Here is a 144,179-nt window from a genome sequence, read left to right on the forward strand (position 1 = left end):
AGAACCCTCATTGAGTCGTTTACTCTGCATCACTTGCTGCTTTCTCAGCCACACAGTCTCCATTGAACGCTCATAGTTACGATCGCTGTTTAGTCACGGATCAGCAAAAAAAATAAAAAAAATTGCAAATGTAACTGTTATAAATGCCCCAATCACATTAGTTTTTTTTGCCACCGACTACCAACTGCTGATCCCGCCTGAACGCATCATACTGCCTGGTGAAATGTCCCCTCGAGGACAACTTTTAATTTTATGGCTGTAATTTGCAAATGAACTGGCATGTTGGGATGCAATGAATCCCAAAGAAAGAAAGATAGGAGGTAAAAAGCTGGATAGATATATATATATAAAAAAAACCAAAGTTAGGCTTCTTGACTCATTTAAGAAAGAGAGATCGCGGTAGAAGAGGCAGCGTGGTGGTGCTGTGAATGAGAGAGAAAAGTTATTTTCTCATAGTTTCACAGTGGTTACGTTCTAAAGCACAAATAAACAACCATCAAACACCAACAGCTGAGTCACAGCCTCGCATTGTTCTACACGGAGTCAACAGGAACAAGTGCATCATCAAAGTCCTCTAATTAGTATGAGTAATATAATCTGCTGCTATTGTGGTTGGCTGGATTAAAAAAAACATGCAGATGGTGGAGGATTTCTGAGTTTACAAAGTATCCTGTAAAGCACTGCTCACCATTTTTGGCTTGGGTGTAAATAGTCTCCCTCTCAACCATGCTGCTTTGTTATTGGGTATCAAAAGAGACACTCCCAGAACTCAAACAGAGGCTCGCTAGCGTTACAAGCAGAGCCAGGCCCTGCTGAACGACCAGAGGGGCAACAGGAGTGCAGGGCCTCTGTTAAATTCAACCACAATCCTCTCTTCTTGTTTTACTACAAAACACTTCATCAAGAACAAAAAAGATGGCGAGCGGGGTGGGGGGGGTCATGAGTCATGCTGCCGGGTTCACAGTCTGCCGCGTTAATAAAGCCTTTCACAGTCGGAGTGTTTGAAGTCTGGCAGGACCCGCCCGGGAACACACTGAGAAAAGTGAGGTTCGCGGCCAACAATGACCGCAACAAAGCGTTGTGCTCGAAACCGCCCAAAAGAAATGAGGAAACTTTGCTAATATGGATATTCATCTGCAGAGACGTATTGAATGAGCGTTGTTGCGTGTTGCAAGGCCAACAGGTCAGTGGAACAATACAGCTCTCATCTTCAGCATGACATTACTATCGCACAGCTTATATTAATAGCTTTGCTTATAAATTACTATCCGATGTCATAGCTTTTTAATGAGAACGCATAATGAGAATATAAATCACAATGTATTCCAGGGACTTCTTAAAAGTGAAAAGAGAAGACCCGGTCATTCAATTGTTTTGCGGTCACATCAATCCTCAAAGCAAAAACTGTAGCATGTTTTTTATTATTACAATAACTAGACCTTTTTCAAATACATCATATCAGATTTTACTTCTTCAAAGTAGATGTTCAGTAACTCCACCCAACTACCGACACTGGATTTTAGAACCATTAGGGAAAGTATCTCATCACCGTGAGGTTACAACACTGGTGATGAATGCCTCTTTCCATTCATAATGAGTCTGGTGACAACGGAGAAGAGGCCTACAAATCACAGCTGAGGAGCCAATCACTGCATGTAAACTCTGGGACGCAGAGAGCGACGACTTATGAGAAGACAAAATGAAATGGTGGCCGAACAACAACATAAACTAATATGCCATGCACCCAATGATTAGCTCAACTATTGGCAAGAAGAGTACCGTTAGGGCTGTTGGTCGTATAACATCTTATTGAAAGCATGAGGGCCTTCAGCAAACCATATATCAGCATGAAAAAAGGGCACATGGGGATTGAGAGTGACACCGAGTGTCTCATAGTCAGAGACAGCAGTCTGGCTGTGAACCCCGGACGATTGTGGCTTTCAAATCCTGGGCTTTTGGGCTGCATCTGGAGATATCTGGAGCTCTAAAAAATAAGATTTTACTGCCGCTGTCGAGAGCCAAGACATGATAAAAAAGTTGAACCGTAACTAAGGCTGTATGGTAAACAGTAAACAGATGACAGAGCTCTGACCTCAACGGGTTTGATTTGAGAGGGAACTTAATTTGCTGGGTGGCACGTAGATGATTTGTTTGTAGTACGAACAAACAACTGTGTGGGAGGGCTTTACATAACAATGTGAGTTTGGCTGTGCAAGTCTGTGGATGATAAATGCACATAAAAAGGTCAGGAAGTTATACCTAAAAGGATTTTTAAACGGCAAATAATCTTTGACTGTATTACAAACTGTACCAATTGGATAAGCGTCGAACTGACCAACCGAGTCAAAGTAATAGTACCGAAATAAATACATCTGGATCAGTGAACATGACACTCAAAATAATTAATAATTAAATGTGGAACACATCAAAAAAAGTTGAAAGAGAGAAAAGTTTTGAAAAGAGAGAAGTAAAGTCTGCGTTTACGACTTCTCTTGGCTACTTTTGCATGTACACTGTTTGTAATCAACCAGTTTGATATATCTGGGGTAGTCTCCATTGAAACACGTAATTTAAAGTCTGTCACGTATTTATGTTTTTATATTTATAGTTTGTAAAATGTGCTCTTCAAACATTACACAGAGGTGATAGATATATATATATATATATATATATATATATATATATATAACCAGGTGAGCTTCAGGCATACAGCATACAGCCAAGGAGAGTGATTAGGAGCTGCAGCAGGTCTATGGTCACTCCACCATTGACCCACACAGCTAGGGATGGGTATCGCTTGGGTTTTTTCCGATACCGGTGCTAAACCGATACTTTTAAAACGATACCGGTGCCTAAACGGTGCCTGAACCGATATTTTTTTTATTGCCAAGGCAATTTTTTTTTCCTTCAAATTGAACAATATATTAACTGTTTAAAGAAAACTAAAATATAAATAAATACATACAAAATATACTTGACTTCAAACTACAGCTTCAAACCTTTTAACTTCAAACTATAAACAATATATATTTAAAAAAAGAACAGACACAAGCATCAGGTGGCCTGATTTGGACTGGTGCAACAAAACTCAGACACTGTTGGATTCTACAAACTGCTGCTTTACTGGACTACACGTCACCATTAATATCAACATGAGAGATTTGTTCCAGCAAGCCGAGGATGGACGTTCAAAAGCTCGTGCTCGTGTCTCCAGCGATCTCTGTGTGCGCGCGCTGTGTGTGTGAGCGCTGGAAGCCCCGCCCCCTCGAGCCCCGCTCTGCATGCAGGCAGACAGAGCGCCGCAGCGAGTGTGCTCTGATCCGCGCTATTTTAATAATCGTTTTTAGCGTGCGGGCACCGCGCTACCTTTTTAGTATCTATATACCGTGCAACTTTACAGAGTAGTGTAAAAAAAAAGTATTTAAATCGGCTCAAGCACCGGAAGGAAGCACCGAAATCTGCGTTGCTTTTCGGTCCCAACCCTACACACAGCCCCCCCTGGTCTCAGAAGGGAGGATGAGCGCAACAGATGTCTGCTCTCCCTCACCACTAAATCATTAATTTCATAAACATGGACTTAATGAATTACACAGAAACACAGACTGAAATAACAACTGGCTCAGACAGCAAAGACACACCATGGATCAATCACAGTTTGTACAGCTGACCAAACTACCTCATTGTTTTTCTCAGGGTTGATAACAGTTCTCTGCATGTTCAGTTCCTCACAGAATATCTGAAAAAATAAAACAGTGAGGCGTGACGGTGCAATGAGTGCCTCCACGGAGTACAAATCCTGTTCTGCAAATGGGATATGGCTTGGGACGGAACAAAATATTTTAACTTGAGGATAAGAACAGTAGCAGAGCTCCACTGCTGCTCCCTGACACCCACTCAAACATACAGAGTCAACCAGAAGCTATAAAAGGACCCCTCCTCTCTCAGAGGAAAACAAGCAACCCCTCCCTGAACACAGCAGCCACTGTAGTTATAGCCTCCCTCTGTGTTTTACCCTCTCTCCCACTCAGTATCCATAACAATCCCATCACCCCACCACTCCGCTCGACCTCTCTTTCTGCTCTCCCCCCCCCCCTGTCTTCTTCTGCTCTCTCTCTCCCCCCTCCCCGTATGCCTGGCTGAACAGTGAGAAAGCCTGTCGTAAACGTTACGTCACTTACGTACTTAACATGAGCTAAACGTTTGTCCTCTCCAATGTTTTATTTAAGCATTAAAGATGTCGACATATAAAATATAATTAGAGTTTCCCAGTACAGGGCAGATAAAGGTCATCTTACAAATTGACAATGTTTTGCTCCAATCAGGACACAAAACTGAAAATGTTCTGTCGCCTTGGTGATTTTCTGTTTTTTTACAGCACCTGCTCATTAAAAACGTTAGCCTATCCTATCATCGACCCAGTGGTGACCTCACATAAAGTAAGTTACCTGTAATAACCATCTTGTCACGTCCACCCGGTCATACACATTGGGAAAAGTATCACCGTGAAAACACCTCACAAAGAGCGTGCATCACACTCTTCGCTCTAATGATTTTCTGTCTGCGGCTCCATCGAGCCACACCGTGCACAACCATCTTCCTAAGAAAACACAAACAACACTCTATGAACACACTTCAAAGTGCCAAAAGTAAATCTTCATGATGATTCATTACAGACGGATTTGAGGATTTTACTTTCTCCTCCCACCATGCAACAAGGAAGATAAACCTGTGTAATTACTTGTTAGCTCGCAGTTGATTCTAGGGCTGCAACAACAAATCGCTAAAAATCGATTATCAAAAGCGTTGCAACGAATTTCATTATCGATTCGTTGTGTCGCGCGATTATTACGCCGGGCGGAGAAGAAAAAAAAGAGCGGAGCAGAGCAACTGGCCGGCCAGCGTTTCTGAGATTGGAGTGAGACACGAGAAAAGCTGAGGTTGTGATGTTCTCAAAAATAGAAGATCTTTGACAAGTCGAGTCTTGGCCAATCAGCGTCTTCATGTACCTCAAACTTGTTTTTAATGGAAGCTAGTCAGCTTGCTATCACGTTAGCTAACGTGTTTGGGTTGTGTATTGTCGTTAAAGTTACGTTATGTTCCGTTACAGTTCAGTCTTGCTTGTAAAAAAAACGTATCGTGATGAAACATGCCGTCACCCCCCGGTCTGGTTCAGTTCACGCTGTCACTCGTTAACATTAAACCGGCAGATCTGGCTGCAGGTTTTTTTTTAGTTTTTTTTTACTCAAAGTAGAATGAAGCAAATCACGTAGTTGGGCTTAGCCAACAACGTGACGTCGTGGTCATAAGAGACCCAGAATGAAAGAGTTTAAGGAAGAGGACGCTCTATATGTAGCAGTACAGCTTCCCTCTGTCCCAGTATTTCATACATATTGATAAAGCAGGGTATGCTAAATGCAGCCTCTGGAGGGATCAATTACAGTAAAAAGGGCTCACATTTGGCAGATGTAAAGCATAGATGTGTATGTTTTTAGTGTTAGTCCATTTTGTTGTTTTAATTAACAGCTCAGGGATGTTCAAGGAGCAACCTGTTTGTGCACTTTCTGAAGATGTTTTGCACTGTCACTTCTGTTTTTGAATAAAGGGTTGGAAATGAACGTTTTTTTGATAAAAACATTTTTTTATCCGATTCATCGAAAAAATAATCAACCGATTATTAAAATAATCGTTAGTTGCAGCCCTAGTTGATTCATCAAGAAGACCACCAGTCCTGCTCTTGAAATCATTCTTCTTTATAAAACACACATTCACAAAATACCTAGCTCATAGACTTAATACTGATGCTTAACTTCACTATTCTGAGCACTTTTTCCAGTTACCACAAGTTGGAAAAAGTAATAAGTGTCCTTTGTCTAATGCAAAACTCTCATGTTTATGGAATAACTGGAATGCATAGAATCACTCTCGTTCACATACGGGCCACAATGAGTGATACATTCGCTGACCGCATTTCCAGAATCAAGACCGTATATAACCTCTCAATGACGGCTCGTAACCTGCCAACAACGCACAGACAAGATGTGTTCAGGTTACCGTCAGCCTGCTCACAACAGGGGAGGGTAGTACACACTGAAGTACAATTCAAGGTCCTTGTACTAGACGGATGCTAGATGACTTTAAGAATTGAGCTTTCTTACAGTGTTGTATTGGTAAGATCGGAATTCTTAACAAAACTGTGCATGTGTGACAGTCTCAGCCTTGATACAAGACAATGTGTGCAAACATTTGACTAATATTAGAGTAAATTAGGTAGCTACAACACAGAGCTGGTGGTTGCACTTATTCACGTTCACATTGCATGATATTAAGATTAGCAGGGTGGTGCAGTTTCATGAGATGTCAAATGGAACAACAGGTTAAAAACAGATTTCAGTCGTTTCATCAGTGCACATACATGCTGAATACGATCTGGTCAAAAGCACAATATCATACATTTATGGATTATACTCCATAAGTGTATGATAGGAGTCCTCACAGTTGGTGTACACAGGACAGGAGACATTTCACGTAAGGGTGGGACAATATATCAGGGGACTCTAAACTCATGGAGGATGAAGCAAAACCCCAAATATGTTGAACGTTTACAATTTGAAGGAGCCGCTATCATTTAATCTCTGCATATGTGAGCGTTTGGTATAATCTGTAAAGATGATACTCACTGAAGAGGAGCCTGGAATCACGGCACTGATGTTAAATGACGCAATTTAGAGGACTTTGGACTAGATCCTTTTCAGTGAAGCGGGTTCAACAATAAAAAATAGGTTACGTGAAGTTATTAAATGAGTAACATTAATTTAAACACAGAGATTAAAAAAAAACTCAAGCCAATTTAGATATTTACTTTGTAATAAAACACACACCATGGTGTTTTGCACATTACTAAAGTAAATGAGGAAGGATAAAAGAATGACTTGAATGAATCTGCAGCTTTTAAGAATCATACATATTAAATGTGCAACCCAAATTACATTCTTCCAACACTCAAAAAGCACCGAAATGACCAATTGCAGGCAACTCCATTCTTGATATGCATATCTCAGACCAAATAACCTATAAAGTACTTAGTCTGACACAAGGAACCTATAAATGATTAAATATGATTAAGGACACCAGTCTGCTTTATTAAATAACATAAAATGCACAAAACAAACTTCCTGCAGAAAAGAGCACAAATACACAACTTCCTACTGAGTTTGAACGCCACCTTCCCCGAGTGTCACCAACACTTGTGCAAAGAGAGACAGGCGCCCGGGAGTCCAGCAGCTGCCTGGACGCACAAACACGAGCAGTCAATAACAGAGTAACAGGTTTGAATGGTAAGAGCCAACAGCTACCAGCAGTCCGACGGGGCTGAAACACAGATAGTTCTTCGCTCCCCTCCCTTCACACACGGCAAACAATACAGTTATTATGCCTCTTCCCCCTGACTCAGTTAATCCACGCTGTGAGACTTTAAGCACAGAGTTGTGTTGCTGTGACCCAGATTACCTTTCGCTCGGTGCCAGTGCCCGCGACGTGAAGTTGTAACCTGCTTTTACGCACCGCCACAACTCGGCAATTCAAACGTATAGCGAAACTCACTTTTAGTCACAGGTCCGGTGACTTACTATCCACCTGATCTCATGTCGGAAACGCAGCTGAGGAACAACTCCGGGAAGAAGAAAAAGAAACAGACTCCCTGCAGCAACAAAGTTGTTTCCGTGAAGAACTCAAACTCCCTCGTCGTTACGTCTTCATAGAAGACAACGGACCCGGTGACTGATAACGACGTGTATATATATATATATATATATATATTTATATATAAAAAAAAAAGTATAAACGTGAGTATATTTTAAAAACAGAAAAGCGTCGCGGCTTGGGGCTGCAAATACAAAGTGTGTCGCATTCCTATGGTTTCAGCAAAACGCGGCACAGTATCATGACGTCAGTGGAGGGAGGGACCCATGAGAGCGGGTCTATTAGCCACTAAAGTCCTGTCAAATAGGCTCCAACAGACACGGGAACCCTTTTCTTCCTTCCTTCTGTCACACGGCTGCCGTTCACATGTGTATACTGTTACCTGCGCTGCAGCAGTGGAAGAAGTACTCAGAGACTGAACTGAAGTACCAGTACCAAGAGCACGATGTGAAAATACTCCACTACAAGTAAAAGTCCTGGATTTTTTATTTACGTGAAAGTGGCCTATGTGTAAGCAACATGTACTACAAGTAAAATAACTCATTCTGTGGTGAAATGTCAGTGTTTCACTGTAATATATTGTACTTTTTACTCTACTACATTTATCTAACATATGTAGTTACTTTACAGATTCAGATTAATAATACAAAAATAACAACAAACAAATGATGCAATATTATAGATGAATATTACACTTAATTGACTTGAAATTCACAAGCTACTTTTACCAGCTCCAACATTAAAGTGAGGTACACATTAATGCATCAATACATATAAACCAATTGCTACTTTGAGTTAAGTACATTGTCTATAAAAATAATACAAATTGATTGATTATGAACATCACATGAGAGAAATAAAAGGGGAGGAAGGTGAAATATTCTTCTTTTGTTGCATCATTAAGGTTAATGAGGACATGATCGTTTTGAAGAAAGCTTTTACAAGACACGACAATGAGTCACTTTGTGGCACAGCATGTTCTGACATTATGGCTCAAATTATTACTATTTATAGCACTATAAAAAGGCAGGTTGCTGTGAAATTCCATGTCTGCCTGCTAATATAAAAAGATCCATCACCAGCGACATTACAGAGGACACAGAGATAGTGAGCCATGGCTAAATGCCAAAACACATCTTAAACACAACAAACCTTCGGGCAACACTGGAACCGTGTCAAATATTGACTCTGTGTTGCCACTCTAAACAGCTCACACAGTGGCTTTAACACACATTCAATTCAAACAAAAGCCTATTCCAGAGGCATACTTCCAAGAGATGTACTCTCAAGATGTATGAAACTGAAAGAAAGACAACAGACCTATTCTTCTACATTTTATAATGCCAGTGCATATAAAATACAAAAGTTAGTATCACTGTTAGTAGACTGTTGGAAGGAGCCTGAGAACAAAACATGTCATTAATAACTACTACTTCGCTGTGATCGTTGTTCTGCATATGACAAGAAACTGGAAACTTTATGAATGTCTTGTAATATGTAACAAACACCACAGAAGATATATTTCAGCATAATGTAGGGGAATGACTAACTGAATGAATATGCAAGCTGCTTTAAAATGTAATCAGAACCCTCCATACTATTTCATCAGAAGGTAGCAATCTAACATAAAAAAGGTACATTAAAACAGTTCATAATAAAGAGTTCTTTATTAAATCCAGCCGTGAAACATGTCCATTTGTCTTATTATCCATCATCTACTATCTAACAAACTCCAAGGTGTCAGCCTTAATAAGGAAAAGGCCTGTTGACATTCCTTTGAGAGTAAAAATACAGCAGGAACAGGTCCACTCAACGTATCGAAGCCAGACAACACACAAAGCAGCCAATCCCGTGGTAGAGTTCAAACAAAGCAATGCAGTGTTGCAGCCAATGACGGCCGACTTCTAGGAGCAGGTTGTGGAATGTGGAAAGGTCAATGATAAAGAGAGCGCTACCTAGATCACACAAGCACACAAGCACACACACACACACACACACACACACACACACACACACACACACACACACACACACACAATGAACAAAACAATGCATATGCAAAGTTGTTGTGCTCAGAGTTTGCACAGCTGCGGGTGAAAGCTGAAAAGAAGTCTCAACACCACCAGTTTTTGTGTTTGTTTATCTCTAGCCAAGACAAGCATCCAAAAACAGTCTGAAAATATGATCCCTTTCAAAATTGGGCGATAGGTGGTTTTCACTGGAAAGGAAACAATAATAATAATAACAATAATAATAATAATAATAAGTAACTAATGCTGTCAGACAAATGTAAATACTCAGGTTAAGTTAAAGTACCTCAAATTTGTACTCAGGCACAGCCCTTGAGTATGTAAATGTACTTTCATTCCACCGGTACTCGACTACTCTGGCCATAAGACGCAATACTACTGCACAATGTCAGCGTGGTGTTAAACATCAAACTTACTGTAAAACACATGATTCAGTGGAGCGCCATCATTACACGATGATGGCACCCCGTCAAAAACCGGCAACAATGAGGTGATGTCGTTGTGAAGCGAGGTCAAACATCACACCGACCCCCCACCCCCGTCATTAGTAGGGATGGGTATCGTTTGGGTTTTTTCTGATACTGGTGCTAAACCGAAACTTTTAAAACGATACCGGTGCCTAAACGGTGCCTGAACCGATACTTTTTTGTTGCCAAGGCAATTTCTTTTCTTCAAATTGAACAATATTATTAACTGTTTAAAGTATACTATAGATATAAATAAATAAATACATACAAAACACGCTTCAAACCTTTTAACTTCAAACTATAAAAATATATATTTAAAAAAAGAACAGACACAAGCATCATGGCCTGATGGGACCGTGTGCAACAGAACTCAGACACTGTTGGATCCTAAAACTGCTGCTTTACTGGACTACACGTCATCATTAATATCAACTGGAGAGCTTTGATCCATCAAGCCGAGGACGGACGTTCAAAAGCTTGTGCTCGTGTCTCCAGCGATCTGTGTGCGCGCGCTGTGTGTGTGTGAGCGCTGCAAGCCCCGCCCCCTCGAGCCCCGCTCTGCATGCAGGCAGACAGAGAGCAGAGCAGCGAGTGCACTCTGATCCGCGCTATTTTAATAATCGTTTTTAACGTGTGGGCACCGCGCTACCTTTTTAGTATCTATATACCGTGCAACTTTACAGAGTAGTGTAAAAAAAAATGTATTTAAATCGGCTCAGGCACCGGAAGGAAGCACCGAAATCTGCGTTGCTTTTCGGTCCGGTAGGTACCGGACGTGTTGGAACCCAACCTTAGTCATTAGTGAGGCAATTCAACACTCTGTCAGCTGCGAGGAGATTTACTGTCTGCACGACGGCTCTGCCAAATACAGCATTAGACCGGTGAATGTTATTCAGGATTAGTTATTGTAATCAGATGCTGGTGAAATACACAAACTGTGAAAATATGTAGGAAGGGAAGTGATTTTGATTCTCCTTCTACCACTGTGGTGTGCATGAGCAAGTGCAAGCCACGGACAACAAGTATTCAACGTTTGGACATGTTTATACCAAAAAACATTCAAGCTGCATACAGTTGTTTCATCAGAAATTCTATCTTCGACTAAACGGTGGAAATCTACAACTTCCTAAAAAAGTTAATAAAAAAAAACACCAGTATGTCTTAATGTAGTTTGATTAATCTTCAAGATGGTGTAAGAGTACTTGAGTGGAGCCCGATTCGATAAAACATACACATTTACAGGCCGAGCGCTGCAACAAAAGTCTTGTCTCTGTCATACAGATTATTCCAGAGTTTAAAAAAAAACTGCTTCTGCTCCTCCCACCATAACATGCATGAGCATTGCAACACCACCAAAACAGCAGAGGTGAAACGGGGCCACCATCCAGAACTCTCTTTGTGTTGAGTTTGTGAAACTTCTGTATCATTGGGAACGTGCAGGCCCAAGCTTGATTTTTTCCGGGTGAGATTAAAACAACTGCACATGCAAACACAAGAACAAACTCCTCCCTATGTTGCTGTGTGCAAAGTTTAAAAAAAACATTACCATCTATGGAAGCAACGATATTCATTATCGATTAATCTGACGAGGCCTTGAAACTACAAGTAGATTAGTGAAGATTTCAAGTCACCTGCCATGGAATAGTCAACGACTAAGATTACATGACACATTCCATATTTCTATTGTCTGCTACCACTAGTTGTTAAAAACTATCAAGTGCTCGATAGATTTTAGAAGTGGCGTAAAATACAATTGTGTGTGTGGTTGTCAGTGACCTACCACAGGGACGGGTGAGGTAGAAAATGTATTTCAGACCCTGTATCTGACGATTATTTGCGCCACTCATCAATTAATATACAATATTATACATTTTCAGAAAATAGTGCCAATTATCATCACAACTCGGTAAAGCCCAAAGAGACGTCTTTAGAGTGCTTGCTTTGTCCAATACAACAGTCAAAAAACAAAAGATATATTTCAGTTTACAATAATGTAAATGAGAGAAAAGAGTCATCACAACAATTTTACGCCACAAATTAAAATCACCATTTTTTTCTGGTAATTGACTCAGTTAACCACGTAGTCTGTCAGAACAGAAGATGACAAATTAATCCTTTTAGTTTAACACATTCACATCGTGGCTCTAAAATGATTACAATAATCGTATCATTGACAGTTTGCTGTATATGGGAAAGTGGAATAGAATAGACTGTTTGACTATTATGGGATTATGTGCACTGGTTCAATGATTCTAAGGCAAGGGAGGAATTAATCTCTACAGAGCTGAATAGCAACAGAATCGGTGAGATTGTAGTCACAATCAAAAGTATGATGAGACAGAAACAAAAGAAAGGTTGAGCAAGAAGTTTCTTCTGAGTTTTCTTTTTCCCCAATACACATTCACTCCTTATATGCTGACACAACAGTGGCCAGAAACCCAGACTAAGTGGTTGAAACAGATTCTCAGAAGTGGGTTATTGTTATGAATAATTATTTTATTCATGCGTGTGCTTGCCTCTGTTACTGAGCACCTAGAGGGTTGTGTTGATGTTGGCTGCTGCAGTCATTCCTGAGAGGATTTTCTTTCCTCCAGGGCAATAAGCCTGCCTAGTCTCCCTGTTACAGGGGAGAAGCAAAATGCAGGGGTCTGATATGACCCACCTAGGGGTTTTAAATCCGTTATCAGTCAGCTTAGCTTCATCCTCGCTCACTGGACCCTTTTACGTGCCATTTTATAGTTTATTTTTTTATTTCTCTTGTTTCTGCAGGCCAAAAAATAATAATATGTATGGCTTGATTAGCTAATGGGTCAAAAAGATAGACATTGAGGAAAGAAATCAAGGAACTGACCCCGATAATAACCAAAAACAAAGTACAGAACAAAAAGAAAAAATAAGTTCAGCCACACTAAAAGTGTTTTCTCCCCTGATATGAGGCGGAGTCAATATTTGCTGTGTTTTCTCTGCAGACCTGGTTGTTGGCTGGCAGCCATTAGCTGAATCTGGCCCAGTGTTGGCTCTGCACTGTGCCTCCCCCCTTCACAACACTCAGACCTACCTGCACGTGGGATGGATGGAGAGATATCTCTCTCTCTCTCTCTCTCTCTCTCTCCCTCTCTCTCTCCCTCCCTCTCTCCCTCCCTCTCTCCCTCTCTCCCTCTCTCTCCCTCTCTCCCTCTCTCCCTCTCTCTCTCCCTCCCTCTCCCTCCCTCTCTCCCTCTCCCTCTCCCTCTCCCTCTCTCTCCCTCTCTCCCTCCTTTTTCTATCTAGCTATCTTTTTTTCTTCTGTGAAATCTGACACCAGGAGAAAGACAAGACTTTCCAATGCTTGCTCATCTGCCACAGCATGCGCTAAACCAGCAAGGAATGCACACAGAGAGAGTCAGTGACACTGGCATTTTGAATGCTTGATAATAAATTTGCCACATGGTTCCTCAAACGTGGAGGGTAATGTATCTGGCTCTCAGTGCCTCCTGCTAATAAGACCGACCACAGCCTTTAGCTGCCAACTCATATGTCGATACTATAGCCGTTTGGAGTTCATGGAAGAAACCTAAACAGCAGGGTGTGTGTGTGTGTGTGTGTGTGTGTGTGTGTGTGTGTGTGTGTGTGTGTGTGTGTGTGTGTGTGTGTGTGTGTGTGTGTGTGTGTGTGTCTCTCTCACTGAGGGACCCTCAGGTCGCCAAACGACAACATCCGACTTGTCTGTCAACGGTCATCAATCGACGAATAGGATTTTATGCCATAATTACATGGCGCCCGCAGAGAGATGATAGGAAATGAGTGATGATACAAAAGTCCCCATCTGGACTTAAACCAGAGACATATTTATAAATAGTCAAATCAGCTGTTGCTGTTCAGTGCTCTGAAAATCAAATGTTTCATCGCACATAAACGTTTGGGATGTGAATGATTTCATAAGTTATTTTTTGAGTACTAGCTGAAGTGTTATGAGAAGCAAGCCTTTTTCATTCAGGTCCATTCTGCAGTCTCCAGGGTACCACAGGTCCCTTCACTGTTACTAATAGGGATGGTCTTAACATATTTGACTTGCATTACAAACTTGTTACAAATAAAAAACTTTCTCATGTCATTATTAATCATGAAGTTCCACGGCATAAAAAAAAAAATATATATATATATTTTTTTTTAAACAGCAACATTGTCTGTTCTTTCTTACATGATAAGTCCCTCGAGTGAGGATATTCACTTATCCCAATAATGGAAATTCACCACAATAAACTTATTTAGAGCATGTTTTTTCACAAACGGCAACCAACTCTTCTTTGTCTCGTTCCTAAAAGGATCGTGAAAACACCAGCTTCCAATGAGCAATTATTTTCTCTCTCTTATCTTACAAATACTTAACTTTTTAAACTGTAACAGATAGTACGCTGATCTACTTTGCCATCTGACCTGTAGCTCCTGGGTGATTTTCTCAGCTGACAACCAGTTCCTTCCCTTCCTGACACAGTTATCCTTGCTGCATAACTCAGAGAGCATGACACGGAGATGGGGGATGATTTTGATAAGGGTGCTCACTGCTGAGGTATGGCTGTGAGTATGCAAGAGAGAAAAGTGACCCCTCCATACAGCTCTGGCATCCCAAGAATGTATGGTGTGCACCGTACTAATCGCACAACCTTGCTGACTAACTGCACGCATAATCTCTTTTCCACTCACTTATGCACACATGAATAACGCAGATACATGTATGCCAGCTAAGGAGAAAAGGAGGAGGGAGGGACCACATTAAAAGACCAAAGGAGAGAAGAAAGGACTTGTCCAATAAAAAAAGTGGGGTCATTGAGGGGAGAGAGCAACTTAATCAAATCTCAGACAGACAATATCCTCTTTCCTCCTTCAGTCTGGCCAGAAACACACACCTGCTTCAGCAGAGAAAAATAAAGTTGACCACATTTGTGACCAGTTAATAAAGTTACATGCACATTGTAATACCATTAATCAGTTGTAGAAGAAGATCCTTTACTTAGTAAATGTACTAATACCACACTTTGAATAGTCCATTATCAGTAAAAGTCCTACATTCAAAACAGTAACTATCAGCAAAGGGTACCAAAGGTACAAAAACAAAAACATAGAAATCATTGTACAATAAAATTGCCCCTTTCATATATAATGTTTTTTTTTATTAATATCACCGCTGCATCAATATGGACGTTGGATGTTTTAACTCCTTTATATCCTGATGGTTAGTTTAATCTACATCAACGCATCATCTCTGTAAGATCATCATGTTTGTAGCCTCACTGCCCCGCGAGAACCACGTATCTCAACAAACAAACACACTGTAAACTGTTCATGAGGTCACAAAAACAGCCCTTCTTCCAGCTTTGTGACGAGGCATTTTCCCCCCAGCTGATCCAAGAGGTTTTTAAAATAGTTTACGGTTTTCCACTTGACAGAATACTTGAAAACCGAAAAGTAACGTAAGCTTCGCGATAGCTGGCAGACGGATAGCTTTTCTTCTGGATTTGCCACTAAGCCGTCCATCGAGCTCAGCGAGTCTGAGCATAGACGCGCAGCCCTGCCGTACAATTAGCTTGGTTATGTGCCCACAGATGCGGCTTTTAATTGTTTAAACAACTTTCACAAGTGATTCATCGCCTTGTAACGCGGCTGTACCGTGAAAGCCACCAGCGTTACACCTCCCGCTCGCAGTGAGGTGTTCCTCAGACAACCGGAGGGACCAGACCGAAAGAGGAGTCCCTCCGGTCGCCTCAAACCCCAGACTTGAAAGCAGCTAGCGTTAGCCGCCGTTAGCTACTGGACGGGGAGCGGAGACGCGCCACAAGCTAGCGCGCAGCGAACTACAACTATTTAAAAACAAAATGTCTTCACTCACCCGAAAACTCGCAGGGGAACTTTTTTTTCTGCCGCCAACCCGGTGTGGAAATAAACGTACCTCTGTTTCAGAGAGCAGACGCGGGGCTAACTTTGGGTAAACTGAAGTATCACTTTCCCGACGCCATGTTTGGTTGAACAGAGAGGGGGGGGGGGGGTACTACATCCGGGAAATTGCGGCAAAGCACCATGGCAACCGAGACAGCGACAGGTCGCTAAGGAGACGTGTTCTAGTGGAGTGGGGATGAGGTTTTTTTCGGAGGATTTTGGGACAAACACGGACCATGTGAAAGAAGGGGGTCGTTACGTCACCCTGACGGCTTTTTAATCTGGGTTTGGCTAGCATGAAAACATATATATTATGATTTGTGTTTGCATTAAAATGTACACTTTAAAAAGTCATAAAATACTGTAAACCCACCAATGACCTACAATATTGAACATTTCAATTAAATACAAGTAAAAAAATGTAAACATGATAAAATTACACATTCATGTTGCAATTTAATATAAACTTTGCAGGACAGTGAAATAGTGGAGCTGAAGAAACATTTATTTTTGTCATTGTTCACAACTTTCCACCAAGTGGCCAAAAACATATTGCAGGTTTATTGCAGGTTCAGATCCAACAATGTGGAAGCATATTTTAGTATTGAATTAAATCCTATTCTACACAAACACGCTAAAGCACTCTGAGTAGTCGGAAGACTAGAAAAGCACTATACAATTACATTGTATAACATTTATAAACACAGGTATTTTTCTTAAAACTTTGTCCACACAAACAATTCTTTATCCAGATGAAACACAAATGAGGCGCCGTCAAGGCCGGTGGGTCTTGGATAATATAGCGGTGACCTCTGTAGCACATTCAGATGCATTCAGATTTTTTTTACCCACTAAAACTCCTTTTAGTGGGTCAGAACCAGCACTATTTTTGCCAGAGGGTGAGGTGGTTCCTCAACATCATATAATATATCAAAGTATATATTATAACAATTATATTATAAAATATGTATATGTAAATACAAAATATATATCCTACACAGACAAATTGATACGTTTTTACATGGAATACATAATATATTTAAACGGTCCTCTGTTGCCACCCTCGGGAATGTTACAGTAAAAGCAGGCAACCTGGTTCATGATTGAATTACTTCACATATTTGTACATACATACATCATACATATCATATTATATATATTTGGGGAATTTTTTGCAGAAACGCTTTGGATTCATATCAGAACCGTGTACTTTCTGTACTCTTGTTCATGAGACTACAGAACACACTTTTGTTCTTGTCCTCTCCCGCAACAGTTTGAGTGTACATGGATGCCTATTACAATACCTTTTATTCACAGATTAGGCTTCATAGATGTCTTATCTTGTATGAAAAATCATAACTCTCATATAGCGTCTGTAATTAATACAGCAAAAGTGTTTAATAATGAAATAAAACACTTAATATAATACTGAATTTTTTTTTTTTACAGGGCCTCCCAATTGACCAAGAGGCTAGATTTGTGAAGAACGTTGTGCTCTTGTCAACAATGTAATCATGGACACATTGGTTGTTTAGACATGAATGATGATGACAAGATGAAAAAGTCAAATCCACTAACCATCTTGTTCATTTTTAGAGCATTTGTTATATAAAATAAATGGTTTATATTTTGAACACCCTCACTTTATGCTCTTATCACAAATACAGCTCACCTATTGTGGAGAATTGGGACAAATCTGGTCCTACCATAAAAAAAACAAAAAAAAAACAACATACTATTAATACTAATCAACAAAATAATAAAAAAAAATTATGAATCTGTAAGTGGCATTACTCCTGTTATTGAAATTGCACTTAATTAAAAAAAATCTGAATTCACATCAAAAAGATTATTTGGCCAATCCTGTTTATAATGCCTTATATAAATGTGTATGTGTAAAATAATCAATGTAAAAACACAAAACCGGATGTGTCTGTAAATTAGTGATGTGTCCTTTCGTGTCGATGCTTCGATGCGCGTGTCGAGTAATCCAGGTAGATTTTGTTGAAGCGCGTACCGAGGCTTGTGTCAATGACGTATGTGGTGACGTTCGAAGCCTCGCGAGCCGGCCGTACCACGTGACTGATTCAGAATATATATATATATATATATATATAGTTGTTTTTTCTTGTAGCAAGTTGGCACTACAATCTAAATGTCGTTGTGCAACCCTGTCGTACAATGACAATCATAAGTCCTTTACATACATTGAGATTTATAATCGATTGTGGTTGCTATCAAAGTCTACAGCAAAGGTCCCGCCCTGGTGAGGTTGTACCTCTTCAGTTGCATCTAGTCTGTGCCTATCCATCCATAAAGACATTTTCATTTAGGAAGTCGTTGTTCCACAATTGTGCATTATGTGATTGTAAAATTATTTCATTGTTTCAGCCAGTTCAATTTTAAAGTTGCATTCGGCATTAAAAATAAGTCTGTCAGGGAAAGCTAATTTGATATTCGTGGTTCCTCCATGAAAAATGAAAGCATAGACTTAAATTGTGAACAAAGTTCTAGTGATGATACAGAGGGAACACCTCGGGAGACGCTTTCCATTTTAGTCTACAGTCGAACCCAAAACTGAGTCTCGAGTGTAAACGTTCTCCAGCTGACTCAGTCGGATCAAAAATATCACGGTTCTTCATGTCTTTGGTTACATAATTAGTAGGTAGATCATAAATGAGGGTTCATATTTTTCACACTTACTTGGTCTATAATTGTGACCGGCTCAGAAGATAATCTACTTGATGCTTCTTCTAAGTCTTCGTCTCCTTCATGCCCGTGTAGGAGACTAGTGTCCAGCCACAGCCCGCTTTTAGTACACCGTCGGAACCGACAGGAAACACTTTCAGGAGGAATAAACAAGATTAAGTTGTTTTTTATTTTTTATTTTCTTAGAACAAAACAATTCTCCCTCTGCATATCTGACACGGAAACGCAGAACTGAATGGGCATCAATTAAAACAACAAAGGAAAGAAAAAAGTGAGCTATAATAAAAGTTCCAAAAGACAAACTCTTTTACAAAAGGATGTTGTCCACTGCTGCCGAACCACCTGAGCATAAAACCAAACCATTCAGACACTGTAGAAGCATAATACAAAAAAGTAAAAAGGACAACTTAATATTGAAGACACACAGGTACTGATACTCTAGAAACACATCTGGGGCATAAATATTTAGACTTGTTTTATGCCTGTTGGCATTCGTTAGATCTGCTTAATAGACCAAATATGAGGCGCTTATACTTTATGGATCAATTGCATTGTGAAAACGTCTTAGGATTTTTTGAAGCGTTTTTTTAAAAATCTAATTCCTCCAGGCGCGTTACAAGCAGTCGTGTTCCAAGTACATGTGAACGTGGGAATGGTGGGCCAATCTTCGTCTTACTGGCTCCGAGGGTGCGCTCAGTTGGCGTGCTGAACGGTGGAGAAGCACAGCTTGAGGGTGTACGGGTAAGGACCGGCTGGAGGGGGAGAGAGAGAGACACACAGATGAGGCTTCAAGAAACATCACCCTGAGAGGAAATGCTCTTCCTTCCCATTTAACCGTGTTAACACATTATTTTTTGTTTTTGTTGTTGTAGGCTGCGGTACAGACAACTAAATACACAGAACCCGGATTCATTTGAATTAGACATCGGTGAAAAGTAATCTAGTACATTAACTCAAGTGCTGTACTTAAGTACAAGTTTGAGGTACTTGTACTTTACTCAAGTATTTCCATTTCTTGCTAAGATATACACTTCTTTTCAACTACAATTCAGAGGCACACAGTCATTTTTACTCCACTAGACATGTACAACACACAGCAGAATAAGCTTATGGTTACAAAATACAAATACTAGTACAGTACAAGTACCTAAAAAAAAAAAAAGGTACTCCAGTACAGTACTTGATGAGCCTACATTTACTTGGTTATATAACGTTCCAGAGTAGTAAAATCCCATCTTAAAGCATCTAAATTGTATAAACGCTGTACAGGTATAAGAGTCTGTACCTCAAACAACAAGTCTCCTTGGATTTCTTTCCAATTCACGTTTTCAGTCTGAATTTGTGCGAGGTTAGGGTTCATGGGAACAGTTTCGGTGTCTTACCCGTACCTGCATTTTTCATCTGGAAGTGGTTCATCAGGGCCAGGGCCTCCATGGCATCGTTGATCGACTCCCACTCCAGCAGACCGGAGGCACTGCGGTCGCTGGGGGCTGCGCCACCTGGTGGTTAGGAGTCAATTACACCACACGTTCCAGATACAAGCATTTTTCCATGTGCAGTGCATGTCATGTGATACAGCAATCGTTTTTCTTAACATGTTCAGAGTTTTAAACTTCACAAAAGCATATCCCCAATAAACAGAATCAAAGCAGCTTACTCTTTCCTGTGAACATTTTGACGTTGACGGGACTCTTGACACCGAGCTCATCACAAATCTGTAAAGAACACAACATGAACCATTAGGGACTGCGAGCACCACAGCTTTATTCTCACAGCTAAAGCTTTCTCTCAAGATACTTTCATGGCCGTAAACACATTCATAACCTACACTAACCAGTATTAACGCTTTCTACAGACCTGAGTAAAGATCTCTGGCGTGACGTCTGGCTGGGCGTTGAAGAAGTGCAACACGTTGCTCGGGTGCTGGATACGGTTTTTGGCCGCTTGCTCCGGCGAGGTGAACCGGTTGTTCCTGGAGCCGTGAAAGTCCTTGAAACTGCTCGAGCCGTCGTCTAGCTCGTAGCACTGACCAGGGACAATGGCTTGCTGCTTGGACACGCTGCAAGGAAGGAGGGTTATACGTTTTAAAAACTTGCATTTTTCATTTACAAATCAGGAGAAACAGCAGTAGAGGCTGGATTATGGCCACACCTCATGCCCTAACAAAAGGGGCTGTATATTATAAAAAGAGTTATTAGCGGTTGTTGTGCAGACTTGTACCCCCCCCCCCCCCCTCACTTCCCAAGGAGTTGCCAGTACACACATTATTTCTTCCTTTAGCAGTTTGTTTGACCTGACCCCTACATTTCTGGAATAAGACCAGTAGGTTTAATCTGCTCGAGGCATCGTACTTTATAGAATGGCTTACTCCCTCTGGACAACAGAGGTTTCTGGGCCTAGACGGATGAACTCACCACACATTCAGTCTCTGTCCGAAGAGAAAGTTGTTGTTGAGGTGAGTGATGGCGCGATCCACTGCATAGCAGTCTCCCATTTCCACCATGGCTGCCCCGGGCTTACTCTTCATGAACTTCACCTGTGGATGGGGACACAAGACAGGATTGACCGGTGCCCTTAAGAGACATTAAAGACTCATTTGGAGACAAATCTGTTGGGTTTGAGGTGATGGTTTAGGGCAGTGTTTTTCAACCTTTTTTGAGCCGCGGCACATTTTCTACAATAAAAAAAAGATAAATCCCGCGGCACACCAACAACCAAAAAAAAATGTCACATTGTAGCATATATGGTAGGTACTTATTGTGCTACCTACTGGCATGGAAGAGTATTTCATTACTAGGCCAGCCACTATATTGCAGGCTCAGACTCAACAATGGAAAATTATTTGCGGCAACTAAATAATATTTTTTGGGACCGATTAAATGAAATTGGACATTTTCCCATGGTACACCTGACGATCTCATGGCACACTGGTGTGCCACGGCATAGTGGTTGAAAATCACTGGCTTAGGGTAAGGGTGAGTGTGGTTATGGGAGGTACATTTTCCAGTTACGCAGCAAAGCCCATGTCACAACTATTCTACTTTCTTTTTTATTTACACAATCCTTGACCCATAATATGACTTAGGAAATGGGAGAGACAAATTGGTTTAATTCCAACTAAAAGCTCAAAGGGAATTACAAAGAGTTATTTCACGTCATGCGATTGTAGATCATTTTCTTGTATGTATTTCATGTTTGCCCTTCTGAAACATTGCGCTAATAACGTGGGAGCTTGTAAATCTTTGTCGGCAGCCTCTTTCCCCTTCACAGCACTAATAGACACATCGACTGTCAAGATACTGACCCTTTCCACGTTGCCGTAGAGGCAAAAGATATTGAAGACGCGGTCGGCGTTCATCTTGACGGGCTCCAAGCCGTACAACATGACAACTGGAGACTCGGCGTGGCCACCGTACTCGCCAGGAGGAGGGGGAGGAGGCCCGTAGTTCGGCCCGTAGCTTCTGCCTCCGCGCCCCCTCATTGGTGGACCCATGCGACGCCCCTCATAGGGCGGGGAACCGTAGCTCTCATCGTAGCCGTGGTAGCCACCACCTGAAGAATGAGGCAAATGAGGGAATGGAATAAATTGAGAAAAAAACAGAAGAGTCAACTCGAGAGAACCATTCTACGAGAAAAGTGTCACCAAGATTTGGTCCCAATATCTTAATGTCACAGCTAAAAATTGTGTGGAGGACCAGTTAATACAGCAACCATACTTCAAGTTTAATAATCCACAAACAAAAAAGTCCTGTAGTCCTTTTAAACTTCCAGAGTATGGAAGACAGAAGCAGTTTGCTCTCGTTCCTCTGAAGAGCCTTACCGTACTCTGGAGGGTGGTCTCCCAGCAGAGCAGGCTGCCTCTGGCGCTTGTTGGGGTTGGCATTGACATCCTCTGAGACCAGGAAGACAAAATAAGGGGTCAGGAAAAGAAGAGACGACAATGGGATGCCTGAGCATTCATAGTATGTCATCGAGAGACAGCATTTGATGTGGGACGTCACACCATAAAGTAAATCATTTGTCATGGGTAACTTTCTTTGAACATTAATATAGCAGATAACAACTATTGTCTCTGTAAAGATAGTGGAGTAATGTCTACCTCAGCAGTTACAGCTGAGCTTCTGCGCTTGGTTTATATAGCCGGGCCAGCTGTGCATGAGTGTCCCCATTGGCTAATGGTCGCCACTCTGCACGGCTCTCTTCATACAATATGATGCTGCAAAGTCAATCTTAGTGATTTACTTTGTCTCTATTCAAATTAGTTGATGGAATTGGGAAGAGAGGTGCCATCACAGACACAATAAATATATTTTATAAATTATATACAATACGACTGAACAGACAGGCATAAGCCTTTTCAGTATATATATGCCTATCCTAAATATCAAACAAGTCACTCTATTTAGCCATGAGTAAAAGTCTGTACACTCACACATACCTGGATTGCTCCCATTGCCATCTCCATCACCATCTGCACAGGTACACAAGTCATACACAATCAGAATCAAAGAAGTACTTCATTTTTTCCCCCTCCCTCGGGCAAATGTGAAATTACCCCTGTTAGAATGTCGGGAGTGTGCAGTAAAACCACTCATGACAAAACGATGTGTCCTCATTTGAGATGCATTTCAGGATTTATAAATAGATATAGAATTTTAATTAAACATGAGGATAGCTTGGTACCTCAGCGGGTAACCAACCGGGCTCTTACAGAATCTAAAAGTGATTTGGCAACAAACTTTTGTTGGAAGCGTTGGGACACCTGCGACCAGTGTGGCTGCTGGATGAAACGCTCTCCTCACTTTGTAATGAACAGGGTTGGTCATGGCCCAAGCACATCCGACATGAAATCATATCAAGTTCACACCCCGGATTAAAAGCATGATTTAATTCCCCAAAGAAAGCTGGGGAAACCATGTATAGATGAGATTCCTGGGACAAGACGTGACGTAGTGAACAGACATACAGCAGGTTTGAGTGACATTAGAAAACCGCCAGCTCCGACAGAACCCCAATCAACACCCTCTTCCAGAAAGAGAAAGATTAAGCCTGTATGAGGGGGAGGGGGAGAAATGGAGTCATGTCAGTCTTGTGTGGCGATGTTGGGTGCTGGGGCTTTGGGGTCATGTGGTGCTGTGCAGTTATGTTCCCCGGGGAGGGTCTCGATTTACTTACTGCATGCTTACAAACAGTGGGGAGGAAGATATTTGCTGTAGCAGTTCCACCACTCAATTCATTCCATCCATCCCACACTCTTATCCATTTCCTCTTTTGGGGAGAAACAACTCCACCGCAGGATCGATTCACTGGTTTTATCAAGCTGAAACGCCCATTGGTGGGTGGGTTGGTCGGCCGTTTCCGTCCTTTTTGTCCCTTTTTTTTGGAATAGTCCGCTTAGCGCCCACTGGGAGGCCTTGAGGCTGCCATAGAGCACAGTTCAGTTGGGAAGCTGGCTCCTCTTAGCCGCAAATTGCCAAACCTGCATCACATGGAAGGCGTTACACAGGTTCTAGACTTTAGAATAAATAAGAAAAAAACTGCACTAAAAAAAGAAAAAAAAAGGAATAGCTAAACAGGGATGCATGTAGGAAGAAAATCAGAGGGAGAAAAAGATGGAGAAAGAGCAAGAGAGAAAAGCTGAATTCCACATAAAACCCCAAAAAAAAAAAAGGCCCAGAGTGTGCTTGATGGTGTTGTCAGCAGTGTCTCGTCTTCATCAGTTGTCTTGTGTTGACTCCAATGTGGCTGGCTACAGCTTGATTCAAGGGTGCGAGTCGTCTATTGGATCAGTTGGTGGGGGCGCCAGCGAGTGTGTTGCTTGAATGGGTTTTTGTGGTCAACAACGCAGCCCAAATCAGTACAGGAAGGGCCGAGGCATTTTCAAATGACGACTGGTTAGTATCAGTATGCAGTCAGTCGTACTGAGATGTCAGTCTCTAGCTTCTGTTTGGGTGGATGCTGTGTCTTCTCTGGTATCAGTCTCCGTTTGGTGTAGACAGTGGGGGGGGGGTGTAGATGCAAGCTTTGGCCTGCTTTCAATGTGTCATTCGCTTGTGTCTCGAAATGGGTAAGAGGAAAAAAAAAAAACGAGGAAGGGCTTCAAGTGTAGCTTAGTACCCCACCACCCTCTAGAAGTGGCTCTTCTCTTGTGCTGGAATGCAGAGACGAGGAATGAGTGGTATATCAGTCCTACATCGGCATGTTGAATGGGTGGTGTCTTGTAGTTTGTCCCCTCGTGTCTCGGGGGACATTTGGCCCTCTGTATGATAGTGGCTGTGTCCTCGCTGAAGAAGTGGATACTTGAGATGGTGGTTAGAGTGGTGATGTTGTCAGCATGTATCAGCCTCGCTGTCCTGTGCATGTTTTTGTTGGACTTGCTGATATCACCGATTTATCAGGAGGTAAGAGTTACATGATGTTGCAGATGTTCTGTTTACCGACGCTGGTCCATGCCTCTGTCCTCACTTCTTAGACAAATCGCACTTCAAAATAAGGCTGCAAGTTTGAGTTTGGCTAACTGCTCTTTTGTCAGAGCCACTTTGTTTTATATCAAACTCATGTTTGAGCCGGTTCTCTGACCACACATGCTCGACTTTAGTATGTTGTTGGTAAAGTTTAAAAACACAACGAAAATGGGAGAATTTAAAAAAAAAAAAAAAAAAAGGTAGAAGTTAGACAGTGGAAAAGACCAGGATCTGTCTTATTGGCAAAGAAATGTGTCTCCAGTGACTGTCTTTCAAGTCAAAGTTGAAATACATGTTTCATTAACGCTTCAAAAAATAATGTTGCTAACATTTTGAACTTACGAACGCAACATTTAGCGGTGTGGTCAGGAGGGCAGGAACACCAAATGCTACTTAAAGAACACTTTGCATATTAATTTGTTTAGGTTATTAAAACAATCACTTGGCAAGGCCCATCAGACAACGACACTGTTTTCTGCCTCAGCTTGTAAACGGTAAGCAAAACTCTGATGCACTGGAGCCCCATGTCATCAAGTGTCACAAGGCCTCATTCTCTCGTTTGCAGAGAATTAATATTTGAAACTCCCAAAAAAAAGTCAAATAGAATATAAAGCTGAAACACTTAAAAAAAGCTTGAGAGTAATCTTTCTTTCTGCAAATGTGTTCCTGCCATTCTTGCCACACTGCAAAGCTCTTAAACACACAATTATGTAGCTGGAATTGTGGGTATTCATTTCACATCTCATGTGACCACTAATTTCTACAGCTGGATTGTTTTGAGTAATCCAACCTGAATATTATTCTCATCGCACCCCTGCTTTCCCCCAAACCGGCATACAAACTCTGACCGTAGTGGGTTATCGGAAAGTACGAACCACGACAAAAAGTAAGCCCAAGAGCAACACTTCAGTCATAATGCCACACAAGTTCTTCCCAAAAAGAAAAACACTACATATCAGCATTGGACACAATTTAAATCCATTTAGTGGCATCATCAATGAAGAGTGTTGCTGAAACTTCCCACAGTAGCAGCAAGGATGCTTAACATCAGGCTTTTCAGCTACAAAGCAGGTGGAGTGTGTCAGATGTTTTACCTGGGCCTCCGAGGTTGGGGTTTGTGTAGTCCCAGGTGTCTTGGTCATTCTTGAACACATTCAGACGAGTGGGCTGAGGAGACATAACTTATATGAATGCATGAAGATACAAACAAGTGGCTATTTATACACATTTAGACAGTAATAGAACATTTTAGATCCAAATTGTGAGGCAATACGTCAACCCAGAAAGGTAACATTCCAAGCGAAGCTATGGTGTTTGTTTGCATTATATTGTGCAGGTGTTTGTTGTTCCGTGTTCAGCGCGCCCATGTCACCAAGGAACACTGGCTGTGCATTGCAGCGTTACCTTGGCATACTCGATCTTCAGCGTGCAGCAGCCGGAGTAGATGTCTGCTCCGTTGAGGGACGCCTTGGCCCGCTGGGCACTTTGCACGGAGTCGAACGTAATGACAGGAGTTAAGGACAAGACGGGGAAGTACCAGGTTTTTTCTTTATGACAGGAGTGAAGATTTAGACCAGATTTACCAAAAGCCACAACAACAAAACCTGCACACAGGATTGTTGTCAAGTCTACAGAGATACAAGTGTCCACCACAGATAGTCAGGTACTTTTTCAAATGATCTCCACCTCGATAAAATACAAGTTTGCCTATGCATAAGCCTCCTGATGATCGACAGACATCGCCAGCCAATCACCAGTTCACTATGATGAACAGGGTTTTATCGTTAGCATCTGTGACATACGCCCACATTCTAAGACTGGTTTGTACCAGAGAACTGGTGTTTCAAACTGACAAAACCCACCAGATAAGTTCGCTCTGATAAAACTACAGCAACAACTATTTTGTGGTAATCAACAATCAGATTTGTTGTCAGGTAGCACCCCATTAAAAAAAGGATATTCAACCATCGCCTGGACGCCGTTCTTCCTGAAGATGACAATTCTCTGGACAGGCCCGCAGTTGTTGCAGATGGTGTAGAGGACGTCCTGTGAATACATGTACAACACGGGCCAAATGTTAAGATCAAACAGTGAGCATAACACTTTAGCATGTGAAAATGTGATCAATCGGTTTAACATGCAAACTATAACAGAGCTATGACGATTATGTGCAGATTTAGTTTGTTAGTAGTCAGAAATCTATATGAAGCCACAACCTCTGAGGGAGAAACAAAGCGGAAGTGTCAACATCTCCAGTTCCTCAAATGTCTTTATGTCTGGCTCTAAAAACCAAGTGAATCCTCTCAGACCCTCAATGTTAAAATGCCCAACATTGCAGCAGAAATAAACATGTTGACACCCTGCTCCGAAAAACTGGAAAATGTCTATAGCTAATATGATCACAATTCTAGTACAAATATGTGCATTTACCGATGTGATGGGGTAGATAGGGTTCATGATGGTGAGCAGGAGAACATTGTTGACACTTCTCGAGTCATCGGAGTCTCCTGGCCTGGAGATCTTCTGGCTCGTGGAGTAGTTGATGAAGGCCGGATGGCCGGCGATGTATACTTGGTTGTCTGCAGCATAGGTCACGGCTGTAGACGCCCCGTTCATGTCTTCGTACTCCACCAGCGCCTGGCGTTTCTTGGGCATCACCACCACATAGCTTAAAAAAAAGAAAAAAAAGAAGCGGTTAGATGAGGAGGCCGATGCGGTTAACTCAACTGGGTCACAATTGCAGCCGGTTGCTTGCTACAATTTTACTTGTAACTTCGTATCTTGCCAGCAAAAGGTTAACCCATGTCACCCAATATGATTTGGACTGTGCTAATGGCCCAGGTTCTCTTTTAACATAGTTTTCCAACACAAATGGAGTTGCTCTCTTCCTCTACCTGATTGCTCCAAATTCTTGCAGGGCCTCCACCAGATCAGCTTCTGTAACGCCGTCCACCAGTCCCCTGACGTGCACCACAACAGATGGAAGGGTCTTGTGTGGGTCTTCATATCCCTATGATGAAGAAAACAAGTGAATTAGCATGTTGAGTGTAAATATTTAGTTATCTGAGGTGCATACATGCTTCAGAGCCCTCCCTGATGCAATCTTGTGGTCTGTTCCCTCCGACAACACGACCACAAAGTATATAAAGAGATGGTAAAATAACTATAAAATAGAAGGAAAAATATGTATAGTACTACAATGCAACATACACAATAATAGCAGTAATACTAAGCCAACAAAAACATAATAGTAAAACATCGGTCGGACTAAAAGTTATTCTACTTTAGACACCTGAACACTGAATGACCTTTGCTTGTTTTTATTAGGGTTTTCGCAGTGTGATGGTTACCTTTACTCGAGTAGCGACTCGGAATACCTTTTCCATCTCTAGATAGGTGGAGATTACAGCTGCTATTGGTTATTATTCGTCCCGTATTGACCTCAAAACATGCCAATTAGCTAACCTCATGCTGCAGCTGGGGGTGGGGTATTAATCGCCACGCATTGTTTTAATGTTTCATTTAATACACTTTTCTCCAAATGTTGGTTACTTAAAACCTACACGTGGCGTTACAGTAAAATGTTTCCCCGCGTGAACGGCTGCTCGGATGCTAGCCAGCCTCGTTGTCACAATGTAGAGCGGTTAGCTCGCGGCTAGCATGTAGCTAACTACTAGAACAAAGCCAGGCTCAGGCGAGGCCCGGTCAGAGCACCCGCCTCAAACGATCCCACCGGGGCCGCACAGCACAGGTATCTGTGCGGATAGTGTTTCAGGGGGTGTCTTTGTGAGGCCCGGGTGTGTAATTACGTGACAAAGCGGAGACAACCGGACAAATCCATCACACTAACAGTATATCTTACGCATCGTGACACTTTATTTTAGCCAAACGCGCGTCTGAATGAACGCGAATTCAACCACGAACGCAGCGACCGAGCCGCGCGTGTTCGTCCGGTAACTTGTACTAATCTTCCACTGCGGCTCTCGCGCACACGACTCACCGTGGCCATTCCGTCGGTTTTCTGTCGTTTCGTTGCCCTACCGTCCTCGCTGTAGTAACGGCTCGCTGCAGTAGCCATGTTGTCCCGGTTAAAAAGGATGGTGGTAGTGACGCTAAACTGAAATGGACGGAAAAGTCAAGAAAAACGAGGGTCGTGTGTCCACGCCCAGTATAGCGGCCGCGCGGGCCGTGATAGGCTCAGGTAGCCGTCGATCTATCCGTTACTTGAGTAACAGCCAATGGGGGCGCAGTAAGCGTTAACACGGTTTACGTTTAGAACGGCAGGCTGGAAATCAGAACCAGAATCAGATTCATTATATATAAATAAAACATAGACAGCGCAACAATGACCAAGTATAAAACAAGGAATACGTCTATTTATAGGTCAATTGTTATGCAAGATTTACAAAATAGATATGAAGGATTATGTACATGCAAAGTCGACTGTACAGAGCGAGTAAGATTTATTTTAATAGTTGTATCCCACATGGTGCTCTGGTAAGTTACTACGTGTATTATGACGTTGTTCTTGTATATTTTCTATCTGTGGTTCAATGCGTTTTGTTTACTTTCATCCAGCTTTGTTTTCCTAATTTTATCAGCATGTCTATTTCTGTGTACATGACTGGAGCAATAAAAATACCATTATCAAATAAAGCTGACTTCCAGTTCGTACTTTGTCAAATTCCCAGCTATAGAGCCGTTTTGCACTAAACTGTCAGAGATAGATTTCACGTTAGTAGCGTCATTTTTTTTATGCCTGCAGTTAAAAAATGTGTCCTTTAGAAATGCACAGATGAACAGTAAAAAAAAGAAAGCATATGCATCTAGTACAGCACTATAAAAATATGTAACAAAGTCTATATACTGCTAATGTCATGAATTGTTCACAGGAACATATCAAAAGAAATGAGAACAAATGCGGTATATTTTTTAAATTACGCAAAATAAACTTGAGATAAAAACAAAACGCCAGGTATGTTGAAGATGTTTATTCAAAAATAAAATGGCCACTGTCTTACCATATAAGCCAGGAACGTAACAACTGTTAAAGCAGCCCTTACAGAAATCAAACATCAGCACTGTATAATATCTTAAAATTAAAAAGACACTGGAACAAATTGGAGATCAACACATGGGGGGGGGGGGGGGGATCTATTCAGCACAGTGAACAGGCTCATAAAAGGGGCAGTGCAGCACAGAAACAACAAACAGTAGGAATGTGACATCGTATGTAAAGGCATGCGGGCCAGCAACCTCCTTATGCTGCCTCGAGCAGCGACTTAACAGCATTTAACTCAATCAATCCAAAAAAAAGAAAAATAATTAATCGTATTGTCAATTATCAAAGGGGGAAAGATATTTTGGGGATGAGAAATTTTAGGGAGTAAAGTTTTTCAACGCAGCGACGTCACCCTTGAGAACCACATTGACTGGGTTCATCTTCCACTAAAAATCGATCTGCTGTACAAGCTGTGGCAATCACTGCCAAAGGTCACCGGCAACATTCGGCATTGCCCTAATACGGGTGTTTCTTCTTACACATGATACGCAACTTCAGAGGAGAGATGAGACATGCAGCAGCAGAAACACCGAAAAACAATCTATCAAATGGAAACTGATTTTTGCCTGCTTTACTGACTAAATCTTCAACAATCGGAGGCTGCACAAAGACTAGTCATGGAAAAAAAAAAAAAGAAGGAGACTAGGACTAAACAGACAGGTAAACAAACAAAAAAAAAAGCTGCTGTAGGGCTGTAAAAGCAGACAGGGTGCGGGAGGCTGTCTGATAAACTAACTAGTCTTCTTCACTCAGTCGTCTGCTGCCGCGGGGCTTCGGTGTTGACTTGCTGAACGGGAGCGACTGAAACAGAAAGGGAAAGGGGTTAGCTCGGCGGCAGGGGAGGATGGAAGATCAAGACACACACACACAGTAAAAACATCACATTACTCAACATCCTGACATATGTACACCGTATAACAAAGTCCCTGACTGGATGAGATCTGAAAACCTCTTTTGACCTCTCTAAAACAAAAAAGGTTCATGTCTAGAACCAGATATTTTTCTTGAGGCAACTAATCTTTTTCTTTCAAAGAAATAACTGTCCAGGGTCAAAAAGCTAAATACATAATAAAAAAATAAAAACTCCAATAACTGACGCAGGTCTCTTCACCTGCAACTAAGACTGATTGTTAGCAAAGTTACTGCTCTTGAGATATTTAGAACTTAATCCTTATGGGTCTACGAACACAAAATAGGGGAGTCAAATGGAAACTCTTCTATACCAACTGCATATTTGAAAGTCACTATTATTATTATTAACATACCGAATTTGAGCACTAAAACAAGTACAGTGGAAACCTCTTAAAAGTGATTAGGTCCCTCCGGCTAGCAATTTGGATCCAGATTATTATTATATATATTTTTCAGTATGTACACAGTATGTCCCGTGGAAACTGACTTCTTGGTTACTACGGACAAATGATACAAACAGCCATATGCATAGGAACGATTCGGTCTCAAGTGGTTTCCACTGTACTCGGATGGTGAAGCAGCCTAAAATGGTAATGATGCTGCAATGTATGGCACAAGAAAGAAAAAACATATCTGACAAAGCCTCCTCAGAGATATCAGCCCATTAAAAAAAACATCTTGCCTTCCTCTCTTGTACTCACTCATCCACTCTCACATGCACACACACACACACACTCATCCACTCTCACATGCACACGCACACACACACACACACACACACACACACACACACACACAGCATGCTTTAAAAAAAGAAAAAGGCTCAACTTTAGCTTGACAATCACTAGTATTATTCCCAGAACTACATCAACCCTGTGCATTCTCTTTCACTATGAACATGAGCTTGTCAGGGGGTTTGGTTTTTGGTTACCTTTGGAGACAGTGGCAGAAACAACAAGTACAGAGAAGCGAAGGATGAAAGGACTGTCGGACGGTTGACTACAACTTGGAGACACTGCGCTGCGACGGCTCTTGAAGACTGATCTCTCGTCAGCTCTCACTCTCACTCAGAAGCTAAGACAGAGGCCGAAGAACTCTGGTAGGTAGGGGGTCTGGTAGGTAGGTAGGTAATGGATTTTAAACGGTAGTGGTCGAGCTCTGATCTGTGTGGGTCAGCCCTCTGGTACGTCTGAAGGCTGGCTGGCTCTAGTAGAGCTACTGTATGTGTGCGAGGACGGATCTCGTCTGAGCGTGTGCGTCGGTTGAACAGACGGGGTCGCCCCTTCACTGTGTGGGAGGGTTCGGTCGGTAGGTCGACCTCTTTCTCGCTGTCTAACACCGGATGCAGGCGAAGGCTGATCTCAGGTCAGCGCTTAGTCACCCTCCCGCAGGACGTGCACACCGCCAGCTGGCAGACCCTGGGCCTGGTGTCAGCTGTGGTGTCAGTGCAGTGCTCAGCTCCCACCACACGCTTTAAAGAAAATATGAAAAATAAACAAAACTGTGCTGAAAAAATGCTTAACTTAAAAATGTACACCAATGGTGTCGTTGTCTTTTTTCTTCTGATGTCAGCAAATGTCTCTCTCTAGAGAGAGTTCACTTGATTTAGCCAAATTCAGGAGAGGGAATCTAAATTTAAGAAAAAGGTAAAAACATTTACAATACTAACTCTGACCTAGGGCTGGGCGATATGGCCGGAATAATTATAAATATCACGCTATAACCTTTTTTTTGTTAATAAATAAATAGAATTATATGAAATAACCATTTGGTAAAGCCCTTTTCTGTATACTACACTGTGAATACAAAAAAATAACAAGTAAAAAGTATTTTGTCATTTCATTAAGAACACAAGGGCAAAACTAACAGTTTCAAAGGAAAATATACATTTAAAAAAAGTCTAGCTCACACCGACTATGTTTGAATGCAGTCGCACAAATACAAATTAATCAGATTAAGTAAAGAATTAGAAAATATGGTCAAACCTAGTTAAACCTGAGAAATTGTAGTCAGTATTTGCTTGTTATAATCAATTTAGATATCGCGAAATCACCGCGATTATATAACAAATAAATGATCGTATTTGATTTATCGCCCAGCCCTACTTTGACAGTCTTTAACACTTGTTAAAAAACAATAAATACAATTGTCCCTCTTGCTCCGTCAGCCCTGAATTCATTTCCTGTAGAATGAAGCTACATGTATGGTGGGTGAGATAAAAAGGAAAAGAGTACAGAGGATATGGTGCATCTCACTGGTTTTAGCTGCTAACAGGCTCAACAGGTAATAAACTGAGTGTCTTTCTTGTGTGCTCCGTTTTCAAGATCGAGTCGGGCCGATACAAGAGCTACACCGTGTCAAAACAGTGCAGAGCCGTCAAGAGATGGAAAAGGGAGCACGCGAGAGAGAGAGTTCTAATCTTTCATCTACTTATTACTTCCCTACACCGGACAGAGGGCCCGGGTCACTGTCTTCCACCCCTCCCCCACTCCGCCACTGTCCAGCAGCAGAGGCAGAAGATGCAGAATCTCTCGCCGGCGAAGGGGTCTCGCTGCTCGTCCGTCTCACCGTCAGGTGGCAGTTGTCTGGCGGCAGCATGGCACTCTCGGGTGGAAGGAGGGTCTATTTAAACAGCCATTCCCTGCCTAGGATGGAGCACCTACTTCTGTTAAGAACATAACTGACCCTCTCCTAGAACACAGTGGTTGATCTAGACCTGACAGGAGCTTTTTTCTGCTGAGGTGTTACAAACGTCTTGGTAAAACACTGACTAAGCACTAGAAATGTATTAAAACAGGCATGTTTCAGTGAACGAGAGACATCTAGAATGAGGATTTACCTGCTCCTCCTGTGATTGGCTGCCGGGGTTCGTGAGCGGGAACGGGAGGCGGATCGCCTTCTGGGCGCCGAGGCTGAGCGCCTTCTGGGCGCGGAGGCGGATCGCCTTCTGGGCGCGGAGGCGGACCGAGATCGAGACCTGGAACGACTGGAGGAGAGAGGTGGGGAAAAACATTTACGTGCTCCGCTATTAGATGAGGAAACTGGAATTATACACATGAACACCGTTGCAAACCGAAGCAGAGAAGGGTGTTATGGGTAGGTCGCACAAACGCGTAGACGTGCACAACTCCCAAATCTCGACGTGCAGTCCCCGATTGGTTGATCCAACCTTGTGCCAGGAAGGTTTTGCAGTAGAATAAGATCTTCTTGTAGAGCTTTGGAAACTAAATTCCTCTTCACAGCACTTACTATAGTTGCCCATGTTATCACTATCCTGTCGATTCGAGTCGACAAATCCAAATTCTTTGGGGTTGTCGTAGATGCAGTGTTTGTATTTTACACTGAAATGGAATTGACTTTCCTGATTTCATCTTTCTTCTCTCTACACTGCGGTTTTACCAAACAATCAATATAGGTGTACAGAGAATAATAATTTGAATATTCTTCTAGACATTAATCCCGAAGCAGAGCAGTTTTACTTCCTACTTATTGCTCTACTTTTCCCAGTACAGTACTTTGCAACGCCGGCAATGGCGCATTTCAGATACATGCTGCGTATTAACTGCGGCACAAAGACCTGCTGCGCACATGACCTACCTTCTTCTCACTGGAGACCTGGACTTGGAGCGGGCCGGGGAGCCGGACCTGACATTACGGGAAGCACAGTGGATTTAATCACAGCTCTGGTGGAAACGATGGCAAGACTTCAGACATTTAACGACCAGAGTGAGAGGAAAAAGAAAGAGACAAGCACAGGTGATCCCTGAGGGAATATAATGTACTAATCATCGGTCCTTCTGTCGCACAAAAACACTGTACTACCAAAACAGTTTCTTATATAGATCAACTTTGTGTTCTTACCTGCTCCTGCGTCTGGAATAGGATGGAGAACGACGGCGGCTCCTGAAAAAGTACAAAAAGGGATAAACAAAAGGCTCCTCTGTTGGCCGTGCTGCCATGAATATACATGACAAAGCATGACAGTTTATAATGTATTATTCAAGTGCATGTTAATAGAGATTTGTGATGCTAGTCGACACAGTTACAGGTCTTTTGCAGAGTGAACCATCTATTTAGATAATATTTGGATCTACGGTGGGATTTAATGTATTTGCACCAACAAACAAAAAAACAGAGCGTCTGTGTTTCAGCGCTGACTTACCGGCTTTGGCTGCGGCTGCGGGAGCGGGAACGAGAGTGATAGCGGCGCCCGCGGGACCTGGACCTGGAGCGAGACCGGGAATGGGAGCGAGACCTGCTGCGGCGGCCTCCTCGCTTGCTAAAGCGGTAGCAGTCGTAGGCGTAGTGGCCCCGGTCCCCGCACTGGTAACACCGATCGGTGGGGTCGAACTGCCGTCGGCTGGGGCGCCCGCGGCCCTTCCTGGAGAGGCCGGTTGACAACTCCACACGTACGCGCGAACCACATAGGAGCCTGGGGAGAAGGAACGGTCAGTAAGGGAGGCTGTAAGGACAGAAACCCTAAACAATATTACACGGTTGTCTTCTGGTGTCCGATAATATGTGTCTTCCCGTTGTCTGTTACAAAATGGATGGTTCACACCCTAAATTTGGATTAGTTTTGGTTGTGTTATTGTGTGACTTTAGTGTTTTGAAAGGTTCAGTGAGGTAAAATTACTCAAGTTTATTTTGGAGTCTGGTGGCTTTGAAGAGATCTTAAACAACGGCTTCAGTTCCCAGTTGGAAGTGGCTGTGAGACAGCGTCGGAAATACACAAGGGCAAAACTGCCCCTAAGAAATATAAGTTTGCCCCTGATATCACTAGGAGAGGGGCAAAAAATGCCCTTAAAATTTCCTTTAATAATTATGATAATTTAATGAACTCCTCAAAAACATCGTAGCCTATAAGACCCGGTCCAGTTGCCATAGAATGTTTTCGATTTTCGCCTTGACTGATGTTGCGTGTGCGGAGTTCGGCTTTTGGCAAAAAGCCAAGGTTCGGTGATTCGTGCAAGCGCAGGCTCATTTTTGGGTACAAGACACAAGCACTTTGGCTCATCTTTATTGAACCCGGAGCAGGAGAGCTACTCCGGTGCTCCTCGCAGGAGAGCGAGTGCTGCAGTCTTCACCCTGGGAGCGTTTCAAAGACTCTCTGCTTTTCACGCCACATATTTTTTGACTCTGTCCGCTGGTGTGTGTGCTCAGCGCTCACCTGTGCGCCAACACGTGTCTGTGACATCGGGGCTTGCTCCTCACATTGGCGCAGCTCTCCTGCTCCAAGTGAAAGGAGCGTCTTCTACCCAACAATGAGCGTGCTGGCTTCACATATTATAAAAGTACAAAGTACACGGACATTAAACTAAGGCGCGCCGTTAACAGGTTACGCTTGCGCATGGGCGACTCACCGATTTTTGCCAGAAGTCTCCATGAGGTCCTTTCTGCTTTTGCGCCTCTCAAAACAGATATCAGCTCAATGTTGAGCATGAATTGTATCAAATCTACAACCCTGTTTATAAAAGATGTGTAGAGGCTCACTGCAGCCACTAAATTTGATGGCTGACATATCTGCACTCATTCTGTTTGGCAAAAAAATAAATAGCTTATTGTTTTCCACAATGAGCTATTTAGTAGTAACTAAATATTAGTTATTTTTTTGCACAGACATAACTTTATTTTCATTGTTCCAAGTGATTGCAATTGAAAAAAAATAGTCTGATGGAGCAATCTGATTTACTTGAAAGTGATTGCAATTTTCTTTATTCTGTTATTTATAAAAGCACAGATGGAGTCACAAAATTATGTTATTTACAGAAAAAGTTTGAGAACCACTGCTTTAAGTGTTTGCGTCATCGCTTTTTTGTAATGTGTTGGGGATAGAGAAAATAATCTGATTAATTAAAGCAATATTAGAGTAGATCAACTGTGTTGGTCTGCCACAGCCGAATAAACGTGACATTAATGCTGTTAAAATACAGATAATATGTTTAGGGCTTCCTCTTTTTTAATTTTTGAAGAACAATACAGAGGACAACTGAAATATTTCAGGATATCTACTTACTTTCCATCCATGCCTTTCACTGCATCTTCTGCATCTCTGGGATCCTCAAACTCCACAAAGGCGAACCCAGGTGGGTTCCTGGCCACCCAGACGGTTCTCAGTGGGCCATAATAACTGAACGCTCGCTCCAGCTCCCCCTTGGCGGCACCGTTGCCCAAGTCTCCCACGTACACTTTACAGTCGGTGTTCCGAGACGAACTACGGGACGATGAGTGGTGCGACATTTCCCCTGGCCTGTTGGGAATGTGCATAAGTTATAATTAGTCCATTAATCGATAAGATAATTGACAACAAAATAGTCTGTACTTTGATAATTCATTAGTTCAATGAGTTTTGCAACATTTAAATCCTCTGGCAATAGAAGAAAGAAAGTATTGGGAAAATAGGACATTGATCTCAGGCTCCCACCCTACCATCATTCAAGCAAGCCCTCAAAACCCACCTCTTCAAACTCGCCTTCACCTGCTACCCCCTACACCCACTCCGCACAGCTTCTCCAGTTTTCTTTTTTTTTATACCAAAAATGTTCTGTTTGCTCATTTGTCTTTCTATTTTTTGTTTTGATATTTTTGTTGAGTACTTTGAAAAGCGCTATATAAATTGAAATTATTATTATCTCTGGAAAACTTTTTGCCAATGTCAATGATCAATTTGGGGATAGAGAAAATAATCTGATTAATTAAAGCAATATTAGAGTAGATCAACTGTGATGGTCTGCCAGAGCCGAATAAACATGACATTAATGCTGTTAAAATACAGATAATTTTGTCCAACGCACAAACACCGTTCTTATGCTTACAACCGCAGGTGCTGGTTTCAGATCACAGAGAAAATGTCTGAGCTCATGACTGCTGCCTTTCTTTTTTAGATCGGGTGTTCTCAAGGGACAGCAACGCTACGAACATCGGAACATCATGTAGAATAGGATACACTGCTGTAATTTGAACTAGCCGACAGTATATAAATGAGTTAAATGCAACAAAGACATTCATGCAGCAGTAAAAAGCCAGAAACCTAATTTTATATATTTAAAAAAATTAGACATTTTTACTGCACAGCACTATTATTTTTGGGGGGTTCTATTTACATTTCGCTGATACTTAAATAGATATTTTAATATAGATACGGTTTGAAATGCAGGATTTGTTTTTACTGACAGCAGAGTCTTTTCATAATGCGGTATTAGTATCTTCATTTAAGTACAAGTATTTGAAAACTAGATGAGGGGCTGGAAAACATCTCGTTTGGTCACGTGAGCTCAGCAACAAAAGCGTTCCGCTGGTCACACACGCGCCTGTAAGCGCGCCAAACACCGGCCTCCTAAACGCTCCTTTAAATATGCAACCGCGTCCTGTTCGCTACGTTTAGCGGTGTCAACTTCATCCAGAGACGACTGGTTTAGAGGTTATATCACTATCGTACAGAGCAATTTGGTTATTTAACCGGCCACCTTTCATTGGTGGGCAATAATACGTCTATTAAATATTACTATGATAATGAACGCTATTTGCTACCAACTGAGGACACCCCGTTTTAAGCCTGAATTAAACGATATGCGCGGATTAACGCTCGTCCATGTCGCGCTAGCTGGATTTACAAACAGGCAATATGGTCCATTTCTAGCTCACCAACCCGTCACTAAATATTTATTTAACGTATATAGACATACATTTTCATAGATACGTATTAGTCTCAAATAAGCAATGTATCGGTTTGGTGTGTGCGTGTACGTTCACATGTAACGTTATGTAAACGGTTAAACGTGAGGAATTAGCCGAAGGCCTCGCTCTCCGCCTGCTCAAAAACAATGGCGACTGCACGCGTTAGCTAACGTTACCTTCTCCCGCTGTTCCGATGATTTCCGATTCAGCTCCACGCAGAGACGAAACTCAACCGCCTCGAACAGAGGGTGGTATTAAACCAATTTACGAATGTTTTTTCCCAGAATTAACTAACCAAATTGCCACTCTCGTGGACATTAACGGGTCTTCCACATGGCTGTCCCACAGGTTGGCCGGGTTAACCACTAGAAACGAAACACAAGCGAACACAGCCCCACAAACGGACTGCGTCATATCCGCATCTGCGCACTGCGAGGGGAAGAAAGGCGCACTTCCGGCGAATTCTTTCAAAATACAGTGATCAAACTGGTCGCTCAGAAAAATCAAAGTACAAGTACCTCAGATTTGTGTTTAAGTCCAGCGCTAAGTTACGTTCCACCACTGAAAACTACATTCCTCAGTAAGAATAATGAAGAAGGCCACACTGATTATCTGTATTAATGTGCAATTTGCTATCAAAAAATATAAATCCCTGCACCATTCAATGCTGAAGTAATCAGTGACCACTGGAGAGCAGTAAACACATCAATGCATACTATCAGTATGAATAGCCATAAGTTATCTTTTTGTAACTATTTCTTATTCATATCTGATTGTATCAGTCTGATCACTTTATTTTGAAAGGGCAAACTGGTCATTCTAAAGCCTAGTTTATGGTTCTCCGTCGCGTCGACGGTGTACCTACGCCGTCGACGCGACGCAGTCGTTGAGCATTCGAAGTTCTGCGTCGAGGGAACGCATTGCCTGCAATTAAGGGTTAGGGGGTTAGGGTTAGGGTTAGGCCGCGGTTAACCCATGCCGCCAGGGGTGTGGCTGTGTGGTTTCAGGGGTTATATAGGGGCCGAATCCTTTTTCTTCCGGTCACAGTAAACAGTAAACAATGGCGTCCAAGTTGGAGCGGCTGCATTTGGAGTTGGAGCTCCAAATTCTTTCTTTTGCATTCTTTCTGAAGTCCACAACCATCTCCACTGTCTTCAGGGCGTTGAGCTCCAGGTTGTTTTGGCTGCACCAGGTCTCCAGGTGGTCAGTCTCCCACCTGTAGGCGGACTCGTCCCCACCAGAGATGAGTCCGATGAGGGTGGTGTCATCCGCGAACTTCAGGAGCTTGACGGACTGGTGACTGGAGGTGCAGCTGTTGGTGTACAGGGAGAAGAGCAGAGGGGAAAGAACGCAGCCTTGGGGGGAACCGGTGCTGATGGTCCGAGAGCCTGAGACGTGTTTCCCCAGCTTCACGTGCTGCTTCCTGTCAGTCAGGAAGTCTGTGATCTACCTGCAGGTGGAGTCGGGCACTTGCAGGTGGAAGAGCTTGTCCTGCAGCAGAGACGGGATGATGGTGTTGAAGGCAGAGCTGAAGTCCACAAACAGGATCCTGGCGTAGGTTGCTGGGGAGTCCAGATGCTGGAGGATGTAGTGGAGGGCCATGTTGACAGCATCGTCTACAGACCTGTTGGCTCTGTAGGCGAACTGCAGAGGGTCCAGGAGTGGGTCAGTCAGGGTTTTGAGGTGGGACAGGACCAGGCGCTCAAAATACTTCATGACCACAGAGGTTTCTTGGGGACAGGGATGATGGTGGAGGCCTTGAAGCAGGCTGGTATGTGGCATGTCTCCAGGGAGGTGTTGAAGATCTCAGTGAACACCGGAGACAGCTGATCAGCACAGTGCTTCAGGGTGCAGGGGGAGACAGAGTCCGGGCCCTCTAATTTGCAGGGGTTCTATTTTTTTAAACTGTCTGTGACGTCCCTCTCCAGAATAGTGAGGGTCGTCACTGGAGAGGGCGGTGGTAGAGAGGCGTGAGCCCCTGATGGGCTGGGGGAGGGTGGGCTGATGGACCTGTGGGGGATAGCGTCAGGACTGCTCCATTGTCTATCAAAGCGACAGCAGAACTCGTTCAGCTCGTCTGCCAGGTGGCGGTCGTTCATGGCGTGGTTTTTTTTTGGTTTGTAGCTGGTGATCTGCCTGAGCCCTCTCCAGACAGAAGCAGAGTCACTTGCTGATAGCTGTTGTTGCAGTTTCTCAGAGTACAGTCGTTTAGCATCTCTCACCGCCTTGCTAATACCTGTATTTTGACTCTGTGTACAAATCCTTGTCCCCACTCCTGAATGCCTGGTCCTTTTGCAGCCGTATCTTCCTGAGTTCCGCTGTGAACCAGGGTTTGTCATTGTTATATCTCACCCTGGAGCTGGTTGGAACACAGCTGTCCTCACAGAAGCTGATGTATGAAGTTACAGCCTCTGTGTACTCATCCAGACTGTTAGTAGCAGTCCTGAAGACATCCCAGTCTGTACAGTCCAGGCACGCCCAAAGATCCTCCAGAGCCTCACTGGTCCACTTCTTGAATTTCCTCACCACAGGTTTGCAGAGCTTTAGTTTCTGCCTCTATGAGGGAATCAGGGGAACCATGGCGTGGTCAGAGTTTCCCAGAGCAGCACGTGGAACTGCGTGATAAGCCCCACTGATTGTGGCGTAGCAGTCGTCCAGAATGCTCTCCTCTCTAGTAGGGCATTTAATAAACTGTCTGTATTTAGGGAGTTCATGGCTGAGGTTAACTTTGTTAAAGTCCCCAAGAACAATAACTAAAGAGTCCGGGGTAGGTCTGCTCCACACACCGTATCTGCTTGGCGAGTGTCTGCTGTGCGTCCTGCGCGTTGGTCTGCAGTGCCATGATTGTAAACACCAACCAGGATGAATGAAGCGAACTCACGTGGGGAGTAGAAGGGTTTGCAGTGGATGACAGTATTTTCGGATTTATGGAGGAGATGTGCAAAACCTCCTCTGTAAAACCCTCTCCTTTGACTCTAATATGTCATCAAAAAGAAACGATCATATTGAACCTGGCTTTATCCAATGTTCCAATGTTGCAATGCCTCATGTCCATATTTAAACATACAATTTCTGAAAAAATGTAATGCAAATAAAAAATTGTCCCTGATCAAGAATTCAGCCCCCCAAAACTGGAGGCTGAATTCTTCATTAGAAGCTCTTCCTCACTCCAAGTCCTCGTACTCCCATGAATTGATACCAGTGCCACTGATTGTATTGCAAAAAAAACTGCAAGAGCATATAAGTCCATTTTACATGTTTATAACACAATTCAACCATACATTTTAACATAACCCATAAATATGACTCGAGAGGACTCGAAAGTGACTCGAGAGAGAGCTCCCCAAGTTATGGAAATATACATTTTCATATGCCTAGCTTGATGCCACACATGACTGGCACACCTTTCTGGAAAGCTTACGACCTACAGAATCCGCCAATACTGCCAAATCCCTTGTGAGACAAAGCCTCAGCAACCACATTCCAGCCAAAAAACTGAAATATGACTTACTTATGGATTAAACGATACTTGCTTGGTATGTATTGGTGCATCTGCTTGAGCAGAACATCTCTGTCGTGGAACCAGAGGTGTCCAAGGTCCAGGAAGAAAGTTCAGGCATTTTGGCTCTCAGTGGACCTAAACATACGGTTCACGAAATGTGCCTATACTCCACCGTTTATTGACCTTATCAAATCTAGTTGTTCAGTTTGGGTAGTTAGAAAGGGTTTTGAAGGATTGGAATGTGCAAAGTTACTTGTAAGTGGAGTAAAAAGTACAAAGTTGAATACAATGGAAATACTTAAGTAAAGTACCTTCAAGTACTTAAGCCACAGTGGCGGGCCGTCAGGGCCTGCTAAGCCTTCTCTGCTGGCCTAAACAGAATCACAAAGTTTAAATTGAAATTTGTTATATATTCTTTTTTAATAATGAAAAGTTATAGCTATTTTAAAATGTAATTGTTTTTCACAAATACTCTACATATATTATACTTATTTTCCCCTATTAGCTTATGTTCTCATTACACAGCTCCTATGTTCCTCTGTTGTTCTGCCTTCAGCCTGCTGGCTGGCAGCAGCAGGCTTGAAGCGGAGCAACAGAGCGCATGCACGGCTGCTTGTTAAGGGTCTGCTCACAATCACATTTCACCTCTGTTTCTTTATGGAATCGAGAGCCGGTTAAACTATATGACGAGGCCTTCCAGCTGGTCATTCACCGTGACCATTAACGTGCGCTGTGATTGGTCAGTGGGGCATGCTAGTAGGAGGCGGTAATGCACCTTTTGTTGGATAAATACACATTAAAAAATAAGAAGAATAAGCTAGGAGCTACCTTGACTCTCAGGCTGCAGTCCAATAGTCCAATAATTACCTCCTAACGTCTAACCCTAACCACATTTCCTTGACCTCTTTGGAAACGTCACAGGGTTAAGGAAAGATGGAAAGGAGAATTCATGAGGAGTTAGGAAAATACAACCGCAGTGTTTAGCAAATCCGACTCCACTTTCACTAAGCGACGTAGTTATGACGCGACGGCAGGTGTATGTTAGTGACGTCGGTCTATCTGCTGCGTTGAAACTACAATGTTGTAGTCCATCTTGGACCACAATAAAGCGCATCTTAAATACTTCGTCCGTGTATTCTTACAGTGTTGCGTCATGCAGATGACATAAACAAGCCGGTTCATGGTTTTACTTTATTAACGAGGTTGGAATAGAAATGAAGGAAGGAATATGAAAGTGAAACCAAGGGATTTTTCACAGTACAAAGCTACTAAACTGTCTCTTTGTTCAGTTTCAAACATGCTGAGTTAAATGTGTAATCCCACTAACGATTTGTGTCATATATGTGTGTCTCATATTCCTTTATGTTGTTACGGTTTATATGCAGATTATAATCTGATCATAGAAATATGCAGTTTATGTTTATGAAAACACCACACAACTCGTGTTGATTTGATATGTTTTATTGTAATGTAACAAAATAGTTGATTCAAAATATGATAATCAGAAACATGACTCAGACTGAAGAGCGCGTCCAGTTTAACTCTTTCATTAAAACTTCTGTAACTGAAATAAAATAAAAGAGTGAGGGCTGGAGCTGCAGTTCAACACCAGAGAGAATAACAAATACGTCAGTTTGATCAAGTTATAGCAACGGTTATTTACATGATCTGCGTTTGTCGGTCATGATCGTCTGTTCTCGTGAACGGCCGAATGATACGTCACTTTAAAAGTTGCCGCCTCAAGGAATTGTTGGTCGGCATTATCTCCTTTCCTTTCGTAAAGGCAGGTTCAGTGTTTCCTATGCTAAAGGAGATAAGTTAGGAAGCATGACGCTCCTTTCCTTTGCGTTTAGAGAATTCAACCGGCACTTATCATGGCGGCCACTTAGGTACTTTCGGGTCATTTCACTCAGTTAGGACGGTTCCTAACCAAAATGGACTATTCAACTGCAGCCTCAGGCTGATGCCTGAGAAACGGATTAGCTGGTGGTGATTTATGTGGCGAGTGGACCGCATGAGACATGCAGCAGGACGCTTGAAGCACACATTTAGAGGAGACAACGAGGAGGAGGTGACTACGCTGTTAGCAGGCATAGGTACAAAATCCACGACTCGCCACTGTTAAGCCAATATACTTAGGTTCATTCCACCACCGATCATAACAATCACTCTTACTACTCGCAGATGATCAAAACCATACAATTTGCTGTGGAATAATATTGAGCAGGATTGAGTTCAGTCTATCAGTCTTGCACATGTACAATTGTACATGTGTACATGTGCAAATATACGTTTAGTATGTTATTGAATTGCTGTCTATCATCTTGCATACACATATTCAGTATAATATAATACCTATTATATTATTAAATTATATTATCTTGTATAATACATATTCAGTATTTAGTTCTGTTAACCTCTGAAATGTCCCGGGGCCCGTTGTCTTACTCTCCGTCCATGTTGGGTTTAACGGCCGTTTGCTCATTCAGTGCAAAAATAATGACTCAGAGACACAGTACGCCTTGAAAATAAATAAACTATATTCAAATAAGGTCAATGTCATTTAATTAAAGACCTTAATTTTCTTTCGGTAACACATTACACCTCATGCCATGTTCTCAAAAAAAAAATGTTCGTTTTTTCCAACATTTCATAAAAAAACTTAAATATATTCTTCAAGTTAATAATTTATTACAGTATTGAATAAATGTTTATGTCTATCACATGATATTGTAGTAACTCAGTCGTTATTTCCCTACAAATGTTCAGGCAGAGAGAGAGAGAGACATTTTCATCATCACAGGAAAAAACTGCACAGGGAGACACATTGAAGAGCAAGGGACTGGGGAGTGAGCGAATGGGACAGGTAGCAGGAAGAGGAGAGAGAAGAAGAGAGAATAAGGACAAGTAGGAGAAGAATAAGGAAAGGGAGAGAGAGAAGCAGAAGGAGGAGAAGCAGAAGAAGAAGAAGAAGAAGAAGAAGAAGAAGAAGAAGAAGAAGAAGAAGAAGGGAACACTAACACAGACACAGAAATATTGAACACCAACATACCAAAAAAAGATGACCGGGGATGTGAACCCGTTGCAAACGTAGCCATGACACAGCAGAGAACGCTCTCTTTCACAGCTTCTCAAGGTCACAGTAAGTACAGAGCAGGAGACACTGACTCCATTAAACTATCTTCGACACATCTGTATATGGAGCCGCGGCTGTTGTCTCAGTGTGAGTCAGAGCCTCTGGTGTTTGGGATATTCGAACTGTGGGGCATTAACCCCACGGATAAAATAATGCCTACAAGGCCTACAAGGCGTCCATCACAGCAGACCATGCTACTAACACACATACACAGAGGGAGGGGGAGGGGGGGATTAAACATGCATCTTGCAGTAGGATACATATGGGGGAAGCGAACACAGACGCACACTTAAGGAGGGAGGGGAGGAGGAAGAGGAGGAAATGCTGATATTGGGGAGGCATCACAATCTAGCTACAGAACAGCAAGGGGCCGAAGCCAGACGGTAAGTAGTAACAGAAGTTCATGGAAAACGTAGTCCGGACATTGTTCCGTTTTCGGGGGCGGAGCCACACCTGCTGGGACGACGCCGGGGACACCATTGGACGTATCCCCAACGGTGCGGATAATCCTTCGCCCAGTCACCACACAGCAGTTCTCTGTGTGTGTGTGTGTGTGTGTGTGTGTGTGGGGGGGGGGGGGGGGGGGGGGGTGCTCTTGGCCCCACCGGGTGGTTCAGTGAGGAGACTACAGTTATGCTACTGTTAGGACCTCACCTGCCCCGCTGCCACCATTAATATCTACAGAAAGTTCTTCTTAAGCTTCTTTAGCTGAGACCGGCAGTCACCCTGGCAGCGTTCCACACTGTTTCCTCATGTAAACATGCTACTTACACTCCTAAATAAAATAATACAAAATAAATCCTCCTCTGAGAGAACCCGAACAGCAAAATGCACGTCGGCGCAGGGATACAACAAACACTGGAGCAGGAAGAGGAAAAAAGAACAAAGGTGTGAACTGACCTCTCGTCAAAAGCGAACTAAAACGTGTAACAGTTTTCCTTCCCGTATTGCACATCGAAACCACATCTCTCCTCGAAACTGAACTCGCCTCAAGGACCTGCGGCCACAGCTCATTCATAGATAAATTCTATTCTCGTAAATAAATAAATAAATATCTAAATAAATAACCTTGCACGTGAGTAACACAGACACACACGCGCACTGCGGTACGGTAGATGGGGTTATGTTTTGGGTATGGTACACTACACTGTGTGAGCGGAGGGGAACCTCCTCACTGTGGAAAATGTATCAAAATCTAATCCGCTAAACTCAGTTACGGTGTAACCTACATTACCGAGTGTATGTATGTATATATATATATATATATATATATATATATATATATATATATATATATATATATATATATATAGAGATACTACTCTAAACGTTGTTTAGAAGTACAAAACAATCTGCCTTGGCTGTATCCGTAAGGAAAAGATACAAAATCTGTTTTAAAAAGTTTTACAAAGTATATGGTTGGTTAAGGGTAAAACAAATCGAATGTTTTCTGATAATATTATATAGCACTTCATCGTTTGTGGGTGAAAATGACGGTGATGCACCTGCAGCACAAAGTGCAACGTATTGAAGATGAATAATATTTGATATTACGATAATTAGAACGTTGACTTTTATGTGTACAAACCTTCCTCGTGTAGAAAAGGATGCTGGGTTCTCGACGGTTCTAAGCTAACAGCTAACTAAATTATTAGCGTCCCGCGGGGTTGCACGATTCAACAGTTTTTTTCCCAGTTTTTTTCATTTTATCTCACGTACTCAGCTTTATGTTAAAAAGTGACAAACCTGAAATGTCGGCGTGTATATGTCACTGCGGTTGTTTTCGCTGTTATGCTAGTTTTTGTTGCTGTTATACTGCGTTCACACCAAAAGCGAAGCAAATTTTTTGCGCGAGTAGATTACATACAAAGTCAATGCAAAGATGGACGTGAGTAATGCGAATTATCACTGGGCGCCGCGAATGATGAGAATGGCGTAACGCTGTAAAAGCCTATCAGCATTGAGATGCTGGCACCGATCCGAGCCAACAGGTCATCAAACTAGCTACTGATTAGCGTCAAGTAGCGCTGGAAGCGGCAGTCATCCAGACGCAGTTCCTAGAGAAGTCGGAGAAATCCTACGCATAATATTATGAACCCAAAATGCAAAAAATCTCTTTTGGCATGAACGCAGCATTGGCGGACATTTTTCAATAGCTTGTGAACATGTATGCTTCTAACTCTGCCATGCAATACTGAGCGACACGTGCTGCAGTGTTCTCTAAACGGGGTTTCCCCATCGCCTAAGCTGTGGTTCTATGACTTCAATGACCCGCGGGCTGTAAACAAAGTGGAGAACATTAGATAGACCTTAGTTAGTAAGTTAGTTAGTTAAACAGTGTGCAGACTCTCCATTTAAATGGGGTACATCAGTCAGCTGTGAGCCCGGTGGAAACTTAAGACGGCTCATAGGTTTCCCATCATGCATTGCAAACTTAACAGTTTGTCGACTATAGATAAAACACAGCACATTTGCCAACGTATTAAATTATAGTGCAGCTTTTGTACAGCTGAAAGCTTGAATACTAGATTTTTATTTAATTGGTTTTACTTGAGAGTTTTCCTTAAGGCATTGAATGGGTGCCATCGCTGAGCATCAGTGTGGCCCTGCGTCCTAACTAAAAGTGTGGCTCAATATGCTGTAGACTGAATGTGGACAACTGGATTTTTTTTTTTTTTAAATGGCGTTAATTGTAGTGGCTTTAGTGGCTTCATTCTTGAGAGTAAACTAACACTGTTAAGTCCACGTTGTTTGTGTGACGCCCGAACAGTCTGTCAGGGTACGAGTGCCTCTTGATGGAGCAAAAAGCATTTTGATTGCCCTCCACATAGCACGTGTGTGTGTGTGTGTGTGTGTGCGTGCGTGCGTGTGTGTGTGTGCACCACACACACACACAGACACACACAGACACACACACACACACACACAGCTTAATACAAGAACATGTAACACGACGGACCAGTTGACACACAAATGCAAGGATGGAATTCTGGATTCTGATCATTCCCCTATTTTACATAACATATTTGTGACCAGTTGTGTAAAAGTTGTTCCATATCCGGTTACACATCATGCAAAAAGATTTTGATATACAAACGTCTATGTCAGAGCTATGCTACGGTTGCCATGAAAAACAGAGATGCAGCCGAGAGGAACGCGGGAGAGATATGGCTCTTCATAAACTTAACATTTCACCAGCTTATCGTTTTGTTTTTGTTTGGTCAGCTGTGACTTAAGTCTCTCATCGTATGTTGGCAAAAAAAATATATCCCACGTCGTCTGTGCTTTCTAAATGTATGGGAATGTGTGGCGTTCCAGCTGGATTTTCTGTACAGAACACCAGCTGCTGAAAACACGACACTCTATGTGTATATATACAAACAAGTACACTGCTTTTGACTATGTACAGCGTGTGTGGAGAACTGCCTTCAGCTCAACAGCGTGTTAGACGAGCATCGCCGCTTTACGAGAACCCTTTGTAGTAAACAAGCTTAATGTTGTTGTAAACATTCCACTCCTTTTTTAAAATCGTTTAAATTATTTTTGTAGTTTTTTGTCCACACAGCGCTTCGCCTCCTCAGTGTGTTTTTTTTGTTTCCTTCGATGCGATTTGGATGGATACGTTTCGTTAGTTTTTTGTTTTTGCTGCATGACGCTATCTATTCCTCCTTCATTCGGTTCTGACGTGTGACCTTCTTTGACCTTCTTTTCAAAATCTCAACTTCACAATCTTTGTCTCCCCACTCTGCTAACCTTACAGTACTCGTACCCTCACTCGCACTTCCTCTCGCCCTGACGTCATGGTGCGCGTGTTGTGTCATGAACTGTTTATACATGCGTATGTATAGTGTGTGTTTGTGTGTTTGTGTGTGTGTGTGAGAGAGAAAACATCAGTATCCCCGCATCAAAGACTAGGACACCTGCAGGCGGAGAGAGGGGGGTCGCAGTGAGCCCTATCAAATCGATGAACCTTACACTTGTTTCATGTGGAACTGTGTACCGCTGAGTGTTGGAGTGTGTGTGTGTGTGTTGCTGTGCAATGTTCTTCCGTAAACATTTTCTACCGCTTTCTTTAAAAGCCGCTGATGTGGCAGTAAGCCTCCAGGCTGGAGAAGAGGACGTAGAGGAACCACAGGCCCAGGAACAGCAGGCTGGTGATAATGCGGGCCTTCCTCGGGCCGCCGAGCTCGCCGCCGATGGAGGGCCGGCGTCGGTACATCAGCACGCCCATGCAGATGAAAGCAAATACGGTGAAGATCGTGACGGAGAAGGCCAGCGAGCCCGGATCCACCTTGAACTCCTTCCCCTTGAACCACCAGTAGATGGCGGCCACCGACCACGCCACACCGATGCCCAGGAACACGTTGACGGCGTTGCTGCCGGTGACGTTGCCGATGGACGCGTCGGCGTGCTGGTCCTGCATGGCGGCCACTTTGCTGGCGAAGGTGTCTGAAAATGAGAGAGAGAGTTGGCGGCTGCTCCACACGTATAGACGGTTGTTGTCATTCACACACTGCTTCACACACTGCAACAAGGATTATAAAAGAAGGGTCGTTATGTCATCATGTCACATTAGCGCAGTGGTTCTCAAACTCTTTTTGTCACCTTGGAGGTGAAAAAATGTCATGCCCCACGGCCCCAACAAAATTGCAACAAAATGGTCCATGCTGAATTTTTATTGAAATAACCTTTGAGACTCCTCCATCCGTGCTTTTTCAATTAATAGAATAAAGAAAATTGCAATCACTTTCAAGTAAACCAGATTGCTCCATCAGAGAAAAACAAATAACATGTGCAATCACTTTATTAGAATAAAATTACTAATATTTGGCAAAAAGCTTATTGTGGCTGCATTTAACCTGTTTTGCACTGAATATCGTTTCAAGATAATAACAATAACATGCAACCTGTGCAAAACAAAACAAAATGAGTGGAGATATGTGAGCCATCAGTATTAGTGGCTGCCATGAGGTGCTGTCCTCTACAAAGTTTTTTTAAGTTCTCAATAAAGGTGTTGAAATAAAGAAATTCAGCATTTACCCCTGCGCAAGACCTGTAATACCTTTGCGTCCCACTAGAGTGGCGCGCCCCACAGTTTGAGAACCACTGCATTAACGCCAACTCCTGAATATAATAGGAAACATCATTTGATATCATTAACAGGTTGATGGTTCCTGGATTATTGGTCACAGTGATTACATAATTATAATATTACAAACACATACATGTAGAATACTAGAAGCTCGGCACTGATGCACATGGATACATTTTGGTGCGGCGTGCCCAAAACACTCAAACACCCGGAATTGCCGTTGCCATTTTCTCTCATATTCTCACCAATGGAAAGCTTTTGAGGAACCGGTTTATCAAGAGTCAGCTGACAGGGCAGGTGGAAGTGTCGAGGAGACCACTCTCACACCCTCACACGTGTGGTTTCAGCGCCTTGCTCATGTAAATGTCGATTTAAATGCTCACCTGGAATGGAGGTTCCTAGTGCCACAAACACCACGGCGGTCACGGTGTCTCGGAGGCCGACGGTGCAGCCGAAGTGCGACGCCAGGTCCCCGATGAAGGCGGTGAGGAGGCCGATGGCGCTGATGGAGACCAGGAAGCAGGCCCAGCCGTTCCAGTACTCTGTGGGCGGGACGCAGGCGAACAGCACCTTCCAGAAGACGGTGACGAAATGCATGACGTAGTCGTAGCAGGACGGCAGGCGTTCCTCATCCTCATCGTCGCCATCACCTAGGTGGGTAGATCAGGGCTTTAATGTGTTTAAAACATGCACAGGAACTTGACAAAGAGGGTGCCAGATGTTGGTTTTCTTGTTCATTAAACAATAAACAGATTAGAGATCCAGACCTTAAGGTCCAAACACTTGGACAGTTCAATCAGAATGGAGGAAATACTGTCTGCAGTGGACTCCCACTTCCACTAGATGGCGGCCTTGAATTACACATCCAACGGGCGCTCACGCGTCTGAACATGAGGTTAGACTTAATCAATATTTCCCTATTTGCCAAAAAGTCCCTCACATCTGTTGTTAATGAGCTTTATTGACTCAAAGGACAGGTACGGTCCCATGGCAATAACCTGTATTTGTAAGGAAATTGTGCTTCGCAGTTTGACTGGCGTTCAATTTCAGCCCGTTTTTATGATTAAATATTAACAAAATAAAAAAGAGAGTGGCTGAGTGTATAGTTAAAGGGGCCAGAGTCTCACACACACACACACACACACACACACACACACACACACACACACACACACACACACACACACACACACACCGGGAGGGAGCTCACCTGCGCCGACAGTGACCGCCTCCACAAACTGCTCCCTCCAGGAGTGCGTGCCGATCACCAGCGCCAGGTTGGTCTTCTTAATGAGCTTGTCCACGGTGCTCTGCCAATCAAGGGTCACAAAAAACACACACACACACTTCATTACAAACCAATTTACGGCTGAGGACAGAGGGACAGGGACCACTCAGGCGAGACTGAGCTTGTTGGCTGTACTGAGCGGGGCTGCGTCCGTCCATCGCACTTCGTGTCGGAGACGCCATTAGTCTGGTTTGTATTATACTTGGAGGCACGTCCATTTTATCTGTATTACATTTCTAAATGAGAAACCTCAGGAGAATCTGAAGATGACGTTAAAAGTTCCTACATGCGACATTCACAACCACCAGAAAGTTTTGATGATCTTGTTGATGACAGCCGTTTGGATCCGAGATCATTTTGACTCGTTACGAGACAACTGTGCTCTTATGTGGCTCTGGAGGGAGTCCTCTAAAGTCTTGAGGAACTTTGGAGAACATACATTTTAAGAGGGAAAAAAAAGAGTCAGTTTAACAGGCGCAGGGGTCCAGTGAAAGATGTTATTCAGTTGCATTGTGGGAAATATAGGAAAAGTCGGCACATCTATGCCCCTGCTGCTGTGATTTTACACATTTAGGCACTTTCTGGAAGAAGATGAAGATGTGGGATGACACTAGTTAGAATAGCTTAGCATTAAGAAACAGCTGGCCAGGATCTGTTCATGGGTAATTATATATAATATACCTTGTTTGATTCAATTCATATGTACTGTTCACTCAAGTTAACCCAAAGCCATTTTCCTCTCCATGTGTTGTTACTGCTCTATCCAGCCGTGCCAAAGTTTTATTTGCAGAGGATTTGATTTCCAATCAGCTGAGACAGCATATAAAAAAATATTTATTCATTTGTATTGGCGTAAACTGGGCAAAGGAAACCGCTATAGTGCCTTAAAGTAAAATCAACAGTAGAAAAATATAAGAACAGATGTGCAGTGATTTTAAAGAGAAACCCATGTCAGTAAGATGAACAAAACACAAACATGAGCCGACAACACGACCTACCTACCGAGCAGAGAAGCTCAGTCCACATTGATCTCCGCTGCACTAAATCTAAATGCCAATCATACAGAATTGCATTATTTTCCCCTGCTGGTTCTCACTCCCCGCAAATCATAAGCGACGAGGTCAATTGTAATATATTTCCGCGAGGGGTCTATCGACTCCCTAAATCTAGTAGAGGATGAGAATATTGAATTTTGGAGCAATGATAGGACGGCGGCCTCTCATTCATCTCTTTTGTTGATGGGGTTTGTTTGCTGCTCTCCTAGTCCTCTCTCCCCGGCTGTAATTAGTTCCCAAACAATCCACGCTGCTGTGGGTTTTTTAATTGGCTCAACATTAGGCGGGGCTGTTTGATGTGTTTGCTGAATTCATTTGTACGTTATTTGGGGAATGCGGGAAAAAAGCACAAGAGGGCTTATTAGGACCTGAGAAAAATAACACGCACACACACACACACAGAGGTATGGAACAACTGAAAGGACACACACGACCGGGGCGTGACAAACAGGAGCGCTGATGACTGACTCTTGCGGTACTTGTTGACATGTATTTGTTCCGTGCATTAAGAGGCGAAGACACCATACCATACTGGCCCCGGTGCTGGTGGTAAAACAATACCGCACACGAGGGAACTTCCCTTAATTAAGAATCCGTCATTTTAATTTATCTTGAGAACAATTACAACAGATGGTTCAGCAGTATAGCCTCGTCCTGTGTGCTGTTATCTTTGGTGAATTGATAAGTCTCAATTCACAAGCTGAGCTCATTTTACCACCTGCTCATATTTGCCTGAAACACTGAGCCCAGCGCCGCCACGTTTTAAATATTTTGATTGCTCGCAGTCCTCTTGCGGTTTGCCTCCCTGTGACACGAGGGAGCTCCGTGGGAGACGCAGCAGGCACTCTGTGCTCCGAGTTTGGAATTCTGCACTCCTCGAGCTATCCGCTGCATGGAGGGCAACTCGTGCACTTTCAATAATTCAAATTCGTATTAGGCGTGCTCGCCAAGAGGGTTAAGGACCTGGGTTCACGAGTGTGAGAGAGGATGAGTGCTGGTGGGTTACATAACACGTCCAGAGAAGCAGGATTCAGTCCTCCGGGCCCCACGCATGACCTGCTACCACCTAATATTCATGCTCGGGCTTCTGTCTCTGGCTTGGAAGGGCAGAATATAAATATATTAGATGGGTGGTCTTCCTCGACAGTTCTTTTCTTTTTAGTGTGTTTAATCCTTGTGTTGTCTTGGGGTCAAAATGACCCGTGTACGAGTGTATATGTATGTGTGTTGATGGGTCATTTTGACCCCAAGACAACACAAGGGTTAATTAAAACAAAATAAGAGAAGTAATAAGCTTTAATGAGGCCAAAATGTATCTTTTGTTCCTCTGGTTGTGCATATTACGTGTGATATATGTGATTTCATTTGAACTGAATTTGAAGACTAGACATAAAATAATGATTGTAATCTGGTTCATTCAGTAAAACGTTAGCGCTGTGCTTTGGTAGAGGCCTGTTAGATGGCACCGTGCGCACAGCTTGGCGTCTCCCATTGTTTGTACGAGTGGGAACTTTTAATGGCTTGTTTAAAACAACACTTTTTTCACAAGTAATTGCATTTATTTTCTTGAATTTTTTTAAAACTTTCAAACGCTCCATAGTTACAGTATTTATAATAGTTGCTGCTGCATCAATAAGTCATCCACACGCTGAGCTTCAGGACATTTGAAAGACAAAACACAAAGAGAAAGCGCGCAAGGAACACAAATGAATGAATGGCGCACCTTGAACTCATACGACTCCTCGATGACCACCTCCAGGCGGCTGTGCTCTCCCAGAATGGGCTTCCCCATCTCAGCTATCCTCCGGGCCTCCTCCTCTTCGGCGCTCATCTGGCCCTCCGCCCCCTCTGTGGAGAGGGAAACATGGTGGACGGTGAAGCTCAAGGTGCACGTCACAGATATTTACCGAAGCTCCAACAATAGATTGTGAGTCAGCAGGTTATTTAGAACGCATCAAATATGTCCCATAGTTGGTACGTTTTTTTCTCACACAGGGACATGAGAGGATGATAGATGGAAGATATCTGTGTGTGTGTGTGTGTGTGTGTGTGTGTGTGTGTGTGTGTGTGTGTGTGTTTTCTGCTCATTTTTAGTTATTTCAGTGTAAACGTGAAACCTGATCTTAACATTCCCAATTTTCTGCTGCTGCAGAGCAAAAACATATGAGGTCCAACTTGTTTAAGACACGTGCTCTCCTGTTTGGACAACTATGAGTTTACGTAAAGCTTAACCTTGTGCCTCTTGCTAAAATCGATCCGCTTGGGAAGTCTATCCTCCTGGTCTTCCAAGCGACAGAAAGCGACCAACAACTTGCAAGAAAAGGGGGCCAGTTAGTGCCCGTGATCTGCTGGCCGAGTTCATTTCACAGAAAACTGAAAAGACACTTTTCAATCCCCTCAAAGAGGGTTTGTAACAGTCTGGTGTTTCCGCACAGAGCTTCAGAAATGCTTTTTCTAGCCAGACTGTGTGTGCGAGTGCCATTTTTTCTCGAATCAAGAAATAAAGACACCAGGAGGTAGACAGTGTGTGTGAGATTACTGCTCCCCCCTCCCCTCCCTGGGCTGTCTTCAAAGACAGCCCAGCAGCATATGGCAACCGTCCCTGCAGTATTCATTGACACTATTTCAAGCTGACACACACACACACACACACACACACACACACACACACACACACACACACACACAGCGCAAGTTTATTTCAAATTAGAGCCGGGTGACAATTCAATATGATTGTTTTTCGTCTATTGATGGAATCGTATCGTGATTAGGGCTGCAACAACGAATCGATAAAAATCGATTATCAAAAGAGTTGGCAACGAATTTCATTATCGATTTGTTGTATCGTGCGATTTTTACAGCAGTCAATAAGTCGCGGAGAAAAAAAAAAGAGCGGAGCAGAGCAACTGGCCTGGCAGCGTGTCTGAGATTGGAGTGAGACACGAGAAAAGCTGAGGTCGTGATCTTCGCAAAAATAAAACATCTTTGATGTGTCGAGTCTTGTGTCGAGTCTTGGCCAATCAGCGTTAAGATGTCTACAGCGGCTTCATTTCCCTCAAACTTGTTTTTAATGGAAGCTAGTCAGCTTGCTATCACGTTAGCTAACGTGTTTGGGTTGTGTAATGTCGTTAAAGTTACTTTATGTTCCGTTACAGTTCAGTCTTGCTTGGAAAAAATCGTAACATGATGAAACATGCCGTAACCCCCGGTCTGGTTCAGTTCACGCTGTCACTCGTTAACATTAAACCGGCACACCGGTGGATTTGGCCGCAGGTTGTTTTTTTTCTGAAAGTAGAATTAATCAAATCACGTAGTTGGGCTTAGCCAACAACATGATGTCGTGGTCATAAAAGACCCAGCATGAAATAGTTTAAGGAAGAGGACGCTCTATATGCAGCGTAGCATGATGCAGGGCTGAGATGAAGTGGAGCTGAAAGTGGAGGTCAAAACAACGTGAGAGGAGCAGTACAGCTTCCCACTGTCCCAGTATTTCATACATATTGATAAAGCAGGGAATGCTAAATGCAGTCTCTACTCCAAGGAGATCAATTACAGTAAAAAGGGCTCACATTTGGCAGATGTAAAGCATACATGTGTATGTTTTTAGTGTTTGTCTATTTTAATTTTATTTGTTTAATTAACAGCTCAGGGATGTTTAAGGAGCAACCTGTTTGTGCACTTTCTGAAGATGTTTTGCACTGTGAATTTGCACTGTCACTTCTGTTTTTGAATAAAGGGTTGGAAATGAATGCTTTTTTGAGTTTTAGGTTTTTTATGCGATTCATCGATTAATCGGAAAAATAATCAATTATTTTGCACCAAAATTCTTAATTAAATGAGAAAATAATAATTTACTTTCATTTATAATTTTTTTTGTAGTATATAAAACCATGTAGTTATGTTATATAGGCTATTTATTACTTGATTTACGAGAAAACATGCTATATTATTATTGCTATCCAGGTATGAAATGATTTTGCCACTTGCCCAGCTCTTTTTCAGATCAATAAACACATCCAGACTGAACATTTACTTCCATTCTTTTCCATTTTCTTTTAAATCCAAGCACTTTTTCCATACAACCACATCAGAACTCAGGCGTTCAGAGATTCCACCCCCACACACAAGGCTCCAAAACAGCCCTGAAAAGCAATATCACATTAAAGTATAATATGACACGTGTGACAAAGCACAGCCCCGGTGACCTTATGAGCCACTCCATTATGGTCTGTCAAAACACGGCGATCCGTCCGTATCAGCAAGCAGGCCGAGCCCCGAGGTGTGCGGAGCGCCGGCTCGTCTGGAAGCGCTTCCCTCTAAAAACTGTGCTGATCCGAATGCAAAACTGTAAACCAACAAATACCCAGCACTCTCCTCAGAGCGAGGCTGAGAGAGACGCCCGGAGACGCAGTGTTCACGTGCATGGCTAATGGAAATGAATGGCGCCTTTGGATTGAAATGTTGCTCCAATCTGAAAAGTCATAAGTATTTAATAAGGTTACTATTATTATTAATATGAACAGGAATGGTGTGCCAAACTATCTGTAGATGGGATATATGTAGAATGAATGGGAAAGTGAACTCAGCAGTCTCTGGATGATTACACGACCAGAAACTGATGAACCCACATCAAGCTATAAGCCTGTATAAATATGTCTCCCCTCCAAAAAAAAAACGTTGTGCAAGTTTAAGAGGTCGAACTGCTGTGCAGGAGCGTTGAAAGTTTTAATGTTTGATTATTTTTCTGGCATATCAAAGCGCAGTCTAGCTGAATACACATCATTCTCTTTCTGAATGTGCTGATGCTTCAATGTGGGCTAAACCGCTGCTCCCAAAAACACTTCAGATAGAAAATTGGTTTGTGATAATGTTAAACTCTCATCAGCCTCCGATCTCGAGCTGGAGTTGATTCATTGGTCATTACTTTTGATAATCAAAATCTGCATGTCAAACGATAATGAAAATAATCCACTCCGAGGAATAATCAGATGGTCTCACCTTGGCTGAGCAGCAGAGCTGTGGAGAGAGGAAAGAGGGGGAGGGAGAACATGAAGAGCAGAGTGAGTAATAGCACACATTCATGACAGCAACATCTAACAACGCATCAAACTCCACCCATATACGCTTGGATGAAAGCACAAACACAAGCTCTCGCTTTGGAGAGAGTCACTGTAAGTATTTACCATTAACGCAGAGCCTCTCCTCTCATCCCCGTCTGACAGCTGCTGCTTTTGTAATCTCTGAGTTAATAACGCAGCGTCTGACTTCTAGGCAAATCTTCTGAAATTCAAATAAACCCTCTCTCTCCTTCTCTCTCCCTCTCTCTGTATGAGTCATTGTGTCCGATTTATTTACTATTGATCCCAATTTTTGGGTGAACAGGGGGAGATCACTGAAGCAGAACAAAAGTAGAAAAAAAGATACACCCCCTTATGAGAATAATAATAATAAAAAAAACAAAAAAGTTTGCAGTTGTTTGGATTTATTTGAACTTCTTTCTCAGCAGTGCTTATTCAAACATGAACTCTTTCATTTATTGATACTGTTTATATTTTATATAAAATGTGAAGTTTTTATAGTTCGAGCTTATTTGAAATGTTTCCAAACTAGTGACCAAATTTATTGCTGAATGTGTGGATGTATCTGGTGCTTAACCCTAACTTTAAAAGTTCCTCAATAAAAAACTTGTACTAAGTGATATTGGTGCTTCACATGTGTATTTTATGATTGCCCAAAGCTCTGAAGTTCTGAAGGAATTCTACAAAGGAGATTAAACAGTTGTCGGCGATTAAGTTGACTTTAGATCCAACTCTTTTCACATTGGGAACACTTCCTGATAATATGACAGATAGAGTTCATTTCTTTACTGCGAATGATCTTAACGGGATAGTTCAGGTGTTTGGTTAAAGTGGGGTTGGGTGACGTACTTATAGTCAGTGTATTACTATAGTAATAATAGACATGAGTACCAACACAGCAGCAAAGTAATGTACTGCTTCCAATGTCGTCTTGCGGCTTAAGAGAGCATAACAAACAGCTTGTTTTATAGAGACCGTATAATCCGTCTGACGGCATGGCAGTTGTGAAAATAATGTAGGCTACACTTTAACTGATATTGATTTATAACAGATTCCCTAAAGCCGTACGTTGCTTTGCTCCTGTGATGTTCTCCTGTCTGTTTCTCCTGTAAGTAATCCGCTGACTATGAAGAATAAACTTTTTTTGTGCAATAAACAATTGTAAATACTTCCTGTTTACTCCTCTTTGTTTGTTTGCCAACATTTCACTATGAGTAAAAAATAAAATCATCATATCGAGTAAAAACCAACATGCTACGTACATATATGTAGCATGTTGGTTTTTATATATATACACACCTGAGATTCCTCTCTTAAGCCAGCGTGGCTCCTCCAACATGATGAAGAAGTTTTCATGTTTTTCGTATTCTTCGTCATCAATTATCCTCACCTGGAATGTCTGACTGCACAGAAAGAAAACAATGTAGAAGTAGTGTGTATGTAGGGGAGCATCCACACACCCACACACACACGCACACACACACACACACACACACACACACACACACACACACACACACACACACACACACACACACACACACACACACACACACACACACATCCAACAGCAGCAGGGAGACCATGGTGGTCTCCCTGCTGCTGTTGGATCGGGACCAGCTGCGGTGTGAATCACAGCAGAAGGAAGCCGGATGCCGAGAGAGTATCAATAATTCAGTCACAGGTGGGAGCAGAGGAGGAAAGTGAAGAAGCAAGAGAAAAGCAACTGAGAGCTTCACTGATTAAGGGTTTGAGAGGACATATTTTGAGATGGATCATAATACAGATTTGGTTGGATCCTGAACTAGATTTAGATATGTGCTCCTTTTAAGGGTGTTGGTGCTGCAGGAATGAATGAAACGAGTCCCTGTTTTTATACTTCCGGTTCCCTCGTCTCAAGGTCGGTGCCACAACACCCTGAAATGCACACACAAACATCTTGGTCATTAACTGTGTCTGTTCGCTGGATGTCTAGACAGCACTCGTGAGGGTCGATGAGAGTGACGACCAACACGAGCTCAAAGAGGGGACCTGAGGGAAACAGCAGAATTGGGCGCACTACAAGCGAGCCCATTCACATTACACCGTCCTTCTATCCACTAGGGGGGGAATCGAACATATCGCTAGTGGAGCTTTAATGCATTTCTCTTCCTCAACAAAGACTGTCAGCATACGACTGAGCAAGAACTTCCATCACAGCTGCTTTGTGACCGGCAGCAGGAGACAAAGAAGGTCGTGCAGAGATTCTACAAGATGTGAATGTATGAACATGTTGTGACGGTCCCCGCCTTATCAAGTATGCTTTTGTCCCTTTGTCACTAGTAAGCAGATTACCGGAGGCAGAGCACCTGGTCTGGGAAGGGGGAGCGCATAGCGCGGGTTTCCTCTTGGACGTATGCGGAGTGATCCCAGGCCGTTGCTGCCGGTTACTTTGTTTTTGCTTTCGCTGACAACACCTACACTCCATTACATACGCACGCACTTTGACATGACTGATGTTACTGACTGCCACACACCATAAGGGTAACTATTTAGTTATGGAGTCCGAATAGACGTCTTTATTATCCTCAACTGTTGTCTTCGCCGTATTTGTCATGGCCTAAGAGCCGGGTTATAACAATGTAAAGACCTCCATCGGTAATTCTAGTTGGACTTACGTGGTCTGGTCGTTGGTGAACTCCAGCTCTCCCCGGGCGTCCTCGTAGTCCTCGCCAGACTTGGCGGTGCCCGACTCGCTGCGGTACGGCAGGATGACGGTGCCGCGGGCGCCGGAGTTGCGCACCACCGTGATCTCCATGGTGCCCACACTCTCGCTCACCCGAACCATGCGCTCACTGAACGTGAAGATGCCGGCGTGGTCGTCGTCCAGGATGGTCACCGTGGCGACCAGGGGCTCCATCAGGCGACCTTTGGGGGCGGCGCCCGCATCGTCGCTCTCGAACATCCCCTCCGCGTCGCCGACGCGCAGATTTAGCAGGCGCACGAAGAAGTGCTCGTCCTCTTCGAATATGTCGTCGTCGATTATACCAACCTGGAGAACGGCGAGAGACAGACGGTCGTCATCTTTAGGTTCAAAGGCTTTTTTTTAAATGGACCATCATTTACTCAACGCACATCATGCTGTAACACTCATACACTCATACAATGTTTACTGAGGGAATAAATCAAGAGAGAAGTAGAGTCATTTTCTCCTAAACTTCTATACAATCAGACTTCTTTTTGCAACCTGGTCAGTAGAGAGAATGCTGTTTGAAGGCACTTTCGCATTGGCTTCACTGTTTAGAACCGGACGCTGTAATCTTGCAAAACAGAAGCTGTGTTTAAATATTTATTTGTTTGAAGTCAGTTTCCTCCACAATTGTCTCATTGAAGCAGCAAATGTAGACCTGATATGGATAACTGCAAATTAATGTGTTTTGATAGCATACACGCACGATATGTACAGAGGTTTTAGTCAAGACACGAAGCTCTGGAGCCGCTATTGAATATTTTCTATATAAGACGCAAGCAGAATAAAAAGATCCCAGACTTGTGTTATTATTATGTAACCTGCAGTGTAACTTTAAGAATTCAAAGTGAATTTGCATGTGCTGATTACAGAGAAGAGGCAGTGATGAGAGCATCTCCCTCAGCAGACTCATAAACAGAGGCTCCGGTTACATCTCTCATCTACATGAGATCGTTATCATCCAATCATGCCACCGCGCATTTACCAAGAGGTGGGCGCTCCTAAATCAGATTAGGTTGGCATTGTAATCCAATGAGCTCGGCCACGTCCTGCCGTGTGTTCAGATTTAAACCTTTTCTGGATGACATCGGCCATGATGCAACATGCAGAGATGAAGAAGGTGATATAAATTTCTAGTAAATGTAAATATTAAACCTTTGAAGTTGATATGGTGAACGTCTTAGCAAACAGTTGTCTATTTACACATTTACACAGTTACGAAGCCACACGATCATTCATTAGGAGTCTTTGTGTTTACATCACCTGAAGAGTGTAAGTCTAATATTTACTCTGTTTTAGCTCTGTTTTTGGTCTCCACGACTCCTGAGGGAAAGAGTGATGCAGGAATGAGTCATAAAACTGAGTCAGACTTTTTGCCCTTCAGGTTCCGTCGTCTTGAACTCAATGGGTTTTTGGTGCAATACCTGATAGAAGGTCTGTGGTAACACAAGTTACCACCGTCAGCTTTAAACCGTCATCACACCGAGCACTAGCCCGCCTTTAGCTCAGTGGTGAAGGCGTGAGGTCATGTGACCGTGGCATTTATAGCCTACGAACCTAGCTTTTTACTTCTGGTGATTGCATTAACGCCTTAAAAATCATAGAAGTGGTCTTCATTCGGGAAGATGATCAAGCTGAACGGAACGGAAAAATAACCATAAACGTGTGTTTGCCCCTTTCCACGTTGCCATTTTACACACTGTTATAACAAATGCCACTTTAAAAAGTAACTAAACCCCCCGGGGAAATCTGGTCTTTGCTGACCTCCAGTGATTTAACTTCTCACCTTGCTGCAGTGATTGTGGAGATGTACTCAGGACTCTCTGACATCACTGCTGCGTGACCACACCCACGAGGAGGCTGGGTGAGGTCACAGGTGAAATGGGAGGGCATTGAATTTGGCATTGTATTTCTGCTCGATGATTGGTTACTCAATCACTTTAATTCGTGTGTATTGTAGTGCGACAACAATTAGAAGTTTACCAGTTAAATGAATAACAGCAAATTAATCAACAACAAATTTGAGTATTGACTGATCTATTTCAATCAAACAAATGTGACAATTTGTTGCTTTTTGTGCTTCTCCGATTGTCTCTGACTTTTCGGAAGAAAACAAGTGTGTGCGTGTGATCCAATCTTTTTCGCAATTTATTCCAATTTCATAGATTAATTGAAATCCATATAAATTAACGTTTTTATTTGTAATTGGCTGCCTCATCTCTGTTACTGATGGGCTCCATCTGCCTACTTACACTTCAATCAATTTCATTTTCATTTCACGCACAGCCCCTCCACACATGGCCCACCTTGACGAGGCGCCGCTTTGTCGGTTACTGTGAGGCATTGCATAGCGGGACGCCAGGCGCCAGTCTCATGCGGGTGTTTGTCCTCAGAATTACGACAAAGAGGGCCAGCTACAAAGACCTTGATTGGCTACGTCGACCCGATCCCTCTGTTGTTTAATCAGTAGAGGATAGAGTCGCACAGTGGAACAGAGAGAGAGACGTTCAAGTTTAATTGGTTTCCCAGCTGTTCACTTCTGGTGCCGTGACGGATGAAATCCAGCGGTGTGCCGCCGAAACGGATGACACTGACCTTGTTCTAAGTGTACTCACGAAGCGTCTCTCCATGCAATCACTCATGGTGGAGGAGCTAATTCAAACTGTGTGTTTTAGTCCGGCCCATCTTCGGGCTTATTTTCCGAGACTCTTCAGGCTCTTGCATCACTCTCCCCTTCTTCTGATCTTACATCAAACTTTGAATGTGAGGAGAGATTTGCCCGGCTTACCGCGTCTTTATCTCGCGCAATCACTCTGCATGCTCTTCATTCACACAGCGTTAGTGCCCTTAAAAAGAAAAGAGTACTATTCTCTGTTTCTTCAGTTTAGATTGCAGAATAAAAGAGACTGGTCTGCAATAAAAGACGGCAGACTTTGAAGCAGCTCACTGCGACTGATCAGCTCACTCTGTACCTTTTTTTTTCAGATGAGATCCACAAAAAAATGTAATAGCACTGAATCATTTAAAGTATAGATTTTTCTTTCAGTTTTGGATCGTAACTTTTTCCTTTTATTTGAAAAGTGTAACATTAATCACATCTTGTTTGAGGTATAGAATATAATTCCGCCTTGTGGTTGCTTGTCTGTTGTGTTTTTGTATTTGCTATTTTTGACATACACAGATAAGCGGTGCGTTGATGTTGTCCAATGTCAAGTCTTAAGGAGACATAATAGTAATGACCTGTCATAATAGTGTGAAGGGAGGCCGATCAAAACTATTTTAACCTTCACTAACAACCCTTTTTTATTGCTAAGAGCGAAGGACAGTGGAGGAGTAGCAGATAGTAGCAGTAGTAGTAGTAGTAGTAGTAGTAGTAGTATTAGAAGTAGTATTTTTTACTGGCCAAACCTGACACCATCAAGGACCAAGTTACATTTACTCTGTTGCATGTACTCAAGTGACTGCTTTGAGTACACTGGACTTATCAGACTAGCTTTAATGCTGCACACCTTTTTACTCTTACTTGAATAGAGTAGAGAAAAATCATTACGTTCACTCATGTGGATATTAATCATCTCTATTTCTATCTATTAATTTGTTATTTAAAGTGGTAATCTCTGTTAAATCTGTTAAGTTACTATCGCCGAAGGAGGTAACACAAGGGCAATTGAGCCTGTGGCCCACTGATGAAAGTATTGCAATATTTATATATTTGCAGTATTATGAACACCAAAAATGCAACAATGCACACAATTCGGAAAAATAGTTATGTTAGTATGGAATTATGGACGCAGCCAAAGACTCCATACTGCTAAACTCTGAGCACAATTTCTTTGTTTTCACTGAAAACCAAATTGCCACTTGAACGCAGCCGGCTTGTTCCCCAAGTTTTTAGACACAACATGAGAAAAGTATGAAAGGTCCCGATGATAAAAGCACACAATATTTACAGACGAATTACCAGCCCGTGTCGTGAAGGCTGGTCTGAAGCCGGCACATTAGAGAGCTGTGGCCAAAGAGTGTGTCTGTTGTGTGAATGCCAATATTAATAATCATACGCAGCCTATTCGCTTCAAAACTGGAATGTTTTTAATCTTTTTTTTTATTGTCTCTGAAGTTACTCGCCACTCAAGTCATTTTTTCAGTGAATACTTTTGTATTTGTATTTTGATGACAATATTTATTACTGCTACTTATACTTTGTTTGCAAAGCAACAGTATTTTAACTTGATTAAACTTGTCTTACTAGATGCTATGAAAGACAGCAGAGAGTCCCCGAGTAGGACATTTCAAAGTGTGTCGCGTTTGTGTTTAATCACGGGGTTTAAAAGGATAAATATGAATATGAATGAAGAATAATTATGGATGGAATATGTAGTTTGACTAATGAGCCGGTGTTTAAATAATGTTATGAACATTTGGTTTACATATCAAACGGGAAAGACTATATATATATATGCAGTACTCCTCTTTTAAAATATCTGTGGTGACACTGTGGTCATTGAGTTTCCCACAATATCCGCTCTTGCAAGGGCTTAAAAAATTAAAGCTGTAGTTGGTAACTTTTCTAAAAAAAAAACTTTTTGGCACATTTGCTCAAACTGACGTTGTAGTCTGTCAGCAGTACACGAGGGAGATAATCTGTGAAAACAAAACCAGGTTCCTCTGGCTCCGTTCACTGCTTGCTCCTGATGGAATTCAAAAGATTCCACCCGCCCCTAAGAGAAACAGCCAATCAGAGCCGAGGAGCCTCAACCGCAACTGTCAATCACTGCTAGGGAAAACCGTCAAACTAGGCAGCTCTTTTTTTTCGTGAACTGTTTACCTGTAAAATTATAGGCCGCCGTGTTGAAGCCATCGAGCCGAAACCAAGCACCGCCCACTGTTGCTGAGGAAAGGTGCTTCAATGGTTCCTTTATTAGCTCCTTTAGCATAGGAAACACTGGACCTTCCTTTACGAAAGGAAAGGAAATTCCTTGCAGGGCCAACATTTAAAATGACGCATCATTCGGCCGTTCAGGAGAACAAACGATCATGAAGACAAATGCAGAACCCTTGTTTGTACTTTTATATTCCTCTTTGAGCCCTAGGGACCCTTTTATATCAGGTCACAAGGTACAAATCATAATACTATGAACTGGGTTGTTTATTTTGTCTCTATGACGCAGCACTGGAAGAGCACAGATGAAGTATCTAAGATGCAATTTGTTGTAGTCCATCTCCTGAACATTGTAGTTTCACCACTGCAGACCGTTGTCACTAACATCCGCCTGCTGTTGCATCATAACTACGTAGTTTAGTGAAAGTGGAGTCGGATTTGACAAACACCACGTTTGTCTTGTCCTAACTCCTCATGAACTCTCCTTCCCATCTTTCCTTAACCCTGTGACGTTTTTTGCAGAGGTCAAGGAAAAGCTATTAGGAATAGACATTAGGAGGTAATTTTTTGACTATCTGACTGCAACCTACGTCTCCCTCGTCTCTTCCCCTCACCTTAATCTCTCTGCGGGTCTCTCCGGGTTTGAACACCAGCGTTCCTTCGCTGTACTGGTAGTCCGACCCGGCGTTGGCTGAGCCGTCCTCCGTCCTGTAGTCCACGTAGAAGGTGTTCTCTCCCAGACCCCCTAAACATCAGGAATACAAGAAACACAATTTAATTTAGCATTTCACTGGATCTGACATGAAAAGAATGTACCCGTTTATCTGTGTATAAAAATGCATTCAAATATGTGTGTTATTTTTACAGCTCAATTATGTGATGAGTGTTCTGCAATGAGAAGATTTATAAAACATAATGTTATCATTTTACACGCTGATAAATCCCTGCTCTGCTCTACAATGAAAGTTATTGCTGCAACATTACTGCTTGAAGTTTCCTTTGTTATGGAACGTAAAAATAAAGCAGTACTGTCCATCACTGTGGCAAAATAGTGAAATATTTACTGCAGTACAATATCTTTTTAGCTACTTTTTCTTAAAGGGGAAGTTTGGTATGTCTAAAACAAACCACCATTACTGCTGCTGTGGCTTGTTGCTTCAAGTTCGGATTGCAAATAAAACTTGAACGGATCAAAGACGGATTAAAAACACGGGTTTCACTTGGAGAACACCTACCTTGGCAGACCACAGCCAGCGTCAGAATGCCACAGTTCTCCATGCACTGGCTGTGGGCGCTCTCGAAGGAGATGCGGCTGCTCACTCCCAGGTCTTCTTCCTCCGGCGACTCCTCGTCGGTCACCGCCGTGCGGCGAGCGTTGTCGGCTGCGTGCCTCTTCAGGACGTTACCGGCTCCGATCATCATGCGGGTCGCCTGGATGGAGACAGACGGGAGGAGCTTTTACAAGAAGGAACCAAGTGTCTGCTTTCCTTCACACGTTGTAGCCTTTACTTTTAAAACATTCCCATCAAGAAATAGATTTAAGGAATTCATTAAATGTGTCACTAGAGCTGGAGGAAGTGTTTAGATCCTGAACTGAAGTAAACTTACTAATATCACACTTTAAACATTACACTGTTTTAAGTAAAAGGCCTGCATTGAAGATGTGACTGAAGAATAAGACTAATTTGCAAAATGTACTTAAAAGTATCAAAAGTATAAAAATTACTTTTTTATTTTAGGTTTACTTGTAAAAACAGTTTGGTCGAGTCATTTCTAACAAACCACCATATTTTATAAGCTCTTTGTATGTTTGTGAGCAGAAATCATAACTTAAGCAACTAAAGCTGTCACACAAATATATTGGTTATATTATTATATTATAAGAGGTTTCCACTAAATAGAGAAAAGTGTTACAATAGTTGTTCATTTTCATAAACCATCCATAGTTCCATCATGAGCAGAGTCTAAAAATGAGTTACCGAAAATGTCCTTCTACAGGTCTGGACACCTGTGTGTTCTCCTCACTGTGTGTTCTCCTCACTGTGTGTGTGTGTGTGTGTGTGTGTGTGTGTGTGTGTGTGTGTGTGTGTGTGTGTGTGTGTGTGTGTGTGTGTGTGTGTGTGTCACCTGTATGCGGTAGAAGGCCCTGCTCTTCTGTTGGTGCAGCAGAGCGTAGTAGTTGGCCAGCTCCATCAGCTGGTCCAGCTCTTTGTCCGGATATTTCTGCTTCAGTTCCTTCAGGATACGAATCACCTGGAGGACGAGACGAGCGAACACAAGATCAGAATCTCTAGAGACCGCACACACACAAAAATAATCCAACTTCAAAAGCTGTTGAAAACATTTACAAAATGTTAAGATGCAGAGCTCTAACTGGATAAAAGGAAGAAAATGTCCCTCCTTAAATGTACCACAAACGCATGACAACATACATGTCGAATAACTGTATAGTATCTTAATTACAAAATATAGTGTGGCTAAAATTGGCAACCATTTTTTCAGTTGCCGCAAAACTTTATTTTAAACATGGTGTCCAAGAGACCAAATCTCATTTCTACAGCCACACATTTCCCAAACAAATGTTTCTGAAAGCATTCGCGGCGAGCGATAGGTAATCCAGCTGGTATTCCTGTATGTCAGTATACAAAGAGGTTCTGTGTTCTGAATGTAAAGCGCATCTTCACAACATTTTCAGAAAGTGGCAAATAAATGACCGGAAGCTCGTGTCCATACACAGGAACCGTGTTGTCTTTCTGTCCTCCTCACTGTGGTCGTGGGAATGTTTCCCCCTCTGAGTCTCGTTTCTCCTCGACCTCTCTGACCCTCATCATGGTATTTTGGTCTTTGCCCGTCCTCTCTCGTCTCCTTCTTCCTGGCATTACCCCTCAAACTCTTAATTTCCTCTCCTCCTCCTCCTCCTCCTCCTCCTCCTCCTTCGTGAGACCACTCATCTCTTTTTCAGCAGGCTGTTAACAGGTTTAAATGTGGATCGTTTCGCCTTCATTCCTTCTGCATCTGCCTGAGACGGTTAAGTGTTTTCTTCGTGAACAAGTTGAGAGGAACAAAGTTGACATAAAAACTGGAACCGCGGAACACAAAACAAAGCATGCATGTAACTGGAGCCATTCATCCCCACTTTTACTGTCTCCTGCAGGCAAACTATCCATTATTTTTGCACTCCGATCATGTCATAATTGCAACAGTTGAAATTGTGTTTTCTACGTTAACTGCATTTATCAGTGCCACAAAACCTGTGAAATGAGATTAAATAAATTAGATAACGGAGCACAATCTACAGTCATAACAGCATCTCTGGATGCTTTTTACAGCCTGTGTCAGAATTAAAAACCTTCTCCGCTCTCTTTGCCACCCCCTCTGTGAACAATCTTAGAAAATATTAATGAGATACTCTGCACCAACCAGAGGACATTTTGAGTTCTTTATGGGTTGACAAAGTGGTGGAAGCATTATGGGTATTAGGATCTTTAGAGGGGAGATGGCAGGTCAACAGGAGATGCCAGATAGAAGTGTCACGACTGGGTGTGAGAGGTAGAGAGTCAGGAGCAGAGAAAACAGACAGGAGGCCAGGTGGAAGGCAAAATCAAAAAGGCACTTTACTAGACAAAGTTACAAAACAAGAAAAAAAGACTGGTACGGGAAACTAACACGAGATAACTACAGCTAGAACAGTGATTTTCAACCACTGTGCCGCGAGAGAGATCGGCAGCTGTGCCGTGGGGAAAATGTCCAATTTCACTTAATCGGTCCCAAAATGTTGTATTTAGTTGCCGCAAATAATTTTCCATTGTTATGCGTCTGAGCCTGCAATATAGTGGCTGGCCTAGTAATTAAATACTCTTCCATGCCATTAGGTAGCGCAATAATTACCCATCATATATGCTGTATTATGCTACAATTTGTAACTTTTTTGGTTGCTGGTGTGCCACGGGATCCTTTTATTGTAGAAGATGTGCTGCGGTTTAAAAAGGTTGAAAAACACTGCGCTAGAAGGCGCTGCAACATAGGTAGAAGACAGTCCTGCAACTTGACAAGGGAAAGACACAGACTAAATACAGGGGAAGACAGGCAACAAGGCACAGAAACAATGAGGGCGGGGCTTTACAATCACACAGGGGGAAGGCACATGAGGAGGGAGGAGTCTGGAACGAGAACAGGTGAAGGGAATAAACAATCAGGAAACACTGGGAAGACACACAGAATACACACGGTGTTACAAGAAGTGGTGCGCATCATCTGAAACATGGTAACCAGTTCAATCAAGAATGTCTCGTCATATATAGCTGTAAAAACGTTGTGTTTTGTTGAGGCGCCTATTCAAATGTTGAAAGTTTGGAGTGTATAAAGGCTTAGAACATTATGATGAAACAATACGATGACCATTCCCTTTGCAGAAATGCCTGGGTGGATACCATTTGATTTTAATGCTAAATCTAACTATTTTTACCACTCCAGAGAAACCCCTCCAAGATAAACAATAAGACACCTCGAGGAACACCAAAGGAAAAGTCATGCTGTGATTTATCATAAACTTTGGGCATTTGAAGATTTTCGCAAACACGTCTGGTGGCAATCTGCAGTGTGTCATGTCAAATCGTCATGTTATGTCAAAGTAAATAGATTTGTAGAAATGTAGATCTCTTAAGCGGTCCATGTATCCACGTCTCACCTCTTTGCGGCTCTCGTCCAGCTCCTTGCTGCTCTCCAAGTTGACCATTGCGCTGTTGGAGTTGGGCAGGACGATGTTATTGGGCACGGAGCCCGCCACGCCGTCCTGGGTCCCGAACCCGCAGTTCTCGGCGGGCATCACAGCGCCCCCCCGCGGCGGGAACTTGCCGTCTATGATCATTTCCATGCCGCCCTTGGTGGGCGTCAGGTCTCCCTCGGTCTCCACGACAATGCCGTGGCGCTTGTCGGCCCTGTAGCGCTTGCCCATGTACTTGTAGAAGAGCAGGCGGCGGTCGGCGATCCAGGCCAGGATGACACACACTGGGAAGTACAGCAGGGTGACCAGGGCCTCCCACACCTGAAACACACAGATTCTCCTAAATATCTCAGATCCCTTCCTCCCTCTGGGCACACAGGTCCGGAAGTGCGGACGAACAGTGCCACTCTTTCTGAGTCGGCCTCACCTCCACGACGCCCGGTGACATGACGGACAGGATGAGGAAGAGCCAGATGTAGGCGAAGATGCTCCAGAAGGCGGTGATGAAGAACACCCGGAGGTGCTTGATCTTGCGGGTCTCGCCCGGGGGGATCGTCCACACGCAGATCCCGATGATCACAAACATGTTGAAGGCGGCACTGCCGACGATGGTCCCCGGGCCCAGTTCACCGGCCTTGAATTCGTGGCCGCACACCTGGGAGGGAGACGTGGGGAAGAGAGACAGAGGCCGATGACAAGGGTAGAAATAAACCAAACAGATAAAGTTGCTTTTCAAACACGCCGAATGAACAGTCGTGTGTGTGTGTGTGTGTGTGTGTGTGTGTGTGTGTTTTTGTGTGTACCTCTATAACAGACAGGAGTATTTCCGGAGCGCTGGAGCCGAGAGCCATGAGTGTCAGATTGGACACCGTTTCGTTCCAGATTCGAACCGTCGCCATTGACGTTTCCCCGTTTGGCATGGTGATGGTCACCTCCTTCTCCTGGTGACCCAAAACATGCAAACGTTGTTTTGACCAACTGTACATTAATTCGCTGGACGAACGTGGAAGTCCCTTCAAACACCCACAGGTGTGTCAGGTCATTTTTGTTGATTGCACCTTTTACTGATGGTTGAAGGTGTTGAAAGTGTGTACGTCAGGTCACCAGATGCATTTTGTCTGACAAAGCTAAAAGGAGAGTGCGATGGATGAAACAGTCTGTATGCACACACACACACACACACACACACACACACACACACACACACACACACACACACACACACACACGTCACCCAGGTTAAAGGAGCAGTGTGTAGTATTTAGAGACATCTTGTTGCGAGGTCACAAATTGAAACCTCTCAACACTCCCTTTCCAAGCGGGTCGAATAGTGTTGTCAACTTTCTTGCGAGATTAAGTGACTGTCCGTTTAAAAAAAAAAATTTTAGTTGGACAACATGGTTTCTGTCCAACTGCCACCGATTACTGGGAAGTTTGAGAGCTGATGGGGCCAACAGGGCTGTTAATGCGCCATTACATCTGTGGATGTAAGTCAGCGCTACCTGAACGGGGGAGTGTTAGAGGCTGTGACGTTTGTGTGAAAGAACAGTCTCAACGGGCTGTTTTGCTAACTTAGAGATAGTAACATCAGACTTTGTTTGCCTCTTATTAAATTGGCATGACTGAAAACTAGTCATCCTCAACATTTGTTGTGTCACGGTTTCAGAACGACAGTTGAAGAATAATTTGATTAAAAAATAGGATGTAAGAAATACAGGATGATCAGTTAGTACTGTGTTGATGACAGGTGCTTTCGTAAAGTGTAAGGAGCTCCCCTTACTTTTTTAGTTTTCTGTGTGAATGTACTGTACAATAGTGAAAACAAATCTATGACAATATCTTAAACCTTGCCTCTATATGTACTGGCTTTATGGGGGTTATACTTTGGATTTTATTCTGACTGCAGTGCGAAAGTTCAGAGATTTGTTTGGCAAATTTAGATCTGAAGTTGCTCCCATGATTCATCTATGCTAACTGCAATATTCCCGCAACTTAACTATAACGCTCATGTATTCCTCCAATCGCTCGTTCTCACCTGAGACGTGATGACCTCTATGGAAGCCATGAAGCGGTCTGCGATGATGGACACTCCCAGGAACATGTACATGAGCGACGCAAAGTAGACCACCGCTCTGGCCACCTGCTCGCCGAGCCCGGGCCGGTTTGGCTGCCAGACGGGCAGAATGATGCCGGGCCTGCACACCGCCACTTCCCCGCACTTCTCCTTTTTGCCAGGCGGGGTGCTGTTGACGTAGGACGCTGAAGGCTCAAAGGAGGAGGGGAACATGGAGGGCGAGACCGCCCGGTACCTGGGGTCGCTGCTTGGGTTGCTGCTGAGGTCGCCGCGCTGGGACTCCGTCTGGCAGGGAGGCAGCGGGAGGAGGAAGAGGAGGAGGAGGAGGAGGCAGGGGGCGGGTGAGGCCAAGAGAGACATGGCTGGCGTGTGTGGTTCTCACAAGAAGCGGGAGGAAAGGGTGAGGCAGAGGATGGCGGGAGACGCTGCGTAGAGCTGAAGGTGGTGCGACTAGCTCACCTAGACAGGGGGAGAAAGAAAACAAGAAGAGAAATTAGTTTTTTGGACAGACTCCTTTAAAATCCAAAAACACATGTTAAAGGAGTGGACACGAGCAGGCTGGCTCTAGATGGAGAGAGCTGAGGCCGAGACATATCCACCTGAGACTGAGAACGTTATCCTGAAGCTGGACTCACTTTTCACGATCATACAGACAAGGGGAAAGACTGTGGCAAATATGAACTTGAGAAATATTTGCTCAAACCCAAAGAACCTACTGGGCAACAAAATAACTTTTTTATCAGAAACATACTGGACACCTGAGCCAGTGTTTCCAATGTAATACCTTGACTGTGGCGACACGCCAAAGTCTATTTGGTCACGCCACAGTTTCACAATGAACCGAAAATATTTTTAACTCAATGATTGAGCTCCCTCCACAGCAGTGCTCAGCGATCACCTGGAGTTGGATTTGTAAAGTGTACATTTCAAGTGCCTGAACACCCGTCGGAGATCCACTCACTAGTCTCACAAAAATCTTGTGGGCAACATTGAGGGGCTACCACAGAGGACGATGTGTTCATAATCTTGTTTTTTTCTCTTCAGGAGCTCGAGAATTTTGTGTCTGAAGAATGTCGTCTGCTTGGACTCCTGACATCGCCTGAGCATTCATAAAATCCTGTCTATACTGTTCCTGCATTCTGATAAAAACAAATGATGAAAATAAAGAGGAACTCAAAACAGTTTTCTGCAGCTCTGCGTTTGAGAGAAATGCGTAAAAACATTGCACAACGAATTGAACTGCATCAGTATATCTACCTGTTTGCAAATTCATGAACGTCCAACTCTTTCTTTTGTTTTGTTTTCAATGTCAAATCTTTTTCAAGACGGAGCCATGTTTACCAGAAATAGGCCCTGACTCATCTATTGACATAAACCTCCATTAATACGAGGGCAGAGGGACCTTGGACGCAAAGTAAGAACTCAAGTGGGTACATTTATTTTAACACAAACAAAGGGATTCTGGGAAGATGACACTCTCGTCATGGCAGTGAGTGACCGGTACCCCGATGAAGGCCGACAATAAAGTTTGTTTTGGCAATAAAGTCCTTTCCTCTTCTTTATATGTCAGAAATCCAGTACTGTGTTTCTACAGTGAGTCAAACAGGAAACTACAAAAGTGGCGGTGAAGAAGAAAATAAAGTTATGGGAAAGAAAAGGCGGGGCTAGAAAGATAGATGAGCAGGAGGTGATGAGAAGGAGAGGAAGAGCACGAAAAAAGAGCAAGATGAGGGAAGAGACGGATGGATGTGGAAAAGTAGACGAGACAAAGAAACAAACAGAGGGATGGAGGGAAGATACAGAGACAGATAATTAGAGAGAGATTAGAAATAAAAGTGTTGGTAGGTGAGACGGGTTTAGTGCAGCTCAAGCTCTTTGTGACAGCGACCGCTAACAAACCTACATCTTGTACATGTCCAGGATTCGGACAATCACAACTGTTCTAACATGTTCAGAGGGAGAGAACTGAGAGGAAGCTTCGAGATTAATTCATGTTTTTATCGGGATATATTGCAATCATGGCATATTATCCCCAGTATGATTTCTCTCTGCCACAATTGAATTTCCTTCCCTGAAGTTTTGACGAATGCCTTTGCGCCTCGTCGGTCAGGACCAAAATGTCCATTTTCTTTTTCTCTCGGCCATTGTTTTCTCTACTGTGATTTTGGGCTAAAAGCAACATTCATACTACATGGATAACTGCAATCAGACGCAAGAGAAGGGCAAATTGCACAAACTTTATGGCCGCGTGTTTTCACTCTAATATCATTAGTGCGATGTCTTTTGTAAATTGCACCTTAAACGCACAGTGTGTACGTTTTTGCAACCGACTGAATACCTCTCAGCTCTCAGCTCAGCTCCCTTTTCCAAGCGTGCAGATGCGTACTGCAGCAAGATAATAAATGACTCCAACACATTCAAAAAGTACAGATAAAAAGCACCAGTAACTATACATATCTATACATACTACGATCTTTAATTATTTGGCCAATGGGGTCCGTTTAATCCAGGTTCCAGAATTTATTCCTAACTTCAGATAACGTAAAATGTGTCGGTTCTGGGCTGATGTAGAAACATGCCGATGCAAGATGGCGGACTCTGGAAGACGACCTGCTCCCTACGTAGATATGAAGCCTTTTTCTCAGCTAACGATAACACGACGATTCTTAGTTTCGGGTGGTCATACACTGATTAAAACCTAGTTATGAGTATTATATTCAATATCTGCCAATAAACCCTCTAAATGTTACACACTGTTCCTTCAAGACGGGCCAGATAGCGCTTGCAAGTGATCCATATTTCATAGTGCCATCAGCGGCCACAGTCCATTCTTTGGGAATTTGCCTCATAGTGTGTGTGTGTGCGTGTGTTAAAGTATGCAAGAGCGCGTCTGCCAACTGGTGAGATTTAAACCTCAGCGTGAAACCAAAGGATGGACAGATGGACCCTGTTCTCTGATGGTACGATAATCTTTCTACCTCTCTCTTCCTGTCACGCTTCGACCCATTCGTGAGGACGAAAGCACCTGTTCCCACCTTCTGTCTTCGCGTCAAACAATTTGTTACCTTTTCCTTTCTTCACTTCCATTCACGACAAAAAGAACACAGCTGTCGTACAAAATCAATTCCAGTTCACACAATAAATAAACCCAAGGTCGGCCTCTTCGAATGTTGGCTGTCTCCCTTGATCAACCTGACCGCATGAGCAGAGACGGCAAATATTCGGACACGACAAACATGACAGGTTTCCGTTTGGATCTGTGTCACCTAGACAACATGTTTATTCTCCTGTGAGCCAACAGGACGCCACGGGACTGCAGACGGGCTGCCAACAAACACGACGGGAACCAAACAAGAACTACCGTCAGCCCCAGAAAGGTCTGTTTGTTCTCAAAGAACACATCCACAGAGAAGCAGGGCTCCCGTTGAACTATCAGACCCTTTCACGTTACACTCACACTATCAGCTGAGTTGGCGTCTGCAATCAGAAAAGTGAGACCTCACGGCCACATCTGTCATGTGACATCAAAGTACTACTTTGAACAGGACACACAGGCATAGCGCATATCAAATCAGATGCTTCCGACACTAACAGTGGTCATTTTGAGTCCCTTTGTAGTCATTTTGTAAATCCTTACAATGATTATGCTGTACATCTGTGCTTAATTAAAAGTGAACATGGTGAATGGGAATTCCTGACATTTTGTTTTTGTTTGTGGGTCAACTTCAACTCCAGGAACTAAAGAGTCGTAAAAGTCCACAGAGAATTTCTAAAGAAAGAAAAATGAAAAAACAACAACATTCCTTTCAGGAATATGCAATAAAATGAGCTGTATGCACCCCTTGAAGACACTTGTCCATACTGAGGTTATATAATATTTTATATAACAGCAACCAGATATCATAATGTTTATTTCCTTCAACCTTTTATAAACACAGACAACCTTTAGATATTAGGTTTTAATTATTGGACATTCCCCATAGAGCCAGTGATGATAAGGTGTCTTAAAAATGTGTTTAGTCCCATGTAGGCGTTTCATTAATTTCATCTCTTCATCTCGTTGCAACAAAGCGTCTCAGTGGAGCTGGCGGAGCGTCCAAATTGAAAAGGAGAGAGAGTGAAGATGAGAGTGAAGACTAATGGACTCCGCTGTGATTCTCACATTCATCGGCAGAATTGGATTATGTTTAGTTGATTTTGATTAACTCAGCTCGACCGCTGCGGCATTTTTTTTCACTTATCTGATGCGCCGACGAAGGCATGCGACAAGGAACACCATCAAACAAGCGACAGATAATCAAAAGGACATTTTCACAAGATGATAAGCATAAATAAAACTGTGTTTCAATCGTTTCAATTTATATTTTTCCAAACAGCGGTGAGGAGAGAAATAGAGATGGATGAAGGTAGAGTTTAAAAAGGAGAACTGGAAGAAGAGAGAAGGACAACGGGATGGATGGGAAAAGAGAAGAAAGAGAAGAGGACACAGACACACTGCTGTGTTTATGAGTCTGAGTGTGTATCTATAGCTGATAAAGAAGAGACATGAGAGTGAAAGAGCCAGATAATAACCAAGGACATTTTAGCCATACAGTGAGTGTGGTGAATCCATACTGTGTATCAGAAGTGGGCGTAGTTATGGTGACGTCGGTGACTGTTGTTATGAAGCCTCGAGTTTGGCGATTTCGGTTACCATATTTGGAATCCGGAGAAGTGACGTAGAGACGCCATGTCACGGTAAATCAAAAGAGAAGTCATTTCCACATAGACTTCTATACAATCAGACTTATTTTTGCAACCAGGGGAGTTGCCCCCTGCTGGTCAGTTGAGAGAATGCAGGTTTATGACACTTCCACATCGGCTTCACTCGGAGGTTGCCGTCTGGGTGAATCACGAGACGATGCTGGGGACAGTTACTGCTGAAGGACAGCTGGTTTGTATGAGGCTGCTGTCATGCACTCACACATTTTCACAATGAAATCCTTTCACAATATTTACTTTCGATAACTAAGAAGTATTGTTTATAACGTACATGTAATCAACCCACAACTACCTAACCTATACAACTCTGATTATACATAATTGTACATGTTAAAGCATAACTAACCTTGTGGTTTATTATATAACTGTGAACCACACCATTCACTCACAACTGCAACTCATGGAAGAAGCCTATGGCTCTAATTCAAACAATTTGAAAGTGCCTGTATAATAAAATGGGAGAACTGATGGAGGGATGACGGGTTGCTTAAAGGAGTCATGGAGGAATAGAAGGAGGGATAATAAGTAAAGAAGAGGGAAGTTGGATTGAAGTGGAGGGAGGGCTGATAAGTCATAAATGAGAGGAGGAATGGAGGAGAGGATGAAAAGGGAGGGGGATTGCAGGAACGATGTGGGGCCGAGGTCCTAAACACATTTTACAGTCGCCTTATAGAGTACAGGCGCAAGGTGTTGCTGTGGCGACCAGGGGGAGGTTGGGTAGGGCGATCAATCACCAGGGGTGTGTGCTGAGGAGAGAGAGAGAGAGAGAGAGATAAAGAGAGATAGAGAGAGAGAGATGCCAATCGTGAAAGACCCCGTATTCCTCATTCATGCCAGTAAAACGTGATGCCTCTAGAAGCTAGTAGACATTCCCACTATTGCATCTGACTATGCTACACTAGAAACAAAGTAGTTTACTGCGTGCCAGACATAAACATTGACTATTTCTGGCAACATAAAACAGTTCTTTTCAGAAAAAATCAGATTGTTGAGGGGACTTTTGGGTTGATTTCATTCGCCTCCATTGTAGTGGGTCAAAGGAACACATCTCAGAGACAGATATCTCATAATCCTGGCAAATAAAACCAAAGCTTCCTGATTCCACCAGAGGGAAATGAACAATGGTATGCTCCGGGTTTCAGTGAGAGCCAACTAATCCACTTTCTTTGCTTGTATCATGGAGAAAAAAGTAATCGAGGAGTGATGGTACAGAAGATTAGCTGTCTGCCTGTGCAATATTACATTACACTCTTGACTCCCACTTAGACACAAATATCACACACACACACACACACACACACACACACACACACACACACACACACACACACACACACACACACACACACACACACACACACACATCTGCTTCTACTGTTTCATTCCTTCCCCCCTCTTATCTCTGTCGCTGACTCTCCGTTTATCTGCTCTCTCCCATCTTCCGCGTTACAGTAAGTGCTTCATTAGCCTCTGACTGTAACCCGCCGCTCATCAAACAGCCATTGAAACAGTGCATTAAACAAGGATTGCTGATACTGATAGGTTTGCTCCCATGTATTCCTTTTGGTGGGGACCGGGAGGAAAGGTGAGTTTTAAAGCGATTACCGTGATAGCGTTCTGCAGCGCCAGTGGGAGTCATAAAGGAAATGTGTATTCTGTGCATCCACACACACACACACACACACACACACACACACACACACACACACACACACACACACACACACACACACACACACACACACACACACACACAGCCTAAGCTGTGGGTGCAGTCTGGGATATGATTGATATCCCAGACTGACTGACTGGTGTTCACCTGCTGCACTGCTGGGTGCCAACACAAGGCGCCAGAAACATGTGCAACGTACACTTCTAGTGCTGCACGGTATGATGGAAACATGCGTTAACACGGTTGAATAACGCAATAACAATATTACTTGTGACACATTGACATATTAAATGTGTCATTTAATATATGTCTGACTGTGTATATGACTATGTACGTAGTCATCCTGACGTCACCCATTGGTTTGTGGACTGCTGTTATGAAGCAGCGAGTTCGTCATCTTGGCTTTTTTGCAACTGATGAACGGAAGTTACCATATTTGGAATGCGGAGGAGTGATGTAGGGACGCTGTGTACGTCACAATCGGAGTAGCCCCGCCCTAAAGCATACTCTGCTTTATGGTCCATTTCTCTAAATGGACCATAATTTACTACATTACATTTAGCTGACGCTTTTATCCAAAGCGACTTACAATAAGTGCAATTCCACCATAAGTACAAACTCAGAACAACAAGAATCAAGGAAGTACAATTTCAATAAAGTTAAACTAAATGAACATCATGCTGTATTGCAGAAGACGTGAAACTAGAGATTGAGACCATAAACTCATATTTACAATGTTTACTGAGGGAATACATCCAGAGAGAAGTAGAGTAATTTTCTATTGACTTCTATACAAAAAGAGGAGTCGCCCCATGATGGCCAGTAGAGAGAATGCGAGACACTTCTGTATTGGCTCCACTCATCACCGAAGTCTTCCTCAAGCTACTCGTAACATCTGTCAGTGCTAACAACATCCTGTTTGTTGTTAACATTCATTATTATTATATTAACATATATTATTTTGGGGGAGTGGCTTTGGAGAGATGATTTAAGGGATGGGCTGTCAGGGTTGAATACTTGGCGACTTACTTTCTAGATGGAGCAACGTTTGGAGCTACTTCTGCACTTGTATACAGCATTAGCATAATGAACCTAACTCCAATGCTTGAGACGATGTCTACCATCAAAGGCTTTTTCTGATTGGCCAGACAGTTGCGGACACACACACACACACACACACACACACACACACACACACACACACACACACACAGATTAAATTTTTAAGTTCCAAGAACTAATGAAACAGATGTTTCCGTGTGTAATAATTAGCAGCATGCAATTTCCTGCTTACCTTATTCATAGCTCCATTGACATTTGGACACTGAACCATTAATTAGCCTTTAATCAGCAGAGAAGTAACTATGCTGCTGTTGCTGTGGTTACACATTGGCAGTAACTAGAGTTTGTCTTAAGACAAATATGAACTAGTTGTCATTGCATACATTTAACATAAATAAAACAAATAAAACATTTTAGGATACATGGATAGTCTGGGATCTGGGATGGAGAATCACACACACTTTGTATTGTCTAAAGGTTGCTCTGACAGTCATTTGTGTTGAAACTTGCCGGGGCAGGCTAATGATTTCATTACAGCCGTATGGGTTTCCACAGCAACAGAAACACCAACTCAGTTTCAGAAGTAAATGCACTTTCTCACTGTAACAGGATCCTGCTACTTCCTCGGGTCCCCCCAGCACCAATGACACAGCACACTTGGGATTGCGTTGGTAACTGCTTTATTGTCACATCCATCCTGCAGACTGTGCCTCTCATGCCTTATGTAGGCAAGACACACCACCTGCTCCAGCTGAGGCCACTTAGGTCTCATTCCGACACCTGTTCCCTGAGTCTCTTCTCCCCTCCCACCTCTCCAGCTGCGCTAACCACGCCCCTGCCACCACACTCACTTTGTGAAAAACCCAAATGGAGGGTTTTAAACATAGATGCTGATTTTTTATTTTTAGAAAATTCTTTAAAGTTGAGTAGAAAAAAAAGATCCCATCCGTGGTCACATTGTGCTCCTATTGAACAATATGTACAATGGGAAAAATATATTTCTTTCTATTTATATACCAAAATTCTTCTCTAGAAAAGTTTCTATGCCAAACAGGATCCAAAATAAAATCACAACTCCAACTGTAGGTACAATATCACGCTACATCCACCTTTGCTACAAAGACCGTCACTATTCGCACCACCAGTGGAGGTTTATGTGTGACAAAACCATAAATATTGGTTATTTCAAGCATTTTAACACAATGCATAGGATCCTGTCAGTATTTACTGAGAGAGGATGTGGGGCCTCTGCAGGCCTGCAGGGTTAAAAGCTGAAAGTTGTGACGCATTTCGCAGAGACTCAAAGAGCAGCGACTCAAGGACTCCTGCACTCTGAGGTAGCGGACTGAAAGACTTTGAAAAGCAGACCGTGTCAGCAGCGGCAGCAACACACGTTTGAAGGGAGAAGCTTTTCCGTCCTTTGTGCTTTTCTCGGCCTATTTCTGTCCTCATGCTCCCTTTCAATCTGTCACTCTCGTTTGCGTTTGTTCTCCTCTGTGGCTCACAAACACAAAGCTTTCCAACGGTGCAAATTGGCAACAATGTGCCAGCGAAATTGTCCATCAGCTGGCAGGAGGTCATTTTACTGTCATGGAAGAAAAGAAGTCCTCATTCAAACATTATCAAATTCTATTTTACCATGTGTGAGTGCACGATTAAATGACATAAACAGGACCCACAGACAACTTTATATAGTCATCTATAGTAAGTTTTTTTTCTTCATAAAAATGTACAATTCAAATTAAATTGTGTATTTATATTGAATAACACATCTTGTCATTAGTAGTTTTAATGATGTATTAAAAGCTGCTTAAAACTATTGTAAACAGGTCATAATTCATCTCTAATATCTATTTATGTTGTTGTGACCAATGTTACATTTTAAGAGATTACATGTGAACATATCATGGTAAAACGCAAAATATCATAATACATCATAATAACCGAACTGAACCTTCTGTTGTTGTGTATTATTGGTGCTACCTGGCTACCAGCTCTCCTGTTGATTTAAACACATATTGGTTGTTTATAATGTCACATTATCAGAGGTCTTGGTTTAAACTGGGATTTGTTCTGCTGATGTTCCAACAGAGCGAACATGAGACTGACCTTGTGTTTCTATCATTAACTTTGAGAAGAGCTCTAACAGAGCGACATGCTGCCGGGTAATATTCCAGCTGTTAATAATCTGCATTATTGTGAAAAATGGGTCCAATAATTACTTTGGTGACTGTGTGGGGCGAAAGAAGCGGTAATAATCTGTGTTCATGCTCCGCCCGTTGGATTTAATAGACTCAGGACCACCAGTCTCCTAAAGGGCCCACGTGAGACAGATACAGGAAACTGACTCATTGGGAAGTCTCCTTTCTGAACTGTCTCTGGTATACAGGCACAATACATGTAAAGACTTGTAAAGTACAAGTATCTCAAATTTGTACTTAAGTAGCACTGGAGTAAATGTACTTAGTTTCATTCCACCACTGGTGATGTGGCAACTTGAGTGACTTGTAGGATCATGCAGCTGAAGAGTTTTAGTTTGTTATTCCAGGAGCCTTCAGAATTCACACATTCCGTTTGGTCCCTGGACATGATGACAGTATAAATGCACCATCTACTTTCCTCTTCCACACCACATCCTCCCTCTGTGCCCACTTTCACATCCCATATATCAAGTGAAAGGAAATTGGATGAGTGATGATGAGTGGTGATTGCCATTCATCAGACATCTGATTGCATGCCAGCTGGCGAAGGAGTGATAAGCTTTTGCTGCAGTAAATTTTGATGACACTAATTCCAGGAGCGAATGATTATGAAGTGTTCCTCAAGAGGACGACGATGAAACCCGGCTGTCAGGGTGGTTCATGTGTGATTCAGCCCTTGTACATGGAGGGAGGAAAACAGCAACAGCCCAGCGGGAACCTGTGTGTATATGTGATGATAACACCATCTGCTGCTGACTAGACAGGGGAACCGTGAGAGGGGTATGAGGCTCTCTGATGGAGCCAATGATGACACGGATAATCACAGAAAGATGAATATTGGAATGCGATAGTAACCAATCGACTACTGTTGGAGACTTGTTCTAGCAACTATCAAGAAAAATAAACATTTTCTCCTCAGGGAACACATTTTGAAACTGGCAAAGATACCATAATCACCCCTGCCGCTAGAAAGGGGTGTGATAACAATATTTAGCATCCCACTGAGAGAAAGAAATAGATGAAGACAACGAAAAGGGTTCAAGCCAAACACCCACAAAGAAAACTACCAGGCCTGAAGAGGATGGAATAATACGATTAAAACGAACTACGAAGAGTCCAAATAGAAATGGCGGCCGCTGCGTACAGAGCAACTTCCACTCTGCCATCAGAAGTATGAGGTGGAAACAATCTTTCCTGGTGCTTCTTAAATTCTCAACTGCTGAACGGTGAATTCATCTTTTGTATTGATAAACATTAATAATGATATCAGTCACTGATGCTACCTGGTTACCTGTTAACATGTCATTCACATATGGTTAATCTTTATTGATTGTACTCATGTATTTATACTTGATTCATGTATTTATATTTGATTAATTCTTTATTAAATGTATTCATCACACATTTGTCTTTCTCAGTGGCGGGCCGTGGGTTTTGTACTTGCGTTTTCAGTGGATCAGCTGTTCGGCACACCAGCACCACCTGAATTAAATTGAACATTAAATTCTATTCTTGCAGAAAGTAACTTTGTGTGATAGCTGAAGCTAAGTTAAAGAAGTCCGTGTGGAGTTTGGGGTCCTGGAAGGATTTCTAAAACCACTAAACATGTCTCTTATGACAATTATTGCTTTCCCTCCTGTGGCTAAGCTTTGGTTCGGGTTTCCAAATGGTTGTAAACAAAGCCCAAGCTCGGACAAATATAGTTGAAAAATTAAATGAAGATGAATGGTAGAATCAATATCCACACTGTTTTCAGGTCCATCACTTCACTTGGTGTTTCCCTGAGCACTGAGGGATCATTACCAACATTTTATGTATGCTCACTTTCAGTTTGACCTCCACATAAAGTGATTCAGACAAATGCGGCTAAACTGTTTTCTTCACAACCTGTCTAGTTCCCAAAGCTATGAATATAAATCATAAATATTCTTTAAAAATACATAAGATCAGATCCTCTACTTAAGCAATAGCAGTGTTCCAACGGCATAAAATGCTCAGTGGAAATACTTCACTTTTAAACAGCAACACACTTCCTGTCTGCTCCGTCATACACATCTTCACCTACACACAGGTACTGTGTCTCATTCATCATGAGTGACATGTGAAAAGGCATTGCATAGTTATAAAACACATTAGATCCATTCTGTGTCCCAGCCATCCCCCCCAGAGAGGAGCGGAGCGCACGGGAAAATAGCGACGTGCCTTGGTGTGATCGGCCCCCATGTCAGCACATACAAAGAGTTTGAGTCTGTGATTGGTGCATAACAAGTACAGCACCACCGGAGTTTTCAAACACGCTTGTGAAACCTGCTCACGTTACCGCAGTCTGGGGACAGGGAGGAGTGAGCGGAGGGGTCAGTTGGTGGGACTCTAAAAAGACTGAAATACAAACAATAGAGCACTTACTGGAAGATAATAGAAATCAGAAAGCTATGACACACTTTCCCCTCAGTGCTTATTGTTAACATAAAAGACATTCCGAAAGTGAAAAGCATATTTATTTATATTGCCGATTGTTTGTTGTTAATAGTCTATACTATGAATAGAGTATAGACTCGCGATGACACTGCCACCTAGTGGCTTTGCAAAATGCGTGAACATGTTTCGGTTGCAGTATTTTTTTAAATGGTCGTTGTTCCCCTTTAAGGCTTGTGACATCTCTTATTATTTACTTTAAGTTAAATTCTCAAAAAAAAAAGATATATATATATATATATATATATATATATATATATATATATATATATATATATATATATACACACACATACATATGTGCGTGCGGTAAGCATCAAGTGACTGCGAGCTGTTATTGTTTTTATACACTGAGTTAACCAACAAATGTAACAGTTCAGCTCCACACCTTCCTCTTACTAGTTGTTTTCATTCTGTCTGCCAGTTTTACAAACTCATGTCATTTCAGATCCTGCTTCACACCTGATCATCTCTCATTCCCTTCACCTGGTCCCCAGCTCCACACCCTCCTCATTCTGTCAGTCACGCCCTCCTCGTCAGCCCTCATTCCCTTCACCTGGTCCTCATGCCCGTCTCACCTGCAGCTCATTCCCTCATTAGTCCCTCACTACTTAGGTCCCCTCACGTGCACTTGTCCTCTGCCAGCATTCTATAGTGTGTTTCCGCCTGTTCTGTGCCTGCTGGTACGCCAGTAAAGGACGATTATTTGTTCCCGCTGTCTCGTGAGTCATGCTTTGGGTCCCTGGTTATCGTTCCGTGACAACCAAAAATTCTCACGCATCCATGAACAAACCAATCAGATTGTGTGTGTGTGTGTGTGTGTGTGTGTGTGTGTGTGTGTGTGTGTGTGTGTGTGTGTGTGTGTGTGTGTGTGTGTGTGTGTGTGTGTCCATCCAGATCTCTCGTGGGAACTCTCAAAAGACAAACAACACTTTGGCTGCTGAGCAACAGTCAGTGGGTACACACACACACACACACGTGGATGAGAATTGAAATAAAATCAGAGAGAAGTGCTTCTATGATGTTGCCGTCTAACACTAATGAAGAGAGCCTTACGCAGGGTGCTGCTGTGATCGCTAAAACACTTTCACACAGAACCTCTGCTGAGTGCATCAATAAACCAGAATCAAATAGAAACCGTGGATGGGCTGTTACAGCCAGCAGAAAGACGTGGAGGACATTAACAGAGCGACTAAGGCCACTCGTGAATTTGGAAAGACATGATTTATTCATGCAAACCTGGCAGCTACCAGGAAATAGATAATGTACAGTAGGTGAGTAAAAGAATGGAGTAGTTTCTTTGAAATTGCTGACATATGATTTCAAAGAAATAGCTGACATGATTTAGTCCTGCTCGGTGTTGTACACAATAACACCGCCCCCACCGTCATTTTGTTTCTTCTTTTTGTGCCAGACGACGGTTGCTACAATTACAAAATGAAAGTGTCTCCGCCTCTCCCGCAGCACAGAGTAGAAGAAGTGAGAGTAAGGTTCAGTGTCCACACAGCGTCTTTTCCTGGTGGGCAGTGTCTCATCGACAAAGGGCTCTGAGCACTTTTTAAAAGCGTTTTTACGACAATATCTGGACCACTCGCCACTCTAACCTTTAATGTATAAGAGACAAGCATCAGCCCTTTGCTTTTCATGATCTATTTGGGCAACTAACTATTTTACATTGATTTTTCATCCGGAGAACCAACTGGTGCATACTTGCTTCCTACTTTTTATGCATGAGCTTGTCACCTCTCGATCTGAGAGCCATAACGTCAGAGCAAGGAGGCGATAAAATCACGACACTCAGCTGCAACATTCAGAGTCCGCCCCGGCCGATCTTCCACCACAAATGGGCTTTCCATTCTTTGTTATGATCGTAGGCTGTCTGACACACAAAGCTCCGGATAGACAGACACGTCTAAAACGAGCTCCTCCTAAAATTAGAAGTGCTAGGAGTAGAGAGAAAAAGATGCTGGGTGCAGCTCTTTTTCTCTCGGCAGCCGCATGCACTCACTCGGATACAAGTGATAAAAAATCCTGGCGCTCAAACAAAAAACGCTATACGGACACAGGCCCAAGGAGAGTTCACAGTTCCACCTACAGCACCAACCATATGTAGGGTTCTTTCAATTTGAGAGACAAACATCTGCTATTCGATTTCTCCTCTACTTTTGGGATTTATTTTTGTACAATAATCCTGTCAAAAGTTCCCAACCAATAGAATGCGAGGTGTAGTGTTGGCCGGTGTAATGATTCCTGCCTGGCTGCATGTGTGTTCGCTTTTCTCTTCGGGCCTGAAATAACTCATCTATATTACCATTCATCATCCTGTTGGTCCGAGGGCCCGAACACTGTGTGTTTGACGTTAGTTCTGATGGGGCCCCCAGAGAGTAGAGACGCTCACACTTCTAGTTAAAATGCCTAGGGCTGTATTGAAAAACACATATTTTTATGCATACATATATATATATGTATATATATATATTTTTATATATATATATAATTTGTTTAAGTATACATGCTTGTACTGTCATTCAACCTACATTTTAAGACTAGGTGTTGAATAAAAGTCCCTGAAGCATATAGTTTTGCATTCAATTTGACATTTTAATTAAACTGTTTAATTTGATTCAGTAGTGCACGGCCACAGCACTCCCTCTCTCCCTCATCTTTTACCTGCTGCCAGTATTCCTCCTAGTGCCTTCACGCCTAACAGTCTCTCTCTGTTTGTCTCATAGGCCTCAAGTTCAGACGATACATGCACATATTTATGTGTATGCCAGCTGTTCTTATAATCTACATGGTCTGTATTTTGTCTACATTGACATCCATTTATTCCGTGATGGTGCTGTGCATGTTTCTACGCGTCCCAGTATTTTCTGACTTCCTGGCTCTCAGCTCCAACCCCATTGGTTCCGTCGCAATTCTCGTAAAAACATATGCGCACCATCAAATATGGATCGCTGGAGGCTAGATGGAAATCGATGATCCGCTGTGGCAACCCCAGGGAACAGCCGAAAGAAAAAGAAGACCTCCCGGGAATTACTTCAAGCAAAAGATGTGAGTACGTCTTTTCTTCCACCACTGGTAAACAGCATGTTGATCTCTCTGCCATCAGACGGAGGAGGTGCTCCCAGTGTCCACTGGGAGCAAACCTCACATGTTGCAGCACAAATAACAAAAGGAGGCTAAACTCTGTTTTCACCTCTCTGCCTCATCTACACAGACTCTCATTAGGATACATCGAGGCCAAATCAGGAAGCAAATTGGTCTCTCAACAATCATTTTCTTTATGCCTGCTGAGCCGCGTCCTCTTGGCGGAGACAATCAGTGTCAGTCGACAGTGCGGAGAGACACAGAATTGCTTGTTAATATTCACCGACCCAAACAGAAAACCTTTCTGCGGTCACAGACCTCTGAGAGCTTGACGGCGGGCGGGTGAGCATGTGACTCAGAATGGGATTCGAGAAAAGTCTGAAAAGCTTCTCGCTGCCCAAGTTTACCTCACCTCGTTTTCACGACTACATTTAAAGGTTTCATTGATTTAGTGTATTCTTAAGTCAACGTGACGAGAAAAGATGTTAAATATCTCATTGTCTTCGTCTCTGCTATATTTAGTGCTCTTTCGTGCTCTTTTCTGCTTTCCTTATCTGTTTGTTTGTTGAATGTTTTATTATAATGTTGAGTACTTTGAATTTCGTTTGTATTAATCATGATAAAATGATTTTTCTTCAAACCATTTTTTAAATTCAAAAACATCAAGGTCGTCTTATATTTGGTGCAATACAGAGTCCTGTGTGTATTAATTACACACTGTTTTCTCTGCTTATGTGGGGAGTATTGTGCTGCTACCATCAGAGATAATTCCATCTCTTTAACTTCTAATCCCATTGGTCGATTATTATTGAACTTCCTTCTTTAGTCAGAGCTGAAGTCACTCAGTCTTTCGTTGATTGGTTGAAAACAACTCTCTCACATCACAGTCCTTCCACAACTTCATCCTCCACGAGGGCTGGGAATCGGTACTCGATACCCAGCCCTCGTGGAGGATGAAGTTGTGGAAGGACTGTGCCCTGTTCAGGTATCAACAAAAATAACCCAGCAGCAAGTGGAATGTAAACTTCTCCAGTCCAAATATACGTTTTTGTACCCAGATTTAAAAAACAAACAAACATGGTGGTAAGAATGGGACTTTGATTGCAAGGCCCACGGATATAAGGCAGCATGGATAAGAGAAGAGCATTCGCTGAATGACGACAATGTAAAAGCGGATGTGAATTCAGAGCATAAAGAGGTCGTGAATGGAGGAAGCAGAAGAGGAAGAAGAATGAGGCCCGGGCTGCGTGTGCACTTGGTATTTTGAGTGATTTTGCTATTGTATTACTTTCTAAAGACAGTTTCAGTCCCGAGGCTGCGGCCAAAAAGCTCCTCAGTCAGGGAATTACAGCTGTGCGTGTGAGTCTGCTGCTGTTGGTCCTGAGGTGCATACAAGCCTATTTTCTGTTTTCTGTTGTCCGTATTTTTTACACCTCTGTATTTAGCTCTCCCCTCTCCTAAGATGGATACTGGTTATAGTAATGCTTTGAATGGTCACTTAGCAGCAAATCTGCAGTTATGGCCAACGATGGAAATCACCAAAACATATAAATATATTAATTTTTATTGTAAATACAATTACATAGCTACATCCAGATTATGGTTTCTTCTTGGTATGGTATCTTCTTACAAAGAAAGATGTAGACTCAGTCTTTTTTTGCATCTATAAAAGGCAGAGCATTGCATTGTGGGCCCAACTTTGAGGGCAACATATAGCAAATACATATACAGTAAACACAGTGAAACTATGAAGTAAACTGGGAGTGATTCGTACAGGGGAGAATTTGAATTGTTTGGGTGAAAACACTTTAACATTATGGGGGGAGATGGGAAATTACATATGCACTGTGATGGGGACAGTAACAGACACTCCATTACCTACCTGCCTGTTCCGTCCTGTCGGAGAGAGACAAGTCATTTAATAGGTTGTGGCTTGTGACTGATCACTAATCAAAGGGTCCTCCTCTACAAATAGCTGCAGTTACTAGACTGCAGTTACTACTGCTAGTTCTAAAACATGCACTCTGTACACAAAACAACATAGAGTACACCATCTTAACACACTTTCTGTTGCTATATTCTCGTTTCACTTGTCTCTCGACTCGTTCTGTCAACACACTGTTTGTCTGTTCTCCTCGACTGGATGTGAGCCCACTGGTGAAATCACTTCACTTCACACCTGGATTCACCTCAACAGCTGTTCCCCAAATGTCAATGGGAGCCAATTCCACCCCAAGCTTTCCAAAGTTTCTACGCCACCCGAACAAGTGTGTTCACATAAACAATAGTGGAAGAGATTGACGTCAGAGAACTTCGCTGCTGTCTGATGCTCCTGGTTTTGATCAAACAGATATGGGCCTTCCATCTGAAGGATGTTGAGTCTGTGTGAAGAAGTGAGGATGACGGATGGATTAATTTCAGTGAAGCTTGGGAACATCAGCCAACTCTACTCAACTTTTGTTTACTGGGTCAGAATCAGAACCCGTACTATGACAACGAAACGCTTCAAAAACGCCAAGCGAGTCAGCCAAACCCTGTGATGAGCCGGTGGAGCGGGGGTGTTTGTGCCACCAGGCCATCACGGGGGAAAAAATGATTTAATAAAGACTGAGTTCTTGCTGTTGCTCTGCTGTTGAATGAGGAGGAGGGGAAAATGATTTAGTTCATCACAATGAACTATCACTACAATCCATGTCTGTTTCAACCACATCTACCGGCATCAAAACAGGAAGTCAGTGGTAAAGTAGTAAAGCCCGCCTTTTGCTAGATTTGTGCCTGACACTGAAAATGCTAGAATATTGAAACTTTTATGCTCGTCTAAAAACGCGCCGCCAGAGAGGAGCGGAGAGCACGGGAAAATAGCGACGTGCCTTGGTGTGATCGGCCCCCATGTCAGCACATACAAAGAGTTTGAGTCTGTGATTGGTGCATAACAAGTACAGCATCACCGGAGTTTTCAAACACGCTTGTGAAACCTGAAACCTTTTCACGTTTCCGCAGTCTGGGGACAGGGAGGAGGGAGCGGAGGGGTCAGTTGGTGGGACTCTGAAAGACTGAAATACAAACAATAGACAACAGAGATGTCCTGATCCGATCCAGATCGGTATCGGTGCTGATCCAGGCCAATTCGAAAGTGCCAGCATCGGCTAAAATCAATGGGATCCCGTTATTTACTGAACTCTACTGTGTTTTGTGAAGACCTGCTGGTGCTGCAGTTCTCCTTGAGATGAATGTGAGAAAAAGACTCCGGCCCACAATGACACATTAGCTGTTCCCAAATGATGTTAATTCTGTGAGTGAGTTGATAATGGGGCCAAATAAAACTGGTCTGGTCAAGGTGCTCTCAGCCGGAGTACGTGCTCACCAAAGATTCTTCAGGAGGGAAAAGAAACATTACGCAATCACGAGTGTTTCTGTAGTTCCAGTTAAATTTATTAATTTCAGCTTCTAAACGTAATATGCATTTAGATCAAGTAGCTCAGATTAAGCTATAGCTGTTATTTCAATGTTTGAGATAGATATTTAATACATTTTTAGGTGAATATTAGAATCGGATCAGACTCCTGGACATCTCTTCAACACATAAAAAACACAAATCATCATAAGTGGCTGCACTTATTTACCTGATAAACTCTTTTATTGTAAGATGGCGAGCTACGGGAAAGGAACCCTCAGATATAGGTTCTTTTTTTTTTGCAAAGCTTTCGAACTCCATAACTGCATTTTACCATCTCGTCTCCTGTTTAGCAGTCAGAGTCTGTTGAACCTCATGAGGTATTCTGCACAGAGCTCAAAGAGACGTTTTTCTTCCAGTCTGAACACCTGTACAAGACGTGCACAGCAACAAAGACACATGAATAATTTACCACAACGTTCTGCTGGATAGATTCCCCATTTAATGTCCAGCTAAAACAGATTCCTCTGACAGGGGGGAAATATAACAGAATCCAAATGAGCTGTGTCTCGAGGTCTCGACAAGAAAAAGAAAAAACCCAGTGCACTAGTGGAATTTTTTTCATTCAGCCGGCAACACTTTCCACTGAACCACTTCCCAGGAGTTTTGAAGGCCGGAGAAACATTTTGCTTCAATTCACTGCACAGATTTTCCAGATCAGCTCGGGGATTTGACCCCTCAAGTTGTTCCTGCGCATGCTTTGGAAAGATGCGTCATTGAATGCATCTAGTATGTTGTATCTGGCTTCAAGAACTGCAAGTATTACAGGGTAACTTTGGTATTTTTCAACATAGGCCTTATTTTTCCATGGTTTTGTTTAAGTAACTACAATTTCCTAAGTTCGTCCAGTATTGTGGTCTGCCATGTAATCATATGACAGCAATCCCTAGACACTGCACTCTGGACCGGCACCAAGCTGCGATGTAAGCGACAAAAATAATAAATGAATACATAAAAAACCTGAATATTAAACATATGTCATTATAGGCTATTTGTGAGGTAATTGCTTTGAACTTGGCACGACCTCTCTGCTTTCTTGTCAACCGTTATGCCCACCACATAGGCGACGCAGTCGTCAGTGTCATAATCATCCACAACAAATCCCAAAGTGGATCTGACCGAGCCATTAGGTCTGCACTGAATTTTAATATTACTCCAATAAATACAGGTTCCTACCTTTCTTTATGAAAAAAGACCAAACGCCAACAAACATGGATTGAAGCAGAATATTTCGTAACAGAAAAACATGTTGGTTCTTTTGGAAATCATTAGATGTAGCTTTTTCCAAATGTTTTAGACTTTTGGACTAATGTCTGACTGAGACAATTAGAGAGATGTGGGTGCAGTGCAGCACTCACTGTGTGTACCTCACAAATAGCCTATAATGACATATGTTTAACATTCAGGTTGTTTTAAAGAGAGACAGACAGACAGAAAGAGGGGAAGAGAAGGTGGAAGCTGGATTGCCACTATTGCACACATTGTTTCTACATATTGTGTGTTCATAACAGGCGGCAACGTCCTTTTCTGCAAAGTGAAGCCGATATGGAAGTGTCCTAAAACTTGCATTCTCTCTCCCGGCCAACGGGGGGGCGACTCCTCTGGTTGTATAGAAGTCGATAAGAAAATTACTTGATGTATTCCCTCTGTAAACATTATAAACATGAGTTTATGGTCTCAATCTCTAGTTTCAAGTCTTCTTCAATACAGCATGATGTTCATAGTGTCAAACAGGCCATAAAGCAGAGTATGTTTTAGGGCAGGCTTACTGTGATTGACAGGTCACTGCCGCTACCAGAGCCGTATATGGCGTCAATACGTCATTCCAAGATGGCCAAAATTGCCGAACTTAAGGCTTCAAACGAGAAAGCCACAAACCAATCGGTGACACCACAATGACTACAACCACTTATTGTATACAGCCTGTGTCCATTTAGCCTCACACTTACTTTTTCACCATCCATTCTCAGTAAAAGCTGTATGTGCTCTTTCACACTTTAACGATCCCTGAACTCAAATCCCTGGTCAGTAAGGATGAAATAGAACTTTAAACTCTGTTTCACCTAAAACATTGGGCTCACCTTGGTGGGCAAATGGAGCCACTAGTGCAAGAATGGACAATTGCAAAAAACTGACTCTCAATTTAAAAGATGTGTAATAATATTTGAAGTCAAATTAAATACTCTAAGTCCATCGTTCACATTATTCTCATATCCAAGGTGTTAGATCAGAGGTATTTAATTAGAATTCACCGAAGTCCTGTTAGGGAGAATTTCCTCATAGAAAGGTCCAGATTGAACATCACAATAATGTGTAACTTGCGCTATGATTTAGTTCTATAATTACTGAAGGAGCCGAGCAGTTCTATTAAAGTCTGTATATATTTATTGTCAGATTTCAAGCTGAACTGGATTAATTATGAATAATACATATGCTACATAAGTTTTTGAAAAATGAAATCACTTCATTTGTCTTTGCCCTGCAGCTTTACATGTATGTAATGTAGGTGTGACATGAAAAGCCAAGATATTGCGATTATTTTCATCTACTTAAAAGAGAAATGAGAAAATCTGTGGTTATTAGAACCACTTGTTTCAGCTCTTTGTTGACACTGAATGAATGTGTTAGGATTCTGATCATATTGGGCTAATAGGTTCATTTTTCTGTACTGAAATGCTGAATAAAACATTGATAGTCAAACACAATTTAGAATTTGCTTTCTTGAAATGAAAACACTGTGTAAGGGTAATATATGGACAACACCCAGGCTGGCCATAGTAGCGACCTGTCAATCACAAGGTAGCCCCGCCTTAAAGCTTCGTCTGCTTTATGGTCTGTCTGACTCTAAATGGTCCATAATTTACTAAATGAGACCATAAATGCATGTTTACAATGTTTACTGAGGAAATAAATCAAGAGAGAAGTAGAGTCATTTTCGCATAGATTTCTATACAACGAGAGGAGTCGCCCCCTGCTGGTCAGTAGAGATAATGCAGGTTTTAGACACTTCCTCATTGGCTTCACTTTTCAGTAAAGGGACATTGAACGATGCACACTGTTAGATATTTAAGACTAGATCTGAAAACATCATATTCAGGGTAGAGAGGAGCCTTGCCCTTAGAGGATTTCCATTTTATGGTAATATGTTACCATAAAGTGAAATATTAGAGGGAAACACACCTCTGAGACTCCTAGTCCTCCATACACACGCTACACCCTATTAGTTCATTCAATTGTGCCACGCTATGCCTTACTGCATCTATAAATACATCTATCAATGCCACAGCTCGCTGATGAGAACAATTCAGCCGACACGCATGTCAGCATGTGTGCGCACACAAACCTTCTGATGAGGCCTGGCTGGTACATTTAAGGCTATTTACGGCGTTGTTGAAGTACAAACACACACACACACACACACACACACACACACACACACACACACACACACACACACACACACACCTCCACATAATATACATCCTAACTGGAGCTGACAAATCTGCAGCACGGATTTGAGAGATGAAGAACTAAAAAGAGAGCGAGAGGAGAGAGTAAATGGAAGCAAAAATGGATGAACGAATTAGCATAGAGGAGGATGGAGAAGGTTTTGATTTTGTTACACCACAATATGGATTTATAATAATCGGGAAGTGTTGTATGGGGAGGTATCCGTTGAATTCATGGAAACAAGCTCCCAGACTACATTACATATGTACCATGTTTGCCATCTCACTTGAATGGGGATGAAACTATTTCAATCGTGCGGCTCTTTTAGACTGACCCGATGTACTTCATAGTCTTTTCACAGGGGTTTCAGCAATCGTTTTAATCGTTTTAACACGTATCGAAACAAATCTCAGAATTTAAAGGAAGTGAAAGTGCACACTGTAAAGAGAGACAGATGGAGATAAATTAGATATAGTAATGCTGCGTTCACACCAAACGTGGCGCGCGACCAGATTACAGGCAAAGTGTGTGGGTCTATGAAGAGTTACTAATTGAGTCCTGCTGTAATTTTTGTGTGGATTCCTGACAACTTGACATGAGCTCTAAAGCTCCATCAGCAGCTCATGGTGTGGAGAGCTGGATTCAGACCAAAAATAGATGTTCACGCACGCACGCCCATCCCATAAGGAATAGTAGTCCCACATTATTCAGTGTGCATCCACATTAAAGTCTGCAATTCTCATCCATTAGGCTTCCACCTTTTGTCAGCAAAATAATCTCCAATACTCAATTTGAATAACGTTATAATAAAGTTTATTTTTTTTAACCAAGTTATTTAATGAATATGCCTCGTTAGTGCTGCTTCTCTTTGTCTGCAGCAAGAGGAAAGGCAAACTGCTTTTTGACTGCAGTGAAAATGTTGTTCTTGAAAGGTTAAACGCCAACAAATATAGATTTTAAGCACAATATTTCGTCGGCTAAAAATATGTTGTGAATTCTTGAAATTATTACATTTTTTTTTCCCTTCGTGTTGACATTTGGACTCGACAACGCTCTGGAGTTATTGGAAATGTTTGGATCACGCGAGGCAGCGCTGATGTGCAATATTCTTTATAGAAAGTTGATTCATTACAAAAATACAAACTCATCTAGTCTGACAAATGACGATGGCAACGGTCAAAGTTTAGGGTGCGTACACGTACACGCCTGTGTGTAAGGAGCCACATGTGTGCACGCACGTTGGTCTGCAATGAGTTGTACTTATCACACACAGGCAGACATACTTACACTTTTGGTAAGTGATCACACACCCTTATGTACGTGTGTCTTGTCCTGCTTGTCCCTTTCTACCAGACAAACACGGGCGGGCAATTCAAGCGTGAACACAAGAATTACGCACAAGGAGCACATTCATGAATTAACATTCCACACACACACACACACACACACACACACACACACACACACACACACACACACACACACACACACACACACACACACACACACACACACACACACACACAATGAATACATAACTACTGCAAAGTCGTACAAAGACACACACACATGTTCAGTAATGACCCCCCCCAACAGCGCCCATTCATCACCACTTGGCCGGGTTGCCGTGGGACAGAATTAATGAGACATTATGTTACCCAGAATGCATTGCTCCAGCTCTTTAAGCCCTCAACCTCGTGGCCACTGGTGTGCACGAGTGACTCTATGTGTATGTGTGTCTTTTTATGTGTATCTCATATCAAATATGATGTTATCATAAAATATTATGTGTGCTTCAACTACCTGTGTAAATAACATAGATTATAGCATTATAGAATTTGTAAACATTATTAATTATAATGTAATCGTCTGTTAAAGTAATTAATAACTCAAGTTTCATTAACGATCTATCTACCATTTATTAATGATGGTTATTATAACGTGTTTTTCTGGGACGCAGGAGACAGTTAATGTCTCATAGACATTTCTCACCATCATGATGAGAAACATACATTAACATGGCATTTGCCTCACGAAGGATTTCATCTGCAAAAAGCTGTGTCTATCAAGCTTTCTCTCTTTCACACTTGCACTCCAATCAGCATGCGAAGAAGAGCCAAACTGCCGAGTCCACGCCGTTAACCAGGGTGAGGGTTCCCTACTCGGTGTCGCGTCTCCTGAGTCACGACCCCATGTCTCAAAGTTTTGCGAGGAGATTCCACAAAGGTTTGGTGATGTAATTGGAGCCTCTGTGGGCGGGATTAAAGTTGTGTGTGTGTGTGTCAAAAACACGCACACACGGTGTCTTCAAGACACAAGGGCAAAACTCGAGACACCTCAACTGTCCCCGTTCACAGGGCATTTCTCAAAGCTGACGTTGAGCCAACATTAACGTTAGCTACTAGGATTATTACATTAAACATATATATTTACATTAAAGTAATCAACTGGGGAAGTGTTATGGTGAAATCTATTAGTTACATTTCCTCACTCTATTCCCCTGTAGGGTCTTGCAAAAATGTATGGAATTTAACAATACAGACTTTTAAAGGCCGTCTCCACTTCGGTAGCAGTAACAAACTGGGTTTTGTCTATATATCATTCACAGCCTGATTAATATAACACTTTATTCTGAAAAACATGGAGACATTTTTCTTTTATGTCTGTTAACATTTCTTTTCAGATGTATTGAGTGATCCAAAGAGATATCCAAAATTCTCTCATAAAAACCTTTGAGTTTAATATGTGAACCAGTACCTTGAACCTGATTTTATCTAATGTTCAGATTGGAAATGTGGAAATTAGCAGATACCTGATAAGATAAATGTCTCATTTACATCTTTAAAAACTGTGATACAACTAGAATTACTACTTGCGGTTGCGGTTGCATATCTTCGTCACCTAATCATGTTGCATTCGACATCCACATCTGTTCAACATTTTACATTTCATTTAGCTGACGCTTTAATCCAAAGCGACTTAAAATAAGTGCATTCAACCATGAGTACAAACTCAGAACAAGAAAAATCAAGAAAATGTACCTTCCTTATTTAAGATGTAGTGTCATCACAAAATGTCATCACTTGTTAGCATACAAATTATTCATGTCACGAGTTACGGCTAAAAGCGACCTTTGACCACCAAAATCTAATCAGTTCATCCTTGAGTCCACATTGGTGTCAGACAAATATAATTGAGTAAAAAGTCAAATATTTACCTCTGAGAAGTAGAAATATAAATATAAAATACTCGAGTAAAAGTACTTATAGTCGCTACAGCGAAGTGGTAGTGACTTTCCGTCCAACCAGAGTCCCTTTAGAAAACCTCACGTTTTACTGCGGCAGGATCGAGCATTAAGAATAACGACTGATGGTCTTGTTTACTTATGAAGGATATTTTGAGCCATTAATATTCATTTAATAACCAGATGAAAGTTCCTCACACTAACATTAAGTACAGTACTTGAGTAAATTGAGTAAATCAGTATTTTTCCACCACCGGCTGTGCCCAAGAACTGCCAATCCCAAGAGACCCATGTGACCAGAAAAAAAAAGAAAGGAAGGAGAGCAAACTCACCACTTGTCCCGGATGCTCCTTCTTCAACTCTTGATCCACATAGAGCTCCTACTCACTGGCGAGAGAGAGGGAGAGAGGGGGAGAGAGGGAGAGGGAGAGAGATAGGGAGAGGGAGAGGGAGAGAGAGAGAGAGAGAGATTCACTTCTGATGTTGTTTGAAACACTTCCCAGCTAACACAGCGGCAGCCACCAAACATCCAGCATGGAGCACCACATTCAAGGACAGAGGATGAGAGAAAGACAAGCACAGGGAGACAAAAGCAGATGGCTGGAATACAGAGTGGGAGACAAAGGAAGAGGGTAAATAAAGTGTGAGAGAGAGATAGAGATGGGTCAGTGATCAGGTTTCATTTGTATGAATGTCAGTTAATGAGGTGAGCATCATCCCCACAGATGGGTCACGGATAATGAGTGTGCAGTATTTTGCCACCAGCGAGTCACATAACTCAATGAGATTCTGCTTTCACGAGCCGGTAAACCTGAAGATATTTCATTTGTGTTTTAGTGTTCAACAGTGATCCGCACAAGCCTCTTTTCCGACCGCAGGAACTTTCCCTGGGGACGAGGAACCTGTTGAGGAACTCATCGTGTTTCGACCGCAGGGACCAGTGCATCCATTCATACGGAAAGGACTCCAGTACTCTAGTATTGATTTATAAGGCTTTGCCGACTCCTTTAGGACTACCGCCTCACGGTTGTATTCCTCCGCCAACCAGTCAAGTTGCAGTCTACGGCCACGTCTGCCCAAATGTCCTCACTTCATCATTTTATTCTATCAGACATTTGTGTGAAATTGTCATAATCAGCATATTCATTCTGGAGTTATGGCCCTAAAGAAGTATTTTGTGAGGTCACAGTGACCTTTGACCACTTAATTCTAATCCGTTCATCCTTGAGTCCGGGAGGACGTTTGTGCAGAATTTGAATAAATTGCATCCAGGCTGAGAAAATGCATTCAAGAGAATGGACCGGAGGGACGGCAACTCTAAACATCTTTCTCTTCCTCCTTTGCATTTCATTCATTACAACGTGCACAAGTGAACAACAGTTCACAACAACAGTTTTCAGTTAATCTTTTACGAGTTATTCAAAACGCTCCCTCTCGGTTGGACGGGTTGAACCTGCTGCTCCCCAAAAAAGGCGGCCTGCCCTTGTGGCATTCAGCTGCGGCTCGTCAAATCGGGAAGTAAAAACCTCTTTGAGTCACGCACGCACCAGGGAGTTGCCCTCAAGCTGCCGACCAAATGTAAATACAGCAGAACAGTTGATAGGATGCACATCCCGCCCCGGCTGACGCAGGACACTGAAAGCGACTTTCAAACTTATTTTTCCGCATACGATGAACTACTGAATGTAAATACCAGGGGCGCATTTACCATGTCTTTCTCTACCCAGTCGAATCCTGTGATTAACAACATAGCAGCAAATAACTGGTAGATATGATGTGGTCTATGATGTTTTCTTAATGTGACGCTTCACTACACAATTAATGAGGGGAGTATTAACAATGAGGTACAGAGGGCTGCATGGAAAACAATAGCTGTGTCCAAAAACAGTGCGTAAAACAAAGCATTTGTCTAGAAACCAGGACACATAGAGTCAAAGTCCTCCATCCCATAGAGCAGTGGTTCTCAAATAGTATCACAGGGGCTACTTGAGATTAAAAAAATATCTATTTAAAATTAGCATCAATTCAAAAATCCTTTAAAAATAGTTATTTAATAAATATTCAATAATATAAGTGTAAGTTCTTTAACTGAATTGTATACATTCTATGTTAAATCAGACACTAATGGCACAGCGCTGTGTATTACATATTTATTTCAACCAAAAATGTTTTGCGGTGGTTAGGGGGTACTTGGCTGAAAAGAAATTCCAAAGGGGGTACATCACTGAAAAAAGGTTGAGAAGCATTGCCATAGAGGTCTGACCTCTATTAACAAGTCGATGGTCTCCCTTCTTCACTCTGTCAATAGCTCTTTATCGGCTCACAGAGACAGCGGGTTGAAGATGGACAGAGCGCTGCCCTCTGAGGTTACCTCATCTGATGTCTCAGTGAAGGGAACGCGGCACACAAATAATAAAACCCATGCACAGTAAAGGGCACACTGACACAAACGACACCAAGGCTGGGTTGCACCAGCAAGGATTCACTTTCAAAGCCCATTTAATATTGGTTTAACTTTTAGTCATGTCGCATCAAACTAAAACCAGCTCAAAATTAAGAACGATTCCCCCCGTCTTCAAACAACAGTTTAGTTTTTACTCTAAACCCAGATTACATTTAATTATTTTGCACCAACACTTTGAACTCTAAATTTACACTGTGACCCCAATCTGGGCCGTCCTCTCCAGGCCCTGCTTCTGAGAGGGACAGGCTCAGAGGCTGGACTGTGCTTCGGAATCCACCGTAGCCTGTTGCAGGGCAAAGTACTCAAGGCTCCAGCGGTGGTGCGAGGAAAGGTGACTGGAACCCCTGTCCCATGCAGTTAGGTCTAATCTCTCCTATACATAGTGTTTGGTGGACAGAGGGCTGCATCATGCCATGTTAAAGTGTGTGCAGCAGCCGTTTCATCCTGCCAATAGGGTTTTGGCGACAGAATGGTCTTTGGTCACCGTCTTGTGAAGCAGTTCTTGCAACGGGGTCAGGAGACAGCGCCCGGCGATGCGTGCCTCCTCCCTGCAGTGGGAGCTGCCATTGACGCTCGCAGCTTTGGTGGGGGGTACCTTTGGATGCTATGGCTATCGCCTGCTCAGAGGCATACAAATGTGAGTTGGCTGTCTGAAATACAAATGCTTTTGAAGCTGCTGCCAATGACACGCTGCAGTGAATAAAGGCATCAGTCCTTCACGGTACTCAGGTGTGTGTGTAAATGTTCAAATGAAGAGCTGTGACCATGTATGTGACACTCACAATCTTCTACTCCTCTCATCCTGCCCTCAGGTCTGACGTAAAGGTCTGGACTAAAGGTCGACGGCAACACGTACGTCGCCGAGGCATTCATCAAGAGCGGAGGTTCTAAAGTTCACTGCCAAATAATCTCTTTCTCCGAGCCGCCGCTCTAATCGCTGTGCTCTTTTACTCGGTGTGGCACATCCGCGCTCTGGCCCTTTAGCTCCGTGTCCCCCTCTGACACATCTCAACTTATTTCTAAAGGTTGAGCTAAACCAAATACTCCAAATAATATCCACTGTACTGCACTGAAAAAAAGGTTAATTTACTCCATTCAGGTTTTTCAAAAGATGGAGAAAGTCCATCAAAACTTTTTTTAATTCGTCTGAATGTTGGTCACCGTGCCAAAAAGGACTAAAAGTCCGGAAAGGAAATTGTAATATATTTCAATAACTTGGGGTTAGGGATCCTGCTGTGAATAGAGTCAGGTGGTTTACTTGTGTGCGATTGCATTGGCAGAACAGAAACTTACGTGTTCTTAGAAGTAAAATGACTGTTCAGTAGCTTTGACGAGAGCATAAAAGCTTCAGTTCAGTGACGGCAAGGTAAAAATACAATGAAAATATGCTTTACCTTGCTGATAAAAATTGTTTAGGTTTCTAAAATATTTTTTTATGCTTAAACGGCTACTTTTGAGGGAGAAATTGTCGCCTAACTCTCTCCTCCAGACAACTTTTTATAACCACAGAAACACATACCCGCTCATGGAAATAGAATACATCCATGCACTAGCACAAACTATTGGGCTGAGAAACCTGACAATAAAGCATCTTTAAAATGTCTCACCAGGCTGACTTTATCTCTTATTTAATGTTTCCATTTAAATTCCTGCTTACTGCCTCCAGATTTTCACTGCCACATTCTTAGTTGCGTTAAGCAACAAATAAAAGGAAAAAATCAATGAAATGAAATCCACTGGGTGAGAGGTAATGCTCTCTCGTTAATGCTGTCACTGCATAAAAGGTCACTCATTAACTAATTTGAAATAGCTGCAGCCTCTGCACTTTGTTGGTGAAGCGGCGACCTCAAATCCCTTTGTATCCATGCAGCTGTTCTTCTGGAGCTTTGCAACAGTTAGCCAATCAGTAACATGTTAGCATTCGTGTCACTACGACAGAGCTGAACATCAACACAAAACACACAAAGGAGAGGCTCTAAAAGTCCACAGACGGAGATGAAGAGAGGAGAAGGATTTTTTTTAGAAACCTTTCTGGCTATTTAGACATATTTAACAATCATTTGAAGGGAATTGGAATGAGTGCAAACTGTGACATAAATACTGTGGCTACAATTCCCCAAATCATCCCTTGAGATAAAAAAAAAACGTGCCATGGCAAAAATTGAACACAGCAAGAAATAGGAATGTGTCGTTTCAACGTTGTGGTTTTATAAGTGACAACAGATCCGTCTCTCACTGAAGAGATCTACTTTCACCCTGACAATCAGTGTCCAGTGTAAATGTTATTTAGCGACACTATGAAGGACTTGCCTGCATCCTCATATACTTGCAGCAACGCCGTAAGATGGATACTTTGCCATTGCAACGTGATGAGACAGGCAGGCGGGAGAATAGATGGGCACATACATGCATATAGATACGCTCATAGTTCAACCGTGAAGACCTCGCAGAGACATTTTTGAAAACGCCGAATAGCTCTCGACTCAATTCATGTGAAAAATCCCCGGCGCAGCGAGCCTTGCAGATAAGTGAGGGCTGTCCTCTCGCAGTCATAACCCCGCTTAGCAAACGCACAGAGGAGCCAACCATGACGCTCTTCATTTATTTTGTTTTCCATCGGCCGGAATCTCTTTATGAATTTCTTCACGCTGCATAAATCGCAGCGACCCTGCACTGACCCGTGGGTGGTGGATGTCAACAGCACTGACATCGAGCGATGCGAGAGAGTTCAAAGAGAGTTGAGGGCCGTGACTGAGGCCTCTAGAGAGGGCTTTAATGAAATGCACTTCCAGACCTTCTGCTCTTCGCACACCAGCGAAGTGAAGAGGAACGCTTCAACGAAACAACACTGACTCGCGAGCAGTTAGGAAGGAAGGTCACGAACGCTCAAAAGTCTCACCTGAAGCGCGGCTAACACAGTGAGAGTCATTCTCAGTGCAGACACTCGCTGCCAATCTGGGGAATCAAGCCGGCGGCTCTCTGCTCACTTCTTCAAGAGTTAGCGCGTTGGGGAGCCCAGATGGACATGCATTAAACCAGTGGCCCCCAACCAGCGGTCCCCAACCACCTTGGTCTTACACAAAACTGGAGGATGTGTCCATAGGAACATCTTTTCAGCCATAAATTCTACAGATATAACTTTAAATTCTGATCTGACAATGGTGCTAGATTGAAAAGTCAGAGGATCCACAAGAGTTACAAGTCATCTTGAAGGGGACGTGAACGTCTGCAAAACACTTTATGGTAATCCATAAAATACTTGAGATATTTCACTCAGTCAGGTGATCCCCAAAGTCATTAAGGACCATAAATATCTGTATTGAATGTCACGACAATCCATCCAATGAACTAACAAGATCTGTCAGTCCCTGGAGCCGACTTGCTGGGTGTGGCTGAAAATAAACTGTACCTCATTTTCAGACGCATTCAAAATTCTTTCAGGGCTCTCAGAGCTGTTCATCTTCAAGCCCAACAAAACCAGAGCACTTGAAGCCCAGAGCCAGAATCGAACAATGAGCTTAAACATCAACATGGGTTGAGACACCAAAGCAAATGATACTTGAAGTACTTTTGAATCTACTTTTAAACTCATATTTGACAGAAATCTGAGACCACACTTTTAATATTGCACTGCCTCATCTGTGCAACACTTGGATTAGTGATCGGGTATCAGCCGATATGGAGTATCGATCCCATACCAGTGGTTGATCAATACGCTGTGCGCCTCAATGTGAGGAAGAGACTGGGGTCATTATGTTATGTGTAAGGTAACATCAGGCTTTTCTAACATTGATAATATAAAAATTGTACACCAGTAAAATAATCTTAAAAAATTAAGCGGGAATTACAATTCAAGTTTAAACCTTTTTAATGAAGATCACAGGTACAGCGTTGCAGCATTTGCCCCACCCTATTTACCACAGCTTAACTGCCCTTGAGCAATGCCCTTAAGACCCAACTGCTCAGTGCCGAAGGGACCTGACTGTGGGTCACTGGGCAGCTTCAAAATGGAAATTTTTTTAACCGTTAATTTCATATATATATACAACAATTATTTTAAATACGTTTTTCATCATAGACAATGCAGCTGAGTAAAGGCAAAGAATGAAGTAGATGCAAAATACTTTTCAGAGATAATTTTCTCTTCATATTTCCAGCTGTATAACCCCACATCGAGTGATAGAAACACCTCCACCCCGCAGAGCTCTGTTCTCTTCTCCTCTCTTCATTAGCAAGCCTGCGGACTAAAAATGATCCTTGCCATGCATAAAGAACCAAGATATCATTGTCTGTAACTTTTTCTCTCTGTTGATGCTGTCTGTGTGTTCAGCCATCAGGCTTCAGAGCCCGGTGTTGGAGCCTCAGGCCCGTTTCACAGACTCTTCCTTCTTCTATTTGCATATTAAGCAGCGTTTTGGTCCCTCGTAACAAGATTAATTCTGAGCTTTTGAAAACGGAGTTTCTTGTTCTGAGGCGATGTTTTGTTAGTCACTTCTACTCTTTTTCTGCAGAGGAGTCAGAGGAACAGACTTTGGTTGGTAAAGTGAAAGCAGTAAGCGCTTATTTATATTGGGAGTAATTAGCCAGATGACTCTGTATCCTCTGGACAATGAAAAACATATTCTGAAGCTCCAAAACTACATGGAAATGGTTTTATGTTTTTGAGAAAAAATCAAATGCAAATTTTTAAAATAATACTTAATAATTCCTGTTTAAAGCTGCTCACACTGTCTGGTCTAAGACAGAAATATGATAGTGAGCCATCAAAACAATTAGCCTCCAGTGCTGCTTTTTCACAATTATGGGGAAACCATTTTTGGCTCAAACCAACAAACTGAATGTCAAGGCAGCTTCCACAAGGACTCGTCAGGTGGAGAAGGTAACAACCCTCCCCCACAGCTGTTTACTGCTCGAGCACAGTGACTATATGGAGGTGGTGTTCCTCCAGTGAAGAATGGCGCCCAAAGGCTTTGTCTCACTCCGTGGTAGGCTACGATAGAGAAAGTACACAAATATCCTAAACCACATTACCCCAACAACCAAATGCTGTTTTTAACCATAATCAATTTTAGTTACCCGAATGCATCCCATATACTTCCCACAACTTTGACCAATATTGTTTTCTCTTACTACAGAGGTGCTACATTTAAAATTAAGAGCATTTTTTTTATTTGGGGCTGCAACCATTAGTTGTTTGGTCAAATAAATGTCAGAAAATGCTCAGAGTTCTAACAGTGTTTACATCAAAAGTCATTTTGCTGTCCAGAGAACAGCAGAAGGTTAAGTGGTTCTGTCAGAGGCAGTTTGACATTCAAGACGTTGGGTTTGCAGTGTCCCTCCTGTCACAGGCTACACCTCTTTAACCTCCGCTGCTGCCTCCGGGCAGCTGTGCTGCATCAGAGTGTAGGATGACTGATACGATGAGACACACACTTCAGCTGCTGTTAGTCTTGTCTACGCCTCATAACCCTTGTGCCTCATTTCCACTGCACGGTCCGACTCCACCCGATTCACCTCATTTTGGTAGCAGGCATTTTCCTCCACATAATACCTGCTCAGTTCCTCAGCTAATCACAACCTCGCTTAATCTTCTCACCGACAACCAAACAGAGGAATATCTGGACTCAAGTCAGTTGTACGGTGTCGTTTTGGGTCAACTGAATAAAATACATTTGAGGTCGCCATTGAGCGGACCTTCTAGTACCATCAGCTTGTGTGGTACAACAAAAAGAACCAATGAGGATGTGCTATTCAACACCTTTACTGATGGAAAAAGACCAACCACCCACAGAGTTGAAGATGAGCCGTACCATGCAGTGGAAATGCAGCATTCTTCAGGACCAGACAGCATAAAATAAAGTAGATCTAGAGGCCAATCAGTAAGAGGTATTGTCATCAGAGGGAAGGAAACTATAAGATCACGAGCTGCTCTCACTGTTCGGTTCAACTTTTAACAACTGCACCAGGACCACCTGAAGAGATTTATTTCAGTCTACATCCAAGTAAACTTTGGTGAACTCTAGTTGCTGCACAAGTTAAACTGACCTTGATCTGTGGAACAAACTAATGATGCCCACCTGTGGAGCAGCATCCGTCTTCATGCCTTTGAACTTTCGGTGGTCTCTCCACCATTGATAAAAGCCTCAACAACATTGACACGGCTCTCGGCCCAAGCCTGATCAAATCCTTGTTTTCTAAATTGCACGCACAAACTGACGCCCCATTTTGCTGATTGGCTGAAGTGGTGGTTTGACCTGTAAGATATCTTAGTACTACTGTAAAATATCCATTACTTCAGTTCAATAATTACCGCATGGCACTCAACGTATTAAACAAATGGCTCCACTTCAAACAACTTGAAAACTGTTTTGTTGTTTCCTCATCTCCATATTTCCTTGGGACGACAATGCAAACTATTGTTTCATCTGCATACTTTCTTCGCGCTCTAATTAACTGCACGTTTCCCCTGGTGAACAGGAAGACACATTTACAAATATGCAACAAAAGCAAACATTTATGTGATAGATTTGGGAGCACGAATACTTTTCTGTGTTGTATCGACGGTGGTTTACAAGATCAAAGTCCTTTCTTGAGCTTTCGTTGGCTTTTATCCAAATTGAGCCAACTCACGTTTTGAATGGGAAACAGGGCTCTATGACATATGGTTTCAGGGTGGTCATCACAGAGTGGGCATCCACAATAGTCACATGTACGATGTCGGCAAATTACCTCGGACTCTTGATGCTAGAATCCATGACTTTCCATGACTAATGACAGTGTTTCTCATTGTTTACCTACAGTCTTGGTAAGCCCGCCATAGTTTCAAAATTAATAGTATATTTTTCACACTTCTCAACTGGCGGGGTCCGCATCTGCCTCGGGAATTCAAGGCTGGATGGTCGACCGGGGCTGAACACCTCTGGGAGATTACCTGGCATCGGCCATGTTGAGACAGGTCTACATTAAATACGGTTTGAATTTAATGCCTAATTACTGTATATACAGACAGGTACCTTAATCTATGACGATATATAATAATGCATAGGTCGATTTCTATTTTGTATTGATAATCTAAACCTGCAAAGTAACTAAAGTTGTCAAATATATGTACTGGAGTAAAAAGTACAATATTTGCCTCTGAAATGTAGTAGAAGAAACACTCAATGAAAAGTACCTTGAAATAATACTTAAGTACAGTACTAATGTATTCTGTCTCATCCCACCACTGGTATTAGCAGACACATAGAGTTTAGGTATGAGAATCGATGATGGGAGAAAAGGGATTGGCGTGTCCCCATGTGGAACATTATGTGCGTATGGGGAAAAAATATAATTAATAGATCTTTGAAGAGGAAACTAGAAAACAAGCATGAGAGTTTCAGTCAGTTTGGGATCAAGAGTTTAGCGCTGGAACAACCGCGACTGTTATCTGCGTTGCCTACTTCCACTTTTAGATCTCTCCCACGACGTTCTCCTTCCTCGTCCAGGAAATACAATACATCCCCAGTCAGCCATGCCTGTGAGGAGTGAGGTGCCAGAGCCAAACGCCACGCATCATTCTGTAAACCACATCTCCCTTTCTACGCAATAAATAAACAGGGAACTCTCCACTCTGGAGACTCATTTCTTCCTTTTAACATTTCTCCGTCCAAACACTCCCATCTCTCTCTCTCATTTCCTCCTAATTGTGTTCAACTTCAATCAGAAGGGAATACTCACCTGAGAATATTTCGCATTAAAACTATTCATTCTGGCAACATTTGCAACTCAACACTCTATTTAAATAAAAGGTATCTGCTGCGTTTGTCAATAAATAATAACAACAACGAAAGAATATTATAAATAAAGTTTGTCGTCTTGGTTCAGAAAAATATATTGAAGTGCAAATGAATCACAGAAAAACAAAAGGTCCCTTTGTGTAAATGCCTTAACATGACGTGGGCCAGACTTCTTCAATCAAAGTTCTTGCTCAAATATCTTTGATAGGAGTTTCTTTCAAAACTTTTGAATTTAGCATTCATTTGTTCACTGCCATTAATTCAAACCGACACGCCTACGAGAGGTTTATCGACCTCCCTCCTAACAATCCATCTTATTTCCCTTCGGATGTAAAAAAAGGGTTCGGCTTCATCTGTGACTGTACATCAATCTTTTTATTAAATTTTTTATGGGATGAAAGAGACGGCCGATGTTTTATCTTTTCCCTGCTTTTCTCCGCACATTAACAAGTAATTTAACGGGTGAGATGGAGCACTGAAGCTGCAGGCAGAGACAGGAGGAGGAGGAAGAGGAGGAGGAGGAGGAGGAGGCCAGGGGAGCCAAGCTGGATAGGTGGTTACCTCTGCATCTGCTTCTCTTCCCCCACAACCTCACATCGGCATTTCTCTGTCAAAGAAACCAGGCGAATCATATTAGAGAAAGAGAGAGAGAGAGAGAGAGAGAGAGAGAGAGAGAGAGAGAGAGAGAGAGAGAGAGAGAGAGAGAGAGAGAGAGAGAGAGAGATCCAGGTGGAATTCAACACACATTCATGCTGTTGAGTCGTGCTGATTAGAGTCAGTGAGTGGAAGGGAATCTGATTAAATGCTACTTTTAGAAGAGGAAAAGAAAGACGCTTAAATCACTGAGTGAGAGTGTTTGACAGAATGATGAATATCTGTTGGCTGAAGTGTGTATCGATAGGCCATGTCATGATAACTGCTTTGGACGGACGATATATTGCCCCAGAAAGAATTTTAGAAATCATTTTGTGCCCCCGATATAATGATTATATAATTGAATAATGCTACGAGCAGACTTGTTAAGAATAGTCAGATATTGGAATGAGAATGGGAAAAAAAATATAGAAACATTATAAAAATATAACATAAATAAAATAGAACCACACAACCAAAGCGATGAGTAAAATGGACTAAGGAAAATGGCACTTCAATAAATATGAAACATTTGGCGCAGGTGTATAGAGAGTCATTGAGTTATTAAGAAGCATTCTATTGCCAAACCAGTTTCTAAATGGTTAGGATCTTTTTTGACAAAAAATGCAAAGTAATAACATAATGAGCTATGAGCTAGATGGCCACTGATTTTATGGCCGCACAATATGTTGCTTCATTATCGTCAACTTACGAGACAAACATATCAGGAAAGATCATGATATTTCACTTTTTGTGAGCTGAAAGTGAGTTTGAGTAGAAAACACACCTTTATTTTATCTGTGCCTTTTTTTGTGTTCAGTTCAATGCTTTATTTGCTCAACAAAAGACTGTTGGATATGATTTCTTTAGAAAAGATATATGCACACTTAAGGGCATAGAACACTTTATTTGAGCTCTCGGTCTACATTACCTTGTGTGCTCTGATAAAGGTCCTCTAAAACACCTATAAAGTGTCCAAGTATCTTTCGACAAGTCGATAACGTAATTTTCGGGGGAGGCGTATATGGATTGGATATGGATTGGCTGGATGGACTGATAGGTGAATGAATGTCTGGATTATAGATTGATGATCAATAAGTAGTTGGAAGTGTGACGAGTTACAGGTTGAGATTAAAAGGAGAAAATCAAGTATCTGAAGCACCAACGTCACATTGAACCACACTGTTATCTCTCTCCTTTCTGTAGAAACCACAGAAATATAGCTTCAGCCTCCTGTCTGTGTCCCTCTCTCCCCTCCTACACAGGCACACACAAACAGACACACACACACACACACACACACACACACACACACACACACGCACACACGCTCCTGAATAATTTACACTCGCTACTTCCTCTCCCACACTAATCTGTCACCTCTTCTTCTCCGTGGCCTTTACAGACATGCTGTGTGTGTGTGTGTGGTTGTTTGTAGGTTTCGGCAGCAGCAGGCTCTGAGTGCGCCTCAGACACGCCTTGTAACTCTGCAGAGAGCCATCAGGAAGATTGAAACTGCGGCGGTGTGGCGAACAGCACGCGGCGATGCAGTAGTTTTATACAAAGATCTGTCCGGTCTGATACGCTATGATAGCGGTTTGATCAATTACACGATCTAATTGAATCAAATTCGTATCATTGAGTCACTGCTTCGGTCATTTTCCAAACAAAAATGCTGGTTCCAGTCTCTCAAATTTGCTACATTTCTTTGTCAAATATAAAATTATTAATAATAAATACATACATTTTGGTGTAATGGTACACAGGAGTCACGGTTACATTCGTATCCCATTTTAGTCAGTGCAGCAGATAGAAAACCCCTAAATGCATAAGTATATGTTTCCTTTCATTCAATTTTAAAGTAGTGCAGCAGACAGACAGAACATTTGGTTATGTGAAATTCCTCTGATGGCCTTTGAGTGGGTGTGTGGTGCTCTTGCCGTGTTCACACCGGACGCGACGCGAATTTGCGGCGCCGCGTCCACCGCGGAAGTTTACTCGCGCGAGTAGAAAGAGGGTGTTCACACCAAACGCGAATTTGCGGCGCGACCAAAGGGGCGTGGCTTAGCTCTGTTGCTTGCCTCTGTGAGAGACAAGCTTTCATTTCCGCTATCGACCATGGAATAAATAACCACTAGTTCTGCTTTATACTTGTTGTGGAAGTCCAAAACATGTCGGAACATGAAACGCCCTCGTATTTGGGTTCATAACATCATCCGTAGCCGCACACAGCTCGGTGAATTTCACCGACTCCTCCAGGAACAGCGTCTCGCGTATCTCCGTAAAACGATGCCGATTATGCCTTCCACCATGGAAATAACCACTAGTTCTGCTTTATACTTTTTGTGTAAACTCCACATATGTCGGAACATCAAACTCCATGGTGTCTGGGTTCATACTATTATCCGTAGTCCCACAACAGCGTCTCAATGAAGCCGCTGTCAGCGCTGGTTCAGGCGGAGCAGCAGCAGTTTCATTCAGAAACGGGGAGACGGCGGTGGTGACGGGCGGAGCTTCTCAACGCTGATTGGCTGCCGCAACTTTGCGTCACGCGATTTCTCCGCCAGAGTTGGGATAATTCAACTCACGCGAATTCGCGCCGCGTCCTTCGCTTTGTTCGCCCCAGGTCAAACGTTCTGTTCGCGCCGCCTCCAACGCGTCTATCTCGCCGCACATTCGCAAATTCGCGCCGCAGCGCGTCTGTGGATTGACTTTAAACTGGTCGCGCCGCAAATTCGCGTCGCGTCCGGTGTGAACACGGCATTAATGTCTAGTGTTGTGTCTAATCCTGTGTTCCCGACAACATGTGGAAAAAGCATTTTTTTTGTCGCTTTTATTTTTAAGTTAACTCCTCATATTCCCCTTGTTTTACTTCTTTTGTTTGTTTTACCATCTTCGTACACGACGTGTCTACGTCACTCCTCCGCATTCCACATATGGTACCTTCCGTTTATCGTTTGCGGAAAAAAAATAACATGGTGACGGTCGCAATCCAAGATGGAATGCGATCCACAAACCAACGGGCGGCGTAGCGATGAATACGTCCACTTCCCGTATACAGTCTGTGGTATTTGGATACATCCCCTGTTGCCTGCTTAATCGCCCATTAATCAATGACAGGTGATTTCTGGGAAATGCCCAATTTAAACGTACAAACTTTATACTAGAAACAGTTCTGGTCCTGCTCAGTGATCAAAATATTTTAGCAACTTAAAAACAAGATACAAATGTTAATCAACCAAATCGGATCGATGCAGTCAAATTTATTGCATATATATGAAACTAAATTATTCTAATTTGGATGCTTTCTGCTGGGATACACGCAACAGAGACACGAGATCCTACCCACCAGGCTGTTTGTTTGCTTCTGGCTTATGACTGTGTTAAATATGATTTAAAAATGGCACAATCTGAGAGAGGAGGCACCTGAAGAGCCCCTGCCCTGTGCGGGGGTACAGTGTGGGCCTCTGAGGCTGCGTTTTCTTCTGTGAACCTGAAGCTAGTGCTGAATAATTTAGTGAACAAGTTCAGTATTCACAGCTGAGCAGCGTCTCAGACGGAGCTGAGGTGGAGCTCCAGGAAGAGACCTTGTAGACTATAAACTGCCGTTTTCTTTCCATTACATGTTGTGTTTTACTGTGTCCATTTCTACAATCCACAGCTACAGGTCTCCAGGTTCTACTGCTGCACACCAATATACTCCTTATACGTTCTGTTTGCAACCTGAAAGGTAGGTTTAGTTTATGCCTCTCCATAAACCAGGTGGCAACCTCTGATTCTGAAGAGTGGAGCCGATGCAGAAGTGTCTTAAAACTTGCATTCTCTCTACTGACCAGCAGGGGGCGACTCCTCTGGTTGTATAGAAGTCTATGAGAAAATTACTCTACTTCTCTCTTTATTTATTCCCTCAGTAAACATTGTAAACATTACTTTATGGTCTCAATCTATAGTTTCAAGTCTGCTTCAATACAGCATGATGTTCATTTAGTAAAGTATGGTACATTTAGAGTCAAATAGACCATAACACAGGGTATGTTCTTAGGGGCGGGGCTACCTTGTGATTGCCAGGTGGTTACCTCAGCGTGGTCCGTTATTCAAGTGAATGAAATAATGTAAACGACTATATTAATAATAAACACACAAAAAAGCTATTTGGGATACAAACCTTCCCCTCGCCACGGTGGCTGCTCTTCATCAAACAATGAAAAGGACAAACACCTTGTGAGTGTAATGAATGGGCGACACATGTATCCAGCACTGTGGAGGCGCTGCAGCAGCCAAGTTAAATCCTGCACTGCACTGAGGCACACATCGCCCTTAATAAAACACATGAAAGACAGCTGAAGCCTGATTTAAATACCTTTGACTGACACAACACGGTGTCTGCTCCTTTTGGGCTGACTGACTGGTGAAAGGTTTCGACCAGCATTGACTCAGCTCAGATGCTGACATGACAGATTCTAAAAAAAACAACTATGTTTCAGCTGTAGTGGTGTGATGTTCACAGAACAATTGGCTGAACAGGTGGACGGACATGTAGCGGCATGTCGTCCTTTGGTGGAAGTCCATTTACTAGTACTGTACTGTACTAAAGTACAACTTTGACATACTATAATGCATTTTTTCTATTTGACGCTACTTAAAGACTTTTTGGGGGGGTTAAAATTGTACTTTTACTCCATTTCATGTATTTGATAAATGAGTTACTTTGAAGATTGAGAATGGTAATGTAAAATATAATCAGCAAATGTATTGTGATGGATTATTATAGATTCACAAACTGCCCAGCAGTATATAAAGTAATCAAAAGGATCACCACCTTTACCAGCTGCAACATAAATAAACACATACATTCATCAATATTTATAATCCTGTGATATAATAAACATCATTCTGAATGTATTCCGCACAATGAGTGCTTTTTACTTTAGGGGACTTTAAGTATACTTTGATGCTGATACTTTTGTACTTTTATTTATATGCAGGACTTTTACTTGTAACAGAGTAATTTTACACTGAAGTATTTGTACTTCCTGCTTCAGTTGCCTAAATGAACCCTCGTTGTAAAAGATGAATGGATTAGTGTTTTGCTACAGTAGTATTAGTCTATAGATGTGTTTCGACCAGGACCAGAGGAGCGACCTCATTATGTTTATATACACTTTATACTACACTACACATACTTTGCATTTTTGCACTTCTCTATTGTTTAAATTGAATTTCCTAAATTAATACTCTCTGCTGTTTCATTGTACAAATCTTTCATCCTTGTTATTTTTGTGTATGTAAGCTGCTAGTACTTTCCCCTTGGGGATGAATAAAGTATATATCCATCCAACCATGAATCCATTCTGCTCAATGAGTTATTTGTCTGTTGACATGTGGAGTGACTTTTTGAAAGTGGATGAAGTGCAATCTGGGATTTATTGACAGCTTGTGATTCATTACAACATTCTGGAGAGGGGGAAGAAAAAACACTCAACAGCTGAATTAGATGAAAGCAAAGAAAAGACGAGGGGGGGGGCGGGGGATTATAGGGGCCAGAGCTTTAAAAGACATAGGATAGTTACAAAACACTACTGAGAGAGAGAGAGAGAGAGAGAGAGAGAGAGAGAGAGAGAGAGAGAGAGCTTGGGGGGATGAAAGACACATTGGAGCTTTGTAGACAAGTGCTCATCTACTGTGGGACCCCATAGAGAGATGAGACGGTGGAAATGCAGAAGGAAAGAGAACGGGAGATGATCATATCATTATAATGCATGTGTATGATTTGATTTGTCAGATGTGTTTGGAAGGAAAAGTATTTGCTGCCTCAATAAGTCTCAACATCTTCACGTCACGTAAACGGGCATTCTGATTATGGTTTCGGATGAACCGTGTAAAGGTGAATACATTCCATCTAATGTTTCGAGTCAGCGTTGACTTTTCAATAAAGTTACTACGAATAACTTTCATTTTGTGTTAATTTTGGCGGTCGCTGTGGACAAAAGAGCACCAGAGTCCCTTTTAGAAAACCTCTCTGACAGTCAGTCTGACCCCGCTCAGTCCTGGTTCTGGTTCTCCCGGGCCTCCCTTCCCTCCAGCGAGCCCATCAATGCGGTCTGGGTCTCTAACCCAGTGTCTGTGTTTGCTCCCAGCGGGGACCGGCGAGGCAAAGCTCTGCTCATGGCCGGATGCTGAGCTCGAAGGCTGCAGAGAAGCCGGATCTGGGTCTGTTCGGGGTGGACTGGTGGCTGCTGGGGGGTTTCTGTTGAACCTACATCATTTCATCTGATTTTATGTGGATCCAACCTGGTGGCACCTATGAACAGCATTCCGTATAACTATATTGAAACAGCCAATCTTCTCTCTGAAGGTCTCCAGTTCCAAAAAGTACCGATAACCAGGACTACAATTTTTCTAACCAATGCACTTTTAGTTTCCAAAAAAAAAACGTAAATGCTTTTATGAGACAGCCAGCAGAAGAGAGATGACAGGAAGCGACCTGCAACCAGAGAGTTTATATGCACATAAATGGTAATCAGACTATATTTACCAGAAGCAGATGGTGTGTAGAGACAAATTATATGTGCTGCGGAAAATGTTTTTGCAGATATGTTCAAACATTTGTTATCAGGCTGATAAAAAACAATTCCAATTGCAATACATTTCCCGCAAAACATATATATAGATGCAAATTAGTTCTGTGCGAGTGCCATTTTCAGAAAAAAATTATTGCATTTACTTCCTCTCTCACAGCCTCTCGTTTGGATTGCAATTTAATAATGTTGTCATTTATAAAGCACAAATTATAGCATCAAACTAGTTTAAAATTAAGTGCTTTTGGTTTTCTGTGTCAAACTGTGCTTTTCAGAGGAAACATAAAACAGTGCAATTACAGTTAAGTGATTATGTAACAGAAAAGGATTATGTCAAAATAAAGCACTAAAAAAATTGAAAGGGGCAGGAAACGATGTTGAAGTCATCCAGATCCTTTTTGTACAGCGAGCAGTTTGGATTATAGAAACGACAAAAAGCAAACTGTAAATCGGATCCTTTCCTCCTCCTCCTCCTCCTCCTCCTCCTCCTCCTCCTCCTCCTCCTCAACACTCTGCATCTTCCTCCTGCTCAGCATGAAGGTCCTGCATCTGCTGATTTATGCTGATCACAGTGTCTTTAGGGTGGCATTTAGGAAGTTGTGACACTGATTGTAATGGTCTTGGAGTGAGCGTGTGTGTGTGTGTGTGTGTGTGTGTGTGTGTGTGTGTGTGTGTGTGTGTGTGTGTGTGTGTGCAAAACACAGATGGCTTATTTGTCAAATATAAATGCACGTGAACAGGGGCGGTTACTGATTCGTGCCTTTCTTGCCTGTACGGTTCTGAATAGCGATGAGGCTCCAGTACAACTCCTGCTGAGATGAAATATGGAACCAGGAACAAACCACACAGGAGCGACTGGACCCACCGGTTCTGATCCCAGTTACAGAGTTTTGTTAGAGTCGCTTCAATGTAATGAGACGGTGTTTATATCGTTTTTTCATCTTCACAAAAGAAGTTTCCTAAATTAATGGATTATGTTTTTCTTAGTTATTTTATCCCCTCGGGATTACAAACACCCATAAAACACAGCAAACCATTTGAAAAATGTTTTGGAAAACTGGCAGTCAGTGCCGACTGACTCAAAGCAGTAGAAGTCTAAGAGAAATGGCACAGTTCCACTTGGAAAAAAATAAAACATGTAGAGAAGTTTACTTAACATAAAGTTTAGCAGGTGAAGCAGCGACCAAGCTGTCAGTGTTACCGGTATATCGTCTTGCACACTTTTTTTAACAAGCATTAAAGAAAAAAAAATTCAAATCAGCATCAACATAAATACCATGGAAGTCTGTCAGCACCAAACTTTAGATCCAAGATGGCGACGGCCAAAATGTCAAAGTCGAGGCTTCAAAACCACAGTTTGCAAACCAATGGGTGACGTCACGTGAACAATGTCCACTTCTTATACACAGTATGAGTCAAAACCAAGAAAGCAACTGTGTTACTCCTTTCAATCTTGACAAAGGCAGATCCACTCCTTCCGTTCTTACCTTTCACAATAAAAGTCTGAGATCGGAGTACTGATGGTGAATAGAAAAGTGTGTGATACGGTTTGTCAGGTTGCAGAGGCGGAAGCCCAGAGGAACACATTGATTGTGTTGTCCTATTGTCTGGCTTTGTAGCTCATAAAAACAACGGATGTGCTTTTGATTGCGCAGAGATAAATAAATGCAGATAAACATTTTATCTGTCGAGCTGTGCCATCGGTGTGAATGGGTGAAGGATGACGTGGAGTGTAGAGCGCTTTGAGTGCCTACTTGACTTCACTGTCACTAAACCCGGGTATGAACCGAACTGGCGGAAACCTCTCGTTCTGCCAAGTGAAGCCGATGTGAAAGTCTCTTACACTTGCATTCTCTCTACTGACCAGCAGGGGCGACTCCTCTAGTTTTACAGTTTTTTCTGAATGCTTCAACACTAACAGTGATTCTTGAAGCACGATTTCTGAAACCATTAACACTTTTAGCCAATGCATTTACCAAGTGTGCCAAACTGAATGCACGTTCTCTGCTTTACACTCAGTTTGTAACAATTCGCCCTCTGCCTTAAACTGAGGGAGAAAAGCACAACGCTAAATTAAGAAGGTCATGGGCGGATCTGTTGTCAATACCGGTAAATCGGACTATCTAACCCATGAAAACAAAACACTCAGAAACAAACAGGCGGTTGAGCGTCTCAGTGTTATTAACAAACAAAATTCAGTGCCACAAGGCAAGACATATGACAAACCATTAACCCCTCCCCCAAAACACAACTCAATCCCAACAGTCCCAAAGTCACCCGGAGTCCCGGAGGACGCGTCCAGCGGCGCAAGAAACCCCCCCAAAGTTGGTATACTCCGCTCCGCGTCGGGCGGAGACGTGACGAGTGCGCCTCGCCGCGTCCATCTGCCCCGCGCTACCTTGTGGCGTGCTTCCGGCAGCTGGGCTTTGTGCTTTGGCTGTCGGCGCAGTCCTCTGCTCTCCCATCCACCCCCGCTGGGTCTGGAAACTCGCGCAGGGCAGCCGCCGTAATCCCGTCCAGGAGCACCCGAGTCCGTGCGCGCCGAAATCCGCTCGGGAAGACCAAAAAAAAACCCTCGCGTCACTTCCCCCCAGTCACCTTAAATACCCATGTCACAAAAAGTAATAACAACAAATAATAATAAACGGCCTCGGTTAAACCCGTGTCCTTATTCAGGCCGGCGATAATATCATCGGTACAGCAATAACGTGTAAAAGAAAAAGAACAACCAAGGTGCTTCTTTTAGCAATGCCGTATCCCAGGCGGACCTATGCGATCTTTACAAGTTTATAATTTTATAACAAACTTTTTGCAAAACTGTAAACTGTAAACTGTTGCAAAAAAGAGTAAGAGGGGTGAGAATTAGAGGAGGACGAGGACGTGAGGAAGTAAGAGGAGGAGGAGGAGGAAGAGGTGAAGTAGGACGGGGGATAAGAAGAGGACGGGGAAGAGGAAGGGGAGTCAGGAACACAATAACTGATGAGATCAGAGCGACTGTGGTTGACCATGAGGGAGGCTGGGCAACGGGTTCAACCAAATCTGAGCCGCTATACTGTTGCAGGTATCATCCGGGTATTTCGAAATGAGAACCGGTAAGTAACTGTAAGTGCTGTAGACTTACTGGTACAGTAATATGTACTGTCCTTTCATCATGAGAAGGATCTATCACTAAAACCATTTACGTAAATGTTTTTACAGAACTGCAAGAAAACCAATATCTGGTGGAAGAGGTCGACTGTTCACCCCAGAGCAGGAGACCCACATTGTAAATATGGTCATTGCAAATAACTGCATCAGACTCCGAGAACTGCAGGCCCACATACTAGCAGACAACACCATATTCCAAAACGTCAACAGAGTGAGTGTCTCTGCACTGTCTCGTCTACTGAAACGCAATAGGATTAGGATGAAGCAGCTGTACAGAGTCCCTTTTGAAAGAAACACATACCGTGTAAAACAACTGAGTTATGAATATGTGCAGGTAAGCTATACTATCCTATCATTGGTACTGGATCTGAAAGTGTATGGTGCTACATCATATTGACGGATCCCTGTCTTTTCGTACTGTGCTACATTGTTTTGTCTCTTTCAGAGCGAGTCATGGAGCTAGATGCAGATGCAGTAAATCAAGAGCTAATATATGTGGATGAGGCAGGTTTCAACCTTGCAAAAACAAGGGGCCGCAGCAGAAATATCATCGGACATCGTGCCATTATCACCGTCCCAGGACAACGTGGTGGCAACATAACAATGTGTGCGCTATTACAGTTTTTTCTAATTGCTTAGGCACTATCTTTGAAACTATAGGCTATTTTTGCAAAACTCTACACACTAACCACAAAACCTTACACCAAACCAGCAAAACATTATATATCTCTTGCAAAAGCAAACAATTCTTGCAAAACTCTTCAAACTCTTTGAAAAACATCTGTTTTTGCGTCAATACAGTACACACAAACCATTATTTGAATAAGCACACGAAGCACCAACTACGCACTGATAGTATAAATGAAAAACACTTGTGGCTTTTGCTTTTTCTGTGTAGTAAACATACATACACACACACACACACACACACACACACACACACACACACACACACACACACACACACACACACACAGGAATCCAAATGCGTACAAATAAGACAAACAACAAACAACAAACACAAGCGCAGTAGAAGAAAACAATAACATTCTTCACGTCCTCGTCCTCGTCCTCCTCTAATTCTCACCCCTCTTACTCTCTGTCCAATATTGGCCTCCATTGTTGTCCAAACCAAATGTTTACCTGTGGCCTATTTATAGTGCTCAAGCTTTGATTTGTAAGCAAACTCATTATCTAAAAGTGTTTTCACATGTGTCAATGTGGAAAAGCAATTGGCAAAATAGTGTAGCAATGTAGAGACCAATGTTTACAGTTTTGCTAGAAGTGTGTTAATGAATTGCAAACTGAGTGTAAAGCAGTGGTTTGTGTTTACAGTTTTGCAAAAAGTGTGTTATAAAATTATAAACTGAGTGTAAAGCAGAGAACGTGCATTCAGTTTGGCACACTTGGTAAATGCATTGGCTAAAAGTGTTAATGGTTTCAGAAATCGTGCTTCAAGAATCACTGTTAGTGTTTAAGCATTCAGAAAAAACTGTAGTCAAAACGGCATCCTTCACCATCATGCAATCCTAGGCCCATACAACACTGCACACATTATCACTTTTCTGGACAACCTCCACAATAGACTAATTCCCAATGACCAGGGGCCAGAGCAGCTCAGGTACGTCATCATCTGGGACAATGTTAGTTTCCACCGGGCTGCTCTGGTCTGCAATTGGTTCACAGGTCACCCAATCTCCCCCCATACTCTCCGTTCTTGAATCCTATTGAGGAATTCTTCTCTGCATGGCGTTGGAAGGTGTATGATGGCCAGCCCCACCAACGCATACCCCTTCTACAGGCAATGGAGGAGGCTTGTGGCGACATCGATCAGGGGTTATGCCAGGGCTGGATACGGCACTCCAGGCGATACTTTCCACGCTGCCTAGCTCAAGATGTGTGTGAGATTTGTGATCACAAATGTTATTGTTTTCTTCTACTGCGCTTTTGTTTGTTGTTTGAGTGTTAGGAACAAAAATGTAACTTTTCTTATTTGTACGCATTTGGATACGTGTGTGTGTGTGTGTATGTGTGTTTACTACACAGAAAAAGCAAAAGCCACAAATGTTTTTCATTTATACTATCAGTGCGTAGTTGTGTGCTTATTCAAATGATGGTTTGTGTGTACTGTATTGACGCAAAAACAAATGTTTTTCAAAGAGTTTGATGAGTTTTGCAAGAATTGTTTGCTTTTGCAAGAGATATATAATGTTTTGCTGGTTTGGTGTAAGGTTTTGTGGTTAGTGTGTAGAGTTTTGCAAAAATAGCTTATAGTTTCAAAGATAGTGCCTAAGCAATCAGAAAAAACTGTAAAAAGAAATCTCGACCTCAGGATCCCTGGAAATGATTTACTTTCTTCCTTTATCAGAATAACCTTGTTTTTTTTGGGAGCGCTTTATCCAGAAACACCAGCTGTTCCTAATCTGTGGATATTCTGACAGAAAAGCTGCTGAAAGCGTTTTTCCACCGGGATTAAAATCTTCAAGATTACAACTTTAATTTTGTTAATATCTTTGTGCTGCTGAGTAAATAGAGATGAGAATCAATGTGAGTGAGGACATTTTATGAGGCTCTAGTCTGTGTTCATGGGTTTAGAGTTACACATTAGATTTCCTGTGTTCCTGAGTAGAAGTACAGCGGCATTAAGGCTTATTTATCACGGAATGTAGTCAGCACAAGTTTTTATACATCTGCTGACATGATGTTATTACCATTCTGTCGGCCAAGAGGAAGCTCCCCCGGAACAAGTTAATGGAAAACCCCCATTACACAGTCTTACACATCGTTACATATTATCCATCTGCAGCGTTCAGTGCATTTAAGAGTAGATTTTTGTGATGAAGTGCCACAATTTATCTTCTTTATGTTTCTCAGAGTACCACCTGTTAGAGACAGTGCCTGAGGTTTGAGTATCCAGTGTGGGAAGGGACTGTAGAGAGGGTTTTCGTTCAAGCAAAACTGTTACTTAAAGAAACTGTTTCATTTGTGTCTTTACAAATTTTCTGCAGCCCTCATGTAGTAATCATGAATCACAGTAAAGAGGAGGTGGGACAACCAACCCTCCCTGTGCCTTCCACTTGAATGGCCAGCAGGGGGCGACTCCTCCGGTTGCAAAAATAAGTCTTGTTGTATAGAGGACTATGAGAACATTATTTTGGTTGCAAAAAACAAGATGGTGACGGCCAAAAGAAACCAACTCGAGGCCTCAAAACCAAAGTCCACAAACCAATAGTTTTGGACTTCTATACAGTCTATGAATATGACCCTGGAGCATTAAGTTGTATCCAAACTGTGCAAATCTAATTAAAAACCACTTCAATCAATGAATCTGTTGGATTAGATGGAGGATAGGTGGAGAGTTATCGACCCAGACTCTGTAACATAAACTATATCTGACTGCGTACTGGCACCGGCTGCTGGAGTACAGAAACCCGACAACAGCCAAGTTTTACTTTGGCTCGTCATCATCTTACTCAAATACTTTACTTTAATTGGCGACTGCCGGCGTGACTTGTGGCCGAGGACATTTGTCATTCTGAGCAGGGAAAGCGACGGTCAGTGAAAAATGAGAAGCTGTTCCCTCAAGTTTGTGTTCAAACTGGTCTTTGCTAATGAGTGAGAAGGAGAGAGGATAAATAATGGGTTCCATTAGTCAGAACAGAGTCGATCTGTGCTGCAATCAAATAATTTATTCACTTGCTCGTGTGCAGTGAAATGCTCACACTGTAGAACACAGAGTTCAATAAATAAATAATCTAAATAAAGACAAACTTAGAAATAGAACTTGCACTGTCTCTCACAGACACACACAGACAGACAGACAGACAGACAGACAGACACACACACACACACACACACACACACACACACACACACACACACACCCTGCCTCTATCGTAGCCAGCTCACCTCTCTCCACCATCTTTCATCACCATTTAAAACACTGTCCTATTCTTGTGAGGAATAAGTGCTGTTTTACATTCTCAATGAAATGCATTACTTTCACTTTAAACTGTTTAAACTGTGCAGAAAAAAGCGAGCATTTTAGAGATACCTGATTCAATTTGTTTGAACCTTTATGGCTCCAGATCACATATTTTACTCTATATCGACACAATACAAATTGATTCCACACTATGATGGTTAAACCGTACTGTACCATAGACTGTATATAAGAAGTGGATGTTGACATTGTGACGTCACCCATTGGTTTGTGGACTGTGTTGGTATGAAGCCTCAAGTTTGACGATTTCTCCGTCGCCATCTTGGATTACGGCCATCGCCATGTTGTTTGGTCACCGATGAACGAAGGTTACCATATTTGGAATATGTAGGAGTGACTTAGAGACGGCGCTCTGGTAACTGCAGCGAACTGTCAATCACAGTAAGCCACACTCTAAAGCAGCGGTTCCCAAACTTTTTAGGCCACGCACCCCCTTCTACATCCCGACCGGGTTCACGCACCCCCAATCCCCAACACCTTAAAAAAAAAACGCAACAGAGCCTATTTATAGCCGCATAAAATCGGACCAATGCGAGAACTGTTTGCTCGCGCGTGGCGTTTGTTACAAGATTTAGTCCGCTGTATACATTTCAGTTTCACAAGGCGTCACTTTTAAAGAGCAATAAGGATGGCGAGGACACACGCACAGGCTCAGAGGCAGATTGCATTTCACATTTATTTACTTAAACACAGTAAGCCACGTAAAGAACAAAGAGTGGCACATGTATAGGCTCAGAAACAGATATAAATAAATAAAGGAGGCTCCAGAGGTGCGCGCACCACACTTAGGGAATCCCTGGTGTAGACCCAACACATGAATGAGACTGCAATTGTTTTTAGCTGTTTTGTAACTCTTCCAATTTTGATCTAAAAAATGTAAGGGGCTTCTGACTTGCACTGGCATGCTTGGTGTTCAGGTGGCGGCACAAATAAGAGGCTTCAGACAGCTGTTAGCCAGAACCTCACTGCACAACACGCACTGTGGCTTCGGGCAATCTGCAATGCCAATCCAAGTGAAGCCCAGACCCAGATAATTGTCATCATATTTCCTCTTTTTTTTTCCCAGTCTGATGCTCACTCTCGTTTCCTCTTTTTTCACCTTGACTCCACGATGGGCCTCTGTGCTCCCGGTCTCTCCCCAACGCACCTCTCCGTTTCTCTCGCCTCCGGTTCCTCACCCTCTCTCTGTCCCTCTCCTCTTTTATTACTGTTAGCTTCAGATGTCCCACCTGACAGCTTCCCCGATTTCAGCCAGTTAAACATATTTTCATGGATATTGCTGAATGAATGAAATGACGTTAGGCGCACAAGCTAGGCTAGCTAGTGTGTACGGAAAAGACAGTCTGGCGGCCGGACCGGAAGTGCATCTATTTATTAAATTGTACATTTTTAATTGAAATTAAATGTAAATACTACAAAGAGAATTTTTATAATTAAAAAATCCTACTTATTTTTTTAAAAATTATGTTTAATATTTATTATTACACCATTAGACCACCATTACATTTTTCCTCTCGCGCACCCCCTAGAGGCAGCTCACTGCTCTAAAGCATACCCTGCTTTATGGTCTGTTTGACTCTAAATGACCATACTTTACTAAATGAACATCATGCTGTATTGAAGAAGACTTAAAACTAGAGATTGAGAGCATGTTTACAATGTTTACTGAGGGAATAAATCAAGAGAGAAGTAGTCATTTTCTCATAGACTTCTATACAATCAGGGTGACTGATACTGACACATCATTGATAACACGGTCCCCGACATGGTCCAGCTGTGCAGCTTTAGCAGATGTTTTCACAGCTCCCTCTCAGTAATTTCCCCGAGGATTATTTGAAAGGACACGGTTGAGCTGCATGAGGAGTACGAGGTATCTGTCATCCAGGTTGGTCTCTAAGCTCCACAACAAGAGTTTGATACCTTATTTAGAGTTATTTCTATTTTTCCAGAGTGATTGGAGAAGAAAATCAAAAGTAGCGATGCTCAATGATCCCTGTCGGGGGGAACTGTATCCTGGATTGAACTGAAAGAACATTCTCTGCCTCATTGCCCCAGGATGTTCTGAACTTCCCGCTATGTTTGCTCTGCATTGCTACTCCTTTCCTCCTACCTCTTTCTCCCTCTTTTGCCTCCCTCCTGGTCTCTTTACTCCTCCATCAGCAGACAGCAGGGCTTTCTGTGTACCCTCAACGTGTCTTTGCTTCAGTCGTGCTTCACGCACGAGGGTGGGGGAGTTTACTGGCGACCAACATCAGAAGAATTTGAATATATTGTCCCAGGGAGTGCTTGAGAAATGCATGTGAATAGGGTGGGCAGACTGTCAAACACGGCCACAGCTGTAAAAAAAAAAAAAAAAGAAGAAGAAAAAATAAATAAAGCCTGCACATTGACTCTAACCCATAACATTTAAATCCCAGCTGGATGTGGGAATAAAACTGCTTGAATATTTAACCAAATACTTTTATCGTCTTATCACTTTATCGCTCGTCATCGGATTAAAGCTCTCTCCTCTCTGGGCTCGCTCTGGTGCTCGCTCACGTCGCATCAGGCATAAACACACATGATAGCCTCATGATGCAAAACCTTTAAAAAAATGTTTTATCTACCATGGAGCTAAGAACCGTGAACACCAGCCGCGTCGTCTCGTGGCAAGGTGATGCATCCTTTAAAACTTCTCCTGGGATGATGCCTATAAACGTATTTCCTTTGGCTCCACCACTGGCTGCTGGACTGATGAGGCGTGAGCTCTCTGACTCTGTTAATGTGGGTTTCTTAAATCTCACACAATTCATTTGATGGAAATTAATTGACTGAATTATGTTCGGACTGTAGAGAACGCGTGGAAAACCTCTGTGAGCTTGTAGTTCATCCCTTTGGCCAAACAAGTAGCTGCTCTTACAAATGTTCTCTCCAACTGCACTCCATTCATCTCGTTCTTACATGGACACAAATGGAAACATGTGTGGCTGCTTTTTCAGGCATCGTGTGCTTGTCTGAATGTGTAAGGCAACTGCAAACAATGGATCCTCCATTTTAAACTATAGAGGTTGAATAAAAATTACACAATTCAAATGATTAGTAATGTTATTGAAGTTCAACATACTTTGAACACATCACTCATCCCTTCACCCTATTCATATTTATACTGTTTGGAGCTTGAACATACGGAAGCGCATTGCATTCACTGGATAATTACGACATCCTGATCTCGTAATTACGACATCCTGATCTCGTAATTACGACATCCTGATCACGTAATTATGAAAGGTGCCCTACTGGCCACTTTTGTTTGTGTACAGTCGTGTACAGTTTGTGTTCAGACGTGTACAGTTTGTGTTCAGGCGTGTACTTTTGTTTGTGTACAGGCGTCTTCTTAGACGGTTCCGTTGCCTCAGCTGTACTCCTTGAGGATCTAGGATTTTTAACAGGTGCCGCACAGTTCTTTGAGTCACTACCAAAACAGATTGGATGCATTTCAAATGCATGAATTTGTATCCATGAAGCATCCCGTGTTGGTTCAACTGCTCCTGCAGAAACAGAGCAACATCCAGCACGTCAGACTGGGCTTTCCGCCTGAACAACCCTAACGCCTTGAGATGCCTGCGCAGTGTTGACACTAAATTTAATACCATCCTCATTTTTCAGAAACATCAGTATTTCCCAGTGTCTCAAACCGAAAGGTAATAATAGCAGATTAACTGTGATAGCGCCATAATTGCCACTGAAAGAGGATTTACGAGATCTTTTCTCGTAATTACGAGATCAGGATGTCGTAATTACGAGAAAAGGGGTCTATTTTTTTTTTAATCCAGTGAATGCAATGCGCTTCCGTATGAACGCACCATACTGTTCCTCAATGGAACCTCCGTACGTTAGTACAAAAATAAGTGTTACAGAACGGTCCAGCTTTTAACATATATCCTGATGTGCAAATAGAAAAAGTTTAAGATGACCGCAGAGCAGGAAAGAGACACTGGTGCTGATACTGAAGAGGAAGAGGGGGATCTGGTAACCTGTTTTTACTGCCAGAACCCTCTGAGAGAAACAGAGCAAGACGCCCTGCTCTCTTTCTTTCCCTTCGTCTTTCTCAGCAAAATTGACTCTGTGTGTGTGTGTGTCTGTGTCTGTGTGTGTGTGAGACTGTGTGTGTCAGACTGAGAGCCATCCATCTCACCCCCCCAGTCGCCTTCTATAATTACAACGGGCTGCCTTCCCTCCATGCCAGCTAACACTCCCCTCATTACTCTGAGTAACAGTGTGTGTGTGTGTGTGTGTGTGTGTGTGTGTGTGTGTGTGTGTGTGTGTGTGTGTGTGTGTGTGTGTGTGTGTGTGTGTGTGTGCGCAAGCTTATCAAATACCTAGACACCGCCACCTCCGCACCTTGGTAATCACGCTCTACATCAGCTGTCACCTTTTCTGAGCTGAAACAAGACACACACACACACACACACACACACACACACACACACACACACACACACACACACACACACACACACACACACTACTGACATTCATTTTAATTATTATGGTTGTGTTATTACCATTAGTTATAGGTTCCACAGCTTACAGAGATTCATTCAGATGGGTTGTCCAAAGTCTGAAGACCTAGCGTCACACATATCCTCGCCGGATGGAACCAGATGTCACAAAATGACTTGCAGGTTGATTTTCTGTCCATCAACAGACAGATTAATCGATTGAATTGTTTCCCCAATAAACCAATTCCAGGCCTTCTGTATATTAGCACATGGCTGTAAGGTTTGGGCCGTAGAGTTTACAGGAGAACAAAGCACAGCCATGCTTTCATTTGTAATCTTTATTAATTCTCAAAACCTATTGCCGTGTACATGAGGTTGCGACTGAGGCGTTCCAAAGTGGGACTGGAATAAAGTAAACTAAGGTATGCCAATATTATTCTGGTTTTAGCGCATTCTTTGGACATTGCATTCAGAATGTGCGTCTCAATTCAGGGCTGTTATTGCATTTCCTGCTGCTCTGTGCGTTGTACACAAACCAGCGAAGAGAAGCTCACATTATTGGTTGGAAGGATGAACACGACTACTTTTACATTATGAAGGACTTGGATATCAACAGGTTCTTGGACATGTACAAATGTCGCAACGCTGGCCTTTTTTAAGAAGGCGATTGAGGGAATGAAAGAGGTCCAACAGTCCGCCACCGGTTACGTTAATGAGTATGCGTGTCTGCATGTGAATATTAGTAGAATATTAATTTTCATTAGTAGGAATATTGTCTTTCAAGGGCAAAAGAGGGCCAAGTGTTTCTTTCATTTCACACCATGTATTTTCTCCTGCAAGGTTTTGCTCACATACCCAGATACCTGCACATCTTCCTCTGTGGACCTTTAATGCCATCGTTATTTGTGAGCGTTCAACAAAGACGGCTCCCGTCGACAGATCCTCTGAGGGATGTTGCTGTTGACTGAGATCCCGTGAGTCTTACACATTGCTCTCAAAGCCTCATGGGAGGTTGTATTTGTTGCATGTTAAAATCACAAGATGCTCCAGTTTTGTATTCCGGTCCAGTGGATACTCATTTAGATTTAAAGAAAATTGACAAAAACACCCACAGAAACATTTCTTCTTTGCCCGATCAGAAGTGATGACGGGATGGACGAGAATGAGTGAAAAGGAGTTTTGGGTGTGGGCACACAGATCTGCACTGCAGAGAGGAATCTGCAGTTTGGAGGGATTCAGAGATATACAGAGGAGAGAGGGAGGAAGAACAGCAATAGCTGCATGAAAGAGACAGAGAGAGAGACAGAGAGACAGAGAGAAAGAAAGAAAGAAAGAAAGAAAGAAAGAAAGAAAGAAAGAAAGAAAAAAGAAACAGGAGGAGGAGCGGGTCATAAAACACTTGAAAGGCGTGGTGGGGGAGTCAAAAAAGAGGCAATAAAGACAGGTGATAGAAAAACGATCTGAATAAAGAGATTAGTTGGAGAGTGTGAGAGAAGAAGGAGAACGAATCAGAAGAAAAGTAGGTGTGGAGGAGGAGAGTTGGACATTGGGACAGTTGGAAATCAAATGGATCAACAAAAAAGGGACAAAAAAGCAAGCGGGAGGGACCGTTTAAGAAGAAACGGATGGCGGGGAAAACAATCAACCCAGCAGTGGTGAGAGGAAAGGAAAGGAAGGAAATAAAGAGTTTTAACTCGTGGAGCAGCCCCTTGTTGTTGTTTTTTATCAATATGCTGCTTTAAATTCACCTGCAGTCTCAACAGTGCAGGAGAGCAGCTTCCCCACACACATTTACATTAGTATGAGATGCGCCTCTACAACCTGCATTCAAATGAGTCTCCTGTTCAGTGTATCCAGATATAACCTCAATTTACACCTGATCTTATTGTGTTTTGTTTCAGGGTTGCAATCTCTACTTCTACGACTATTTACTCGCCAAATCCACTTGCTCCAAACCATGTTGATGCAAACGTGCCTTATTCAAATCTCTTGTTCAAACTGCTCTTGTTTCACGTCCGTCGACTTCAAAGTCAGTATCTATTTTCTGAGCACAGCAAACTTTCAAAACCAAATTTGCAGGAATCCACAATCTTCGCCAGCAAGCTAAATATCCCATGATGCAAAGTAGTATTGACGACAAATGACAATAGCGAACAGTTACTTTTATAATGGTTCAATGTCAGTCTAAATATAAGATTCCACTTTACTAGGCGTGATATCATTTCAAAATGTCAAACTTGATGATTCCTACAATTGATCGTCCAGTCGTGTGAGGGTGGAGCGGGTTTCCACAGTTCAGTGCATTTGCAAAGACTTGTACTAAATGGACTTGGTCTTGGCGGGCTCTTTTCTAGTCTTCCGGCCACTCAAATCGCTTTAACACTACATGTCATCATTCACCCATTCACACACCGCACAAATTTATGGGAGCAATTTAGATGTGTCTTGCAGAAGGACACCTCGACATGGACTAGCAGAGCCGGTGATCGAACCGCCGATCCTTTGATTGCAAGATGACCCGCTAAGTCCGCCACAGCCGCACAAACTACTGTTTCTTCCATAGAAGCACACACACAGAGTACGCAGTGTATTATGTGGCACGATGCAGCAGTCGTACGATGGCATGATGTGGGTTGTTGAAAAAGAGGCTTACAGAATGTGTGTGTGTGTGTGTGTGTGTGTGTGTGTGTGTGTGTGTGAGAGAGGTTAAAAGGCTAAGTGGTGATAAAGACAAACATTACGTTCCATCTCTGCTCTTTCTTGACCTTATTAGAATGTGTGAAGCGTGTGTGTGTCCGTGCATATGGTGTGTGTGTGTGTGTGTGTGTGTGTGCGTGTGTGTGTGTGTGTGTGTGTGTGTGTGTGTGTGTGTGTGTGAGTGGGAAAAATGGATGGAGATTTTTTTTTAAATTTGTGTCACACGTTAAGACACTGTCGTTCGGTCAACGTTAATTCACTCACTCACACACACTCACACACACACACACACACACACACACACACACACACACACACACACACACACACACACACACACACACACACACACACACACACACACACACACACACACTCTCTCTTCAACTCCCCTTTGGTCTCCTCTCAGAAAGCCGATAACTACCCCTTGTATCCAGGCAGAAGCCATTAGAAACGACAGACAGGAAATTAACCTTTTGCAGACGCCAGATGACTCACCGCCGTGCGCACTACACTAACTATGCACACGCTGATGTCGCAGCTCCAAACGTTCTTATACGCAGCTCAAAATAAGACAGAAAGTCGGTGGAGCTGCAAGAGTCGATGAGCTCATTCAAATATTCTTTTCACAGTGGAGTGAGTCACTGGCTTTAAAGATCAAACTTGAATTAAATGGGCTCAGATCTACTGTGCTGACATTTCTTAAAGATTTGTATAGATTTACCCTAATCTGATTATAACAACAGTTTGACTGCATTGTTTGGGTCTAGGTTAGGATTGCGGTACGCCATTATTATTTCATTTTAGTATTCTAGTTGTCAAGGTACTACTTTCGGATGCTCTGACTGTGGATGCCAATCAGCTGTTGGGCTAAGATCTCCCATAAATAAATAAACAACCAATGTAAATGTAAAATAAAAAAATTGTGTTTTACCTCAAATGACTCCCTTTGTGAATTGTGAGAAGCAGCTTCCTTGTGTTTTTCTGTACAACATTAATTCATATTAATCATTATTCACATTAATTAATATCAAATTTCACACATTTTTATTACATTTCTCTGTAAAATATATATTTTTTCCCTATGTGGTCCAGTTGAAAACCTTTATTGCACGTCATCCCTCGTCTCCCCCCCCACTGTCTGCTACCATGTGGTCCGTGAACACATTCACTCGATAGCGAATCACTTTTTATGGGTGTATTTTTACCAAAGCCCGTCTTAAGAGAAGGGTAACGCATGCTACCGTATCGGACATGAAGAAGGCAGGAATCCAATACCAAGAGCTGCGACTGACATGTCCGAAGGCCGAAAAGAGCAGAAGCGATTTTATTTCTTTTTCACCCACAGGAGGGAGGTTAGACTCTTCGAATGGAGAAATATTGATGAATGCTTCAATCACTTTCATCCAGTCACCCAAACGAATGGGTCCTGCTGCAGTAGTGCATCCGCCTGTGCAGTTCAGTGAGTCACATGGATTGGATTGTTGGATAGAAACATTCAGGTTGAGAAGGAGCCGTGTAAAGATGATTCCTTCACCCCCTCCATGGCACATTGCACACCGGTTTGTATTCTTCAAACATTTAGAACAGAAACATTGGGGGAATATGAACGCCTCCGGCAAACAACGCTTGGATGATTAAAGGAAGACGTGTGAGGAAGAAGGCATAGTGACTCAAACACTGTGTGCATGAACGCAGTTTGTGTCTGAAGAATGATTTCCTGTTTGCAAATTCACCTGAATAAATCTGCGAATATTTGTTCATGCCCGAGACAGGAAAAGTCTGCCAATCAATAAAGAAAAGATGCAATTTATAAAGGCTGATGATAACAAGACCCACTTCATCACTTTACCTCACCAGAAATCCATTAAAAAAAAAAAGAATTGGCTTCAAGGGAAGCCAACATCAGCCTGAATCAGGTCTAGCTGCAGACCCCCAGCTGACAAACAGCTACTGTACACAGCATATCTGAATCAAAGATGACAAGTCCACGTGATAAAATTCCTGGAGTTCAATTGATCACATAATCTTGCCACGTTTTTGAGTCTATCTGCATCATTGTATTTGATACAGACATGCATGGTTCCAAGCGTTATTCCTCCTTTAAGTTTGCTTCAGGCCTTTTCATGACAGGAGCAGGTTTCTTTTCCCTTTTTTTCGTATAATTAATTTGTCAATATATTTGAGTACTAACTTGAGTACTAGTTTTATGTGCTTTTATTTTGAAGGAGATTTTTTATGCAGCGGAGTGCCATCTATTCACACTCCTCAATGCTGCGTTCACAACGCGCTTTACTTGCGTGAGTTTACACGTTGGACTATTTGTGATAGTTAAGCTTCATTACCGACTTTTTTATTCCATGTTTGTGCATGAAAACTCGGAGACTGTTAAGAAAGGCTGAAGTTATAAAAATATTATGTGTGTTGTATTACCTCATGTCTTAAGATGTACTTTTTGGTTTGTAATTGAGTGTAAAAAGGAATATTTCAAACCATTTTTTTGTGTTGGCATACTGTGATATTGTGTTCTCAGGTTTAAACTGCACCATATCATTAAATTAATTTGAGAAGTTGAAAATGTTCCTCGCATTGGATCTCAGCTTGTCATTAAGGGGTCAAGGTGGGTCCTGCAGCCAGACCAGTTCAGAACCACTGCCGCAGACCAGTTGAACCACTGCCCCAGACCAGTTGAACCACTGACCCAGTCCAGTTCAGAACCACATGCATGTCTTTATTTGCTCACAATTATTTGTTGGAGTTATGTCCTTCTCAACTGTGACAAAAAAGCGTTGAAGAAAGTTAATATAATAGCGTGCGTTTGATCTTTGTCTTTGTTATTTTCTTCTGTTTTAAGTTTGATCTTTAGTAATGTTGGTTTCTTAACCCTAAATTAAATGGACTTCTGTCATAGTAACAGAGAAATTTGCTTCCATATATTTTTACATTTATATAAATGCATGTACAATATTTTTACACTTGAATAAACAATAATCTAATACAAAGACAGTTAACATTATGTTCGGGAGGAGTTAAATGTATACAGTGGTACAGTTACAACCGGCCCTTTGAGGACGACCATGATGCTGATGTGGCCCGGGGTGAAAATGAGTTTGACACCCCTGGTCTAAACTTTAGCAGCCTGTGAAAAGGCATCGACCAATAACATTGTGCAAAACCGGGAGGATCCTCCCAAACCGAGACACCAATTACTAACTACTTTCTAATTAATCCTTTCAACCTTTACGGTTGGACCTTTCACAATAAAAGACCTGGACATGTACACTGCGTCACTGTTTACCAGACGGAACTCAAATCCACTCTTCAAAGGAAACGCAGTAAAATAGTGCAGCTCAGACTGACCAGTCGAGGCTCTGAGTCGATAGTATCCTGCTAGTCGGTCCACCGCCTGCACAACTTTATTTATATCTTCTATTGAACAACTGTCACAACTGTTGCAACTTTGCATTGTTGCCAGTATGAATAGTAATGATGCAACATTTTCATGTTGTTTATTGTTGTTATAACATACGTTTTTAAGGTAACTTTGGTGGATTGATGCATTGCAGCATGAAACACGATCTTTCACACGGAGGTGGTGGACAGAGAGCAATATGTTTACACCTCAACTGTCTGTCAACTTGGATTGTAGGATGGATGGACGATGATGATTACGACAATCTTAAATCTGATGTCCTGCAGTATCTAACACAAATAAAGTGTAAATGTCATGAACCCTTTGCTCAGCCCCACCCCTCAAACGCAGACTGCAGCATCGGGGTCCAACAAATACCTTCAAATGCTCCAAAGACTTTCAATTGTTTCAAATGTTCTTCCTTTTTAGGCTGTTTATGTTGACTTCGAGCTCATTACTCTCAAACTTTACCTGATATCTGAAAAAAAAGAACAGCAGGGAGTGTGCAGAGAGGAAGTTGGGCTCACTAATATTGGCTCTTTTTCCCTCTCCAGTCCTTTTTACTTTCCTTATCTGGCACAAGACACACACCGGCTGGTACAGCAAACATGAGCGCGTTGTGAGAAGTTTACAGATGTTACTTTGCAGAATTTCTGGACATCAAACTTTGCTAAATGGTTTTAATATGGCAACGCAGACTTGCTAAGTTACCGTGCTTTTCACTCAACTACATGCTTGAAGACTGAATGTGAACACATCGAGTGAAGCGAGAGCGACAAGGATGGAGAAAAAGAACAAGCTAAAGGCAAATGCAACAAAGGTGGAAGGAAATAGCCTGTTTGTCATTGGCAACAAGTCCCTGCTCTCTCGTTACAGTTACAATACATGAAGCCTTGAGGGAAGACACACACAAACACACACACACACACACACACACAAACACGCATCTGCTCGCTGAGTACTTTGACGGAGTGACCTTCAACAACGCACTCACACATATTCACAAAACACACTCCAACGCACTTGCCCTCAAACACTACATACGTGAAACTGCAGTATTCAGTCCCGTTTCCGCCAACAGGTTCCTGGAAACTTTATTCCCGTACTACTTTTGAAGGAACTAAAGAGGCCCATTCAGCCGATGTTGTTGTTGGTGTGTGTGTGTGTGTGTGTGTGTGTGTTTCCATCGAGACCTGGAGACTGACGAGGGCTGCTGGTGGTCGCGGGGTAAACACAGTGTGCAGCTTGCAGTTCAGTGTTCCTGACAGTTTAATCTTAAAAAAACCTGCTGAGAACTAAAACTAACCCCGGTTTTGTCTCACTGCGACGACATTTACGGCTGCACACACCAATGCACGTTGGCGTGAATGAAATGCCGAGGGGGGGGAATGAAACTAAGAGCGCCTGTCTCCCCGGGGCCCCCGGAACATAATGTAGACTCTGGTCCCCGCGAGCGAAATACAATCAGTTCCTAAATAGGTTCCTAGACCCTGGGGGACGGAAAAGGGTGCTATAGAAATACGAAGTCTCCAGCACATTAAATGAAGGTTTCGATATTGTAACCACAGTTCTATAACCACGCTCTTTACTGGACTCTGTGGTTAATACTCTAGTCCAATCACGAGCATGCGTTCACCCACAGATTTGCATAAGCACCTCTTATCTGAGTGATTATCTTTTATTGATTGTCCTGCTGTTTCCTCGCTTGCTAGTGAGGGTTTTACTACGTTTGATACAACGAGAGTTCTAAGCATCTACTGGAGTGAAATGTAGCCTCACTTTGGATCTTCTTCTTCTCTCTGCCATGATGTGTGTTTCACGCTGTATTGAGCCGGGGTCGCTGCTATTTACCACAGAGGTACAATCCATAATTTCTAAAGTTCCGACAGCAGAACAGTTAACTTTGGACACATCAATAAAGGTTTTTAATCATTTAGGTCCAGTTCCCGCCTAGAACCGGGTTAAGGGGGCATCCCTAGCTGCTAAGATATCCTACACGCTCTTCAGTGAGCAACATATCGAAGCTGCAGGGTCCCATTGGTAAAGAGCTTCGCCAGTACCTATAGAACTGGGGTAACATTATCGTCTATCGTATTATCTAAAAGCAAAGCCCATAAAAGATATTTTAGCAGTACGCTTTCTTAAAATGGTGAGTTTTTAGGTCACGTTTAAAAGCCTCTGTAGTCTGTGGGGCCCTCAGATGGTCGGGGAGGGAATTCCACAGCCTCGGAGCTGCAGAGGAAAAGGCCCGATCGCCCACAGTGCGGAGCTTGGTTCTGGGGACTTGGAGGGTATTTTTGTTTGCAGAACGGAGGTTGAATGAGGAGGTCTGGGGGGTGAGCAGTTCTTTTAGGTATTGGGGGGCATGTCCGTGAATGCACTGATGAGTGAGGAGGGAGAGCTTACTCAATTCTGTGCGGGACGTATATACGAGTATGCCGGCTGCGCTGATGCAAATCAGTGAGCACACGCATGCTTGTGATTGGAGGAGAGTAAAAATCCATCTATACACTGTAGACACAGCAACGGGGAGCAATTTGGGGTTAAGTGTCTTGCTCAAGGACTCATCGACATGGACTAGCGGAGTCGGGGCTTGAACCACCGATCCTCTAAATGAAAGGCTGAGCCATAGTCGCCCAATTATATATAGAACTACTCACACACGCACGCACACACACACACAAACACACACACACACACACACACACACACACACACACACACACACACACACACACACACACACACACACACACAAAGCAGTCCTTGGTTTCCTGGCAGTGGATAACAACAGTGAGATGTTTAGTATTCAGAGAGAGGGGAAGGAAACCAGAAGAGAGAGAGAGCTGGCTTCAGCAACAAAGCAGCCTCTTCGTGACTCCCTCACTGAGATTCGATTAGTGTGTGTGTGTGTGTGTCTGTGTGTGTGTCTGTGTGTGTGTGTGTGTGTGTGTGTGTGTGTGTGTGTGTGTGTGTGTGTGTGTGTGTGTGTGGTGTGTTGGATCTCTCCCCATGAAACATTTGTTCATGCATAAACCAACTGCTTATTACAACTTTGCACATAGTAGGTTGTGCTTCATTGTGTGTGTGTGTGTGTGTGTGTGTGTGTGTGTGTGTGTGTGTGTGTGTGTTTGTGATTGCACCATTTATTCCCACACAAATGCATAAAGGCAGTTTACTTACCCAAACCAAACTCATGAGGTCGTGGGGGGTTCAGCTGCCCTGAAAACAGTGAAAGAAATATGATTAGAGGATCCCCTAAAAGCATTCTACGAGCATAAACATGAACAAATCAGAGTCTTGGAGACACTCTGAAGTGTAAGGTCCCTTCTGAATGACCATACAACACTTTCACGCTTTTACACACACACCAGCAGAGATCGAGCCACCGCAGTTAAGTGTCCTTACAATACCAAAGCAATTTCTCTTCATCCTCCATGTCCGGAGACTATCAACCAAAAACCAACCGTTTCGGATCTATAAAGAGGATTTATTTCTACTGCGACTATAGAAAATCATTAAGGGGATTGTTCGGTGTTTTGAAGCGGCGCTGCATGAGGCACTTATCAGTGATCAGTGTATTACCGACAGTAGAAGCAGACAGAAGTACCGGCAGGGGAGTAAAATGAAAAGAGAGAAAAAAAGCAATGTACATCTGTGGATGGGAGCAGCACTTATTTTAGACAGCAAAAAATAACCGATATCAATACATTCTATATTTAGCATAATTTAACCTTGCTGTGAGAGAGCTATGAAGTAAATGTTAGGATCAGCCCCAGAAAGCGTAGGAATTTGAAGGTCTGGGAGCGGTGACGAGGCTCCTGTGGCTCATTCACCAACTTGTCGGTCTGTCCCACTAACCACCTCTCCGATTGTGCGTCTGGCTTTCCCCTCACCGAGACGTGCCCGAGATAGCGATGAGGGCCTCTGCCTTCACAGAACAAGGCCGTGTAGAATGGATTATTGATCGGCGTACACGAATGAAAGAGAGAGAAAAAATACAGTGTACGTACTTGTGAGAGAGAGAGAGAGAGACAGAAGGCTGAGGGTGGCGACATAGAAAGAGAAAGGAGTGATGGGTCAGAAAGCAAAGCTGGAACTGCCGGCTGACGGATGAAAGAAAGCTTTGTTATGAGAAAGAGAGCGATGAGTGTGTACCCACAAAGTAAATGCCAAGCTCTTAAAGATGCGTTCAAGTCGTACTCTGTTGCCGTGTCACAGGTTGGATCAGCAGGCAGCTTTGGACATTTAGTTGATGGCTGATGATGACTGAGGAGCTGAGATGAGCAGACACATTATTACCTCCATGTAACAGCTAGTGACCAAGACTCTTAAACCAGCAGCATGTGGCCGGCATGTCAAGATTAATTGGCCCCGATCGAAAGACTGAATATAGGAAGTGGACGTTGTCGTCATGACGTCGCCCGTTGGTTTGTGGACTGATGTTACGAAGCCTCGAAATCAGCGTTTTGGCCATCGCCATCTTGGCTTTTTGCAACCAGTGAACTGAAGTGACAACATCTGGACTGCAGAGGAGTGATGCCTTGGTAGCAATCACAGTAGCCCCGCCCTAAAGCATACCCTGCTTTATGGTCTATTTGACTAAATAGACTAAATAGACTAAATATTTGTACAATTTACTAAATGAACATCATGCTGTTTTGAAGAAGACTTGAAACTAGAGATTGAGACATAAACTCATGTTTACACTGCAACTGCACTGCAACTCTCACTTAAAGCAAGGCTGAAGACCCTTCTATATTCTGCCTTATATTTAATAATGTCTTACACTGCACTGTCGTCTTATTCTATTTCAGCTTGTTTTTTCCCCATTGTCTTGCTCTTTAATTACTAATAATTGTATTTAATTGTCCTTTCATAATGTGTTTTCTTTTGCACTTTGTCTAAGTTAAGCGCTTTGATTTGCCTTGCATATGAAATCAAATGGCTTTGCCTAATTTAAAATGACATGTTAGTGAAGGGACGTCGAGGTGTCGTGATGTCAAAGATGGAAGGCAGTAGAGAACGCTTTATCGTTTTAAATTAGAACCTCTGCGGTAATTAATAATCTGACAACAGAGGCTGTGAATGATCATCAGTTCTTTAGAGACTATATTCAGCTCATTAGGCAGAAGTAACTGGTGACGCAGCACGAAGCGAAAAGGTTTCTTTTTATATAGTTGCTGGTTTAGAAAATGAGTTTCAGCCGTGGAACTATGTGTCAGATGTCCATTCATAATGACAGTGGAGGAATCTATGGCGAGAGAGAGTGGACAAACATGATCAACACAAAAATGATTTGGGGAAAATCAGCTCCTATACATCCATGTGAAATTAGAGGCATGAACAGGTTGTTTTTCATTGGTGAGAAGGCAAAATAAGCAATGATAGACCATTTTACAGCCGACATCATCAAACATTCCAAAATAAATCGCCCACTAGCCATCCGGAAGAGTTAGCGAGCTTTAAACATTTAATTAAAACTGTTACCAGCATCAAAATGTCTACTTGTTGTACATTCGGTGGTCAGGATTGTTATTCCAACAGCAAGTTTAAAGTTTAAAAGAACTCCGACGGGATCACAACTGCTTCAGAGCAGCAGGTGCTTCGGTTTAACGAGGGACCGTGTTAGCTGGTGACTCTCAGCCCAGTGGCTGCTCATTACTGTCAAGTAGAGTGGGGATCCCAGAGGAGCTGCCCTCAGTAAGAGGCAGATAAACTGGACTATAATACCAATGAACACAGAGCGTGCATCGGGAAAAATATGAACGATCTGAAAAGTTGATTTATGCATTTGTGTATCTCGATTGACTACAAAATGAGCTAAATAAACACAATGTGATCGTAACGACGATTCTGTAATGATGACGAAAGGCACTGGAATAGATAACTGTTGTATGAGTCATAGGAGCAGACAGCAGGCTGTGAGACTGAAGTGAAGTCATCCAGTTCCTGTTAGGACTATATAAGTACATCCTGTTAAAAGAAATATATACGTGTGCGTGGGCGTGCGTGGGCGTGCGTGTGCGTGCGTGTGCGTGCACATGTGCGTGTGTGTGTGTGCGTGTGCGTGTGTGCAGGGCCGGAGTGGGGCCACTTTTCAGCCCGGGAATTTCAGGCTCAAGACCGGCCCACTATTTCCATGGTAGTGGAAATTGGATAAATGAAGCAACAGTTCAGCTCTTACTATCCTGTAGTTTTTTTTTATTAATACCATGGTCCAACAAATAATGTAAAGGTTAAATACAACAATAATAATCCACTTAAGATGAGAAGTTAACACAAAATATTCCACTATTCCACAAGGATAGGTTGATGAATTAACAAAAGCAGAAATAAATTAATAAAACATTTGAAACGTATCCCACTCTTCAACAAAGAGGCATATTGAACTAATGTTTACAGTTCAACTCACAGTACAGTATACACTTACATTGTGAATAGCACCAACAGCATCTACAGCATCAGGAACCGCCTAAGCAGTGCACTCGTTTCAGGCACTGTATCTATAACTGTGTCGTTGCTTATAGACATGAGGATTTCCTTCTCTGTGCACATTAACATGAATTAGGCAGTAGGCCAGATTTGTTGGAGTGAGACCTCATGGGGGCCGTCATTGTCATGGTCATTATCATTTTTCTGCATGAGTATTATATAGTGGTGATTTACTCCTTTACTACACCCACTTCTGAGCAAACAATGCATATTGGTTCATCAAGTACTGTCATATACTGCTCTTTCTTACAATATATAACTTTAATTCATATTGTTTCCTCTGTTATCCTCTCTATCTGTCCCTGTAGTCATGGCCTCCTCATTGCAAATGTCGGGCTCATCATTTTCAGCAGGAGACTGTATTATTAGCTGCTCCGAAGCTACAAAGAAAAATTAAGAGTCATATTACTGCATACTTCAATATCAATATCAATATTATATATCAATATTTGCAAAGTCTATGGATCGCCATATTTTGGGTGATATAAAAAGGCTAATATCATGAATTCAATTTAATATTTTGCTTGGGAATAGGTTGACAACGCTACAACGATATTAATCAAGGCTACAACATTAGCCGAATAGTTACGTTGCTAATCATTAGGCCTTTGTCTCTCTTTACCAGTGGCCACTTGTGTTTGTCCTCTTGAAAATAAATCAGTAAGCTTGGCACATTTGGCAGCATCCTCCTCCAATGCCTTTCTTTTTTTCAACCTGGCTTTTTCAGCCCCTCCTGCCCTCTTCCTTCCGTCCATCCTCCCTGACGCGTATCGTTGCGGTCGGGCCGGCCCAGCTATCGGTAGCCTATCTGAGAAAACTTTTTGGAAAAGACGGGCTACGGACCGAACCAACTCTATTTGGGAGGGGTGAACTTCCTCGCATGGTACAACCCATGCAGAGGCTGCGGTGTCAGAATGCGGAACGTGTGTAGCCCACTTTAAGAGAAGATGGACTAACGTGACAAATGTCAACAAATAAAATTCTCGACCGGCCCAGAAGTGAAGCGGCCCACCGGGAACTCTCCCGATTACCCACCCCGGGCCTGCGTGTGTGTGTGTGTGTGTAGGTGTGTGTGTGTGTGTGTGTGTGTGTGTGTGTGCGTGTGTGTGTGTCTGTGTTAAACTGTTAAAAATAATGGTACCATGAGCAGCTCGGTGAGAAGTGTGTGGAAGGAGGGATGGCTCGACTGGACCATAAATGGAGAGACTTGGAGCATGCCGTTGGGACACTGCTTGGCATCAGGACAAGCATCAGAGAACTCCGTCTCCGCTCACGAGTCCAATGAGCGGAGACGAAGTCAGTCCAATCCAGACGGACTCGTCTGTGTTTATCATGTGTTTATTTAAAACTGATTGACGTCACTGCGAGCGACCGCGGGGCAATCGGGTTAAACCAGAACACCGGCAGGGTCTCTGCTGCTAGGTGTCGAACGCGCTGGCTACCACTGGACTGTTTGCAGCGGCCATTTTAAAAACTGAGTGTCTGCCGGGGCATAAACACACATCACGTGGGAATTCCTCGCTAGTACGTTTCTCCACCAAATATACATTGCCACTAAATTGCATTGTGTGTGTAGGTGTGTGTGTGTGTGTGTGTGTGTGTGTGTGTGTGTGTGTGTGTGTGTGCGCGTGTGTGTGTGTGTGCGCGTGTCTGTGAGATCATGAAAAGAGAGAAAAGAGAGGAAGAGAGAGGGAAAGAGAGTTAGTGCCTCAGATGTGTTTTGGTCTTGTTTTTATTAATCTGTCAACCACACTTTGTCTCCCAGTCTTGTTATTATGCTGCCAGCATTCCTACACACACACACACACACACACACACACACACACACACACACACACACACACACACACACACACACACACTTTTACGGGACAAAGCAAGTATTAGCCAATAGCAGGACACAAAACCAATCACACACAAGCGCTCCTCACAGAAGGCATTAAAGCGCTACGACTCAAGAGTAAACAATAGGTGGTGTCGCTTCCCGGACAATAATGTCGTAGCGTTAATACACACACAGAAATACATAAAGAAAAACTCGATAAAGGGAAGCGCGGATGCCACCTTCAGTAATATGCGATGTGGGTCTCACGGTGCTCTCCAAGTGCCAACACTAGAGGAGAGCTCAAGGTCAGAGGGGACGTCTTCCAGCCACGCATGAGCAAATTTGTTCAGTCCAAATGACAAAGAATGAAGCGATGCACAATTTGTTCAGCTTCAACACCACGTGCATTGTATATACAAACATACCATAACTTTTCGTGATTTGGTTGTTTGACCGTTAAAATAGTTTGGTTTAATTTGTTTAGGCTGATGTGAAAGCTGTCGATCCATCGGACTAACTGTTAATCTGCTAACGACCAAGAAAGTTCTTGATAGGTTATAGGTCTCTATGTTCATTCAACAAATAGATGAATGTGTTCTATGTGTTCTTCCTCAAACTAGAGTCGAAGAGATTTGTGTTTGAGCCACACGACAGGACAACTTCAATTCAACTTGTCCAACTTCCGCCTCTCTGCTGCCAGAGCCCATCATCTTCACCACAGGATCACACGGGATATTAAAATATTGCGATTTCTGTATTTTTGGCCACCTTTCCATCTGCACCCCCACAGGTTAAATTAATGATGTGTCTGTGTGTGTGTTTCTGTGAGTATAGAAGACAGGAAAGCAGTAAAAGAGCCAGAACTCTGATGGGAAGCTCACTTTCTGACTGAGGCTTGTTAAAACACATTGCTACTTGTCATTCAGGAAGCCGCTCAGCCCCTTTGGGTGCCAACTCACGCTGCTGCCGCTGCAGAAACAGTAACGAGGAGACGGAGATGGGACTGGATTGATATCCGGGGTGGCACACGGACACGGCCTGTTGAAGACCGGCACTTGGAGAAGTCTTCGGCATTTATTAATCTGTTTCCATAAAAAGTGCCACCAGGTTGCAATTTTTACAGACGCAGGCCACAGCGGGCGCCAGACAGGAAGCACGGACATGTAACTGGGTGATGGATGGAGAGTTTTCAGTGCTTTGTGTGGAGGTGGTATTTTCACAATCGCAATCATGTCTGTGTATTTGAATAAAGCTCACAAAAGCCCACACAGGCGGGTGGGAGGGATGGGTCAAACAAAGAAATGTGGTTGTATTGTCTCAACCTAACCAAGTGGTTTTAATGTCTCAACCCAACCAAGTTGTTCCCATTGAAGACAAATTGACACGTGTTTGTGGCTTTTGTATGAAAACGTATAAAATATGAGCAGTCACTTCATATCATACGGACCATTGTCTGAGAGACGTTGCACACACATACAGTATCACACAGATCAGTGTGTGCAAAAGTAAAGCTAGTCTGAAAATATTTTGGGTAACAAAATAGGTGAAATATGTTGACAGCAGGAAGAAGAAATACTATGTTACCACTTGACAATAATTTGTGATAGAGCTTGCAATAAGAGTCTCTATGAACATGTCAATGTGAGAACACTGAGGAGGCAACTACTTTTGTCTTCTAATACTTCGTAGCATTAGTAGGATGTCCACAAAGAAGCTGCAAAACCTCACGAGCGGTAGAATCAACAAAGTAGGCAGAAGTCTGCACTCTGCGCGTGCTACTCTTTAGAGTTTATTAGCATCAAATCAGTGTGATGTTTTCCAGGCGCAGTCTACATCTAACAGTAAAAGACAATTTCACTTAAAATACTCCCACCAATTTCACAGGTGTGAGCCGTTAATGGCCTTGTTTCTTCTCTTTCTTAAGCTGAATGACAAGCGCCTGACTGGAAATGTTCCCCTTATTAGGTGGAACAGCTACTGCAGGTAATATATTTTAGAAACCCTTTTGTTGAAAATTCTCTTTACATCCAGACAGGAATATATAAATCAAATGCTCTGAAAAAAAGGCCACAAGCTGCTAGCTACGAACAATAAAGTGCTGCAGGAATTTATTTATAAGCCAAGCCGTGAGTTAGCATCGCACTGGTTCCCCCGACAAAAAAGCTGATGGGATTTTTCCATTAGATTTTGGATCATTGCCGAAAATAAGATCTGTGGCAAACAACAACATTCATGTTACTTTACACGTTTTGTTCAGCAAGATAATCTTCACAAATAAACACCAGTTTTATAACCAGAAGTAAATAAAGCTACCGTTGCCACGGTGACATGACTTTGCGTCACCACCCAGAAGCTAAAGGCTGTCGATTTGGTGGGATGACATTTAGTGGTCTCATTTAGTCACTTGTTAGCTTTTACAAGACACGATAAAGGTTAAAAACTCACTACAGGGGTATTTACTGACCTAATTCATGTCGTGGAACAAAACTTTAAAACTTTAAAATATCTGAGGCATGAGTTCACCTCCAGCTTTATTCGAGGCTTAGATGCCCAAAGCAACATTCAGAAACACATCAACTTTGAGACGCCGCAACCGGAGGTGCAAACATGACTAGGGGGGCAGCGTCTTTGGAGGGAGGCCTGAAGGGACGGGTTGTCAGGGACGGGTTGTCAGGGTGGCCGACTTTCTCACGAGATTGAGCAACCTTTGGAGCTAGTGCTGCTGGCTTGGGTAAGCGTTGGCAACAGTGGGCTGGACCATCACCAACCA

General features: G+C 42.6%; 3 protein-coding genes across 5 annotated transcripts; all 3 read right to left on the reverse strand.

Moving 5' to 3' along the window:
- Positions 1 to 18,985: 18,985 nt before the first annotated feature.
- On the reverse strand, positions 18,986 to 29,386 carry LOC306742948 (heterogeneous nuclear ribonucleoprotein L-like). 2 transcript variants are annotated; one of them, XM_079225407.1, is made up of 14 exons: positions 29,282 to 29,386; positions 28,176 to 28,291; positions 27,712 to 27,949; positions 27,242 to 27,327; positions 26,686 to 26,782; positions 26,376 to 26,448; positions 23,256 to 23,288; positions 22,638 to 22,709; positions 22,122 to 22,369; positions 21,232 to 21,353; positions 20,675 to 20,876; positions 20,475 to 20,532; positions 20,206 to 20,316; positions 18,986 to 19,569 (listed from the first exon to the last, which is right to left on the reverse strand). In XM_079225407.1, exons 1-14 carry the CDS (start codon positions 29,357 to 29,359, stop codon positions 19,511 to 19,513), a joined length of 1,593 nt encoding a protein of 530 aa, XP_079081533.1. In that variant the 5' UTR covers positions 29,360 to 29,386; the 3' UTR covers positions 18,986 to 19,510. The 2 variants fall into 2 exon arrangements, with proteins under 2 accessions (XP_079081533.1, XP_079081532.1); XM_079225406.1 differs by having other exon boundaries at positions 20,200 to 20,316.
- An 871-nt stretch (positions 29,387 to 30,257) lies between these two features.
- Positions 30,258 to 39,237, reverse strand: srsf7a (serine and arginine rich splicing factor 7a). The gene is made up of 7 exons (XM_079225148.1): positions 39,109 to 39,237; positions 37,272 to 37,505; positions 35,418 to 35,687; positions 35,117 to 35,158; positions 34,853 to 34,900; positions 34,095 to 34,241; positions 30,258 to 31,144 (listed from the first exon to the last, which is right to left on the reverse strand). The coding sequence occupies exons 2-7, from the start codon at positions 37,493 to 37,495 to the stop codon at positions 31,093 to 31,095; spliced, it is 783 nt and encodes a 260-aa protein (XP_079081274.1). The 5' UTR covers positions 37,496 to 37,505; positions 39,109 to 39,237; the 3' UTR covers positions 30,258 to 31,092.
- Positions 39,238 to 49,642: 10,405 nt separating this feature from the next.
- On the reverse strand, positions 49,643 to 72,847 carry slc8a2b (solute carrier family 8 member 2b; the record flags this gene model as incomplete). Of its 2 annotated transcripts, XM_079225415.1 has the most annotated exons (14): positions 49,643 to 50,019; positions 51,046 to 51,312; positions 51,873 to 51,972; positions 54,729 to 54,853; positions 58,004 to 58,021; positions 59,383 to 59,486; positions 60,741 to 61,114; positions 66,305 to 66,435; positions 66,926 to 67,121; positions 67,818 to 67,943; positions 70,378 to 70,734; positions 70,841 to 71,068; positions 71,217 to 71,354; positions 72,449 to 72,847. In XM_079225415.1, the coding sequence occupies 14 exons, from the start codon at positions 72,845 to 72,847 to the stop codon at positions 49,643 to 49,645; spliced, it is 2,940 nt and encodes a 979-aa protein (XP_079081541.1). The 2 variants fall into 2 exon arrangements, with proteins under 2 accessions (XP_079081541.1, XP_079081542.1); XM_079225416.1 differs by lacking the exon at positions 58,004 to 58,021 and having other exon boundaries at positions 72,449 to 72,568.
- Between the last annotated feature and the right edge of the window lie 71,332 nt (positions 72,848 to 144,179).

The sequence above is a fragment of the Taurulus bubalis genome (genome assembly GCF_910589615.1).
Source record: "Taurulus bubalis genome assembly, chromosome: 10".
NCBI lineage: Eukaryota > Metazoa > Chordata > Actinopteri > Perciformes > Cottidae > Taurulus > Taurulus bubalis.

Coding starts and splice junctions, on each gene's coding strand:
- LOC306742948 (XM_079225406.1), bottom strand. CDS start 29,359: ATGGCTACTGCAGCGAGCCGTTACTACAGCGAGGACGGTAGGGCAACG. Junction 28,292..29,281: donor AAACCGACGGAATGGCCACG/GTGAGTCGTGTG, acceptor TCTTCATCATAG/GGATATGAAGACCCACACAA. Junction 19,570..20,199: donor GATGAAAAATGCAGGTACGG/GTAAGACACCGA, acceptor CTCCCCCTCCAG/CCGGTCCTTACCCGTACACC.
- srsf7a (XM_079225148.1), bottom strand. CDS start 37,495: ATGTCGCACCACTCATCGTCCCGTAGTTCGTCTCGGAACACCGACTGT. Junction 34,901..35,116: donor TATTCCAGACGCAGGAGCAG/GTAAGAACACAA, acceptor CCGTAATGTCAG/GTCCGGCTCCCCGGCCCGCT. Junction 31,145..34,094: donor GCCAATCACAGGAGGAGCAG/GTAAATCCTCAT, acceptor TTTCTGTTTCAG/TCGCTCCCGTTCAGCAAGTC.